Source organism: Rhinoderma darwinii, chromosome 1 (assembly GCF_050947455.1).
Source record: "Rhinoderma darwinii isolate aRhiDar2 chromosome 1, aRhiDar2.hap1, whole genome shotgun sequence".
NCBI lineage: Eukaryota > Metazoa > Chordata > Amphibia > Anura > Rhinodermatidae > Rhinoderma > Rhinoderma darwinii.
This window is the reverse complement of record NC_134687.1, coordinates 434,955,238-435,099,416: the sequence shown is the minus strand read 5'-3', so window position 1 is coordinate 435,099,416 and position 144,179 is coordinate 434,955,238. Positions and strand designations below refer to the sequence as shown.

The 144,179-nt window shown below is 41.8% G+C and overlaps 1 protein-coding gene across 6 annotated transcripts; it reads right to left on the bottom strand.

The window, feature by feature from the left end:
• Positions 1-62,024: 62,024 nt before the first annotated feature.
• CRYBA4 (crystallin beta A4) lies at positions 62,025-135,414 on the bottom strand. Of its 6 annotated transcripts, none has more exons than XM_075853856.1 (8): positions 135,360-135,414; positions 80,056-80,126; positions 76,592-76,664; positions 73,117-73,167; positions 71,416-71,534; positions 69,135-69,276; positions 63,238-63,380; positions 62,025-62,314 (listed from the first exon to the last, which is right to left on the bottom strand). In XM_075853856.1, the coding sequence occupies exons 4-8, from the start codon at positions 73,153-73,155 to the stop codon at positions 62,167-62,169; spliced, it is 591 nt and encodes a 196-aa protein (XP_075709971.1). In that variant the 5' UTR covers positions 73,156-73,167; positions 76,592-76,664; positions 80,056-80,126; positions 135,360-135,414; the 3' UTR covers positions 62,025-62,166. The 6 variants fall into 6 exon arrangements, with proteins under 6 accessions (XP_075709971.1, XP_075709962.1, XP_075709953.1 ...); XM_075853847.1 differs by lacking the exons at positions 80,056-80,126; positions 135,360-135,414 and adding exons at positions 83,253-83,309; positions 115,287-115,341; XM_075853838.1 differs by lacking the exon at positions 80,056-80,126.
• Positions 135,415-144,179: the final 8,765 nt, after the last annotated feature.

Here is a 144,179-nt window from a genome sequence, read left to right as displayed (position 1 = left end):
CCAACAATTGTAAAGCAATTTCTTCAGAGTATAGCAATACCCCATATGTGGTAATAGACTGCTGTTTGGACACACGGCAGCGCTCAGAATGGCAGGAGTGCTACTTGGCATGCAGATTTTGCTTGATTGGTTTTTGGGCGCCATGTCGCATTTGCAGAGCCCTTGAGGTAGCAGTATAGGGGAAACCCCTGAGAAGTGACTCCATTTGGAAAATATACCCTCAGGGCATTCATCTATGGGTGTAGTTAGAATTTTGATCCCACAGGTGTTTCATAGATTGTATTAGAATTAGGCAGCGAAAATTAAAAAATATATTTTTTTTCCCAAAAAAATTTGTTTCGCTCCCATTTTTTTATTTTCACAAGGGGTAATGGGAGAAAAAACAGCACACAATTTGTTACCCAATTTCTCCAGAGTACGGCAATACCTCATGTGCTGTTTGGACACATTGCAGAGCTCAAAATGGAAGGAGCGCCATTTGGCTTTTAGAGTGCAAATTTTGCTGGACTAGTGTACAGGCGCCATGTCGCATTTGCAAAGCTCCCTTAGGTACCGGAGTGGAGTGGGAAACCATGAGAAGTGACCCCATTTTGTAAACTACACTCCTCAAGGCATTTATCCTTTGCCTGGAAATATGACAGGGCATAGGAGTGAAAGAGAAAATGCGCATGTGAGGCCTATTTTGGTGATTTTCGCAGCATTGGCCCACAATTGCAGGGCTCTGGTGTCAAATAGTAAAACAAAACCACAGGAAGTGACCCCCATTTTTGAAAGTGCACCCCTCAAGGCATTTTTTAAGGGGTGTAGTTGGCATTTTGACCCCACAGGTTTTTGTTTTTTTTATTAGAAATGAACGCTCAATGGATGGTGCAAAGTGAAAATTGCAATTTTCCACAGGTATATGCCATTTTAGTGCACAATATGTTGTGCCCAGTTCGTGCCACTGAAGGCAAATACCTCAAACTGTTAAGCGGGTCCTCCCGGGTATGGCGATGCCATATCTGTGGACGTAAACTGCTGTTTGGGCACGCCGTAGGATTCAGAAGGGAGGGAGCGCCACTTGGCTTTTGGAGCGCAGATTTTGCTCGCTAGTTGTTCTGTTTGGGGTTTTGCTGGTATTTCAGTTTATAATGTGGGGGCATATGTAATCTAGTACATCAGGGTATAATAATGCGGTAAATAAATAATAATCCACAGATGTGGGACCAGTGTCGCGCTGATAAATAACAAAATCTTATAAGCTTTTGGAACACTCTGCAAATTTTGCATCGCCATATTCTGAGAGCCAGAATTTCTTTATTTTTTCTCCACCGGAGCTGTTTGAGGGCTTATTTGTTGCAGGACAATCTGTCGATTTCATTGGTACCGTTTTGGAGTACATGCGATTTCTTGAACAGTTTTTATTTCATTTTTTGCCAAGCAAGGTGACCAAAAACCAGCAATCGTGATGTTTTTTATTCTTTTTTTTTTATGGTGTTCACCATGCGCTATAAATGACAATTTTACTGTATTTTGCGGGTTGATGCGATTACGGGGATACTATATGTATATAGTTTTATTATGCTTTGCAGCTGTTTGCACAATAAAATCACTTTTGTTTCAAATTAATTTTTTGTGTTGCCATATTCTGAGGGCCATAACTTTTTTATTTTTCTGTCAAAAAATCTGTGTGAGGGCTTGTTTTTTTGCGGGACGGGCTGTGTTTTTTACCAGTATAATTTTGGTGTACATGCAACTTTTAGATCACTTTTTTTATTTTGTTTTGGGAGGGGTGGTGACTAAAAAACAGAGATTCTGGAATTGTTTTTTATTTTATTTTTTACGGTTTTCACCGTGCGGGTAAAAGTGTGATATTTTTATAGTTCGGGACGTTATGGACACGGTGATACCACAGCTGTACTTTTAATGTTTTCCGGGTTTTTTTCCTGTAATAAAAGACTTATTATGGGAAAAAAAAGGTGGTTCTTGTTTTTTTACATTTTTATTAACTTTTTTTTTTTCTATCTAGAGGACTTGAAGGCATGAAGCCCTGATCGCTATTCTAATACACTGCACTAGCTACATAGTGCAGTGTATTAGAGCTGTTAGCTATTCACTGACAGAAAGCCTATTAGGCTTCACCTCCCGTCGGGGCCTAGTAGGCTTCCGTACTAGGAGGCCATTGTTAGGCCTCCGGTTGCCATAGCAACCACGCGGGTGCCAATGGTTGCCATTAGCAACCATCGGGTGCAATCTAACCACCTAGATGCAGCGATCGCTAAGGGTTTAATCAACCGAATCAGAGCCTATCTCCGGTCCTGGCCATTAGAGCAGGATGTCAGCTGTGACAAACAGCTGACACCTGCGGCCATGGCAACCATCAGGGGTGCTGACAGGGAAGATACCACTTAGACGCAGCGATCACTGCATCTAAGGGGTTAATCGGCCGAATCGGAGGCTAGCTCCGGTCCTGGCCGTTACAGCTGGGTGTCGGCTGTAATATATATAGCCGGCACCCGGCGGTGATAGCGATGGCTCAGCTTCTGAGCCAGAGCCATCACATACACCTTCTCAAGGAGCTGTGATTGGTCAGTCCGCTGTGATTGGTCCCCTGCCGTCTAAGGGTATGTTCACACGCACTATTTACGGATGTAATTCAGGCGTTTTACGCCTGGAATTACGGCCGAAAATACTGCTTGAAAGCGTCAGCAAACATCTGCCCATTCATTTGAATGGGTTTTACGATGTACTGTGCAGACGGTTATTTTTTTTTACGCACCGCTGTCAAAAGACGGCGTGTAAAAAAGATACCCACGTCAAAGTAGTGCATGTCACTTCTTGAGACGTAATTGGAGCCGTTTTCCATTGACTCCATAGAAAAACAGCTCCAATTACGTCCGTAATGGACGCTGCGAAAAACGCCTGCACATGCCATTACGTCTGAAATTCAGGAGCTGTTTTCGCTTGAAAACAGCTCCGTAATTTCAGCCATAACGGACGTGCACGTGTGAACATACCCTTACTGTGCCGATCAACTGTCATAAGCAGTTGATGGCATCCTTTGACAGGGTGACAGTTATTAGCCAAGACGCACCGCTGCGTCCTGGTGCGGTAAGGGGTTAATAGGGAAGAACTAGTCATTTAACTTTTTTTTTTTCTTTCTTTTGTGCACTATGCTTACTGAGTTAAGAAAGTTAACAGATGGTTTACCCGCAGTCTTATGAAAAACGAATAATAACATTGTGATATCCCAATGAGTTATCTCAAATAGCAAACTTACAGATGTAGCCATCTTTATCTTGACTTCTAACGCATTAAAGGAAAGGTGTCAGGATTTTTTGTTTAAATTAATTTATGTGTTTTTATTCAATAAAATGTTATTTACTTTATTTATTTTTTGTCAAAAAAAGTATTTTTTTTATTTAATTTTTTACTTAACTGGGGGCTGCCATTTTTTTATTTCATCTGTGTATGTGTCTGTTCATGACACACACACCAATGGAATATGGCAGCTACAAGGCATAGGACATACGAACAGCTCCCGTTCGCATGTCCTCTGCTTTTGCCGTCTAGGTCTGTACTGTGCATGTGCAGTTCAGAGCGACCGGCATAGAAGCAGGTTTATTGGGGAAAGCCGGCAACATTTGGAGACCGGCCACACTGCAGGTAAGTGTGCGTGTGTGTTCTTTGCATGTTTGTGGGGGGAGGGGTTGTATGATGGTTTGCGTGGGCGTGTGTGTGTGGGGGGGGTGCTTGTGGGGGGGTTGTGTGATGGTTTGCGTGGGGTGGTGCGTGCAAGGTGCTTGTGGGGACCTCTAGTATTTATTGCGGTGCAGGGAGAAGGCAGAAGACTGCTGTAGGTAATTTTATTTTTCATATTACTAACTTTATTTTTTTTGATTGCAGGTTCCGCTGGACCTATTAGACTACATCGTAGATTCGGCGGATTACTGAGATGATCGGCGTTTTTTTTTTTTGGGGGGGGGGGTTATAAAATGGTTAGCGAGGATTGAGAGGGGGAGTTTTTAATTCAATAAAAATATTTTCTGATGTCTCTGTGTTTTTTTTAATACTTTATTACTACCTTAGTAATGGCAGTTGTCTGTTTGACGACGTCTATTACTAAGGTGGGGCTTAATGTTAGCCAGTAAAAAGTCTCACATTAACCACCAATATTACCCTGGTACCCACCCCCACCATGAAAATGGGAAGGACCCCACGACGTTTGTTTTTTTTTTTTTTTTTTTAAATTAATTAAAAAATGATGTGGGGTCCCCCCCATTTTCATAGCCAGCCAGATACAATGCATGAGCCTAGTATTACCAGGGTGGGAAGGGCCACTGTTTTTGGCCCTTCACAGCCTAATAATACCAGCCTGCGGCCGCCCCAGTGCCCGAAATCACTACAGATGGTCGGGTACTGGGTCGTACCCGGCTCTTCCCGATACCCCTGGTGGCGGTGGGTACCGATGTAATAATGGTGGTTAGTGCAAGCCTTTTTACTGGCTAACACTAAGCCCCGCCTTAGTAATAGATGGCGTCAAACAGACAACTCCCATTACTAAGGTGGTAATAAAGTATTCGAAAAACACAGAGACATAAGAAAATATTTTTATTGAAATAAAAACTCCCCTACACATTCCTCGCTAACCATTTTATTTAAACAAAAACCGTAGATCATCGCAGTAGTCCACCGAATCTACAACGTAGTCCAATAGGTCCAGCAGGACCTACAAAAAATATAAAGTTAGGACTCAAGCACACTTCAGTGTGCTCTCCGTTTTTTTTAACGAATAGCACACTGGCCCATTCATTTCTATGGGACCATGCACAATTCCTTTTTTTTTGCTGGGTGTTTGTGTGCGCTTTTCGCAAGTTTTTGGGCGCGTAGTTCGAACTCCTATTGACTCTGAGAACATTTGGCGCATTTTATTTACCAAAGAATTGATCCAACGCTTTTTTATGCCACTCGTTTTTTTAAAAAAAACGCTTGCATAAAAAACTAACGGCTCGCTTTCCCATTGATGTAAATTGGAAGATTAATCAAGCGTTTGACGCTTTTTTCGCGTGTTTTTTTAAACATTTTGTGTGCACTTTTTGCACGTTTTTTGGTGCATAATTAGGACTCCCATTGACTATGGGAACATTTGGCGTGCAAAGGAATTGACTCGACACATTATTTACACAATGCGTTTTTTAAAAACGCGTACGTAAAAAAGTACGTTGTATTATGTAAATAAAAAGCTAAATCAATCGGTTTTTTATGCGGTTTTCGGCACGTAAATTGCACCAGAAAACGCTTCAAATACATGCCGTGTGAACCTGTCAACTGAATAGTCATTCACCACAGGGTCTCCCTCTTGACATTCATCACACCATTTGGTGTGTCCAATAGCATCTACCAGCTGCCATTGTAAAAGCTCTTCCAAAATGGGAGTCGGACACTGCTTAGCAATTTGAAGACACCTTTTCCTGGCTTGTAGCGAAAAATAGGGAGGGTGGGGGTGAGATTCCCTCCCACATTTACAGTAGCTGTAGGTCAGGCTGTACTGCCTGATTCACCTTGCTGTAATTCTGGGAAGTGCTCCCTCTGGTGGCCAACATAGGAAAACATGTCAAATTATTATTTAATTTTTAGGTAGCGTGTCCAACCACTGTACCTATGAACACCTACTTTATCTAAAGACTCACAGATTTGTTGTCTTTTCCAAAATATGGGGCCCATGGATGCGCCACTTTATGGACTGCAGAGACCAATTACCTACTCCGGCCTGAATTCTACCCCCCCCCCCCCTTCCTGTCCTTCCTCTCCCTACCCCAAGTTACAAAAACTTGTTTGACACCTTTCATGTGACTTGCTGTACATTTCTTGATAATTACTGTATTCGATCTTTGTGCATTGTTTATGAATATTAATGTACTGTTTAAGGATGGAAAAATGCAATAAACATTTATGTTTGAAAAAAATTATTATTTAATTTTTAGTACTTTCCACCTTGTGGAAGAAAAAAAAAATACAGCAAAAAAACGTTAAAAATATAATAAAAAGAAGTAACTTACTTAAAAAAAAAAATTTCATTTGCTACACATTCCCTTCAACTACAGAATGTCAAGAAACGTTAACTTGACTGTTTTCAATGACTTTTCAATGCCAGTTATCAGAGTCAAGATAAAGATGGCTACATCCATAGCTTTGCTACTTCTGTGATATTTCCTCATGTAACACCAGTGGTGTAGCTAAAGAGGTCGCAATTGTAACTGGACCCCAAAGCCAGAGGGGCCCATGGGCCCCCTGCACCACTCCTATCCAGTTACTGTAGTAACCTGGGGCCTATGTAGTAAACTACATGGGCCCCTGTTACTACAGTAACAGTATACTTACCCTCCTTGCTCAGGGTCTAGGTGCATCGCTGAGTCCTGATACTTTTCAACATTACAACGTTATGTGCACCGTGCACAACGTGATGCTGATTGATGTCAGGACACATAAGAATACTGTCCTGAGCCCTGTATCTAATCCTATCATGTGATACTGTCTGCTAGACTGCTGTATCTAATCCTATCATGTCATACAGTCTGCTGGACTGCTGTATATAATTCTATCATGTGTGTGTGTGTCCATACCTCCAAACCGTCACGGCCGGTGGTATGTCCCGGTGTCAACTGTAACTGCGAACTCAGGATGTCCATGCAGTTGAACCCAATGCTGAAGCAGGAAACGGTCAGCTCCCTGCTTCAGCATTAGTACAGAGTGGAGGAGCAGAGGGAGCTCCTCCACTTGTCGAGGAATCCCCAGGCACAGAGATACTTTAACCGCTGAGCCCGGGGAAACCCTTGACGTCACTGTCCATATATGGACAGTGACATCAGTGGGTCCTCCAGGAGCAGAATCCCATACCACGTACACAATATGGACCTATGAAAATCAATGAGGCTATTTAGACATGCGTTGTTTTTTTCACGTAGCGGGTGTCTGTTGCGTAAAACTCACTGCATGTTCTATCTTGGTGCGTTTTTGCGCACCTTGCAACCCATTGAAGTCAATGGGTGCGTGAGGAAAATGGACAGCATACGGACGTCATCTGTGTGCTGTCCGTGATTCACGCAACACCTGCTAAAGAAATTATGAGGGGAAAAAAACCCCACCTCTTTCAGTTTTTTTTGGTAACGTAAAAAACGTGTGAAATATGTATGACATACGCTCGTAAAAAACGCAGACGCGCACCTGGATGTCAAACGCAAATGCAACACAAGAAAAACACTGCGCTTTTACTAAACAGACACGTTTGTGTGAATAAGGCATTAAAGATATGCTGTCAACGATGTACAGTGGATATAAGAAGTCTACACACTCCTGTTAAAATGACAGTTTTTGTCGTGTCAAATCAGTACAAGATTAATCATTTCAGAACTTGTTCCCCCTTTAATGTGACCCATAATCCGTACAATTCCATTAAAAAACAAACTGAAATTATTTAGAGGGTAAAAATAACAAAACCACAATAATGTGGTTGCATAAGTGTGAACACCCTCTTATAATTGGGGATGTGGTTGTGTTCAGAATTAGCCAATCACATTTAAACACATGTTAAATAGTAGTCAGTACACAGCTGCCATTATTTAAAGTGATTCTGAGTAACCCCATATAAAGTTCAGCTGTTCTATTAGGATTTTCCTGACATTTTCTTCCTTGCATGTGACAGCAAAAGCCATGGTCCATAAAGAGTTTACAACACATCAAAGGGATCTGGTTGTTGAAAGGCATCAGTCAAGAGAAGGGTACCAAAGAATTTCCAAGGCATTAGATATACCATGGAACACAGTAAAGACGGTCATCAAGAAGTGGATTACATTTGGCACAACATTGACATTACGAAGAACTGGATGTCCATCAAAACTTGATAAAAAGACAAGACGAATATTGATCCTAGAGGCTACCAAGACACCTACAGCACCATTAACCCCTTCCCGACATCCGCCGTATATATACGGCACACGCCGGGTGGGGGAATATGGAGCGGGCTCACGGGCTGAGACCGCTCCATAGAGCGAGTGTGTCGACTGTGTGTTAAGGCTGACACTTCCAGGTAACGAGCGGGATCCTGTTCGAGCGTAATCCTGCTTGTTTAACCCGTTAAATGCCGCGTTCAATAGCGATTGCGGCATTTAAATGACTAAAAACATGTAGGTCTTTGCAAAACCCCTACATCGAGTCTGCCAAAAGCATGTGGGAAAACGTGTTCTGGTCTGATGAGACGAAGATTGAACTTTTTGGCTATAATTCCAAAAGGTATGTTTGGCTCAAAGCCAACACTGCACATCATCAAAAGAACACCATACCCAAAGTGAATGATGGTGGAGGCAGCATTATGCTTTGGGGCTGTTTTACTGCAGCTGGAACTGGGGCTTTAGTCAAGGTGGAGCGAATTATGAAGAGTTCCAAATATCAGGTAATATTGGCACAAAACCTGCAGGCCTCTGCTAAAAAGCTGAAGATGAAGAGAAATTTCACCTTTCAGAACGACAACGACCCAAAGCATACCTCCAAATCAACAAAAGAATGGCTTGACCAGAAGAAGATCACATTTTTTTTTAAATGGCCCAGCCAGAGCCCAGACCTGAATCCCATTGAAAATCCGTGGATTGACCTGAAGAGGACTGTACACAGGAGATGCCCTCGCAATCTAACAGATTTGGAGCGCTTTTGTATGGAAGAGTGGCCAACAATTGCCAAGTCAAGATGTGCCATGCTGATAGACTTCTACCCAAAAATACTGAATGCTGTCATAAAGTCAAAGGGTAATTGAACAAAGTATTAGTTTAAGGGTGTGCATATTTATGCAACCACATTATATTTGTTCTTTTATTTTTAATTTTCCCCTCTAAATGATTTCAGTTTGTTTTTCAATGTAATTGTACAGATTATAGGTCACATTAAAGGTGGAAAAAGTTCTGAAATTATTCATCTTGTACTGATTTTGTAACATGACGGAAACCATAGCAATAGCAAAACATTTTTTGGGGGGGGGGGGGTAGCAAAACATATGTATTGGGGCTATTGCCCCTAAATGTCTTAAGACCTTAGATCTTAGATACACCCCTGGCTGCTAGTGCTGCCTTTATAGGTCACTTAGAAGACCCAGCGATGCAGCTGTAAGCCGTTGGCCAGGAAGAGAAGTCTAAAGAGGGCTTAAAAAGGACTTTTGCATCGGGGCTCATGAGCCTTTAACTACGCCCCTGTGTAACACTGCCTTTTATTGACTAATTGAAGTTTGTCATTTATCTAATAAAAGTTCCTCTTCTCCTCCTGTAGGGTTCCTGTCCACACATACAGTAGACTGTGAATACTTTGCTGGGATTTGGACGTCTCTCCTTTGTGTTTACTGAACAGAACATGTTTTATTACAGTGAACAATACTATTCCATGTTTATGACCAGAGTCCAGTGGCTAATAATAATTGCTGGAACTGCTAGACTACTGTGCTATATCAACTTTATTAATCACATCAAATGGCTCCGACAACATACCAGTGAGACACTGAGAGAATTTCATTACACTAATTATTCTACACAAGCGTTGCCGGTACTTTTATGTCCAAACAGCTCCCTGTGATAGTGAGATATATCAAGGTGACCATAATAAAAAGTTGTGTGACAATTCTAACTATACACTTGTTGAATGTTTGCTATGAATGGGGACTGTATACCCAGTACAAGCGATGTGGAATTTGGAAAATATATATTCTAATGTCAACGGAGGAACAGGCTTAAAGAACACATTATGAATAGACCATTTGTTACAGTGTGTGCCCCACTGTCAGGTTGCCAATTTCCCTGTAACCTGCAATTATATGTCACCTATTTACTCCAGTGATGTACCTTTTTTGTATTTACTGGATTTTTAGAAATATGTTCTTCTGAAAGGATTAGCTTATATGTAAATTCTTTATAAAGGAATGAGTGCCTCCAATTAGGAGTTAATAAATTAGGGAATTTACATTATTAGTTCTTCCCTCATACACAGTCGAGTCACTTTATTATGACCACCAGCTAATATACAGAGTAACCACCATGTGCAGCACGGACAGCAGCTAGACGGGCTGGGAGTGGCTCTATAAGGTGCTGGTAGGTTGTCTCCGTTATCTGAAGCCATGCTGACTGCAGTACATCCCACATTTACTGGAGGGTGCGTGGGGGAGAATCCGCAGAGCAAACAAGACGATCGAGGTGGTCCCACAGATGCTCAATTGGGATCAAGTCTGGCGAATTAGGGGGCCAGAGAAGTACTTGGAAGTCTTGGTAGTGCTCTTCCAACAGGGTGCTTGTTCTCTGAGGTTTCTCATCTGACACGCCAACGTCTATCCGTTCGATGATGCAGAAAATATGACTCATCGGAGGAGGAAACCCTTTGCCAATCATTGGTGGTCCAATTCCGATACTGCCGTGCAAATTGAAGCCTTTTTTTACTGATGCACCTTTGTTACCATAGGATCTGTTTCGGAGCCCCATACGTTGTAGGATTCAATGAACTGTTGTTTTAGACACACATCTGGTAGCCCCGTGGTTGATTTTCACGGTGAGCTGTTCCACTGTAGCGTGTCGTTCGGCCCTCGCGCACCTTCGTAGCCGACGTTCACCTCTCACATCAGTGGTACGTGGTGCACCACAGTTCCCACGACGGTTATTCCCAATGGTGCCATTTGTACGTTCACAATGTACTTTCACCACAGCAGCACGCGAACAGTTCACAAACTGCGCTGTATGAGACATACTGCCACCCTTGGCCCAAAAGCCAATAATCATTCCTTTTTGTAAATCTGATAAATCGCTCTTTCTACTTATGACAACAACGAGTGATATGTGTTCAGACAGCCTATTGCACACCTTATATACCCACCAAGCCGGCCAACGACACACCACTTCCTTCATGGGCTACGTGCTGCCGACGTTGAAAGTAGGAGGTGGTCATAATAATGTGATTCTACTGTGTATATTGTCATTTACATACAACAGATTTTAGGGCATCTGCAAAAGATTAAATTTATCAAAATATTGTAACAATGTATAAGTTAATGGCAATGCAGGGTCAGTTTTCAAGATCTCTGTCTGTAGTAAATGAATGAAAACCTTTATTGTTTACTTCCAATCTGTCCTTGTTATATGATGGACAGTTATCAGAGTTCTGTCTTGTAACGAGCCCTACACCTGTGTGATCACCACATAACCGGGACCGATTTGTATCTCCTGAATGTAAACAATGAAGGCTCCCATTCAATGAGTTGATACATTTAAAGAGGCTCTGTTACCACATTTTTGACCAAGTTATGAGCAATTTTAGATTTATGCTAATTACTTTCTTAATGCCCAACGGGGAGTTTTTTAACTTTTGACCAAGTAGGCGTTGTGAAGAGAAGTTTATGACGCTGACCAATCAGCGTCATACACTTCTTTCCATTCATGTCCATTTGTACTCAGCACAGTGTGATCTCGCGAGATCATGCTGTGCTGTCACTTACTCACACATTAACTTTACTGAAGAGTGAATAGACATCACCTCCAGCCAGGACACAATGTCTATTCACACTGCCGACAGCGAGATCACGCTATGAATGACAGCCCAGCGGGATCACGCAGTGCAGCTATTAAGTCCCACACAAACTTTACCGAAGTGTCGGCAGTGTGAATAGACATCGCGTCCTGGCTGGAGGTAATGTCTATTCACTCTCAAGACACTTGCAAGACATCTCGCAAGATCACGCTGTGCTGACTACAAATGGACATGAATGGAGAGAAGTGTATGACGCTGATGGGTCAGCGTCATACACTTCTCTCTACAACGTCCACTTGGTAAAAAGTTAAAAAACGCCCAGTTGGGCATTAAGAAAGTAATTGGCATAGATCTAAAATTGCTCATAACTTCGTCAAAAATGATAGTTTTTCAAAATAAAAAACTCTGTTGTTATCTACATTACAGCGCCGTTCAGATTATGTAAGAGATAGGGCACTTATAATGTGGTGACAGAGCCTCTTTAAGGCAAAGCATCAGTTGTGCAAATTGACAAACTCGACTATAAGGGTATGTGCACACGATGAGAGGCTTTTACGTCTGAAAAGACAGACTGTTTTCAGGAGAAAACAGCTGCGTCGTTTCAGACGTAAAAGCTCCTCCTCGCATTATGCGAGGCGTCTTTGACGCTCGTAAATCTTGAGCTGCTCTTCATTGACTTCAATGTAGAACGGCTCAAATTACGTAGCAAAGAAGTGTCCTGCACTTCTTTGCCGAGGCAGTCAATTTACGCGTCGTCGTTTGACAGCTGTCAAACGACGATGCGTAAATTACAGGTCGTCTGCACAGTACGTCGGCAAACCCATTCAAATGAATGGGCAGATGTTTGCCGACGTATTGTAGCCCTATTTTCAGACGTAAAACGAGGCATAATACGCCTCGTTTACGTCTGAAAATAGGTCGTGTGAACCCAGCCTAATACAGTAACAAACTCAACTCTGATACATCAGCAACTCGTTACTTACAGTAATTGAAACAATACACTGTTATTATACAGAAAATGTTATCAAATAAATATGCTCTTGTAATGTTGGTCGCTCTAATCCTCGCAGTCTGTGATTATGGCAGCCAGCATCCTATCTACCCTCTGTGTCATGTCAATTCACAGTCACCATTTGGCAGATGTTGTTCTATGGTTGTATACTGAAACAAATGTCTACCCGATATATAATTATGTCTGACTAAAGCAATTTTATGCTAGCCACAGTTTCTATGAATAGATAATACTGCATGCGTTGGCTTTGCTGTTTGTGTGTTTTTGTTTTCTTTCTTATAAATGAGCAAAATATTCCTCCCAAACTTCTTCTAACTTCTTAAAACTTTGTTGTTAAAGGGGTTGTCCACTTTCAGATTTCAAGCCTTTAAAATACTTTGCAGCGGAGATGCCCAGCTCCACAGAGCCCTCTATTGTTTGTCTCCATTTCTTTATAATATCTTTCTATAAAACAAATCTTGAACATTTCTGTATATTTAACCCCTTCCCACCGCAGCAATTTTTCAGATTTAAACTTTCGTTTTTTCCTCCCTAACTTCCAAAAGCCATAACTTTTTTATTTTTCCGTCGATATAGTCTTATGAGGGCTTGGTTTTTGCGGGACGAGTTGTCGTTTTTCGTACCACCATTTATTGTGCCATATAATGTACTAGGAAACGGGAAAAAAAATATTTGTGGGGTAGAAAATGAAAAAAACAGCGATTCCTCCATTGCTTTTTGCGCTTCTTTTTTACGGAATTCACTGTGCAATTAAAACAGCATGTTAACTTTATTCTGTGGGTCAATACGATTACGGCGATACCAAATATATATAATTTTTTTCTATATTTTACTACTTTTACAAGTAGTAAAAAAAAAGTAAGTGTAAAAAATAAAATGTATTTTGTGTCGCCAAATTCCGTTGATTAAGTGGTATAAGGATTTCTTTTTTGCGGGATAAGCTGTAGTTTTTAATGATACCATTTTGGGGTACATGCAACGTTTTGATCACTTTTTATTTCATTTTTTGTGGGAGATGAGGTCACCAAAAAATAGAGATTCCGGCATATACAATTATTTTTTTTTACGGCGTTCACCGTGCGGGTTAAATAATGATATATTGTAATAGTTCTGACTTTTACGGATGCGGTGATACCAATTATGTGTATTTAATTTTTTTTACTATGCTCTAGAGGGAAAATGGGCAAAGGGTTTTTTTTTTTTTTAACTTTTAATATTTTATTATTTTTTTTACATTAAAAAAAACCTTTATTTTACACATTTTTACTTTTTTTTTTTTTTTTTTATTAGTCCCCCTAGGGGACTTCAACCAGCCATCGTTAGATCGCTTGCACTATATACGGCAATACTAATGTATTGCAGTATATCGTGATTCTGACAGGATTCCATTAAGCCCTGCAGGAGGCAGAGCTTCATAGGAGCACAAAGATGGCAGACCTGGGGGCCTTCATGAGGCAGCCATAGCAACCATCGCACCCCTGCGATTTCATTGCGGGGGGGGCGCGATGAGCTGTTAGAGGGGGTCGTCCCCCTCTTTCTAACGATTTAAATGCAGCGGTCTCTATTGACCGCAGCATTTAACGAGTTAAACGAGCGGCTTACTCTGAAGTGTCGGCTGTAACATACAGCCGACATCGGCATCGTATGGAGCGGGTTCAATCCGTGAGCCCGTTCCATACTTCTCCAACCCAACTTTGGCGTATGGATACATCAAATGTCGGGAAGGGGTTAAAAGGGTTTTCTGGTTTACGAAAACTGAATTTCAAATTCCCTATAAGGAAATGGGGGTCCCTGTTAAAGAGCATCTCTTGCTCTGGAGGACCCGACACATCCATACATTACACAAACAGCGTATACATTTCAATGAGAACTTTGTAATGCATCATTTCCCCAGAAGATGCGCTGCAGGGGAAATGAACGCTTGGTGCTGGGTCTCCCAACGGATTACAGTAGATTGCAGGGGGTCCCTTCCAAAAAAAAGAGATTGTACAGTGCAGACATTACCATTAAGTGCTAAATATTGCTACTTTAATTTAATATTCATAAACTGCACATTATAAATATGGCAATTCCACGTCAGACTGATAATCCTGTCCTAATGATAATTCCTGATATAAAAAAATATAATATAATGGGTCGTCAGCCACTGCGTCAATCTATGCAACCGACGTCCTACTCCTCTCACTGTCACCGCGGCTTTCTTTCTCCATAGCAGTGCGCACATGCACCCTGCTACATCTTAAAGGGACCGGGCCAAGTCAGCTGGTCAGTGCTCAGAACAGCCCCACCTTGCCTTAGCAATAAGGCTCTTTGGATCCTGTCTATATGTGAGGTGCTGAGTTTTGTTACTCTGCATTTGACACAGGCTGTTCCTGTCTTTAGATCGCAGTTCAGATTTGTACAACGCTTCAGAAAAGTTCTACCAGCAAGATGCCAGCGGGTTGCTATTGGAGACTAGTCCGGGATCAGGACCTGAGGCTTCCCTGCACAAAGTGAATAGGGATGTTTTAATGTGAAGATTGGAAAACCCTTAGGCTGGGTTCCCACGAGTCGGATACACTGCATAAAAACTGTACAGCGAATCCGACCAGGAACCCACAGCACATTCCGTCAGAAAAACTTCACCACAATGTGGTGCGGCTTTTCGGCCAAAAATTCTGCTGTGGAAAGCAGTGTAGAAAAAAAACACGTCATACTTACCCCAGCCGTTGTCCTGGTGATGCGCCCCTCCTTTGCCGTCTGGTCCGGGCTCCCTGGATGACACTGCAGCCCATGTGACCGCTGCAGCCAATCACATGGGATGAAACATCATCCCAGGATACTGCACTGGAGGAAGAAGCACGTAGTTCTGGGTAAGTATGATTTTATTTTTTAATTTTTTTTCTGAGTTGCGATTTTTTGCTCAGAATCGCTGCAATTCCGCCGCAAAAGTTGCAACACTTGGTTTTCTGTTGCGGGTTTTGCATCTCCATTGAATTCAATGGGGAAACCCCACAACGGAAACGCAGAATAAATCGACACGCTGTGGATTTAAATTCTGCACCGCAGGTCAATTTATAAACATTATCGCTGCGTTTTTTTTCCGCGGCGTGGGCATGAGATTTTCAAAATCTCATCCACTTTGCGGCAACTGTAAATGCTGTGGAATTTCCGCACAGAATTCTGCTGCGGAAATTCTGCAGCATTTATTCTACGTGGGAACCTGGCCTTAGATTCTGCCCTGTGGTTTAGCCCTAGTCAGACCTACTACTGACAGAGTGGGTCCACACTCCTGTCCCAAGGCCTGACCGTGACAAAGAACTTTTATTTGGCTAACTATTTCGTTTTAGAGATATTGTCATTTTTCTATACAGTTTCAGCAGACATTTTTGTAAAGTAACAACAGGAAGTGCAGAAATATTAGTTGTCAATTTTGAATTAGCTTCTTAGAAAATGATGACCAATTGTAATTTTATCTGCATTTTCAATCCCTAAGAAAGAGTGACAGTTTACAAAGGGTGAAAAACTTTTGCAAAACTGAGAGCTTTTTCCATTCACTATAAATTGATGGCCTATCCATGGTTAGGCTATCAATAGCTGATGGGTCGGGGTCTGACTTTCAGGAACCCCCGTCGATCAGCTGTTCATTGAAGTGAATGGGAGAAAAGACTGCAATACCTGTGAATCACCGCTAAATGTGTATCAATGACTAATAGTGAGCAGGAAGAAATGAAGGGGAAGCAGCGCTCGTACGAGCGCTGCGGCCCCTTCAAAACAGCTGATCGGTGCGGGGTCCTGAAAGTCTGACTCTGACCCATCAGCTATTGATGCCCTATCCTGAGGATAGGCCATAAATTTTTAGTGGCTGGAAAACCCCATTAACAAAACAGAAAAATGCTAATCTATAAATAAATAAAACATAATTACCAAACTTTGGATACTTTTCTAACGTCTGATTTACTAGTACATGTCTATTATTAATAAGTTTTGGGTGGAAATCCTCCTTAAATACAAGTTGTAAATTGATAATTACTGGTATGCTACCCCAAAAAATTGGATACTTTAGCCCCTTAATGACCGAGCCAGATTTGTCAAATCTGGTATGCCTGTCTTTATGCACACTTGCCAACCTCTGGAGGATCCTACACCTTGAGGTTCACGGGACTCCAGAGGCACCAGCGGCTTCAAATACCTGTTTGCTGCTTTGCAATGCCATTTTAGCAGCTGCTCTCCTAATCCTATTCATTTGTCTGGCAGAAACCTTCCTCATTATGCCTTTATCTGAACGAACCCATCTGTGCTCTGAATCAGCCACAAATCCTTTCAAAGTACCATGATCACGTCTAAGTTTTCTTGAAATATCCAATGTTTTCATACCTTGTCCAAGGTATTGCACTATTTCACGCTTTTCGGCAGCAGAGGTCCTTTTTCTCTCCCATATTGCTTGAAACCGGTGGCCTGCTTAATAATGTGGAACATCCTTCTTAAGTAGTTTTCCTTTGATTGGGCACACCTGGCAAACTAATTATCACAGGTGTCTGAGATTGATTACAATGATCCAAAGAGCATTAAGACACAATACCATCCATGAGTTTAATTGAAAAACTAATAATTAAATGTTTATGACACTTAAATCCAATGTGCATAATCATTTGGAATACGGTGTAAGAAAAAAAAGGATACCCTGCCTATCACTAGGTAAATAAATAAATTCCTAAAAGAGGCACACAAAAAAATTGCGTAAAACTGGCTAACAACAGGTAATACCTGACGCTGCCAGAAAACGTACTGATCACTTCTGCTCACACAGGGGATCAGGGGGCACAAACGGGGTGATAAGATGGCACAGACTTGAAAAGTTTGTGTAATTTTTTCTTCATTTCACTTATACAGCTCAGGATTTGGTTATAGTGTCTCTCTCCTCTCACAGATCAACTACAGTGAGGGGAGAGGAAGACACTGTTAGGGATCTGCCAGGTACTTCATCTAGGTATACTCCTGGGATTAATCAATCCACACCTGAGGTCAGACCTGTTCGACTGACACCATCTCCCACCAACCAGGGTGGCAGGCTCAGGAGTGGGAGAGCCTATCGCGGCCTGGTCTGTCGGAGTTAGCTCCGCCCCCTGTCCTTTATTACCTGCCCTGTTCTCTCCCTCAGTGCTTGTAATTCTTTTGGATTCCTGGCCCCACTGCTGCTTGCTCCAGCCTGCTTCTGCCGTGCTTCTGCCTTGCTGCAGTTCTGCTTGACCTGCTTTGCTTTGCCCCTGGCTTGCTTCTGTCTCCGTGCCCGCTCGGGTGTACTCACTTCGTCCTGGTCCTGACTGTTCGTTCGCCGCTCCGTTTCCTCGTGGCGTTCCGTGGCTACTGCCCCTTCCCTTGCGTGTTCCCTGTTTGTTTTCCCGTGCACTTAGACAGCGTATGGCGGGTCGTTGCAAGTAGGCAGGGACAGGGCGGTGGGTAGATTAGGGCTCACTTTCCCTTCACCTCCTTCCTGCCATTACAGACACAGCCCATGTCCTGGCTGTATTTCATAAATATAATAACATAGATCACTGTGACAGGTATATCACAGTGGCCATGTCAGCAGGGACCACTGAGGTTGGTCCCGGACTGTTAATATTTGCCATATGCTGCCACAGGCAGCATTGGCAATATGCAAACAGCGCATGCGTGCACCATTTTGATTATCAGGGATGGAGGGCTGGCCCTTATTTTTACTATTTCTCTCTTCTCCTAGATCATATATTCAGTGAGAGAAGAGAGAGAACTAACCGGCGCAGTTTTAATGGAGATCGCCGGACAAAACGGTCCTCGGTCTGTGCTCAGAGGCCTCAGCTACCTCCGTAGCTGAGTACATGGTGTTTAAGCGCCTCCCGGGGGTGCTATCTTATGCCAAAGCGCTGCCGTGAAAAGGCAGCACTCTGGCATAAGTACCCTTAATGGCCGCTGTGAAAACACGTATAGGCGGCCATTAAGGGGTTCAAATGAAACTTTCAGCATACATGTTCTTATCTTTTGATTCACCGTTTTTTTATAATTGACACATGTATTTGGCAGTCTGAACAGTAGTAAGTATACATTGAGCATAGTTTTTGCTTTTCTGTAGATAACCAAATAATTTGCACCATTTTTAATAATTGTATTGTTAATGAGTCTTGGCTCTGTGGTACATACAGATCTGTTCAGACAGTGAAGACAGAAAACAACACCTGCTATCACTGAGGAATACATTCCTACAACAGGGATATCATCAGCGGATTATAGATGATCAGTGTCACGTTGGGTTCGTGGACCACTGGGCCGTACCGCCTTGGCGGTATGGCAGCTGGCCAACAGGGTGCAGGTCACAGCCTATAGTTTGTATAGTGTACCTGTGGCAGCTCGGACAGTAGCAAGGCAGGCTTGGCTGGGACTAGGCAGTAGGCAGACCTCAGGCGTGGAGTTGCAGGACAGGCGTGGTATACAGCACGACTACAGCTCAGCTCGGCACTTGACCAGGATAGCACAGGATACAGGAACGGGGAACACTGGGAACTGGAAAACACCAGGAGACCATTTGCATAGAGAAACTTGGGTACGAAAACAACGCTCAGGCAAGGGAGGAAGGGGCTGAGCCCTTCTTATAGTCCGGGGTACTCATGGGCTAATTTTGACATTAACTTCAGGTGTGCACGCACCCTACGGGACCCGGCCGAGGTAAGCGGAAGTGAGCGCTGTCGCGTCCTGAGGAGGAGACTGGGGCCAGCGCTCGCAGACCCATGGCTGCGGCCGTCAGGAGGTGAGTGAGCCTGACGGCCCGCGGCCATGGACATGACAGTATCCCCCCTTTTACACCCCCTCCTCTTGGGGCCAGAGCGAGAGAGAAACTTCTTCAGAAGTGTAGGAGCATTGCCAGTAGGATGGAGGATCGAGTCTGCTGCCAGATCTGTAGCAAGTCTCTAAAAGCAGTGTCAGCTGCTGGTACCTCGAACGTATCAAGCACCGGGAGAGGAATTCGTGGGTGTTGGCCATAGGCAATGAAGAACGGTGTGTTCCTTGTGGACTCACCAATGTGGTTGTTATATGAGAACTCAGCCCACGGAAGCAGCTGCACCCAGTCTTAATGCTGCTTGGAGATGAAGTGGCGTAGTTAGATCTCCAAGATCTGATTGATCCTCTCGACCTGGCCATTGGACTTAGGATGGTAGGCTGAGGAAAAGTCCAACTTCACACCGAGGAGTCCGCAGAGTGCTCTCCAGAACTTTGACGTGAACTGAACCCCCCGATCAGACACAATATGCCGCGGCAAGCCGTGCAGGCAGAAGATTTGTTGGATGAAGAGGTTGGCCAGTTGAGGAGCAGAAGGAAGACCGGTCAGTGGAATGAAATGGGCCATCTTCGAAAATCGATCCACCACCACCCAGTCAGCACTGCATCCAACAGAGAGAGGCAGGTCAGTAACAAAGTCCATAGCTATATGCTGCTAGGGAGCATCGGGCACAGGCAGTGGCTGGAGCAGACCAGCAGGTCTGGAGTGAGCGACCTCGTTAGCTGCACACACGGAGCATGAAGAAACAAAGTCCATAATGTCTTTGGGCAGCGCGGGCTACCAGAAATGACGGGCAATCAGGTCTCAGGTCTTACGGGTGCCCGCGCGGCCTGCCAGTCGTCCCTAACTTGCAAGGGATTAACAGAGACAATGCAAGATGGATCAATAATATTCTGTGGACTCTCCATGGTGTCCTCTGTCTCGAATGACCTGGACAAGACAATGGCCCTTGTCGGCCGGGCGATATTGGAGCTCAAACTGGAACCTGGTAAAGAACAGCGACCACCTGGCCTGACGAGGGTTCAGCCGCTGGGCCGTCTGAAGATAGGTCTCCACTCTTCCAGGGCCAATTTGATGGCCAGTAACTCCCGATCCCCAATCGAGTAGTTGCGTTCTGCGGAAGAGAAGAGCTTAGAGAAATATCCACATACAATTGACTTGCCCTTGGAACCTGTCTGGAACAGGAGTGCACCAGCACTGAGAGAGGATGCATCCACCTCCAATGAGAACTGTATAGAAACATCTGGATGATGGAGGATAGAGGCTGACGTGAAGGCACTCTTCAGGCTATTGAATGCGGACTCTGCCTTAGGAGTCCACACCTTGGCGTTCATGCCCTTCTTGGTGAGGTTGGCGATAGGAGATGTTAGTGAGGAGAAGTTTGAAATAAACTGTCTGTAAAAATTGGCTTATCCCAGAAAGCGCTGTATGGCCCTCAAGCCTTGAGGGCGTGGCCATTCCAGGACAGACTGTACCTTTTCAGGATCCATCTTGAGACCTCTATTCGAGACGATGTAGCCCAGGAAGGGTAGAGCATCTTTTTCAAAAACACACTTCTCCAACTTGGCGTACAGACGATTCTCCCTTAACTACATCAAAACTTGACGGACATGTCTCTGATGCGTCATAGGATCTGGAGAAAAAAATCAAGATGTCACCAAGATAGACCACAACACAAACATAGAGGAGGTCACGGAAGATGTCATTAACGAACTCCTGGAAGACCACGGGAGCATTACACAGGCTGAAGGGCATTACTGGATATTCATAGTGTCCATCACGGGTGTTAAATGCAGTCTTCCATTCGTCACCACGGCGAATCCGGATTAGGTTGTAAGCCCCACGCAGGTCTAGTTTTGAAACAAATCTTGGCACCACGTATACGATCAAACAGTTCTGAGATCAGTGGCAACGGATACTTTATTTTTCAACGTGATCTGGTTGAGACCCCGGTAGTCAATACAAGGACGCAGGGAACCATCCTTCTTCTTGACGAAGAAGAACCCGGCTCCTGCCAGGGAGGAAGACTTCCGTATGAAGCCCCTCTTCAAGTTCTCTTTAACATAGGCGGACATGGACAGAGTCTCTGGCAAGGAGAGGGGATATACCCTACCACGGGGAAGGGATGCACCAGGAATCAGCTCGATAGGACAGTCATACGCCCGGTGTGGGGGCAGTGTCTCCGCCTCTCTTTTGCTGAAGAGGTCCGAAAATGCAGCATAATGACCAGGCAATTCTGCCAATGACTGAGGCAGAGGAGGCTGAGCCGAACGAATCTGTACCAGGCAACGGTTGTGACACTCGGGGCCCAACTGGAGAACCTCTCCAGAGTTCCAGTCCAGGACTGGGGCATGTAGTTGTAGCCAAGGCAGGCCCAGCAGCACGGGGTTAACGGCCTTGGATAAGACATAGAACGATAGAAGCTCGGAATGGAGAGCTCCCACTTGGAGCCTCAGCGGCTTGGTCACAGCTGTAACTGGGTCTGGCAGAGGTAGTCCATTTGCCGATGCAACCATCAACGTTCTCTCCAGGGGGGTAGTGGGTAATGGAAGAAGATCCACCAGGACTCTACAAATAAAATTAGCAGCGTATCCAGAGTCCAGATACGCAGAGACCCGATGTGTTCTCTCGCCAGACACTATGGTCACGGGTATGGACAATTTAGACGGGAGTCCTTCTTTGCCCAAGGTTGTCTCTCCTACCAACCCTAAGCTTTGGGGACACAGCCACACAAGATGGCCTCCGAGACAGCCCCGAAGTGTGTCTTCGTTGTCTCTCCTGGGTAGATAGCTTACACTGGTCCATCCTCACAGACTCCTTAGGAGGGTCGGCATCTGAGGACAGCAGGGGTTGCTGCAAGGTAGGGACCGAACTAGGAAGACCTCTCTCCCGACGAACTTCTTGGAGCCGTTCTCGGATCCTTCTATCAATCAGGGTGGCCAGAAGGATGAGGTCATCCAGGGTAGACGGTAGATCTCGAGTGGCAAAGTTCATCCTTAATCTTAGGAGACAGTCCAATCCAGAATGTAGCCACCAGGGTCTCAATTGCACCACAACAGTTCACCCGCCAGGGTGTGGAAGTGGATGGCGTACTCGCCCAAGGAGGTGTCTCCTTGGCGTAGGTTCAGCAGGGAGGCCGCTGCAGAGGAGACTCGTTCAGGCTCCTCAAACACTGTGCGAAATGTCCGGAGGAACCCCTGGAATTCTCGGGTTTCTGGTCCTTGTCTCTCCCAGATAGGATTCGCCCATGCAAGGGCCCTGCCAGTGAGGAGAGAGATGATGAAAGCGACCCGTGCGCCATCAGACGAGATGCATCATAGCGGTCAGGAAGTGGCAAAGAAAAATGAGGATCACCACTGCCAGGAGGTGTAGTCTGAGGAGCAACACTGCCAGGTGGTGTATTAGGAGGAATGGCAGCTAGCGCCTCCTTTCGGTGTGCAATAATGTTCAAGGCCTGGAGGAGTTGGTCCTGTCGAGACCGGAGGTCTAGCATATCCGTCCGCATTTCTTGTGACGTCATCTTGGTCTTGGATCGACCAGCGAGGTCCATGGCCTGAGCATACTGTCACGTTGGGTTCGTGGACCCACTGGGCCGTACCGCCTTGGCGGTATGGCAGCTGGCCAACAGGGCGCAGGTCACAGACTATAGTTGATATAGTGTACCTGTCGCCGCTCAGACAGTAGCAAGGCAGGCTCGGCTGGGACTAGGCAGCAGGCAGACGTCAGGCGTGGAGTAGCAGGACAGGCGTAGTATACAGCACAGTATGACTCTAGCTCAGCACGGCACTTGACCAGGATAGCACGGGATACAGGATACAGGAACGGGGAACACTGGGAACTGGAAAACACTAGGAGACCATTTGCATAGACAAACTTTGGGTACGGCAACAACAAGGCAAGGGAGAAAGGGACTGAGCCCTTCTTATAGTCCAGGATACTCATGAGCTAATTTTGACATTAATAGGACATAACCCTTAGAGAAATAATGTACTCAATAGTATACAAAAGTACAAAAAATCTTTATTGAATATAATGACCAATAACAAATAATGGAAAAAGAGATATGATACAACATACACGGAAACATATACAACAGGGTCAGATGAAATAGACCGTAGACCAACAGAATCAACCGTCCACTAATGACCAAAACACGCTCAAATGCTAATATAACAAAATTGTAAGCCCAAGGGTGTAGGGTGATGAATCCCACACGTAGTGTAGTTCTATCAGATAATAATAACGATATACAGAAATATTATCGTAGCCTACAGAGTATATAATAGTACATAGGAAGTGCAGCTAGAGACATACACAGACAACATAACGGCTCAAATAGCCAAAGAGATGTGACTGCCAACAGCTGGACATAATAGCACAATGATATGGAGGCTAAAAAAGCTGGAAAGACAGGCACATACCCTGGGACATGGTGAAGAGTGCGAGAGATCAGAAGAATGGATGGGTGAATAGACGCCTCGACGCGCATTTCGCCCTGTAGACCGGCTTCGTCAGGAGGCTAAATTTAGTAAAACTCAAAGGCTTTATACAGGGGTGGAATGAGGTTAGACTCACCTGTGATGGACGAAAATCGGCGCTCGACACACACGCCCGGTGACGCGCACATCACGGGACGTGCCGCGCGTCAGATGGAAGGGCGCCGCATGATGATAACATCACCATGACGACGCTAGGCGGCACTCCCGGATGTGAGCCCCACCACGCACGCGCAGTCGAGCGTCTGTGCAAACACCACAGGAGAGGCAACAAAAATAGCGAGACAAAACTGAGGTAGTAGCAATGACAGAGTAGGGAATTACTATGGAGATATGGCAGGTCAGAAAAGATTAGGAAGATATAACAATAATGAAAAATAATAACTGATAAATAATAACGAATAGAGAATATGAAAAAATATAAATAAATGAAGACGGCGCTTATAATAAAAAGTAATAAAATAGTGTAGTATGAAGTGAATAAAGTGCACAAGTGAATATATGGTGAAAAAAATTTACAAAGAATAAACGTGCATGATACTAGTAAAAATTTAATAGTGATAAATAAATAGTGAATAATATAATACAAATTAATGAGAACAAATATATATATAAATATATAATAGAGTGAACTAGTGATATAAGACACAATATATAATAATAAATATAATCCATACAAATATATATAGAAATATACAAAAACATATATATAAACAAAACCGTCAAAATATAATAAAATAATAATAAGTACAGTAAACAGCAAAAATAAATAATATAATATATTATATATTGTATAAAAAATACTGAAAAAATATATATATAAAACTAGAAATATAATGTTGTATAATACAGTATAAATATACGTATATAAAACTCCACATTACAGCATTCAATATATATATGCAGAAAATACAATAACCAGCAATTATATAAAGATCATAATACATCCCAAAACATTTTTTATTTAATAAAAATTATGAACATCTATATCTTCTCCACTTCTGATTTTCAGTTAGGACCATACACAATCTTCTCTGATATATAAAAGAGTGAACCCACTCACTGGAAAGGATAAACTGCAACATAAAAAATAGATATAAAAAACAAGAAGAAAACCCTAGAGAAAATAAAATTCACACATGGTTAAAAAATTACAAAAAGGGCCTGAAACTAGTGGCTTCATTTAAACCGAATGGGGCCACAGTGTTGAGTAACGTGATCCATTTCATTTCTTTTCTCAATAATGCCAGGCGTACATCCCCACCTCTGCATCCCAGGGAGATTTTATCGATTCCACGTACCTCAAAACCCTTTGGATTACAAGAGTGAAACTCACGAAAATGTCGCACAACAGGCTGGAGTTTATCCACATCCAAAGCATTAGAAGCTGACTTAATTTTGCTTACATGTTCCAATACCCGCACCTTCAATTGCCTACTGGTCATGCCAATATAAATAAGGTCACAGGGGCAAGTGGCAAAATATACCACGGCTACTGTATTGCAAGTAATGTTGTAGACAATTTTATAGTCTTTGTCTCTATTTGAGCTATAGAAGTTAAGGGCACGTGGAACATATTTGCAAGCAGAGCATTTACCGCAGTTGTAAGAACCCCAGGGAGGGCCCTTACTTCCAAATGGATTAGGGGGGGGCACTGGGGATATAATGACTTGCTGTCAAGAGGTCCCTCAGATTTTTAGATCCATTCTTCTGATCTCTCGCGCTCTTCACCATGTCCCAGGGTATGTGCATGTCTTTCCAGCTTTTTTAGCCTCCATATCATTGTGCTATTATGTCCAGCTGTTGGCAGTCACATCTCTTTGGCTATTTGAGCCGTTATGTTGTCTGTGTATGTCTCTAGCTGCACTTCCTATGTACTATTATATACTCTGTAGGCTACGATAATATTTCTGTATATCGTTATTATTAGATGATAGCACTACACTACGTGTGGGATTCATCACCCTACACCCTTGGGCTTACAATTTTGTTATATTAGCATTTGAGCGTGTTTTGGTCATTAGTGGACGGTTGATTCTGTTGGTCTACGGTCTATTTCATCTGACCCTGTTGTATATGTTTCCGTGTATGTTGTATCATATCTCTTTTTCCATTATTTGTTATTGGTCATTATATTCAATAAAGATTTTTTGTACTTTTGTATACTATTGAGTACATTATTTCTCTAAGGGTTATGTCCCTTTATGGTTCGTTTCTAGGTCTATTTGCAATAAGGGACCCCAGTATACGCCATCTCTTGGTGTGAGGTTTTGGTTAGGTTGTCTAATTTTGACATTAACTTCAGGTCCGCGCTTGTCCTTTAAGAGAGGCGCACCTCCGTGTGCCCGCACCCTATGGGACCCGGCCGAGGTAAGCGGAAGTGAGGGCTGGCATCTCCTGAGGAGGAGACTGGGGCCAGCGCTCGCAGACCCATGGCTGCGGCCGTCAGGAGGTGAGTGAGCCTGACAGCCGGCGGCCATGGACATGACAATCAGATCTACAGAGCAACAAAAATTCAAAGGACCAATACTCTGGAGTACAAAGAGAAGGAAGACAACAATGGGGTGCCCCTAGTGGTCCTATATAAGCCCCAATTTAACGTCTTTAGGAAAATTGCTGCTGATCTCTAATCTATATTTAACAAAGACCATAAACTGAAGGAAATATTCCCGGATTTACCTCTCCTTGCATACAAACAGCCACCAAACCTAAGGAATCTCCTGGTCAGAAGTGCCCTCTCATCACCATCAGAGACTGGCACTTTTCCTTACAGCAGTAGAAAATGCAAGACCTGTACCAACATCTTGTCATCAAACACCATCCACCACAAAACACGCAACAGGGCTATAAAATCACTGGCCTGTTCTCATGTACATCTTCCAATGTAGTGTAAATGATACGGTGCACAAGATGCATAGATAAAGGAATCTACATTGGTGAAACCATACAAAATTACAAACCAAGATGAATCTTCAAAGACACAATAAAACAGCCGTGGGAAAACACTTCTCTGAACCAGATCACAGTTTGGCAGATTTAAAGGTCCTAATACTGAAGTGTTAATTTAACCCCTTCCTTCTTTAGCCACTTTTGACCTTCCTGACAGAGCCTCATTTTTCAAATCTGACATGTTTCACTATATGTGGTATTAACTTCGGAATGCTTTCACCTATCCAAGCGATTCTGACATTGTTTTCTCATGACACATCGGACTTTATGTTACTGGAAAAATTTGCTCGATACATTCAGTATTTAAATGTGAAAAACAGCAAAATTTTGCGAAAAATTGCAAAAATTTGAATTTTTCTAAATTTAAATGTATCTGCTTGTAAGATAGGCTGTTATACCACACATAATAGTCACTAATTAACACCCCCCCCCCCCCCCCCATATGCCTACATTAGATTGACATAGTTTTTTGAACATCCTTTTATTTTCCTATGACGTTACAAGGCTTAGAACTTTAGCAGCAATTTCTCACGTTTTCAAGAAAATTTCAAAAGGCTATTTTTACAGGGGCCAGTTCAGCTGTGAAGTGGCTTTTATGGCCTTATATATTAGAAACCTCCAAAAAGTCACCCCATTTTAAAAACTACACCCCTCAAAGTATTCAAAACAGCATTTAGAAAGTTTCTTAACCCTTTAGACGTTTCACAGGAATTAAACCAAAGTAGAGGTGAAATTTACAAATTTCATTTTTTGTTGTTGCAGAAATTAATTTTGATACCATTTAGGAATTTATTTAGGGGTATAGTAAGCATTGTGACCGGACAGTTTTTTTGCTGAAATTTTTGGAAGTAGGCCATGAAAATGAAAATCTACATTCTTTCAAATAAAATGTAGGTTTAGCTAATTTTTTTTAATTTCCAAAAGGAGTAAAGGAGAAAAAGCACCACAACATTTGTAGAGCAATTTTTCCCGAGTAAAACAATACCCCACATGTGGTCATAAACGGCTGTTTGGGCACACGGCAGGGCTTAGAAGGGAAAGAGCGCCATTTGGCTTTTGGAGCTCAAATTTAGAAGGAATGGTTTTCGGAGGCCATGTCGCATTTGCAAAGTCCCTGAGGGACTAAAACAGTGGAAACCCCCCACAAGTGGCCCCATTTTGGAAACTGCACCCCTTGTGGAAATTATCTAGGGGTATAGTGAGCATTTTGGTGCCGCAGGTTTTTTGCAGAAATTATTGGATGTAGGCCATGAAAATCTACATTCTTTCAAAGAAAATGTACAGTAGGTTTAGCTAATTTTTTCTAATTTCCACAAGGACTAAAGGAGAAAAAGCACCACAAAATTTGTAAAGCAATTTCTCCCGAGTAAAACAGTATCCCACATGTGGTAATAAACGGCTGTTTGGACACACGGCAGGGCTGAGAAGGGAAAGAGCGCCATTTGGCTTTTGGAACTCAAATTTAGCAGGAATGGTTTGTGGAGGCCATGTCACATTTGCAGAGCCCCTGAGGGGACAAAACAATGAAAACGCCCAAAAATTGACCCCATTTTGGAAACTACACCCCTTGAAGAATTCATCTACGGGTGTAGTGATCATTTTGACCCCACAGGTGTTTTATAGAATTTATTAGAATTGGGCAGTGAAAATAAAAACAATCCTTTTTCTTCAATAAGACGTAGCTTTAGCTCAAAATTTTTCATTTTCTCAACAAATAAAGGAAAAAAAGAACCCCAACATTTGTAAAGCAACTTCTCTGGAGTATGGAAATACCCCATATGTTGTCATAAACTGCTGTTTGGGCACATGGCAAGGAACAGAAGAGAAGGAGCGTCGCTTTTGCAAAGCCCCTAAGGTACCAGTACAGTGGAAACTACCCAAAAGGGACTCCATTTGTCATACTACACCCCTTGAGGAATTAATCTAGGGGTGTAGTGAGCACACAGCTGTTTCATAGATTTTATTTGAATTGGGCAGTGAAAATAAAAATAAGTTTTTTTTTCCAATAAGACGTAGTTTTAGCTCAAAATTTTTCTTTTTCTCAACAAATAAAGGAAAAAAAGAACCCCAACATTTGTAAAGCAACTTCTCTGGAGTATGGCAATACCCCATGTGTTGTCATAAACTGCTGTTTGGGAACATGGCAAGGAAGAGAAGAGAAGGAGCGGCATTTGGCTTTTGGAGCACAGATTTTGCTGGATTTGTTACTTGACACCATGTCGCTTTTGCAAAGCCCCTAAGGTACCAGAACAGTGGAAACTACCCAAAAGGGACTCCATTTGTCATACTACACCCCTTGAGGAATTAATCTAGGGGTGTAGTGAACACACAGCTGTTTCTTAGATTTTATTTGAATTGGGCAGAGAAAATCAAAATATTTTTTTTTTTCCAATAAGACGTAGCTTTAGCGCAAAATTTTTAATTTTCTCAAAAAATAAAGCAGAAAAATAACCCCAACATTTGTTAAACAATTTCTCCCAAGTATGAAAATACCCCATATGTGGTTATAAACTCATTTTTGGGCACACGGCAGGGCTCAGGAGGGAAGGAGAGCCATTTGGCTTTCGGAGTACAGATTTTGCTGGATTGGTTTCTGGTCGCTATGTAGCATTTGCAAAACCCCTGTGGGACCAAAACAGTGGAAACCCCCCAAAAGTGACCCCCATTTTGTAAACTACACCCCTCAAGGTATTCACCTAGGGGTGTAGTGAGCATGTTATCTCCGCAGGTGTTTTGTATAAATTAGTGTGCACTCGATATTGCAGAGTAAAAATTTGATTTTTCAATAGATATGCCAATTTGTGGTGCCCAGCTTGTGCCACCATAACAAGACCGCTCTATAATTATTATGCTGTGTTTTCCAGTTTTCGAATCACCCTACATGGGGCCCTAATCTTTTGCCTGGACATTTGATAGGGCTCAGGAGTGAGAGAATACCATGCGAAATTGAGGCCTAATTTGGTGATTTACACAGAATTGGTTCACAATTGCAGAGGCTCAGATGGGAAATAATAAAAGAAACTCCCCGGAAGTGACCCCATTTTAGAAACTTCACCCCTCAAGGCATTTATTAATGGGTGTAGTGAGCATTTTCACCCCACAGGTCTTTTCCATAAATAAATGCGCTGCGTATGGTGCAAAGTAAAAATTAACATTTTTCCCCAGAATTGCCAATTCAGTGGCAAGTATGTCGTGCCCAGCTTATGCCACTGGAGACACACATCCCAAAAATTGTTAAAAGGGTTCTCCCGGGTATGGCGGTGCAACATATGTGGAAGTAAACTGTTGTTTGGGCACACTGTAGGGCTCAGATGGGTGGGAGCGCCATTTGGCTTTTGAAGCGTAGATTTTGCTTGGTAGTAGTTTTGTTTGAGTATTATTGGTGTTTCCGTTTATAATGTGGGGGCATACGTAAACTGAACATCAGGGGCATAGTAAGGGGGTATGATAATGGGGTAAACAATAAAATAATCCATAGATGTGTGTTACGCTGTGAAGCAATAATTTCTGCACAGGCCGGTGTCGCACTGATAAACGGTGTCTTTACTTATCCCCCTTTTGGTCCACACTCCGCACCTTTGCACTTGAAACATATAATATTCATCAATTACAGGGAAAAAAACCGTATAATCTTATAATCTTTATAAATTGCCTGCTTAAGCCACAAGACTAATGCCGATTACAGCTGCAATGCCATAGAGTGATTTGAAAACCACCCTGTCATAGAAGTGATGATCCCACTTCTAAAGAGAAGAGTTCGGTTTCTTATGAGACAATTTAGTGCTTCATTAAACTGAAGGTCAGCGTGTTAATGGAGCGCTATGTCTCTGGTGAACAGACATCTTGAGCATGTGAATGTTATTTTTATTTGTTCAAGCGTAGACTTCTGATCCAGCCTGCTATCCGTTGAGAATTTTACACAGATTTTCTTTTTTTGTTAGTTTTATAGTGCGATATTTTTAAAACATACTTTCAAATATTTAACTACAATTATATGGTAACATCTTTCCTCTGCAGACAGTTTTCAGATTATTGTTGTCATTTTTTCATCCCCATCTTCCAAGAGCCATAACTTTTTTTTTTTTCCTCAACATAGCTATTTGAGGGCTTGTCTTTTGTAGGACGAGTTTTTTTTAACGGCCCCATTAAATGTACCATATAATGTACTTTAAAAATTCTGTTTTGTGAGATGGATTGGAAAAAACTCCATGATTATTTTTTGGGTTTTGATTTTACGGTGCTCACCGTGCAGTATGAATTATATGTTAACTTTATTCTGTTGGTCAATATGATTACGGTGATAGCAAATATACAGTTATCTTCTTTTTTTTTTTTTTGGTCCCACTAAGGGACCTGAACATGCATTAGTTTCAGAGCCCTTCCTCTAACTGATTAGATGTTGCAGCCGCTATTGACCACATCTAAGTGGTTAAACGGCCAGGATCATAGTTTTCTTACTCTGATCCTGGCCGTTCCAGAAGTGTGTCAGCTTTGATATACAGCAGACACCTTCTCTATACCTCCCCTTCTGACTATGGCAGATACAGGGGCGTAGCTAGGAAACACTGGGCCCCATAGCAAACTTTTGACTTTGCCCCCCACCCCTGGGTGCTACACACAGCCCCTCTTGGTAGATAGTGCCATACATTCCCCTGTAGATAGTGCCATACAGCCCCCTCCTGTAGACAGTGCTATACAGCCCCGTCCTGTAGACCGTGCCATACAGCCCCCCTGTAGACAGTGCTATACATCCCCCTGTAGACAGTGCTATACAGCCCCCCCTGTAGGCAGTGCTATACAGCCCCCCCTGTAGACAGTACTATACAGGCCCTCTGTAGACAGTGCTATACAGCCCCCTCTGTAGACAGTGCTATACAGCGCCCCCTGTAGACAGTGCCATAAAGCCCCCCCTGTAGATAGTGCTATACAGCTCCCCTGAGGACAGTGCTATACAGCCTCCCTGTAGACAGTGCTACAGCCCCCCCTGTAGACTGTGCTATACTGCCCCCCCTGTAGTCATTGCTATAAGGCCCCCTTGAGGACAGTGCTATACGGCCCCCCCTGTAGACAGTGCTATACAGCCCCCCTGTAGACAGTGCTATACGGCCCCCCTGTAGACAGTGCTATACAGCCCCCCTGTAGACAGTGCTATACAGCCCCCCTGTAGACAGTGCTATACAGCTCCCCCTGTAGATAGTGCTATACAGCCCCCCTGAGCACAGTGCTATATGGCCCCCCTGTAGACAATGCTATACAGCCCCCCTGTAGACAGTGCGATACAGCACCCCCCTGTAAATAGCGCCGTATATTACCCCACAAACAAAACAAAAAACATTCTACTTACCTAGGCCACGTTCCTGCGAAGAACGGAGCTACTCAATGCCGACGGGATCCTTGTGTAGGCCGATGTGATCCACTGACGTCATCACGCCGCCCTGAGCAGAGATCCCTGCACCTGATTGACTGCAGGCCTAACAAGGCCTGTAGCCTATGGCAGAGCAGGGAGATAACTCCCTGCTCTGCCATAGGGTTCAATAGTATCTGCGTCCCAAGGACGCAGATACTGTTGAATGTGGCGTCGCTACCACTGTAGCAGCCATAGCAGCTGCTAGCTGAGCCACCGGCATGGGGGGCCCGTGCCGGCGGGCCGCACGGAACCCCTCATGCTGCGGGCTTCCTAGCAGCCGCTATGCCTGCTACAGCGGTAGTTATGCCACTGGGCGGATGTCAGGAAGGGGTTAAAGGATATATCCACCTTTACAAACATTTATTTTCTCGTTTCAATGCATGAAACAAAAAATGAAGCACCTCTGCAAATAGTTTATCAAAAATATCCTACCCCGGGGCGTGGCCAGCAGTCAAGATGGTCGGACGTGTTTCATCTGCACTCCAGGGGACCGTTATACATCCTGACTTCATCCTGAGCTGACAGCATACTTATGGGACAATAGTTGGCTGATATCGGACCATTTTACCCTCGGCACTTTACCTACCTTGTCTGAGACTCCCTGCTGGACCGGGTAACGGGTGATTCTCGACTGCTGCGCAGGCCACGTGTTGCTGCGGCCTAGAGCTCTCTGAGACGCATTGCTGCTCCGGCCGTACAGAGAACGATTGCAGGGGCATATACCACCACTTGGTTCCTGTCTTTCCCTGAGTGCGGAGGTGGACGTCATCCTAGGCGTGGATACATCGGCGGGGTTTATCACTGCAGCAGGTTTGGTCTACTCACCCTGCAAAGGCCTACTTCCCTGTTTGGACCACGTGGCATCTTGCTGTATATAGGTTTCCCTGGGCCTGTGTCACTGTTCGGCGGTGTGAAAGGCACACGCCGGAACTTACAGGACGATCCATATTTCCTCCTGCCATTGACTTACCTGGTCTAATTCTCTGCTTCTCTCCCCTCTTACTGCCGCTGGGGAGCAGCACATAGTGGAAGGACTCCATTGCTGCTTTAGACGTATCTGCTTTCACCAAGTTGTCCTCTGGGTTTACCATATTGCCTCATTCCTCAGACATATGTTCATGCTGAATGTTGGTAATTCACCCTGATATCCTAACAGACAGAGTTGGTTATTCACTACAGCAACTTGCCAGTTGACTATTTTCAATTAAACGACATGTACAGATCCAAACTTCATCCCGCTGTGGATAAGTTGAAAGAATTAGTTCATACAGATCAGGAAGATACTGTGTCCACTCCTCATGCTACACGTTCTACACAAGGCAAATCGAGGGGTGGTGATTCACATTCACGAGATAGCACTGACCCTGATATGGATCCTGAACCTACATTACGCCAAGTCTCCGCACAATTATTGGCGGCTATTAATACCTGTAAGACATCTTTGACAGGTAAAATCGAAGAAATCAAAATAGATGTCACTTTACTACGTCAAGACATGCAAAATCTGCGTGGTCGTATTGGAGAGATAGAGGATAGAGTATCCCGAGCGGAAGATAAGATTCATCCATTAACGACAACGCTCTCCTCTACTTCTCGTAAAATGGAGGCTTATCAGTCCAAAATGGATGATCTGGAGAATAGAATGCGTCGCAACAACTTGCGTAATATTGGACTCCCTGAAAAGACTGACGGAGTTTGTAGAAACTTGGCTTAAAACTCCGTCTCGCCCGGTTGAAAGGGTCATTACAATTCAACAACTCCGTCATTTCCATCTTTCCTGACTTCTCAGCGGATTTACAGAAACAGCGTGCCACAGTTATTGAAGTAAAAAAGAAGTTTAGGGATCGTGGAATTCCTTACTCTATGTCTTACCCAGCTCGTCTTCGTATAGTGGCTGATGGCAAGGTGGTTTTCTTGCACAATCTAAGAGAAGCTACTGAATGGCTCCAGATGCATCCATCGCAATCTTAATTTGGACACTGGTTGGTATTTTGCTTTTGCTCATGTAATACTGGATTATTTTACTACTGACCAATTTCGCAATGTTTTCTGACCTTACTTGCTCTAAGGGTGAGACTTTGGGTAAAGTGTTATTTTGAATATTTATATGCATTTACTACTTAAAATGTATGTGTTATACCTATCTCACACTACTGTACACATCTATATGACACAATTGTTATATGGGTATTGTACCTACACTTAACTCTTCTGTAACATGGTCCGGTCTTTTATGGTTAATCCAATTATTGCCTTCATTGTGTATGCTTAGTCACATGCCTAACGACGTATTAGTCAGGCATTCCCCATTTATATTCTACTTAGCCCTGTTGCTACACCTTTTCTGGGGTATTTTGTTTTTGTTCTTAGTTATTGCCATATTATGGTATATTACTGTTCTGTTCTTAGCCTATGTCGCAAGTCTTATGATCAGAGGCGTAGCTATGTTCCCCAGAACCCGGGGCAAAGATAAAGTTTGGCGCACCCCCCAACCTCTTTCCCGACATCTCCTTCCCCCTCGCCGTGTTTGTTTTCTCTACCAATCAATGACGTGTCATTTCTTTTCAACATTTCTTTTTATGTAACTCGAGCATAAACATTTGTACATTTTACAAGCAATATAGTTCTATACACAACACCAGAACCAAGCTCAGTACATATATACAGCACCAGAACAAAGCTCAGTACATAAATACAACACCAGCACGAATATAGCTCAATTTAGTGCAACCCCTGCCGTATAGGTATGTACGGCGTAAAACTATAGCTCCCAGCATGGCCCGAACAATTGTAAGGACATGCTGTTTCACAAAAAAAATAAAAATATAATCATACCACCCATCATCTCGCTGCAGATCATACAGTGACTACATTACTGATTAGAGGCAGAATAAACATTTACATTAAGTGACTCACTGGTGACGTCTCAGATTCTAGTTCTTTTTCTCCATCCGGTCCAGACCTCTATGATGACTTCTCCCGGTCACAGCCCATTTCTGCAGTTTGCCGCTCAGATGTCTTCAGCTTCTCACTTTTCCAACATTTCTACACCTATAAACAAAGATAAAATTCTCATTATACCTCACACTATGCCCGTAAATATAATAGCATACCATACACCATACACTGTGTCCCACACACACACACACACACACACACACACACGCGCACACACACGCGCACACACACACACACTCACACACCGTGCCCCCTGTAGATAGTGCCTGCCATAGAGCCCCCTGTAGATAGTGCCCCCCTATAGAGCCCCCTGTAGATATTGCCTCCATATAGCCAACCCCTGTATATAGTGTCCCACAAATAGCTCCTCCTATAGTGCTCCACAGATAGCCCACCCCTGTATATAGCCACCCTGCAGATATAGCCCACCCCTGTATATTGTGAACCACATATAGTCCACCCCTGAATCTAGTGCTCCACATATAGTCCACTCCTGTATATAGTGCTCCACAGATAGCCCATCCCTTTATATAGCCCCCTGTAGATATAGCCCACCCCTGTATATAGTGCTCATAGATAGCCCACCCCTGTATATAGGCCCTTGTAGATATAGCCCACCTCTGTATATAGTGCTTTATAGATAGCCCACCCCAGTATATAGCCCCCCGTAGATAAAGCCTCCCCGTAGATAAAGCCCCCCTGTAGATAAAGCCACCCCCGTAGATAAAGCCCCCCTGTAGATAAAGCCATCCCCATAGATAAAGCCCCCCCTGTAGATAAAGCCACACACTTTTTTATTACAATAAAATAACAAACTATTCAAACTCACCTTAATCCCATTCCCACGCCGGCCGGCAGCAATGGAGACCTGCTCTCTTCTGCGCAGGTCTCCTGGGGTTGAACGAAATGTCTATGAAAGGCACTGATTGGCTGTGCACGGAACGTACCCGGCCATTCATTGCTCCTAATTGTACCTGTGTTCTATAGACGCCGGTACAATTATAGTGCAGGAGGGGGTGGTGCTGGCGCCCCCCTCTAAGTTGCGCCTGGGGCACATGCCCCGCCTGCACCCCCTAGCTACGCCCCTGCTTATGATTATCTATTGTAATTCTTCTCATGCTTCTTATATGTGCACTTTATTCTTGATTATATTATTTGCCTAGATTCCTTTATGTACTTACCGTCTTTGTGTCTCCTTATGTCTCTGACTTTAAAATGTGTCTTGTGGAATGTGCATCTTTTGTGTACCCCCCCCCCCCCCCCACCCCATAAACGGGCATCAGTGTTCTTTCACTTGAGGCGATCCGGTCCCCATGTTATTGGCTTACAAGAAATGCACCTCACTTCTGACAAGTCAGATTATTTACGAAAACCTTGGGTTCAGTGGTCATGTCAGTTCTACCATACTTCATACTCCAGAGGTGTCTCTCTACTTATACATAGGTCTGTACGTTGGAACCCTATTCAGACGCGTAGAGATCCTGAAGGCAGATTTGTATTTGTTTACGCAGAAATTGATACCAAGCCTTATGTACTTTTATGTCTTTGTAATCCCTCACAAGCTAATCTATATGTCGTTCAGGCGGCTATCACATTCGCTCATCAATTTCGAACCTCCTTTATAGTGTGTATGGGTGATTTTAATCAAGCTATGCATTCATCGCTTGTAGATTTGGTACTTCCTCGTCTTTGACCACTTCCCGTCCCATTCCCTTATGTCAGCTGATGAGTAGTGTGGGGTGGATCGAACTCTGGAGAACTCACCACCCGGGAGAGGTAGAACACACCTGTCATTCGACGGGACGCCATACTTTGTCTAGGATTGATTACTGTTTTGGTTCCCCTAATGTATCCATATATGTCTCATCAGTGACACATGATCGCAGAGGTATATCTGATCAAAGCCCGCTACTTCTTCACTTAACCTTCCCTGGTCGATGTGTGTTGCCCAACTGGAAATTACATCCCTTCTGGCTGAAGTTAAAGGGAATGTGTCGCGAATTAAACCTTTTTTTTTTTAAGTGTCGTTACTTATTTCTATTATATTTGTTTACGTTTTTTGCTGTATTTTTTTTTTCTTCCATATGGTGGAAAGTATTTTAAAATCAAATAATAATTTGACATGTTCTCCTATGTTGGCCACCACGGGGGAGCACTTTCCAGAATTACAGCAAGGTGAACAAGGCAAAGCAACCTGACTCACAGCTGCTGTAAATGTGGGAGGGAATCTCACCCTCCCTCCCACAAGCCAGGAAAAGGTGTCTTCAAATTGCTAAGCAGTGTCCGGCAGCCATATTGGGTGTGTTATAGGACACACCAAAAGGCTAAGGGTATGTTCACACGCTTACTAAACAAAGGGAAAACAGCTCATGATTTTCAGCCATTTTTTAATCAAACTCGCGTTTTTTAACGGCCGTTTTAGGAGCTGTTTTTCTATAAAGTCAATGAAAATCGGCTCCAAAACCGTCCCAAGAAGTGATGCGCACTTCATTTTGGTGGGCGTCTTTTTACGTGCCGGTTTTGGAAAACGACCACGTAAAACGACCACGTAAAAAACGCCCTTCTGATTTTTCAGCTGTAAACATTGTGTGTGGCCTTACCCTTAGGGCTTATTCAGACAAACGGGATATACGTCCGTGCAACGCGCGTGATTTTCACGTGTGTTGCACGGACCTATATTAGTCTATGGGGCAGTACAGACAGGTGCGTGATTTTCATGCATCGTGAGTCCGCTGCGTAAAAGTCACGACATGTCCGTTTTTTGGGCGATTTTCGCGCATCACGCACCGGTGTGTGAAAACCACGCAAGTCGCACGGAAGCACTTCCGTGGGACGCGCGTGATTCGTGCAACAGCGGTGAAAAGGATGAATGAAAACAGAAAAGCACCACGTGCTTTTCTATTTACAAACATCCAAACGGAGTGTCATAATGATGGCGGCTGCGCGAAAATCTCGCAGCTGCGCATCATACGCTGCTGGCACACGGAGCTGTTAAGTGGCTTTTGCGCACAACGCGTTTTTTGCGTGCGCAAAAAGCACACGCTCGTGTGAATCCAGCCTTAGGCCGGGTTTACACGAGCGTGTGCATTTTGCGCATGCAAAAAATGCGGCGTTTTGCGTGCGCAAAAGGTACTTAACAGCTACGTGTGTCAGCCCCGTATGATGCGCGGCTGTGTGATTTTCGCGCAGCCGCCATCATTATGACACTCCGTTTGGATGTTTGTAAACAGAAAAGCACGTGGTGCTTTTCTGTTTTCATTCATCCTTTTCACCGCTGTTGCGCGAAGTGCTTCCGTGTGACATGCGTGGTTTTCACGCACCGATTGACTTCAATGGGTGCGTGATGCGCGAAAAACGCTCAAAGAACGGACATGTCGTGACTTTTACGCAGCGGACTCACGCTGCGCAAAAAACACGGACTGTCTGCACGACCCCATAGACTAATTTAGGTCCCTGCGACACGCGTGAATATCACGTGCGTCGCACGGACGTATAACACGCTCGTGTAAATGAGCCCTTAGAATGATGAAAGTGAAGTAAATGACTTTTCAGTTGACCGGTTCACACGCCGTGTATTTGATACGGTTTATTTTGCACATTTTACGTGCAAAAAAACGCATTTAAAAAACCACTTGATTACACTTGATTTTGCGTGTTTGGGGGGATTTGTGTGTGTGTGTAGGGGGGGTGCTCGCCGCTGATTCTTCAAAACAGCTGATAAGCGGCTATGAAGTATCAGCGGCGCCCGTGCACACTCTGCTCTGCCACACACACACACACACGGGAAAAGTCTTAAAGGGGTCGTCCAGGAAAACATGGCGCCGCACCTGTCCTCAGGTCGTATGTGGTATTACAGCTCTGTCCTATTCACTTCAATGGAGGTGAACTGCAATACCAGACACAACCTGAGGACAGGTGCGGCGCTGTGTCTCCAATCCGGACACTCTTTCTGTCCTGAGATGACCCGACGGGCTTGTCCTGAGTGCACTGTCTATTGTTATGGACAGATTTATAGTCACATGAACCCCGTCTGATAAACCGGTAACCTAGGTCCGATCACATGACAGAGGGGGTCACCAAAAACCCTGTGCACCCTCAGCCCGTCCATCCAGCCCTTTCCTGGTTATATCTGCTTCTGGGAAAGCTGGGTGACCACCATTACCCCTCCTACTGGAGTGTTTGGGGATGTGACTAATGAACCTCTCAGTCTCAGCACAACTAGAGAGATTTACCGTTCAGGGGTCTGGGAAAGCTGGGTGACCACCATTACCCCTCCTACTGGAGTTTGAGAGGTTCATTAGTCACATCCCCAAACAGTCTCAGCACAACTAGAGAGATTTACCGTTCAGGGCTTTCCCTCTACAGTTGCATCATGTGTCCTTCATACAGGGGGGGGGGCCGTCAGGGGGGGGCCCGTCGGGGGTCACGAGAGCGGGTGTCTGTGAGATAGAGAGCAGGACAGACAGAGACACACACCTTACCTGCAGTGCAGCTGGTCTTCAGTATGGCGCCTGCTATCTCCCTGCAAACAGCTGATCTGATGTGTGACTCTGACCTGTGTCTGCGCAGTACAGAGCCAGAGAGCAGATACAATAGACGGGAGCCGTTCATTGACTCCTTTGCACTGTAGCTGCCGTATTCCATCTCAGTATGTATCGTTAATCGACACATACAGAGATGAAAAACAAAATGGCAGCCCCCATAGAGAAGTAAAAGTTAGAAAAAATAAAAAAGTAAAACACAAACACACAAATAAATACAATTTATTTTAATAACACTACTATACCTAAATGGAGGACACCAAACAGTTCCCTAGAAAGTTCATGGTTGGTGGCCCATCACAATGATGTGCGGGCACTGTCGGGAACCGAGCCTCAGGCCCAAAATAAGCATGGCGGTAACGGTGGACCCGCTAAATGTACAACAAAACCTATAACTAGGAGTCTGACACACGAGAAATGAGTTTAAAAATATGAAAGTTTATTGAATCAATTAAAATAAACACATATGTGAAATTTATAGAGTTGTAAACCACAAGAAACAATGGACAGCCAGAACACATGTCACACAGAACAACACTGTGCGAACAGGCTGAGCACACCTGTGTTAAGTAACAGTCATAATGGTGTTCAAACAGCCAACCATGGGTCACTAAGAGGTACTGGGAGACAAATGCAAAAAAGTATATACACATTGGTAATTAGTCTACACAGTATGTCTAGGACAGTAGTACATCACAGTTCCAAAGAGAACAAGTACAGCGAGTAACGGGAAATAGAGATATATCCTAATAAACTGTGCATAATGTGCACATGTCTCTTACCCATGACAGAGTGCAAGTGACTGGCGTCCACCCCGACGCGCGTTTCGGCCCGGAAGCCTTCGTCTGGGGGTGGTGTCATAGCCCACTCTCCAGCCTTTTAAATGGTCCCCCACCAATCCACCAAGAGAATCAGCTTGAACAGAACAGGTGAGTTGAAAATAGAAACAGCTGTGTGCGCGGAATCGCGGGCCGGCACATCAACATCCAGGTCACGAGACCGGAAGCAGAAGGTGCAGGAAGCACATGTCCCGCATCCGAACCCGAACCAGGACACCGAGTGCCGAGCCGCGACCCCGCGCGGCCGCACAGCACAGAGGAAAGTACACACTTAAAACAACACCAGCGCACACAATTGCCGGCCGGGGCGCAATGCGCCCAGATGGAAAAGGTGCAGAGCTGCTGCAAGAGGATGGATATAATAACTGTCCCTAACCTTTCCCTACATAGTTAGTCCCAACAGAGGAAAAGCAATAAGAAATGCATGATGTTGTTATTTAAAACATATGGAGAGGACAAAAAGATAACAGACAGCATAAATCAATAGATAAATAAATAAGTGTCACCTCAGGGAAGTTTATGATGAAGCACTATATACCTTTGATGCACATGTCACCAGCACAGCAAAACGGTCAAAATGTATTACTTAAACACAAACAATATTGAAAATAAAGAAATGTGCACATAGGATGCTAGTTTGTGTATATATATATACACAACGCTTGGTCCCTGTATGACCGTGAAAAAACACAACAACCAAACATGTACAAAACAGTCTAAAACATGATTAATAGAAGTGATATATATTATATAAACAAATGAATGAATATGTGTATGTATAAAAACAAATAAATAAATAAAGATGTATAAAAAATCTGTACAAAGATGTTAGAAGTATACCAGTACATGATGTATATTATGTAAACACTGTGCAAATGTAAATACACGTATATACAGATGTCGAATCCATAAACTCTACACATGATTCAATCTGCCAATGAATGTGATCAGCATGACTAAATAACTATATAAGCAGAATGGCCCTAAAGAATATAAATTCAATTGATAATACATATACACATATATCCACTTTACAGAATACAATGCACATACACGTATGAATACATCGAACATAGATGACCTTTGTTAACCATGATCCATGTTAAATTACAAAAAGGAGTAAATGTCTATATGTGTTGTAAACTGAAAAACAAAAATATAATAGAATAAACAATAAAATATCCATGTGTTGTAATGATATGCTGGTGTCAGTGGAGAAGATTGAAAAACAACAAAAGAAGTGAAAAAATGAAACTAAATTAAGGCAACCATAATGATCACAGGTGCCGTGCAAGTGAAGCAAAAAAAACCCTAAGCTGAGAGTGATAAAAGAATAAGGGCATGACCACACGTGGCGGATTTCCTCCGCAACTGTCCGCATCAATGCCGCACAGAATCTGCGTTGCAGATTCTGCTGCGGATCTGCACAAAATGTGCAGAAAATTGATGCGGACTAGCTGCTGCGGACTGCGGGAAAAGTGCTTCCCTTCTCCCTATCAGTGCAGGATAGAGAGAAGGGACAGCACTTTCCCTAGTGAAAGTAAAAGAATTTCATACTTACCGGCCGTTGTCTTGGTGACGCGTCCCTCTTTCGGCATCCAGCCCGACCTCCCTGGATGACGCGCCAGTCCATGTGACCGCTGCAGCCTGTGCTTGGCCTGTGATTGGCTGCAGCCGTCACTTAGACTGAAACGTCATCCTGGGAGGCCGGACTGGAGACAGACGCAGGGAGTTCTCGGTAAGTATGAACTTATATGTTTTTTTACAGATATATGTATATTGAGATCGGTAGTCACTGTCCCGGGTGCAGAAACAGTTACTGCCGATCGCTTAACTCTTTCAGCACCCTGGACAGTGACTATTTACAGACGTCTCCTAGCAACGCTCCCGTCATTACGGGAGCCCCATTGACTTCCTCAGTCTGGCTGTAGACCTAGAAATACATAGGTCCAGCCAGAATGAAGAAATGTCATGGAAGTAAAACCAATACGCTCCGCAGCACACATAAGATCTGCGGACTTCATTGCGGAATTTTGACTCTCCATTGAAGTCAATGGAGAAATTCCGCCATGAGTCCGCCACTGCTCCGCAACAGACAGAGCATGCTGCGGACACCAAATTCCGCTCCGCAGCCTATGCTCCGCAGCGGAATTTTACGCCTCGTCTAAACGAACACTGCTAAATTAAAGTGTAAGTCAATGGACAAACGGCTCCGCTGCGGATTAACGCTGCGGAGTGTCCGCAGCGGAATTTAAGTGAAATTCCGCCACGTGTGAACCCAGCCTAAGTGTAAACATAAATATTGTCAGTGAGTGTATGTAAACTAATTGGGTGAGAGTGAAGAGGGTGAATGATGTGCGTGAATCAAAAAATTATTAGAGATTGAATAATGGATACATAAAACCGTAAATGGTGAATCAATCTATAAATGAGTGTGAGTAATGAATGCATAAGAGCATAAATAATGGATCAATATGTTAGTACGTGAATGCAGATGACTATTAACCCCTTCCCGACATTTGCCGTACATGTACGTCATGGAAAGCATTGACTTCCCGCATCTTGCCGTACATGTACGCCGAATGTTTGGGACCGGCTCAGAAACTGAGCCGGTCCCATGATCACCGGATCTCAGCTGTATCTTACAGCTGAAATCCGGCTGTAACGGCGGGGACCGAAATTAGCTTCGATCCCCGCCATTAACCCCTTAAGTGCAGCGCTCAAACGCGATCGCTGCACTTAAGGTGTTTGCAGCTCATCTGAACCCCAGTAATGAAATTGCCGGGGTTCCGGTGGCTGCAATGGCAACCGGAGGCCTAATACTGGCCTCCCGGTCTGCCTAGCACCGAAGCCGGTCAAGATCCGCCCGGCGGCGGAGCCTGATCGGCTTCCGTAGCTGCTGGCAAGATGGCGCCGGGTCAGGAGCTGATCCGGCGTCATCAGCGGTGGAAGTCAGCTGTACTGTACAGCTGACATCCACCTGTAACGGCAGGAACCGGAGCTAGCTCCGATCCCTGCCATTAACCCCTTCGATGCAGCAATCGAAAGCGATTGCTGCATCGTAGCGGTTACTAGCAGATCGCCAGCCCTGACAGGCAATCAGGACTGGCGACTGCTGTTATGGCAACAGGAGACACAATGGGCTCCTGCTCTGCCATTACGGAAGCCGATTTAGGCCCCGCCGGGAGGCGAAGCCTAATCGGCTTGCTGTCAGTGAATGACTGACAGATCTAATACATTTCACTACATAGGTAGTGCAATGTATTAGAAAAAAAAAAATCTGACCGTTGGACCTTCAAGTCCCCTAGTGGGACTTGAGAAAAAGTGTAAAAAAAAGTATAAAAAAGTGTAAAAAAAAGTGCAAATAATGAAAGTTTGAAAACAATAAAAGTTTCAAGTAATCAAATAAAACACAATCCCCCTTTTACTCTTATCAAGTCCTTTATTATTGAAAAATAATAATAAACCATATGTATTTGGTATCGCCGCGACCGTAACGACCTGAGGTATCAAAATATTATATTATTTATTGCACGCGGTGAACAGCGTAAAAAAAAACTTAAAAAACGTTACCAGAGTTTCTGTTTTTTAGTCACTTTGCCCTACAAATGTTAGAATAAAAAGTGATCAAAAAGTCGCACGTATCCAAAAATGGTACCTATTAAGTAATTTTATTGTGAAAAAAGTTGTAAAACATAAAAAAGTGCTATAAATTAGGTATCGCCGGAATCGTACTGACCCGCAGAATAAAGTTAACATGTCATTTATAACGCATGGTGAACGCTGTATAAAAAAACCCAAAAAAAGCTGTGCCAGAATTGCGTTTTTTTGTTTACCTGGCATCCCAAAAAATAGGATAAAAGGTGATCAAAAAGTCACATGTACCCCAAAATGGTACCAATAATAACTACAGCTCGTCCCGCAACAAACCAGCCCTCATACCGCTACGTCTATGAAAAATAAAATTAGTCAAGGCACCAATAAGTCAGGAAATAAAAAAATATGCAGTTGTGCCCGAGGGGAACATTTCTTCTGTTTGAAGAGGCGATTTATCAAGGACCTAAAATTAGTGAACCAGGAAGGGGAGGGCCCAAACATATCCGCTGGAAGCGACGGTGCCCGTATTATACCAGGACAACACTTCCTAGCAAAATTCCCCAAACTACAAAGGCGCGGAGTGTGGACCAAAAGGGGGATAATAAAGGACGCCATATATCAGTGCGACACCGGCCTGTGCAGAAAGGATTGCTTCACAGCGTAACACACATCTATGGATCATTTTATTGTTTTTTTTTACCCCATTATTATACCACCTGACTATGCCCCTTATATACTCCGCCCGGCTTACATATGCCCTACATTATAAACGGAAACTGTAAGACTCCAAACAAAACTACTACCAAGCAAAATCCACGCTCCAAAAGCCAAATGGCGCTCCCTCCCATCTGAACCCTACAGCAGCCCAAACAGCAGTTTCCTTCCACATATATGGCACAGTCATACCCGGGAGAACCCTTTTAGCAATTTTTGGGGTGTGTGTCTCCAGTGGCATAAGCTGGGCACGACATATTTGCCACTGAATGGCATATCTAGGGAAAAATATAAATTTTTAATTTGCACCATCCACAGCGCATTCATTTATGGAAAAGACCTGTGGGGTGAAAATGCTAACTACACCCCTTAATAAATGCCTTGAGGGGTGCAGTTTCCATAATAGGGTCACTTCTCAGGGGTTTATTTTTATTATTTCACATCTGAGCATCTGCAGTTGTGAATCAATACTTTGTAAATTGCCAAATTAGGCCTCAATTTGACATGGTACGCTTTCACTCCTGAGCCTGGTCGACTGTCCAGGCAAGAGATTAGGGCCACATGTAGGGTGTTTCTAAAACCAGGAAACCCAGCATAATAATTAGAGCGCTGTCTTGTTATGGTGGCACAAGCCGGGCACCACATATTGTCCACATATCTGTGGAAAAAATCCCATTTTCACTCTGCAACATCGAGTTCACACTAATTTCTACAAAACACCTGCAGGGTTAACATGCTCACTACACCCCTAGGTAAATGCATTGAGGGGTGTAGTTTCCAAAATTGGGTCACTTCTGGGGGGTTTCCACTGTTTTGGGCCCACAGGCGCCCGGAAACCAATCCAGCAACATCTGCACTCCAAATGGCGGTCCTTCCCTTCTGAGCCCTGCCGTGTGCACAAACAGCAGTTTATGACCACATATGGGGTATTGCCGTACTCGGTAGAAATTGCTTTACAAATGTTGGGTTCTTTTTTTTCCTTTATTTGTTGCGAAAATGAAAAAATTTGCGCTAAAGCTACGTCTTATTGAAGAAAAAGGATTGTTTTTATTTTCACTGCCCAATTCTAATAAATTCTATGAAACATCTGTGGGGTCAAAATGCTCACTACGCCCCTAGATGAATTCCTCAAGAGGTGTAGTTTCCTAAATGGTGTCACTTTTTGGGCGTTTTCATTGTTTTTTCCCCTCAGGGGCTTTGCAAATGTGACATGGCCGCCGCAAATAATTCCTGCTCAATGTGATCTCAAAAAGCCAAATAGTGCTCTTTCCCTTCTAAGCCCTGCCGTGTCTCCAAACAGCCGTTTATTACCACATGTGGGGCATTGTTTTACTCGGGAGAAATTGCTTTACAAATTTTGTGGTGCTTTTTCTCCTTCAGTCCTTGTGGAAATGAGTAAAAATAAGCTAAACCTACATTTTCTTTGAAAAAATGTTGATTTTTATTTTCAGGGCCTACTTCCAATAATTTCTGCAAAAAACCTGTGGAGTCAAATCGCTCACTATACCCCTAGATAATTTCCTCAATGGGTGTAGTCTCCAAAATGGGGTCACTTGTGGGGGGTTTCCACTGTTTTGTCTCCTCAGGGACTTCGTAAATGTGACATGGCCTCCGCAAACCATTCCTGCTAAACTTGAGCTCCAAAAGCTAAATAGTGCTCTTTCCCTTCTCAGCCCTGCCGTGTCTCCAAACAACCGTTTATTACCCCATGTGGGGTATTGTTTTACTCGGGAGAGATTGGTTTACAAATTTTACGGTGCTTTTTCTCCTTCAGTCCTTGTGGAAATGAGAAAAAATTAGCTAAACCTACATTTTCTTTGAAAAAATTTAGATTGTCATTTTCAGGGCCTATTTCTAATAATTTATGCAAAAAACCTGTTGGGTCAAAACGCTCACTATACCCCTAGATAATTTCCTCAATGGGTGTAGTTTCCAAAATGGGGTCACTTGTGGGGAGTTTCCACTGTTTTGTCCCCTCAGGGGCTTTGTAAATGTGACCTGGCCTCCGCAAACCATTCCTGCTAAACTTGAGCTCCAAAAGCCAAATAGCGCTCTTTCCCTTCTCAGCCCTGCCGTGTCTCCAAACAACCGTTTATTACCACATGTGGGGTATTGTTTTACTCGGGAGAAATTGCTTTACAAATTTTACGGTGCTTTTTCTCCTTTAGTCCTTGTGGAAATGAGAAAAAAAATCGCTAAACCTACATTTTCTTTGAAGAAATGTTGATTTTAATTTTCACGGCCTACTTCCAATAATTTCTGTAAAAAAACTGTGCGGTCAAAATGCTCACTGTACCCCTAGATAATTTCCTCAATGGGTGTAGTTTCCCAGATGGGGTCACTTTTGGGGGATTTTGACTGTTTTGGCACTGCAAGAGCCCTTCAAACCTGACATGGTGCCTAAAATTTATTCTAACAAAAATAAGGCCCCAAAATCCACTAGGTGTTCCTTTGCTTCTGAGGCCGGTGCTTCAGTCCAGTAGCACGCTACGGCCACATGTGGGATATTTCCTAAAACTGCAGAAACTGGGCAACAAATATTGAGTTGCATTTCTCTGGTAAAACCTTCTGTGTTATAAAAAAAATTGTACTAAAAATTTATTTCTGCAAAAAAATATGAAATTTGTAAATTTCACCTCTACTTTGCTTTAATTCCTGTGACATGTGTAAAGGGTTAAGACATTTTCTAAATGCTGTTTTGAATACTTTGAGGGGTGAAGTTTTTAAAATGTGGTGACTTTTTGGGGGTTTCTAATATATAAGGCCCTCAAAGCCACTTCACAACTGAACTGGCCCCTGTAAAAATGGCCTTTTGAAATTTTCTTGAAAATGTGAGAAATTGCTGCTAAAGTTCTAAGCCTTGTGAGGTCATAGAAAAATAAAAGGATGTTCAAAAAACGATGCCAATCTAAAGTATACATATGGGGGATGTTAATTAGCAACAATTTTGTGTGGTATAACTGCCTGTCTTACAAGCAGATACATTTAAATTGGGAAAAATGCTAATTTTTGCAATTTTTCGCTAAATTTTGGTGTTTTTCACAATTAAATACTGAACATATCGAGCAAATTTTGCCAGTAACTTAAAGTCCAATGTGTCACGAGAAAACAATCTCAGAATTGCTTGGATAGGTGAAAGCATTCCGGAGTTATTACCACATAAAGTGACACATGTCAGATTTGAAAAATGAGGCCCGGTCAGGAAGGTCAAAAATGGCCAAAGAAGGAAGGGGTTAAAAAGGTAACGTACACAATACATATCAAATGATTAGTAGGTGTATATTTATGTGTTTCGTTGTCAGGTAATAAAGTGTTGTATTAGAAGCAACAACAGAACATATATAGGTCCATACCAAACATACTGAATCACAATACAATATCGCACTGTTCAAGATGTATGGTACATTCAATATCCACTAGTGGACGTGTCATTGAGATGGTAAGGGGGAAGAAGTTGTCACAGGCTCTGGAGGTCAATCGAATGTTAGATTACAGCAAATACACCATGCAGAAGTGGCAAGCTAGAAGAACTAAAAAACAAACAACTCTCTTATGCAAAAATGACTGCGAGTAGAATCTAAGTGGATTTGGAAACTCAAAACAATTCAACCAATGGGCTTGAATGAAACCCTGGGGTTTGCAGCGTTCCTGTAGGGGTGTTAGGATCTCTCATGGTGTTGTTGTTTTTAATCAATGTGTTTTGTGTACAGCAATAGCCATTTTTTAACACATGTTTGTTTTTTAGTTCTTTATTATCAATTGAATTTATATTCTTTAGGGCCATTCTGCTTATATAGTTATTTAGTCATGCTGATCACATTCATTGGCAGATTGAATCATGTGTAGAGTTTATGGATTCGACATCTGTATATACGTGTATTTACATTTGCACAGTGTTTACATAATATACATCATGTACTGGTATACTTCTAACATCTTTGTACAGATTTTTTATACATCTTTATTTATTTATTTGTTTTTATACATACACGTATTCATTCATTTGTTTATATAATATATATCACTTCTATTAATCATGTTTTAGACTGTTTTGTACATGTTTGGTTGTTGTGTTTTTTCACGGTCATACAGGGACCAAGCGTTGTGTATATATATATATACACAAACTAGCATCCTATGTGCACATTTCTTTATTTTCAATATTGTTTGTGTTTAAGTAATACATTTTGACCGTTTTGCTGTGCTGGTGACATGTGCATCAAAGGTATATAGTGCTTCATCATAAACTTCCCTGAGGTGACATTTATTTATCTATTGATTTATGCTGTCTGTTATCTTTTTGTCCTCTCCATATGTTTTAAATAACAACATCATGCATTTCTTATTGCTTTTCCTCTGTTGGGACTAACTATGTAGGGAAAGGTTAGGGACAGTTATTGTATCCATCCTCTTGCAGCAGCTCTGCACCTTTTCCATCTGGGCGCATTGCGCCCCGGCCGGCAATTGTGTGCGCTGGTGTTGTTTTAAGTGTGTACTTTCCTCTGTGCTGTGCGGCTGCGCGGGGTCGCGGCTCGGCACTCGGTGTCCTGGTTCGGGTTCGGATGCGGGACATGTGCTTCCTGCACCTTCTGCTTCCGGTCTCGTGACCTGGATGTTGATGTGCCGGCCCGCGATTCCGCTCACACAGCTGTTTCTATTTTCAACTCACCTGTTCTGTTCAAGCTGATTCTCTTGGTGGATTGGTGGGGGACCATTTAAAAGGCTGGAGAGTGGGCTATGACACCACCCCCAGACGAAGGCTTCCGGGCCGAAACGCGCGTCGGGGTGGACGCCAGTCACTTGCACTCTGTCATGGGTAAGAGACATGTGCACATTATGCACAGTTTATTAGGATATATCTCTATTTCCCGTTACTCGCTGTACTTGTTCTCTTTGGAACTGTGATGTACTACTGTCCTAGACATACTGTGTAGACTAATTACCAATTAGTAATTAGTAATCTTTACTAATTACTTACTGTTTATCTGGACAGGAGATGTCTCAACTATCCCAAAATTTCTTGATTATATGAATGATAATGCTCACAATCTAAAATTTACCCATGGCCATAACAAGACTGACATTGTGTTTTTGGATCTAGAACTTAAAGGATCAGAAGGCCAAATAATTGAATCCAAATCCCATCGTAAACCGACCTCCGCAAACACCATATTGCATGCAAACAGTAACCACTCGAAAAAAACAATCATAAACATCCCTGTAGGAGAAATGTATCGGGCGAGAAGAAATTGTAGTTCTGATAAACAATTCAATATTGAACAAAAACAAATACACTCTAGACTAAAAAACAGAGGCTACTCAAAATGGTCACTAGATAGAGCTAATACCATCACAGCGAAATTAGAAAGAAATCATCTACTTCGTGAATCCAAGAAATCCAAAGAACCTGATCATCATGTACCCACTTTGATATTACAACAAAGTAACCAATTTTCTGAAATTAAACATATAATAAACAAATACTTACCTATTCTACTTGATGATGATAGTCTACGCTCCATCCTTCAAGAAGGAATGAGAATAGTTGCACGAAAGGCTCCATCACTCGGTAGCTCCCTCTCTCCTTCATTTTTTTCATCAGATGAAACAAAAACGACCTGGCTAGAAAGCAAAGGCTTCTATAAATGCGGGCACCACCCATGTAAAACCTGTTCTTATGCTCACCCCAGTAAAACTTTTTCTAATGCAGACAACACAACCACTTTTACAGTGCAAAACTATATAAACTGTAATTCAATTGCGGTTATTTACACTATCGAATGCACAGAATGTAAACTAAAATATGTTGGATGTACAAGCAGAAAATTCAAAACCAGAATACTAGAGCACTTAAGCTATATCCGCAACCAGAATATCGTCAATATTTCCAATGCAGCCAAGCATTTTATATATCAACATAATAGAGCAACCAAATCCTTCCAATGCCAAGCCATTGAAAAAGTACACCTACCCAAAAGAGGGGGAGACCTACAACACAAAATCCATCAACGCGAAGCGTATTGGATTTTCATGTTAAATACCCGTTTCCCCAACGGTCTTAATATAAGAAATGACTTAAGTCTTCACTATTAACATATATAATACAATCTCCAGTGTGACTCTCATATACATTACTAAGTCATACTTAATACATAACTAATTATTTTCAACCATTTTCATTTATGCTTAGTACCACATTGTTTCCATCTATATACCATTGGATATACAGACTTTACAATCATTCTAAATTTCCTATATAATAACATACTCACCTATGTACTCACACAAAAAATACGATACATAATGGTCACTTTACGAATACGTGATTAATTATAACAATTTTCGTTTCTCCATTGTTTATTTCAAACATTTATTCAACTTATTCTTTATGTCAAGGTCCGTACTATTTTTAATGATGTATCGTGCATGTTATAGATTTCTTGCATCTTACATTTTTAAAAAAATCACCACACCAACTATACATATCACTGTACATATACATTCCGTCTTTTCTTTCTTTAAAATTAAGACATTCTTTACTTTACTTTTCATGTGGTATTTACATCACCTACTGACCTTCTAAACAAAAGATAGACACTCTGGTTACACTATGAAGATTGAGCTAATACTGTTAATTAAACAATGATATCTAACATGCTTCTGGTTCATCCCCTACAATTGAATCTTTACACAAACAAAAATTTCTACATCTATATTTATAAATCCTAAATATACAAGGATATCATACCCCAATACACTGGCTATAGTCAATTATTATACATATCAAATCATGCTCTTCCCTTGTCATATCCACTTATTGAATTTACCTTCTAACTTGGCATCTGTTTCCAGCTGCTGCTACGTCTCCGGAGTGCGTTCCAAGGTTACTATGTACTGTGGAACGCAAACATAAATAATTACCCTTTGAACCGGAAGTCATGTTTACGGACAAATCAGAGCCAAATATATTTGTATTACTCCGATTAAACCTATGATACATTATGTCTCCAAAATTTGAACAATTCAATTAATCCCAACATTATGGCTTACCCCCAATCTGCATGCATCAGCTATTTGTCAAATATGTATACTATTCAATAATGTTAGGTTACGAAACAGAGATTCAGGGGAATGCAATCAAAGTCACCAGCAACACCTGTAAACTGGGATATATATCTCAGTCAAACAAACCAGAAGGTCAGCATCAGCCATGACTAAGGACGCGTGTAGCGTCTGAAACGCGTAGGCTTCATTTACTACGGATATTTTTCCTCACACTACCAGGATTGCACACTCTCAAGCATTTATCCTGGTCTTTTCCTTTTTTAAAACAATTTGTTTCATTAAACTTGGAACATCGTTCCATTTTAATCCACAAATCCACGCTGGATCCAAATCCTCTTGTTTCTATTGCTGTCTACCTATCGTGTGCCGACACGAGGATCCGTGCGAGATGATCTGAACCTGATATACAAGGTGAGCTGGAGGTCCCTTTCTCTATTTTTGTCTATTCACCCTCGGTCTGTGCCTCACGTGCCTGCCTTACCTTATGCTCCATATTACCAGGACTGAAAAGTTATTGCTACAAATAACGCATCTAACCACCGTGTGAACAGTGTCAAAAGGGAATTTATCATGAAATATTACCATGTACAAGTAAAAGTATAAATAAGAGATCCAACATACTTGATTGGTATATATCTTCAGTGGCTGTATTTGCTTATTGTTTTCCGTGTTTTTAACAATTGTACCAGTAACCTGTGACAATAGACAACTACCTCAACTACAATTGTGGATAAACGAAACTTCATACAAATTTCCTCAACATGACCAACGTTACACAATCAACTAGAGCCCAAATGGCAGCCAAAGTCTTCGGCAACCAAGGCATTGCACCAACGCACAACCATGATATGGAAAACTTGTTTCACGAAATGGAAAAATCTATGGTTCAACAAGCCAAAATATGGTGGGACCTAACCACTCTCAAAAATTACATAGAGAAAGACATGATCCCAAGAGGCCTAAGAATTAAAAAACTACCCACCTTCAACTACTCAGAAGCATTCAACAAGGAATGGAACCAGACGCTCACAGAATGCTCAATTAAATTGATGAAGCTCATTACTAAGGAAGAAGAAGCTAAACTAACAGAACTAGAAGAAAAAATATTAGAAATTAAAACTAAAATAGACGACCTTCCCAGCTCACCAGATCTTGCAATGTTGGACACTCGTACTTCATTATACATAGATAAATTAGATCGATCTCTGGCAGATTCTAAAAAAACCAAGTTCATTAGAGACACGCGAGACTACAAAAACAACCAAGTATATAACTGGAACAGAAGAGACTCAAATCGAACAAGACCAAAACCTATTCTAAAAAACCGAAGTTTCCAACAATATAACAGACAAAGAGATACATCGAATAGAGTCAGCTTTAGCTCAACCGAACCTGAATCACTGGAAGGACTATCTGAAGATGAAAATTATGGAACTCGCTCCAAATATGCCCATCGATCCGATTCTACTAACTACACGTTTTCAAAAAACGAAGAAGGAGGGGCGGCAGGAAACATAGAAAGACTGGAACAAAACCAGAGCCGTCACCTCCGATCACGGAAATACCAGCTATAAATCTTAACGTAGTTAATCTATCTTCCATCACACTCACGCCAGCACAAAGTGAAGTTTTATCGCTGGGCCTGAATTTTGCACCAAACAATAATTTTGACATCTTTCATACCATCCTCGATATCAATAAATTCGTCAGAAATCTTACCATCAAACGACATTTTCTCACTTCTGACCAACAAACTACAACTCAAGATATAATTTCATCTTCACCATCAAGTCCCACCACAAGAGACCATAGAACACTGTCTGAGACTTCTACCCTTACACCGTATTCCTCAAACAGTGAACAAACCAATCTGGTTGAAGATACCTCAGTGAACTCAAGTCACAATATAATGGAAAATATTCATTTATTTGATATACCACTACAAACTATTAATGATCAACCTCTAGCTTTCTCTTCCTTTCAAGAACTTCAAACAATTGCCAGTTTGGATAGTCTTCTCAGAGACAATTGTAACCCAGCAACTAACACCGTAAATACATCAAGTAATTTCTCTACAACCAATACAAAATATTATCCTGTCCAATCAAGGACCACTTTATGTGGTAATAACTTCGGAATTCTTTTACCTATCCAAGCGATTCTGAGATTGTTTTTGATATGGTCGATAAATTCAATATTTATTTGTAAAAAAAACACTAAGGTTTGGAGAAAATGTGCAAAAATTAGCATTTTTCTAAATTTAAATGTATCTGCTTGTAAAACAGATAGTAATACCACACAAAATAGTTACGAGTTAACATTTCCCATATGTCTACTTTATGTTGGCATCATTTTTTGAACATTCTTTTATTTTTCTAGGACGTTACAAGGCTTAGAACTTTAGCAGCAATTTCTCATATTTTCAAGAAAATTTCAAAAGGCTATTTTTTCATGGACCAGTTCAGTTGTGAAGTGGCTTTGAGGGCCTTATATTTTAGAAAGTCCCCATAAATCACCCCATTTTTAAAACTGCAAAGTATTCAAAACAGCATTCAGAAAGTGTTTTAACCCTTTAGGCGTTTCACAGGAATTAAAGCAAAGTAGAGGTGAAATTTACAAATTTCATTTTGTTTGCCAAAATTAATTTGTAATACATTTTTTTCTGTACTACAGAAAGTTTTACCCGAGAAATACAACTCAATATTTATTGCCCAGATTCTGTAGTTTTTAGAAATATCTGACATGCAGCCCTAGTGTGATAATAGACCTAAACACCGGCCTCAGAAGCAAAGGTGCACCTAGAGGATTTTGGGGCCTCCTTTTTTTAGAATATATTTTAGGCACCATGTCAGGTTTGAAGAGGTTTTGTGGTGCCAAAACAGTAAAGACCCCCAAAAAATGACCCCATTTTGGAAATTACACCTCTCAAGGAATGTATCTAGGGGTATAGTTAGTATTTTGAACCCACAGTTGTTTTACTGAATTCATAGGAATTAGTATGTGAAGATGAAAATCTACTTTTTTTCTTAAAATACGATTTTTTTTTATTTTTTTTACAAGGAATAATGGAGAAAAAATACCCCAACATATGTAAAGCAATTTCTCCCGATTATGTAAATACGCCATATGTGGTAATAAAATGCTGTTTGGAACCACAGCGGGGCTTAGAAGGGAAGGAGCGCTATTTGGCTTTTGGAGCTCAAATTTAGCTGAAATGCTTTTCGGGTGTCATGTAGAATTTGCTAAGCCCCTGAGAGACCAAAACAGTGGAAACCCCCCAAAAGTGACCCTATTTGGGAAACTACACCACTTAAGGAATCGATCTAGGGGTATAGTGAGCATTACACCCCACAGGTCTTTTGCAGAATTTATTAGAATTAGGCCGTGAAAATGAATATCAACATTATTTCCACTAAAATGTTGAATTTTTTCAATTTCACAAAGGATAAAGGAGGAAAAAGCACCCCAACATTTGTAAAGCAATTTCTCCCGAGTACGGCAAAACACCACATGTGGTCATAAGAAAGTAATTAACCCATTCCGGACTGAGCCATTTTTGCTTTTTGCTTTTTCATTTTGCCCTCCCCGCTTTCCAAGAGCCATAACTTTTTTATTTTTCTGTCAATAGAGTGGTGTGAGGGCTTCTTTTTTGCGAAATGAGCTATAGTTTTTATTGGTACAATTTTTTGGTACATACAACGTTTTGAGCACTTTTTATTAAATTTTTTGGTAGAGCCAAGGTGACCACAAAAACAGTGATTTTTGCCATTTTAAATTCTTTATTTTTCACGACGTTCACCGTGCGAGTTAAATAATGGTATATTGTAATAGTTTGGACTTTTACAGACACAGCGATACCAGTTTAGTGTATTTTTTTTTTTACATAACTTTATCAAAAAAATTTCACTAATAATAATTTCGTTTTGTTTTTAAACATTTTATTAGTCCCCCTAGGGGAATTGAACCAGCAATCAGTAGATAGCTGGTACAATACCTTGAAATACTAATGTATTGCAGTATATTGTCATTTTTACAGTCTCCTGTGACATCGCTGTTCTTGTCTTTAGTCCCGGGTGTCAGCTGTAATACACAGCTGACACCCACAGCGTATGGCGCAGGCTCAGCGTGTGAACCCACTTCATGCATCACCCCCCACACCACGACATGCTATTAAGTCGTGGTGCGCGAAGGGGTTAATGTGCAGCGTCTGGTGCAGAGTGAAAATTGCAATTTTCCACTGATATGCTATTTTAGTGCACTATATGTTGTGCCCAGTTTGTGCCACAAATACCTCATAAAATATTAACCGGGTTCTCCCGGGTATGGCAAGGCCATATCTGTGGGCGTAAACTGCTGTTTGGGTACGCTGTAGGGTTCAGAAGGGAGGGAGCGCCATTTGGCTTTTGGAGCGCAGATTTTGTTTGGTTATAGTTCTGTTTGGCGTTTTGCTGGTATTTCAGTTTGTTATGTAGGGGCATATGTAATCCGTGGCGGCGCTCTGGCATAAGTACCCTTAATGGCCGCTGTGAAAACACGTATAGGCGGTCGTGAAGGGGTTAAAGTATATTAATAGAAAAGCCAGTTATGCAGCTAGGTCAAAAGAAAAATGGGGCATTGTGTCTTTGGACGACTATCTATCTATCTATCTATCTATCTATCTATCTATCTATCTATCTATCTATCTATCTATCTATCTATCTATCTATCTAATCTATCTAGGAAGTCCACCGTCCAGCAGCACCAGCTTTAAAGATATAGATGGGTACACGCCCTTGGAACCTGATCACAGTTCCATATCCAGTAAACATCCAATAATAGGCAGCACTCCAATGTCAAGGTGAAAAAAAGGTAGCTTTAATAGCCCTCGTGCGACGTTTCGGCTCTGTGCAAGGAGCCTTTCTCAAGCATGCTATTAAGTCGTGGTGCGCGAAGGGGTTATCTATCTATCTATCTATCTATCTATCTATCTATCTATCTATCTATCTATCTATCATTATAACATAAGAAACCACTACACTAAACACACAGCATTTCAACCAGCCAGAGTAAACGCTTTATACCCATCATCCTATCACCCAGTGCATCCCAGCATAGTGTTAGTGCGGCCCCCACAGGTTACCATCTGCTTCTTCCACCCGGCTACAAACATTCTGTTTACAAATAATTAGACTGACGTGTCCTAATGGAGATGGGACCGACTCTTGTCTTTCCACTCCATCAGCTATGGCTTTTTAGCAGAATTTCCAACAAACCCTTCTCTGTTCTTAAAGAGGCTCTGTCACCAGATTTTGCAACCCCTATCTGCTATTGCAGCAGATCGGCGCTGCAATGTAGATTACAGTAACGTTTTTATTTTTAAAAAACGAGCATTTTTGGCCAAGTTATGGCCATTTTTGTATTTATGCAAATGAGGCTTGCTAAAGTACAACTGGGCGTGTTGAAAAGTAAAAGTCCAACTGGGCGTGTATTATGTGCGTACATCGGGGCGTTTTTACTACTTTTACTAGCTGGGTGTTCTGATGAGAAGTATCATCCACTTCTCTTCAGAACGCCCAGCTTCTGGCAGTGCAGACACAGCGTGTTCTCGAGAGATCACGCTCTAAGTAAATTCATTCTAAGTAAACATTAAAAGCTTATATTAGATGACAGCAAGCAGAGTTAAAAACAATAAAGAATTGATATAGAAAGTAAACTAGAAAATGTCATTTAACTTTTTAAAAAACAATGTATAAGCTTTATTTGCTAAAACCAAAATACTCTCAGCCTGCTTGCATGTTTAGGTGTATAATATTCTGGGGTACTCTAAGGGGCATGTAGGGGCAGGAGACAATACTGCTACACATTTTATGTTATTATTCTAGATCCCAAATGTTTCATACCAAATTCAGGCAAAGTTTTTGTGTTCATCACCTGACCTGTAAATGATTTTATGATATTATTATTATTATTTTATTGCATATCCTGGTAATATAGTACAGTCAGTTACTGTATCAATTGTCAGTTACAATTATTATTGTATCATTTCCACGTGTGACACTAACGCATGAGGTAGAATATGTGATGGAGAAATGACTGTTTTGCATACTGTGTACTCTCATATATATATATGATTTGTCTAACATTTGATTATTGCTACTTTAAAATGCAAAACCAGAACTGCAGAGTCCACGCAGGTTACAATATTGACAGCTATTAATTCATGAACTTTTTTTTTTTTTTCATTTATGGATTGAAATTTTATTATTTGACTTTATTACCAATAAATCCAAATATCTTTCAGACTAGTTTACATGAATTAATTTAATTGACACCAGCAGTAATTCACGTAACTTACCCAGCAGAGTGAATGACAGCTGATGGATTCTTGTGGTGGGACAAAGCTGGTAATAAAGATGTGCAGGTTAGGATACTTCAATTAGCCACGTGAGTTAGATGTCTGTGGGTGCCCTTGTGGGTAAGGGCACCTGCTGCTCAAGGACAGGACTGGCTTATAGTGGATACCTTGGCAGCTGGTGCTGTAGTCTTCATTCAATCCTTTTTAGATGATTACTATACAGGTTGAGGTTCTATTTTCATTTGTACACAGTGATAACTTGCCGAATCAAGATATGCAGTTTATCATGATATTACAATAAGTGTGCCAAATGACCAACTCATCTCTCATCCGTCAAACCGAGCTACGCTACATTTGTATCTTAAAATTTCACCAAAAATTCGATAAGCAGTGGATTCTACAGCCACCTAATACTTGATATACTTATCTCTAAACTCTGTAGTATTTCATGTATTACAGATGAAGGGGACAGTCTATTGGCAGATGTTGGCCTTGAGACCCAATGATATATAGGGTTAATACGTAACTATAAAGCCATTTAGACATAGTTCTTATTAAATAAAAAAAAAAGTGTATTTCCCTTTGTATTAGAATTCCACCAACATCACCTTAATAGGTAAGTCGAAGAGTTCAACACTAGATGTGACTGTTCTGGAACACTGGATCATTATAGATTCCCATAAGAAGAATGGGTTGTAAAATGCATTATACATAATCATTCACGTTATGTGATGTTTGACATCTTCGTAGTTTATGTTTGGTAACCTAATGAAAAAGCTGTATTTGTGGCACAGGAGAACAGTTTGTTTCCTGAATGGTAGATAGAGCTCTCGTTCCTACCTGCGTCCTCTGAGTTATTTATTGCACAATAATCTTTCCTCCTACCCTTTCCACTCGTTTCTCAAAGTGGTTTGCTAAACCAGAAGCAGTGGAGCATCAATCAACGGAAGACTGAGAATTACAGGTTAAGAACTGTTAAAAGGGCATCTCAAAGTCAATTGGGCCAGCTGCCACTTCAAGCAGGGACGTATTGAACTTTGTCTCAACGATCCATAGGCCTTGTTTTTAATTTTGGTGGTTTTGCAAAGGGCAGGTACATTGAATAGAAATGAGCTGAAGACCTTGCCGTGACATTCCTGCCTATTCATACTGAGTATAATACAACTCTGTGAAGATAAACCTATTATCGAGAACTTAATGTGCTTGTCAAGGGGATTCATTTGTGATCAAAAGAAGTTTTAGTACAGTAACATAAACATGATGATTTTTTTATTTTATTTATGGAGAGCTTTAGGTGCACCTCGTAGGAAGAAACTGTAGAGGAGCCACTTAGAAGTTATTTGATGTCAACGTCACTCTTGATATTCCTGGATGTACAGTCAACCATGAAGACTTCTGAGTTTTTCTAGTTAGATTTGCTAAGAGCAAACCGTGACAGTAGGAGAAATGATATAACTTGAAAGTGCTCCCTCAAATAAGCAAAATCAGCTATGGATAAGAATAAAAAGCAACTACATATCCAATGTGATATTTTTCACTTTTCTTCAATGTGTATGTATGTATATGTATGTGTACATATATATATATATATATATATATATATATATACTGTGTATATATATATATATATATATATATAAAATATATATATATATACATGTGTGTATATATATATATATATATATATGTATTGCACATATATATGTATCTATATATATATATATATACTGCTCATACATATATGTATATATATACTGCACATATATATATATATATATATATATAAAATTAAAAAATAAGAGATAGTACTGCACAAAGATCATATATTTTTCAGATATGAAACACGAGCAATGGGAATCCTTTCAGTGTATTTATCATTTAATTCATGCCAATTTATAAGTCTTTAAATCCACAAAAAAATTACTACCACATAGCAGTTCTGCAGAGATGTTATTTTGCATGCAATAAACGAGTAACACATCCGTCTTAACATTGACACTACATAAGGAGGTGTCAAAGAAAGACTATTTATTTCTTCTAAATTAGTGGTTCCCAAACTTTCTATGGCTGGGGCTCACTTTTGTCCGAGACTTTTGTTTGGGACCCCCCACTACTGTACTAAGCCCCATTCGAAAAATGTGTATAGCTGCGTATATAACTGTATTCTGCCTTTCAATTTTATTCTCCTTCTATTCCGCTTTTCAGCTGTATTTGGCTTCTATTCCACTTTATTCTGCTGTATTCTCCCTCTATTCCACTTTTTAGCTGTATCCTGCCTCTATCCTCCCATATTCTGCCTCTATTTCGCTTTTCAGCTGTATTTACCTCTATTTTGTTTTTTATTTTATTCTGCACCTATTCTCCTGTCCTTTTGTATATTCCCTCTATACTCCTGTATACTCCCTCTATACTCCTTTCCTCCTGTATACTCCCTCTATACTCCTGTCCTCCTGTATACTGCCTCTATAGTCCTGTTCCCCTGTATACTGCCTCTATACTCCTGTCCTCCTTTATACTGCCTCTATACTCCTGTTCCCCTATATACTGCCTCTATACTCCTGTCTTCCTGCATACCGCCTCTATAGTCCTGTTCCCCTGTATACTGCCTCTATACACCTACCTATCCTCCTTTATACTGCCTCTATACTCCTGTTCCCCTATATACTGCCTCTATACTCCTGTCCTCCTGTATACTGCCTCTATTCTCCTGTATGCTGACTCTATTCTCCTGTCCCCCTGTATACTGCCTCTCTACTCTTGTCCTCCTGTATACTGCCTCTATTCTCCTGTATACTACTTCTATTCTCCTGTCGTCTGCCTCTAATCTCCCTCTATTCTTCTATCTATCCTCTGCTACTTTGTTAGGTATTCGTGACATTACTGCACACACCACAGTCAGCACCATTAATGATAGCACACTGGACGACGGAGGGACCTGTCATCATTGGCGCGAGCAGGTGCCAACTTCTTTCATTGGTGCTCGTCTGTGCTTAGTAATGCATGGGGGAGGGGACGGGCTCAAGGTATCCTTCTGCTGTGTGTTGCTGGGACCCGACTATGGCCACTGATGGTGGGTCATGCAACCCGGCGCATCCATCAACAGCCATATCCAGACCACAGCGCCACACAGCATATTGGTGAGTGGCTTGCGACCCCCGTAGGTCTTCTCATGACTCCCCACGGCTTTGCGACTCACAGTTCGGGAAACACTGTTCTAAATGATCTTATGACATATCTTTAAGCAGGTTACTAAGTTGTGTTATATGCATTCATTCATAGACATAGCTTATCTGTACCACGCTATGCCCAGCGGTCCCAAGGCAATAGAACTTTTTGATATAAAATGACCAAATAAATCCAAGCATTTAAACTGACTGAAATTGCCCATTCCCCTGCCCATCAAGGTAAATTTGCACTGAGCTAAACCTCATTTAAATTTAAATTATAATTTTATGTATATTGTTTAAATTAGGAAAATGATTCTCTGAAATGTTGGTGTCTTTAGTTGGTGTCTAGTCATTTCTCTGTGTAGTTAGATTTAATAAAAGGCCCCTGAGATACTGAGGCGATACGGATTGTTGGTCTTGGTGCCAAGCAGCTTGATTTGCCATTTTCATCTGTAGCCAAATCGGATTTTCAGACCTCCATAAGCAGAACACAGCTGGCATTAGAATATTTTTTTTATTGTTGCTGTGATAATTAGCTCACTACTATCAGCCGAGTGCTCCTTCCAATGCACGTCCATTCATTAAACCTTCCCTGTCAGATGTGCTGTTTGCTTTGACTGTTCCCAGAATTGTTCCTTGATTATTGTACCATATAAGAAGTCCCCAATGAAAAGCCATCAGCATGTCCAGTGATAAACAAAAATCTTTATTCTCTTTAAACCTCATTTCGTTAGTCTCAGGGTAAAATATGTGGTTGCGTGCAAAAGGTGTTTACTGCTGGATTCTGCGGATGGATTGGATCTGGAAAGTCTGTGCATGGGATCCCCACTCCCTCCAGTGTTTATACTCTCCTGAGTGACGGTCACATTCCAGGATGTACTGGAAACCACGATAACCGGGATACTGGTAGCACACCCAGCTGTTGGCATATAAGAAAAAAGGTATATCATCCAGTAATTGCTATCTACAAATAATTGTGGCACAATGGCATTAAGTTACATAGGTATACCTGGACTTGACATCACTCTGCTATTGGCACTATGTTGTAGTGGAGCGAACATCTGGAACTGTTTCAACAAATATTCAAAATCTAATTGCCTAAAATAACAGTAACCTTAAAGGGATTGTCTGGTTTAGAAAACTCATTTTTAGAATACCCAGTGGGGGTCCCTAATTTGAGGCCCTCATTTATTGTCTAGAGCATAGGCCAGCTACAAAAAATGTCTCACACTCTGGGGGACCCGCGACATCAATACATTACATGAATAGCTTATCAATTTCAATGGGCACCATGTAATACTTAATTTCACCTGGGGTGGTGCTGAAAACGAAATTAAACACTTGATTCCGGGTTTCCCAACCGTTTACAGCTGAACACTTGGGGCAACAGGCCATCCTGTGATTGCCTTATTTACAGGGGACCTTTTAATAATAAAGCATTGTCAAAAGTGGAAAACCCCTTTAAAGCCAGTCTTCACTTTTGGAGACTGTTTGGCTAGAGTATTGGGTAATTAAGTTATGCTCAATTTTCTAATATTAATATTTAGCAAATTGCTCCTGCTGCAAACCAAAGCAATCCAGCAGAGAGAAAGGGAAGCCATTAAAAAAAATCTAATTCCCTGTGACTTTCCTGCAGCCATCTGCAGAATATAGACTGTTTCCTCTAGTTGTAGCTTGTTTCCAGTAGGTAGTTAGGCAACCAGAGAATTTTTTAAGGGGTTATCCATTTTTATGTAAAGAAAGTTTAAAGTATAACTGTGCTTTTAGAAAACTTTTAACATGTCATAGACCAGACCTATAAGATAGATAGATAGATGATAGACAGACAGACATATAGCTTACGCTCCAGATTGGACTCGGAAAGAGCCAACTTCATTGTTACACCAACCCATGGCCTGAAGAGAAGGGTAATCATCACTCAGCTCTCCTTTCTTTCCAAGGAAGTTTTCCCTCTCGAAAATGGTCATCTTACAGTCACGGTGGTTCTATAGAAAGTACATGCAGACATCATCCATCTCTTGGTTTTTATGTTTGCTTAATGGGAATACATTTTGTACTTGTTTATAATTTATTCTGTACTTTATTTTTTCAGTATTTCTTATTGTTTGACACTTGACTATCCATATTTTTCCTGATTAAATTTTGCATATGTAATTGAGACTTGCAGATGGCAAAGTATCTCTGCGTCAGTCAGTCCGGTGTTTACGTACAAGCATTCCTGTACCATAATATATTCTAGCAATGTGTACGGAAATACCCCTCCCCCGACATTTATGTTTATTATTTATTTCCTTTATTAAATTATGGAAATATTTATAACACCCTAAAGACAGACAATAATATTGAGACATTTGTTTAATGACTATTTATATGCTTTTTACGGCTATCATTAAGGGTGATTTTGCAATACTGCCACTGCCTGTATTATTCCTGGCGACACTAGGAGACTGGTCACGTGACTTAGCTGCATGGTCTTACTATAGGTGGCCATATACCTTAGATAGCTGTCGACTATTCCTCCCAACCCTCCCATACAAATGGAGAGAGTGGAATTAGCCACTCCCAGACACCTTTGGGGGGAGAGTCGGGGCACCCCCACACACATTAGATGGTCAGTCGGTCCCGCTCAAATCAATGGGTTTGTCCAACATTCATCTAATGTGTATGGGTACCTTAAAACCATTACAACTTTAGCTGTGATAATTGGTAAAGGCTGTTTTCCCGTGTGAGGCTGGTATGGCTGGAAATGTGTACTGTTCATAAATCAATAGAATTATCTCTTCTAGCCATCAGTGGGACACATCATAAAAAAACATTTAGTAGAAGTAAAAGCAATAAAAATAAAAATCCTAATAATAATTAAAAAATAAAAATAAACCCCCCACGTTAATTATATTTAAAGCACTACCTCCGACAAGTAACCCTAACTAGGGCATGTTACAGGAATACTGTCCCGTACTGTAATGATGTTTTCAGTATGGGACAGTAGTCCCGCAGGGAGGCAGTGACTCACAGTATCATGGATGACTATGATGCTAGGAATACGGCTCCCTGAACTGTGATCAGTCCGGGAAATAATGCCGACATAAAGTCCATATCTCACAGATCGAACACGGCCGCGTGAAGCCAGCCTAAGTCTTTATCTAATTTTCCGGGTAAAAATGCCCATCCATATGTAGTCTGATTTTGCAGCCCTGCTGGATTTTGGAAATATTCCTTCCTTTAATGGGAGAAATTCCAACAATAATGTTATATTAGAGAATTGCTATTTCCACATAAACGCTTTTATAAAATGTCATGTAGAGTGGCTGTGCAGTCACCACTGGAAAGGTAGTCCTAGATGCATGGGAACTTCTATTGAAATGAACGGTGGTTATGGAAAGCTTTGGGTGCTCTCATTCATTTCAAAGGAGAGTGACAGTGGAAGTGGATTTTACATATAGTTTATTATTATCACCTCTTATAATAGTTTATTTACAGGCGCTGCTGTAAATACGCAAGTTAACATTTTGTTCCTAGGTATGTTTGCTTATGCTGGCTGAAGGTTATGCCATTATAACACTTTAATTAAAATACATCATCATGTTCGTTACCTGAAACAAATAATGACCTGCCGGATTAGCGAGTTATAATAGGAAGCTCTTTAATATACACCCTCAATGTAAATCTTAGCACTGTTTACATGTATTAGTAACAAGTGCACATATGCTTTTTACGGCTATCATTAAGGGGGCTTATGCAATAGGGACGCTGCCTGTATTAGTCCTGGCGATAACCGGAGACTGGTCATATGACTAAGCTGCTTGGTCTAACTAAAGGTGGCCATATATCTTAGATAGCTGTCTGCTATACCTCCCGACCCTCCCATACACATGCACGCTTGGCTTACCCGAGTGTGCATATGTACTCAACGAAGAGAGTGAAATAAGCCACTGCCAGACACCTTTGTGGGAGAGTCGGGGCACCCCCACACATTAGATGGTCAGTCGGTCCCACACAAATCAATGGGTTTGTCCAACATTCATCTAATGTGTATGCGCACCCTAAAACCAGCAGAGCTTTGATTGTGACAATTGGTAGAGGCTGTTTTTCCCTGTAACGGGTGCTGGTACGGCTGGAAATGTGTAGTGTTCATAAATCAATAGAATTATCTATTCTGACCTTCTGTGGAACACCTCATAAAAAAACAAAAACAAAAAACATTTAGTAGAAGTAAAAGCATTAAAATAAAAATCATAATAATAATAAAAAAAGTAAATAAAGCCCCCACGTTAATTAGATCTAAAGCCCTACCCTTGACACAGTAACCATAACTATATCAAAATAAACAGCAGGCAAAGGTGGAGATGGATATAGTTTCTTTTAAAAAAACTTTGAACTTGAAAAAACTCCAAACTCCAATTCTCTAATATCAAAGCAACCAAAATAATTTCCTGTAAGCAGAGAGTAGGACATTTTACAACAATTCTTAGTCTGCATTTAATTTTCAGACTAAAGATGACTATCTTGGGATTGTTTCTTTGGTTAATGGGAGAAATTCCACCAATAATGTTATATGAAGGAATTGCTATTTAAAGGCAATTTCCACCTAAAAACTTTTACAAAATTTAATGTAGAGTGGCTGTGCATGTACAGCCACCACTGGAAAGATGCATGGTAAGGCCTCATTTACACGAGCGTAATATACGCGCGTGCGACGCGCGTGCTTTTCACGCGTGTCGTACGCACCTATATTACTCTATGGGGCAGTGCAGACAATGCGTGAATTTTGCGCAGCGCGAGTGCGTTGCATAAAACTCACGACATGTTCTATAATCGTGCGTTTTTCGCGCATCACGCACCCATTGAAGTCAATGGGTGCGTGAAAACCACGCATGCCGCACGGAAGCACTTCCGTGCGAACTGCGTGATTCGCACAAGAGCTGTCAAAAGGATGAATGTAAACAGAAAAGCACCACGTGCTTTTCTGTTTACAAACATCCAAACGGAGTGTCAAATTAGAGATGAGCGCACCGAACTTCACCGGGTTCGATCGAACTCGTTTTGACCGAACCCGGCAAAAAATTTCCGGTACGCGACGTCAGGAGACAGTCACTGTCCACGGTGCTAAAAGAGTTAAACTGGTTCAGCACCCTGGACAGTGACTTCCGATCACAATATACATGAACGTGTAAAAAAAAAAAGAAGTTCTGACTTACCGATAACTCCCGGCTTCTTCCTCCAGTCTGACCTCCCGGGATGACAATTCAGTCCAAGTGACAGCTGCAGCCAATCACAGGCCAAGCACAGGCTGCAGCCAATCACAGGCTGCAGCGGTCACATGGACTGCCGCGTCATCCAGGGAGGTGGGGCCGGATGACAAGAGAGGGACGCGTCACCAAGGCAACGGCCGGGAGACCGGACTGGAGGAAGCAGGAAGTTCTTGGTAAGTATGAACGTCTTTTTTTTATTCACAGGTTGCTGTATATTGTGATCGGAATTCACTGTCGAGGGTGCTGAAAGAGTTACTGCCGATCAGTTAACTCTTTCAGCACCCTGGACAGTGACTGACGTCGACTAGCCTCATCTCTATGATGGCGGCTGCGCGAAAATCATGCAGCCGCGCATCATACACTGATGACACACGGAGCTGTCAAGTGCCTTTTGCGCACGCCAAACGCTGTGTTTTTTTGCCTGCGCAAAACGCACACGCTCGTGTAAATCAGGCCTAACTTCTATTGAAATGAACGGTGGTTATGGAAAGCTTTGGGTGCTCTCATTCATTTCAAAGGAGAGTGACAGTGGAAGTGGATTTTACATATAGTTTATTATTATCACCTTTTATAATAGTGCTGACCCTTCATTGGGTTAACTTTAATGACAGGCGCTCCTGTAAATACACAAGTTAACATTTTGTTCCTAGGTATGTTTGCTTATGCTGGCTGAAGGTTGTGGCAATATAACACTTTAATTAAAATATTAAAATACATCAACGTGTTCATTCGCTATTGAAACACGTAATAACCTGCCGGATTAGCTGAGTTATAATAGGAAGCTCTTTAAAGGCTATGTACACCTTTGCCATAATTTTTTTGTTTGTTTTTTTAATAAAATTGTGCATCAGTGTGATTGGTGCAACTTCCTAAATACATTTTGTTAAAAATTATTTTTACTTTTCGAGATACAACTGCTTTGTATTCTGTATACAGTGAAGATGTATCGTTTGCAAAGACCTGAATCCACTGTCGGGTCCAGTGTGTCTCTGTTATGAACTTAGATGTGATCGGTAACAGCTCGATCCTGCGTGTCAGTGACTGTGATACCCCTTTGATAAATTTGGTGCATCGTCTGCCTGATGTAGTTTTAAGCTAAGTTTAAGACAGCAATAATAAATCTGTCCCATGTGTTTTGAAAAAACCTTTTTTACATCATTCATCAAGATAAGTGGGAACATATCGCACAGAATGCATAGTAGAATTATAAATAAAAGCCGTAAAGGTCCAATCCCACTTTTCCTAGCTGATGAAGTATGTTTATCAGAAGATAACAAGGTAACCAAGTAACACATGGACAGTTAGAGTCTACAAGAGCGAGAGATGCTGTTGGTAGTGGCTCTCCGCTATGGCCCATAGAGGGTGTACTGAGCAGATGACTCCCCTCTATGATGTACATCTACTCTATTATGGCATTTGAAAAGGGGTTGTTAAATTGAAACTGCAGGCAAATTTTCATAATTAGTTCAAATGAACCTTCAAGGATCATGTAACATACCAGGTCCCTTAAATGAAAGATTACAAGATGCACTGTACACCACTGGTTCTTAACAGGAAATAAAAAAAATAAAAAAGCTACATATTACTGGGCTGTACGGGAGAAGTTGCCAAAATAACGCTCCTTCTCTGGCATCACTTCCTGCTCAGCAGCTAGTGGCTGAAGCTTCACCTCACAGACTTCCTCCTCTTCCAGCTCTCTGCACATACCGTAATACCAGTAATACTGAGAGCTCTCTGATCCATTTTAATTGCTTCCTCCTGCATCTGGACCAGAAAGCAGAGAGACCTGACTGAAATGGATTAGAGATCTCTAAGTATTAATAGTGTTATGTGTGGAGTGAATACAGGGCTTGAAAGAGCAGGAAGTCTGTGAGGTGAAGCTATAGCCAGTAGAGCACTGAGTGATGTCAGAGAAGGGTAAATTATTTTGAAACTTCTTCTGTACGGAAACCATTTCTTTAAATGCAGCCATTATTGCAACTTCGAAACTTGTATTTGACGGACCAGAGTGAAAAAATAACAGTCCTGATATGTTAAATGTAGTTTGTCCTTTTTACAACTTATGACAATGTGCCTGGAGGTTTACTTGAAGTTGCAACAAGACCTTTAAATATACAGATAGCGGAAGTTTAATCCTTATGGACTCATAACTAGTCCAGGTTGCAGTTAAAGACATTGAGGTATGACAGCAGTATTCATATAAGTGGGTGAGGTGATACAAATATCTAGCACTTTTATAGAGGTATGTTAGAACCACACAGTAATACACAATCAGTAAAATGTAAACTAAAAATTGTGATATTATACCTAATGTAACATACCAAATAAACCCTCGACTTTTTAGGTTTAAGACAAACGTTTATATCGGTGTCCCTTAAATATAATGTTATTCATAGCCCATTATAATTGGGCGTCCTGAACAGCAATCTGGTAAGTGGAAACAATTATCCCAGGCTCCCTGTAGACTGCTATATAATGTGTACTTACAGCACAGGCAATTGGTCGGAAGGAGGTCATTCTCTCAACGTGGTAAGCGTTGCTGCCACTCCAGGCCTCCCAGCGGGGGTACTCTCCTCTCTCCAGTACAAACTGCTGACCTTGGAATCCTAAGTGCTCATATCCAACCCAGCTGTGGGAATATATCAAACACTTTAGTTTTACTACACGTTTAAGGAAAATTGAATGCCAATAGCAAGGACATGTTATCTAACAAACATCTTATTTTATCACTGCTATTAGTTTTATGTTTAGTCTCTTCTTAAAATAAAAGAAATGAAAACATAAAAAAGTGAATATGCATTTAAAACATTTAATCTTGAACTTTCATAGTAATGTTAATGTAGTATTTAAAGGGGTTGTCCAGGAAAAATATGATTGTTTAATTCCAGCAAAAGCGCCACACCTTTCCATGAGTTTTGTCTGCAACTGAAGCTCAACTCCACTGAAATGAGTGGGGCTGAGCTGCAATACCACACAAAACGCTCGGGCGGACTCAGGCTGTCCATGTATTACATGGACAAACATTCATCTGAATGGCCGCCCTGTACTATACATTTCCCCCTCAGTGGCTGTGCAGGGTAAATGTCTGGCTGATTGCAGCTTCCTCTGACAAAACCAGCTGTTTTCTGGGGATATCGGGAGTGGAACCTGTGGCGATCAACTAATTGCCGCTATAGCTCCCATATTTAAGGGGTTGTCTGTGATTACACTGTTTCACTGCTTAGGTAAACATCGTGAGGCTGGACTACTTAAACTTTTTTTTTACTGGGGCCTTACCGTTGGTGAAAGTCCATGGCAAAATTTATTTATCTCAGGTTTTTTTTATCTTTTATCTGTTTCTTAAACCTAGTATAACATTAAATGAAGCAGAAATAAGAGTAAATTATGTTGCTAAACCAGTGATGGATGCAGCAAGAAAAAGGCCTGTTCCGCATATGATCACTTCTGTCAAAACTGCTTTTCCAGCTGCATCTCCCCAACAACTTCCGGTGCTTCACAGTTTAAGAAACACTGGTGTAAGACTGCGTTCATATGTAGTGGAATTGCTACAGATTTTCCGTATGGTTATTCGGGTGGAAAATCCACAGTGCAAAACAGTAGCAGCAAAGTGGATAATATTTTAGAAAATCTCAACCACACGCTGCAGAAAATTTCCACGTGGAAATTGACCTGCAGTGCAGATTTTTAGATCCGCAGCATGTCAATTTCTGATGTGCATTTGTTGTGGATTTTCCCCATTGAGTTCAATCGAAATGTCCAAAATCTGCACCAAATCCCAACTGTTGTGGATTTTGCTGTAGAAAATCTGTGGATCCACAGCAAAGTCCACAAGTCCAGAAAATAAAAGTTTATAATAAAAAAAAAGATTATACTCATCCCCCCGTAGTAACTCATTCCATGGTCCCCTGGCTGGTCTATGTACACCTGACACATTACTACTGCAGCCAAACACCAGCAGTCAAATGTGACAAAAAGGCATCACAGGAGGGCGGGATGTACAGGGACCAGCTGGGGATCAGCATTGCTAAGGGAAGTGAGTATAGTCTTTTTTTATTTTTTTTTCTAGTCTTGGCTGTTTTCCGGAGCGGAAAATCTGCTGCAAAATCCACACCAAAATCACCCTGATTCGGTGCAGTTTTTCTGGAGGTTTTCCTGCAGATTCTGCCTTTAGAAAGACTTTGAATTATATTATGGAAAAAGTCTCCTAATCTAATGTATCTGTTCTGCCTGCCTTCCCCACATTTATCAATGTCAGAAAAAAACATGAAAACACTAGACAATGTAAATAATACTATTTGTATATAGATACAAGCAATGTCTGGGGTTGATTTACTTATGTACAGAACGCTTTGATTAGTTTCTTATTTAAAGATCCCATGGGAAAGTATTTTTAGACCTGACTTTATGTATTCCGTATTCTAAAGCATTCATCGTTTGCGTTTGTATGATCGCTCGTTCAACCGATTATTGGCCCGTGCAGAAGGGCCTTATTTCCACTTAATATAAAGTGGTTCAAATGTCAAACATTGTTAAGACTAAACCTACACACACAGATTGATTGATTGATTGATTGATTGATTGATAGTATCACTTTGGAGTAACTGATATGTATTAGACTTATGTAAGGCTGCACTGTAAAGACATGAACTAGTTGGCTCCTCAGCCGAGTGATCTCATCATGGTAGACTTCAGAAACAGAAATCCCGGAATGGCTAAAATCATGACTATGTACCTCATTATTGTCGTCTGATCTATTTTTTATACTTACGCTCCACTCTCTATTTTAAATGAGCGGACAGTTTCAAATCCATATTCCATGATATTGTAACACTCAGATGTAAACTCATGTCTTCGACCCTGGAAACATTCTTCATCCCAGGCAATAATCTGAAGGTAAAGTAGAAAGCAAAATATTTGTAAGGACATAATGCAAGTGACATTGAGGAAGGTATGTAAGATTTCCCCAAAGATTCTCGAAATGGCAGTAGAGAAAACATATCTGTCCAGCCGATAATGCAATTCACTACTGTACAGTGTCCATGTCCAATTATGCTTCATGTCTTCATATTTTTGGAGGGTAATTTGGGCTAACAGCTCTTTTCTAGAGATCACAGGACATTTATTAAGTGATACATTATGCTTATAAATGTAACACAAACCTTAGGGAATAGATGACAACATAAAATAATGGTTTACAGTTGGCTACTTATCACAATCTTGGAGGCTATGAATTATGGATAATGATTGTCTACCCACTTATAATGTCTATAAAATTAGGTGGTCATATGTATGTTAAAAGTACATTCTAGAGAATCTTACTTTAAGACAATTCTGTTAGAAATATATATTAAATAACATATGGTACTTGTTTAGCAGCTAAAGTGTATGCAGCCAATGTACAGTTTATGTATAGAATAAATCTACATAAAAATACAGCCTGTATTATTCCAGTATTCCACTGTAGTCAACACTCTAGAAACAGATATACACCTTATTTAACATAGCAGAACTCCTATAATGTGACTCTTGTAATCAAACGGGTGAACTGCATTCTGGGAAATGTCTTTCATTTCTATATCATATTATAGTACAATACCTGTACACTGAAAATCACTATAACAAGCTCTATGCAGACACTGAGCAAGCATGGGTTGCCAGGGGTCTTCAACCCAGAAGCCTGCAGAATTGTGAATGCAGCTCTGGATGAGAGTGTTTTTTTTTTTTTAATACAGGCTGTAAATATGAAACAGTCAAATATATGTATTTATACCATTACTTAACTATATCTATTTATAAACTGTAAAGTGGTGTCCAAAGGAGAATGTAAACTTTAGGGTTTACTCTGTGCTATCTCTATTGTACTTAAAAAAGGCCAATAAATAGCATAATATGTCACCCAGTCAGTAGTATACTGTATTATGCAAATATCAGGACCTAAATATTTAGCATTACACATATATTGCAGGGCCTGAGGGGTTGGCGTTGTAAACTTTGCATCTCTTAGAGACTGGGGGTGGAGGGCGTGCTTGATGTGGGTTCTTTGCCCTTCCTGAGCGCTGTGATGAGAGGTCTCATTCAGTACACCTATTTCATTTAATCCCTAGTTCAAGGCTAGTTTATGATTTATACAATCCTTTTAATATTTATCATAATTTATCAGCTACTTTAAAAAAACAAGACATAAAAACCCGTCAAAATCAGAATACTACAATTCTAAAAGCAATATATGTGTACCTTATTCACATGGGCAAAATATATCTAAACAACATTGCACACCACACAACCCCAGTTGAACCCTCCCAAGATAGGGGAAAAAGATTTAAATGGTGATAATACTGCAAAGCATATTTAGACTGTCTATATATTCTATTCCCAGAGTACCCCTTTAATCTCAACCTTTACAAATATTACTTGGAACAAAGCTATGATCTGTTTTGGACACGTTTGATGCTATCAAAAAAAACATTACCTTCCAATGTCCAGCAAATTTAGTACAATGTTGAGTCATATTGGCTCTGTCCTGTAGAGACAAATAGACATTAAACATTTAGAGAGTTTGATAATGTTTTTAATCCAATGACATCTAATAAATGTTCCATAGCAGGATATGATGACAGATGGCATTATCGTATGATATCGTCCACTGATTGTTTCCCTTTAATAATGATGTTCTCTCTTGGTTCTAAATCAATTAAATGAATTAATGTATAAGAAGATTCTGTTTGCCTAGTGTCTTCTGAGAGCACCCAGTTAGGGTTGCTTGTATTGGACAGTGTTCAGATGGTATCCCGGATGACTGCACTTAAGAGCTTATGCCAGCCGCTGCATTAAATAATCAATCTGGCATCACTCTACATTCTTGTGTCTCTGGGCATATAAAACTGAGAATATTTATTTTCAACATAAGAATTATGCATTGAGACCAGATATTCACGTTTGTTTTAAATAATATTAGTATATATAGATAGACAGACAGAGATAGATAGATAGATAGATAGATAGATAGATAGATAGATAGATAGATAGATAGATAGATAGATAGATAGATAGATAGATAGATAGATAGATAGATAGATAGATAGATAGATAGATATGAGATAGATAGATAGATAGATAGATAGATAGATAGATAGATAGATAGATAGATAGATAGATAGATAGATAGATAGATAGATAGATGTGTGTTATTGATGGAAAACATAATGTGCTTGTAAATATGGAATATAATGACATAATTGCACCTTTTTGTTGTCTTTTTTGGCATACTGTGATTATTACATGGGCACAAATGTTTATGACATCATTAAAACTTAAAGCCGTAATCTCACTAAACCTCTTCTATGTCATGGAGTAGACTTGTCACTTGGGACCCCCCTCTATGAGCCGAGTGTGGAGACGCTAATAATATTTTTCATCTGCCGGAATGGCCTATAAGCACTGGCAGAAGATATCCCTATCTGCAGATGACAATGGAGAAGAACTCTTGCCACTGCATATCATTTTTATAAAAAAAAAAAACACCCAATTAGTCTTAGTGCAGATAAGCCCAGCGTGTGCAATGGTAGGAGCACAGGTTATAAAGAATTAAAAGGGGACTCTCTTTGTACAGGGAGAACCAAGATTATGATAATGCTTCTCATGAGTCACTGCTCATGTAACTATACAAATAACAGATCTGTGCATATTGCTACAGACATCCCGGGACTTTATTTATGGGAAGGATAGTGGTGCTTATCACAGAATACACAAAAGCTGATTGCATTAGGAAATGAAGCGCAATGTAGCATAGATAAAGCTGCTTGTAAACCATTATTCTTTCTTATTAAATCATTGTTTGTATTACATTTTGTAATCTGGTCACGTCCCTGTTACAGAAACATAAAAGTGATGGCAAGAAAAGGCTGAGTGGTTTATCTACTTTGCCCCTTTTTATTTACATTTGTTTTCCAATCTTCATTTCTATGTCTATTTTTTCTTAAAATATTTTTTAAATGACCAATTAGCATCTTTTTTTTTTTTACTATAGATCTGCATCTACCCACGCATGTTTTACTCCCCAGCTGTAGTCTATTTTCACTAGTCTTTCAGGATACTAATACCTTCCTATATTACTTGTAGTTCATGTCAAAGGGCATACCGGAGGCAGACCAGGCAGCTGCTACGTGGCCCATAGAGAAGTGGGTCCAAACTCAAATTGGTCACCTCATGGTTCCAAGTGGATTTTGAGAACTTAAGAAATGGGCACTGCAATTTTAGCCGAAAAAAGGAAAAAAAACACTCAGGTCATGCCGCCGTTTTTTCATAGAAGGGATGGGGTGATGGCCTAAAATCACCTGGTCCTTCATACATCAGATTGTGTGTGGTTGTGTAAACAGACTGCAATGTGGGGCCCCATTGAAAAGGCCCTTTCTATTCTCCACACACCTCTACTCATGCCCCTTGTCTACTCTTGTAAGACATAAATACTGTATTTTATTCATTCCCTGCCCCTTCCCTTCAGGAAGTTTATATTAAGTTTATTTATGACTTTTATTATATCTTAATGTTTTGTACCACTTTTATGCATATACATACCTGCTGTACCATATAAATATATATTTGTAGGTAAAGTCTTCAGATCTAATCACAGTATTCCAAATAGTCAGAAGGTTGCCAATATAGTGACTTTACGTACATGAGATGTACTATCTTTACACATTTGCATAAAGTAGATATTGTTTGGTATAATTTTTTTTATATCTTATGGCTAAAATACTAGCAACAAACTGCTAGGAAACTAATAGGGAAAAAAAAGATGATAAACCCATTGCTGAAGGAACCTAATAAATAGATAATAATATAATCTGGGTGGGATTAGTGAATATCATACACAAATTTAAAGCATCAGTGATCGTGTTGTAGATTAGATCAATGTTTTCTCACTATTATCTAATTTTTTATCAGATTCGATACCAGATTACCCAGAATACCCAGCTCTTACAAACGTTACACGAGTCCTTGATGTATATGTGCTACATGTATCTTGACTGAAGCTATAAAATCATGGAAAAACTCATATATTTTAAGCAGTTGACAGATCCATTGCTGTAAGTACATTCTGTCATCTGTACTTGAACAAATTTGGCTATTCCTCATGTCAAAATGTTTGTCTGGGCTCTGTAATTTGACTGGCTTGAGAACGTGATTGATATACCAATGCATCTGCCCTAAAGAACAAACTTAAAATGGATACAACTGCAAATATTGCCGCATACAAGTTTTATCTATTGTATGTCATTTTACCAAACTGGTTAGTACATTATTACTGTTATTGCCGTGCTGGTCAAAGGGTAAATTTATGGATCATTCGGCAGCAAACACGAAAAGCTTACATGATTTTGTATGCTTTTCTTTTGACCATTTCCAAAATAATAATAATAATCATTATTATTATTATTTAATATAATATAAAAGTAATTATTATTTTTTTTAATGTGTTTTCTGTATAGTGAATCTATTGTCTACCTATGGACTGATTTGAACTGATGCAGTCATTGCAATACACATTTGGCAGTAATAAGCCATGTGTGCCACCCTTAATGCCAACTTTATATTTCATATTTGATTATTGCTATATAGATAACAGCTGGCATGAATGGCACAGTCCAATGTACAGAGTTCTCCATCGTCCATTTCCCAGTCTGCTCAGTAGGTCTCACTTTCTTCCAAACTCATTGTTGTTAATGCTCTTAATGCACTGGTGCTTTATAGAGTCTTTATTTGACCATGTTCTGCTAAATATTTTATACCTAAGAATATTTGCATTACTTTTTAAATACACTGAAGAACACTGGAAGAGATTCTGAGCTACTTCAGGCTTGTAAGCAATACACAGAACAAGGGGCCCAGCTAAATCTTACTTATGAGAAGAATATGGCTGATGAATATGAGTATATAGGCCTTACCTGCGAGATCGAGCAGCTGAGAGTCCGGAGGCAACATGCCGAGTGGTATATTTGCTGGGGTTTATATAGCCTGCTGAATGAGCCATAGACAGATAGAGACAGCTTTAGTGAAATTCCTCAGTCAGCACATGCAGGGAGGCCTAATTCAGGAGTTTTGTGGCCTGAACAATGAATATAATCTATAGAGGAGATGGTAATGTATAGAAATGCTAACACATCAGGATTTAAGTTAACAGGACCTATATATTTTTTGTAAGTAGAAAACCGGATATTTTTGCACTATACTAGTATATGTTATAAATAATAAAGTGAATAAAATATTTGACCGAACACAGCAGCAGAAGCACAGCCCACTATGGACAGTCATTAAATGATGTACCTTTATATTACTGCTCTTAAAAATGTGAACTCCTTCTTTTTAGATGCTTGTATTAAAGGAAGACAGTTTATGCCATGTGGTCCTACACATACATGTAAATGTAATATATACTTTTATACGTCAGCCTGCAGGCCTCTAGTGCCTGTGACAAGTCAAGTTTTAAAGAAAGAAACAACAACTAACACTAACTAACACTGACTCAGGAGTGGGGAGGGGAAGTATATGGATACTCTCTGCTTGGGACTGTATCTAAGCTTATCATGTGCGACAGAGGCGTAGCTAGGTTCTCCAGCACCCGGGGCAAAGATTCAGTTTGGCGCCCCCCCCCCCCAACCTCTTTCCCGACATCTCCTTCCCCCTCGCCGTGTTTGTTTTCTCTACCAATCAATGACGTGTCATTTCTTTTCCACATTTCTTTTTATGTAACTCGAGCATAAAAACATTTGTACATTTTACAAGCAATATGGTTCTATACACAACACCAGAACCAAGCTCAGTACATAAATACAGTACCAGCACAAATACAGCTCAATTTAGTGCAACCCCTGCACTATAGGTATGTACGGCGTAAAACTACAGATCCCAGCATGGCCGGCCTTAGCTATGTTCGACCAGTTCGGTCGAACAGGGCGCCAGCCGCCACACGGCAAGAGGGGCGCCAGCGGGTGTGTGTATCCCCGCACCGTTGCAACTACCAGCGGGGATACACACACTAACTGCAGTCACACCCGGGCGCTTCTTCACTTAATGGCCATCGCTACCGCTGTAGCAGCCATAGCGGCTGCTAGCGGTGACACCGGGCATGATGGCGGTGGCGCCGCTAGCAGCTGCTGTGGCTGCTATAGCGGGTAGCGACGGCACTATAGCAGAGCAGGGATATATCTCCCTGCCCTGCTGTCTACTAGCGCCACTGTAGCTCCCTTCAGCTACAGCGGCGCTAGTAGACAGCAGAGCAGGGAGATACCTCCCTTGCTCTGCTATAGTGCCCCCCTGTAGATATCAAACCCCCCCTTCCAGGATAGCGCCACCGTAGCTCCCTGAAGGAGAAACCAATGACGTCATGGACACAGACATCAGGAGCTTCTCCTGGAGTGGAATCGACGGTCATAGCGTCTGCAACGCTGTGACCGGGGATTCCGCTTCAGGAGTTTTCCCTGATGTCACTGTCCATATATGGACAGAGGCATCAAACAGCACTCCAGGAGCAGAATTCCCGGCCACACGGGGATTCCGCTCCTTCAGGGAGCTACAGTGGCGCTATCTTTACTGGAAGGGGGGGTTGCTATCTACAGGGGGGCACTATAGCAGAGCAGGGAGGTATCTCCCTGCTCTGCTGTCTACTAGAGACACAGTAGCTCCCTGAAGGAGCGGAATCCCCGTGTGGCCGGGATTCCGCTCCTGGAGCGCTGCTTGATGTTTCTGTCCATATATGGACAGTGACAACAGGGGAAACTCCTGAAGCGGAATCCCCGGTCACAGCATTGCAGACTCTATGACCGGGGATTCCACTCCAGGAGAAGCCAATGACGTCATGGACATAGACGACAGGAGCTTCTCCTGGAGTGGAATCGACGGTCATAGCGTCTGCAACGCTGTGGACGGTGATTCCACCTCAGGAGTTTTCCCTGATGTTACTGTCCATATATGGACAGAGGCATCAAGCAGCGCTCCAGGACCGGGGCTGTGTGGCACTACCAACCAGTGGGCTGTGTGGCACTACCTACTAGGGGGCTGTGTGGCACTACCTACAAGGGGGCTGTGGGCTGTGTGGCACTACCAACCAGGGGGCTGTGGGCCGTGAGGCACTACCAACCAGTGGGCTGTGTGGCACTACCTACTAGAGGGCTGTGTGGCACTACCTACCAGGGGGCCGTGTGGCACTACCTACCAGGGGGCTGTGGGCTGTGTGGCTCTACCAACCAGGGGGATGTGGGCTGTGTGGCACTACCAACCAGTGGGCTGTGTGGCACTACCAATCAGGGAGCTGTGGGCTGTGTGGCACTACCCACCAGGGGGCTGTGGGCACTACCAACCAGGGGGCTGTGTGGCACTCCCTACCAGGGGCCTGTGGGCTGTGTGGCACTCCCTACCAGGGGTCTTTGCGACACTTCCTACCAGGGGGCTGTGCGGCACTCCCTACAGGGGTCTGTGCGGCACTTCCTACAGGGGGTCTGTGGCCCTCCCTACAGAGGGCTGTGTGGCACACTCTACAGGGGGCTGTGTGATACTATCTACAAGGGGGCTGTGTGGCGCTATCTACAAGGTGGCTGTGTGGCGCTACCTACAAGGGGGCTGTGTGGCGCTACCTACAAGGGGGCTGTCTGGCGCTACCCACAAGGGGGCTATGTGGTGCTTCCTACAAGGGGCTATGTGGTGCTACCCACAAGGGGGCTGTGTGGCGCTACCCACAAGGGGATGTGTGGCGCTACCTACAAGGGGGCTGTCTGGCGCTACCCACAAGGGGCTGTGTGGCGCTACCTACAAGGGGGCTGTCTGGCGCTACCCACAAGGGGCTGTGTGGTGCTACCTACAAGGAGCTGGGTGGCGCTACCTACAAGGGGCTGTGTGGCGCTACCTACAGGGGGAATCTGTGAGTGGGGGTCTGATGGTCATTTTACTGAGTGGTGGGCTGATGGTCATTTTGCTGTGAGTGGGGGGTTGATAGTCATTTTTCTGTGAGTGGGGGGCTGATGGTCTTCAAGTGGTTTCCACCTCTGACCTCCAATTGAAATTAATAGGAGGCAGAAGATACCTGCGGCGCTCGTTTGGAGCTTTTTTTCCTGCGTATTTTGCATTCGCTTCAACAGCTTAAAGAGGCTCTGTCACCAGATTTTGCAACCCCTATCTGCTATTGCAGCAGATAGGCGCTGCAATGTAGATTACAGTAACGTTTTTATTTTTAAAAAACGAGCATTTTTGGCCAAGTTATGACCATTTTTGTAGTTATGCAAATGAGGCTTGCAAAAGTCCAAGTGGGTGTGTTTAAAAGTAAAAGTCCAAGTGGGCGTGTATTATGTGCGTACATCGGGGCGTTTTTAATACTTTCACTAGCTGGGCGCTCTGAAGAGAAGTAAGATCGACTTACCTGCAAACGCTGATGCTGCTGCAAAATCAACTGTAGCCTCTGGTGCTGATGTGGCCGTCACGATGCAGGACCTGTGAGTGACGTCAAGAAGAGGATGTTACTTCTCTTCAGAGGGCCCAGCTAGTAAAAGTATTAAAAACGCCCCGATGTACGCACATAATACACGCCCACTTGGACTTTTACTTTTCAACACGCCCAGTTGTACTTTTGCAAGCCTCATTTGCATAACTACAAAAATGGTCATAACTTGGCCAAAAATGCTCGTTTTTTTAAAAATAAAAACGTTACTGTAATCTACATTGCAGCGCCTATCTGCTGCAATAGCAGATAGGGGTTGCAAAATCTGGTGACAGAGCCTCTTTAAGAAAAAACACAAAAAAAAGGTCACACACGCTGTCAGTTGCTGAAGGAATTTTGAGGCAGATTTTTTTTGCCTTACAAAAAACGTGTGTGAACATGCCCTACGAGTGCAGTGCTTGTTCTTAGCCGTTTTCTGTCTTTCTCAAAACAATTTTTGGTAGGGGGGCCCTGAGGAAATTTTGTTTTTCCAGTTCTGCCTCGAGTCCAAAAAGGTTGGGAAACTCTGTACTAGGGTCCCGTCATGGAGCAGCTCAGTTCGTTATGGGAACGGGGCCTAGGTGAGTACAATTTTGGTTTTTGTGTGGGGGCACTGTCTACAGAGGGGGAGGTGCGGGGACTGTATGGCACGATCTACAAGGGGGAGGTGGGGGACTGTATGGCACTGTCTACAAGGGGGAGGTGTGGGGGGCTGTATGGCGCGATCTACAAAAAGGAGGTGGGGGATTATGGCACTGTCTACAGGGAGGCTATATGGCAAAATCTACAGGGGTCATTATACTGTGTGGGGGCCACTAAGCGGACATTATACTGTGTAGGGGTACTACAGGGGGCATAATACTGTGGGCACAAGTAGAGGACAAAATACTGTGTCCTTGAAGGGGTTGTAATATATTATATTATTAAATATTATTATTATACGGTATGGGGGCACTAAAGGGGCATTATAATTTTTTTATGGGGCATTTTTTTTTAATGATGGGGTGGGGCGCCGAAAAAGGTCATTTCACACAGGGTGCCATCTATCCTAGGGCCGGCCCTGGCTCCCAGCATGGCCCGAACAATGGTAAGGATATGCTGGGAGATGCTGTTTCACAAAAAATAAATCATATCATAATCACACCACCCATCATCTTGCTGCAGATAATACAGTGACTACAGTGCTGATTAGAGGCAGAATAAACATTTACATTAGGTGACTCACCGGTGACGTCTCAGATTCTAGTTCTTTCTCTCCATCCGGTCCAGACCTCTATGATGACTTCTCCCGGTCACAGCCCATTTCTGCAGTTTGCCGCTCAGATGTCTTCAGCTTCTCACTTTTCCAACATTTCTACACCTATAAATAAAGATAAAGTTCTCATTATACCACACACTACGCCCCTAAATATAATAGCGCCATACACTGCACCTCTAATTATAATAGCACCATACACCATGTCCCACACACACATTATGCCCCCTGTAGATAGAGCCCCCTGTAGATAGTGCCCCCAAATAGCCCACCCCTGTATATAGTGTCCCACAAATAGCTCCCCCTATAGTGCTCCACAGATAGCCCACCCCTGTATATAGCTCCCTGTAGATATAGCCCACCCCTGTAGATAGCGCTCCACATATAGTCCACCCCTGTATATAGTGCTCCACATATAGTCCACCCCTGTATATAGTGCTCCACATATAGTCCACCCCTGTATATAGTGCTCCACAGATAGCCCACCCCTGTATAGAGTGATCCACAGATAGCCCACCTCTGTATATAGCCCCCCTGTAGATATAGCCCACTCCTGTATATAGTGCTCCATAGATAGCCCACCCCTGTATATAGCCCCCTGTAGATATAGCCCACCCCTGTATATAGTGCTCCATAGATAGCCCACCCCTGTATATAGCCCCCCTGTAGATAAAGCCCCCCCGTAGATAAAGCCCCCCCCCCCCCCCCCCCGTAGATGATGCCACACACTTTTTATTACAATAAAATAAAACAATTTAAACTCACCTTAATCCCGCTCCCACACCGTCCGGCAGCAATGGAGACCTGCTCTCTTCTGCGCAGGTCTCCTGGGGGTTGAACGAAGCGTCTATGAAAGGCGCTAATTGGCTGGGCAGGATGACTTTCCCTGTCACTCAGTGCCTTTCATCGACGGAAGCGCGATAGCACTTCTCTGGTACAAAGGAGCTGAATAGCCGGGAACGTAACGTACCCGGCTATTCATTACTTCTAATTGTACCTGTGTCCTATAGACACAGGTACAATTATAGTGCAGGAGAAGGTGGCGCTGGCGCCCCCCTCTAAGTTGCGCCCAGGGCACATGCCCCGCCTGCCCCCCCTAGCTACACCCCTGATGTGCGATACTGTCTGCTGAAGCCATGTATCTAAGCCTATCATCTGTAAAACTCTCTGCTGGAGTCATGTGTCTAAACCTATCATGTGTGATACTGTCTGCTGGGGCCCTGTTTTTAAACCTATCATGTGTGATACTGCCTACTAGGTCCCTGTATCTAAGCCTATCATGTGTGATACTGTCCGCTGGGGCCCTGTATCTAAGCCTATTATGGGTGATATGGTCTGAGGGGCCCTGTATCTAAGCCTAACATGTGTTATACTGTCTGCTGGGGGCCTGTGTCTAAGCCCATCATGTGTGATACTGTCTGCTGGGTCCCTGTATTCAAGCTTCTCATGTGAGACACTCTCTACTCAGCCATGTATCTAATCCTATCATGTGTGATACTGTCTGCTGAGCTGCAGTATTCTAATCCTATCATGTATTATATTGTCTGCTGGGGCCCTATATCTGAGCATACCATGCGTGATACGGTCTGTTGGGGCCCTGTAACTAAGCCTAACATGTGTGATTCTGTGTGCTGGGTCCCTGTATCTAAGCCTAACATGTGTGGTACTGTCTCCTGGGTCCCTGTATCCAGTGTCGGACTGGTACATAAAATCAGTCCTGGCATTTTAAAACACACATGCCCACCTGCTGTCCATGTAATATGTTTCTGTGGTTGCAGACCCTGTACATTGTTTCTGATTTTAATTTACACCATTCACAGCTCTCATACAGGAACTGTTATAAAATATTTCAGCAGTATAGAAAGAGAGATAGCAGGAATGTTACCCTGATGATGATGAGTCAATGTTGGCGATACACGGAAATGGACCAATAGTTACATTTCTAGTAGTAAATAAAATATTACAAAAATATTAAGAATAAATGTGTGCAATAAATAAAATACATCATACACTACCAAGATATATAGTATAACGCATGTGCCTAATTTATTTATTAAATGAATTGCAGGGCAACACATATCAATGGGATATTTGTTTAATTATTATGTGGATGAAATGCATATTTTAGTAATCCTTACTACTGAGAATTCATCATATTCTTTATAATGCTGCTCGATACTGTACACACTACTAACCAAGCAGTCATATATAATGTAAACATGAAAAGGCCATAACATATGCTATACACATGAATAGTGTTGTCATATATACTGTACTTATGAATGTCTCAATATACTATACACATGAATATTTCAAACATATACTGTGTACACTAACAATGTCGTCATGTATACAGTATACATGAATAGTGCTGCTTTATATACTATACACATAAATAATGCCTCCATATATACTGTACAGTTGAATAATGCCACTATCTACTGTACACATATATACAGCGACCATGTATACTATACACATGAACAATAATGAAATATATACTGCACACACAAATGATGACATCATATACAGTACACTGTACATATAAGGCTATCTTCACATCTGTGTCAGGACTCTGTTCCGACGTTCTGTCGGAGCTTTCCGTCGGAACGGAGCCCTGACTGACAAGAACTGAAACCATAGCTTTCCATTTCCATCACCATTGATTTCGATGAAGACGGATCCGGTGCGAATGGTTTCAGTTTGTGTCCATTGTGCAAGGGTCTGTCGTTTTGACGGGATGAATACCTTTAACTGGTTGCCGACACAGGACGAGTATGCTCGTCCTGAGTATACTCAGGTGCGAATGGTTTCAGTTTGTGTCCATTGTGCAAGGGTCTGTCGTTTTGACGGGATGAATACCTTTAACTGGTTGCCGACACAGGACGAGTATGCTCGGCTGAGTATACTCGTCCTGTGTGCACGTCTGTGTGCGCGATCGAGAGCGGGGCAACGGCTGTAATACACAGTCACGGCCCCGCTCTGACAGCGGAGAGGAGAGAAACATCTTCTCTCCGTCGTTAACCCTTTGAACGCCGCAATGAAAGGTGATCAAGAAGAGGGGACTGCACATTGATCGCGTCACAGAAAATAACTGTGACGCGATCAAAGCCCACAACTCATATGGCCAGACAGCCCAGGGTCCATTGAAGGACCCCAGGGCTGTCTGAACATATTTCCTGTTGTTAGGGCATACTGAGGTATGCCCTAACAACTGCCTGCGTACAATCAGTACACAGGCTAATGTACTGGCATATAGATCTATGCCAGTACATTACAGTTACAAAATAAAAATCTAAATGATAAATCCCTTTATGGGATTAAAAAAAAAAGTTAAATGAATGTAAAAAAAAATGAATGATAAATAAATAAATAAAAAGTAAAAAAAAATACACAGAAACACACATTTTTTATAATAAATAAACTTTTTAAAATATAAGTCCCAAAACATGAAATAATATAGACATATTTGGTATCGCCACGACCGTAACAACCTGTACAACAAATGTATAACATTATTTATGATGATCGGTGTATGGTGTAAAAAAAAATATTAAAACTGCAGCAGAACTGCTTTTTTCTGCATTTTCGCCAAAATAAAAATGTATAGAAATTAAACGATAATGTATTTGTACCAAAAAATGGTACCTACATAAAGTACAACTCGTCCCGCAAAAAACAAAGTCTCATACAACTACGTCGTACAAAAAATAAAAGAGTTATGAGCGTCGGGATGCAAAGAGGGGAAATGTAAAAAAATTGCTCTGTCCTCAAGGACAAAATTGGCCATGTCCTTAAGGGGTTAAAGACGGAAGCCACAACGCAAATATGAATAGAGCATTAAAAATACTCAAATAAAAACTGTAGTTCAGTTTCTGAAAAGAATCGCTTTAGCTAATGAAAGTATATTAGGGAATTGCTAATCAATCTCAATATTTGGCATACAATGTAGCACCAATGTGGAGCTGAACTTCAAATATTATCCTAAATAAAACCTGTCCTTGTCACAAACAGGCCATAATAGCAGACAAGCGGGTTGTATTTTTAAGTAAAAATAAGAAAACATTGCGCCAGAGGGCAAATGAGCTCCAAGACTGGCTCACCAAGGACCGGAAAATGATACTTGAACATGGCAATCCACATGGCACAAGGGTTGTGTCACTATGGAATGGTTACAGGAAGGTGACAAGTTTATTTACTTCAGTACCTAGCACAGTCCCCAGATGTAAACCTCATTGAGTATCTTTGGATTGTGTGCATTTTACTTTAGCACTATCTTGTCAGCCTTGTTCAACATCTCGGATGTCTTGTAGAACTCATTCTACAACGCAGTGGGGTGTTGTGAACACAATGAGCATTTAACCTTTTTTTAGGTGGGTCGGTCTACCTAATGCATAGCTAGTCATTATGCAACACAATTTAGGGTGGGTTAACATCTGGCGGGGATAAAAATATTCACCTAGTTTCCGTTTCCCCATGCCTCCTCTTCTGCTGATTTAGAAAGTAGTGGGCAGGCAGCGCTCGAGAGTGAAGTCACCATCTGTGGTTGCCCACTTCATTCACTTTCACTGCTAACTTCCATTACAGGTGCCAGTATAGTCTTAAACTATCACTTCTCCCCATAAAGCAGAAGTCTGAAAGTCATGGCGACATCCTCGCACAGTCCTAGTTAAGTAAGAGTGACAGGGCTATTCAGTCCCGAAATCTAATCTAAAGTGACCATTCCACTAGACGGTTGGTTGAAGAAGCAGATCTAGGACTACTTCTTTATTAATATAAATTAAGTGGTTGTCACAGAATGAAACAATATGATTGCGTTGTGAGCAGGAACCCTTCAAAACAGACAGGTGAACCAAGGAACAAAGCAATAGGGGAAGAATATACTTTCATTGGTCTTCTTATTAGCGTATCATCATGGCCTAGTTGATGCATTTCCTCCTTTTTTATTTGAGTAAGGGAAGAGTTAGGAAAAAGAGTCTGAATTAGAAAAAAGTAATTATGAAGACAGACTATGGAGTTGTTATAATGTCTACAAACACCTCATTTCTAAAAGCCTTGAAAGGGCCTTGGTAGATATTATCATGAATGTATCTTGTCTTATCCTCTTTAGTCACTGAATAAAAACACAAATCTGACAGCACAAGGAACAATTATGACATCAGACAGGTCGTGCCATGAGGTAATATGTTCTAAACGTTGCTTCCAACTGGTAAAATAGACATATTGCTCTTCCCATGCCCTAATATAACTGAGCGGTGGCATGTGGGCAGCATTTTTTGTGGTTGATTGCCTCTTACACTTCTAACTTACTTAGATGACAGTTGTCAACACAACACATTACTTGTGGATTCCTAAGTACAGGGTATTAGGCAGAGGGCTCTCTGGACCTTCATATGGTCTCATATTGTTCTATAAGATAACCGCACGCTGTTGGTTCACCTGTTCTAGTGGAAATCAGTCCGGGCTGGATAACGCTGGGACTGGTTGAGTAATTGGGGGTAGCCCACACTATTCATTTGATTTATTGAGTGTATATTCACAAGCAGTAGCAAAATACGTCTGAAATGACGGAGCTGTTTTCGCCTGAAAACAGCTCCTGATTTTCAGACGTTTTTGAACAACTCGCGTTTTTCGCTGCGTATTTTACGGACGTTATTGAAGCTGTTTTTCAATGGAGTCAATGAAAAACAGCTCCAAAAACGTCTCAAGAAGTGACATGCACTTCCTTGACGCGGGCGTCTTTTTACGCGCTGTTTTTTGACAGCGACGCTGAAAATTACACCCCGTGGGAACAGAACGTCGTAAAACCCATTGAAAGAAATGGGCAGATGTTTGTAGGCATAGTGGAGCCGTTTTTTTCAGGCGTAATTCGAGGCGTAAAATGCCCGAATTACATCTGAAAACAGTGCGTGTGTACATACCCTTACTGGTTTATTCTTTAACAGAACACAGTGAATGTTAAAAGTTTTATGCCATTCATATATTTCTTTCTTTGCCTATGCTGTACCGTAATATTCTCACAACATTCGTGATTTTTGTGAAGTGCAGGGGGGCCCACAATTGACCCTTGCCCTGGTCCCCAAAAATACTGGGCAGATACATGCATACAGGTGCATACGTCTCGGTATATGTAGTGGTGAAATGCTTTGTGCACCTAGGCTAAGGCATCATGAACATGTCACGTAGGTTGTACAGGCGTTCGGTACAGCTCTGTACTACTACTTAGGGGACTGTCTGCACCACCATACAATCCTACGTCATGTGCTTTATGTACGGAGCTCCATTCATTTAACATCAGATGGAGAAATAGTGGTAGGATTCAACTGGTTCTTTAGAGCTAGTTGTTAAAATGACAACCGGTTCGCAGAACCAGGGAGAAGTAGAATGCCGACCTTGTTCCCCTTCTCTGCATTCAATTGTACTCCAGTTTTTAAGCTGTGGATACTAAGATGATAGGCTCCCTGCCCCACCGCTCAGTTCCTTCTCTGTGAAGTAGGCGGTATACTGACGTGACGTGAGTAATGTTTACTGTGGTGGCAGTGTCTCTTTTTTTAATACAGGGAGCACATTGTAGTTGATTTTTTTTATTTAGGGGTACAGTGTAGGTGAAAGAGCACAGTGTAGATGATTTTTTGATACATGGCACAGTGTAGGCCATTTTTTATTGAAGGGGCAGAGTGTAGGCAATTTTTTATTTAGGACAACAGTATGGGCATATTTACTTTTCAGGGGGCACAGTGGGCATATTTTATTTAGGTGCACAGTGAAGGCCATTTTTTATTCATACGGCACAGTGTGGGCATTTTTAGTTCAGTGTCACAGTGTGGGCATTTTGTTTATTGAGGGGTCACGGTGTGGGCGTTTTTTTATTTGCAGGGCACAGTGTAGGCATTTTTTTTATTCAGGTAGCACAGTGCGGGGAATTTTTAATTCAGTGGCACATTTTGTTTAGTTAGTGGCACAGTATGGGCATTTTGTTTATTTAGGGGTCACAGTGTGAACATTTTTTTATTCAGGTGGCACATAATGGCCATTTTATTTCATTCAGGGGGCATGGAGTGGTCATTTTTCATTCATGCGGCACAGACTGGGCATTTTTTATTCAGGGGTACAGTGTGTAGAACTTTTACATTCAGGGGGCACTGTGTGTAGCACTATTATATCCATGGGGCACAGTGTGTAAACTAAGGGGCACAAAGTGTAGCAAAATTATATTTAGGGGGCACAGTGTGTAGCACTATATTCAGGAGACATACACCGCATTCCAAATTATTATGCAAATTTTATTTTCCGCTGATTTTCCTAAATAGTCGATGCAAATGACAGTCAGTATAATCTTCAAGCCATCAACCGTTGGAGTATAATGCGGATTTTATTGAACAAATCTCCTAATGATAACAGATTTTTTTTTAGAAGTAAAAAACTCAAAATGCACTGTTTCAAATTATTATGCACAACAGAGCTCAAAACATTTTAAAGGTTGTAAAGAGAACTAAAATGTTAATTTTCTGAATTTATAGCATCAGGAGGTCATATTTACAGAAATCAAAAGCTCTTTCAATCAAAAAAAACTTAACAGGCCAAGTTACATGCTAACATAGGACCCCTTCTTTGATATCACCTTCACAATTCTTGCATCCATTGAATTTGTGAGTATTTGGACAGTTTCTGCTTGAATATCTTTGCAGGATGTCAGAATAACCTCCCAGAGCTTCTGTTTTGATGTGAACTGCCTCCCACCCTCATAGATATTTTGCTTGAGGATGCTCCAAAGGTTCTCAATAGGGTTGAGGTCAGGGGAATATGGGGGCCAGACCATGAGTTTCTCTCCCTTTTATGCCCATAGCAGCCAATGACACAGAGGTATTCTTTGCAGCATGAGATGGTGCATTGTCATGCATGAAGATAATTTTGCTACAGAAGGCACGGTTCTTCTTTTTGTACCACAGAAGAAAGTGGTCAGTCATAAACTCTACGTACCTTGCAGAGGTCATTTTCACACCGTCAGGGACCCTAAAGGGGCCTACCAGCTCTCTCCCCATGATTCCAGCCCAAAACATGACTCCGCCACCTTCTTGCTGACGTCGCAGCCTTGTTGGGACATGGTGGCCATTCACCAACCATCCACTACTCCATCCATCTGGACCATCCAGGGTTGCACGGCACTCATCAGTAAACAACACGGTTTGAAAATTAGTCTTCATGTATTTCTGAGCCCACTGCAACCGTTTCTGCTTGTGAGCATTGTTTAGGAGTGGCCGAATAATAGTTTTATGCACACTTGCAAACCTCTGGAGGATCCTACACCTTGAGGTTCGTGGGACTTCAGAGGCACCAGCGGCTTCAAATACCTGTTTGCTGCTTTGCAATGGCATTTTAGCAGCTGCTCTCCTAATCCTATTAATTTGTCTGGCAGAAACCTTCCTCATTATGCCTTTATCTGAACAAACCCGTCTGTGCTCTGAATTAGCCACAAATCTTTTCACAGTACGATGATCACGCTTAAGTTTTCTTGAAATATCCAATGTTTTCATACCTTGTCCAAGGTATTGCACTATTTCACGCTTTTCTGCAGCAGAGAGATCCTTTTTCTTTCCCATATTGCTTGAAACCTGTGGCCTGCTTAATAATGTGGAACGTCCTTCTTAAGTGGTTTTCCTTTGATTGGGCACACCTGGCAAACTAATTATCACAGGTGTCTGAGATTGATTACAATGATCCAAAGAGCCCTAAGACACAATACCATCCATGAGTTTAATTGAAAAACTAATAATTAAATGTTTATGACACTTAAATCCAATGTGCATAATAATTTGGAACACGGTGTAGTGTAGAGATGTGCTGCAAAAGCAAGGAGCCAAAGACATGTGGATGGCAAACTCTGCAGAGAGGAAGTCAGATCTGGGAGAAGTTGTCATGGTGGTATGGGGAAGAAAAGGAAGTAGAACAACTCCAATCAGTGAAAACGTCACCTGTTAGTCACTGAATGTAAATGTTTATTCATCCAATCAGTACTGTAGTCACCCATATGGTCTACAGCGTGATGATGCGTGGTGGCATTCTTGTTTGTGAAACAACTCTCAGCACATCTTTAGTAGGCCGGATTTACACGGGCGTGTGCGTTTTGCGCGCGCAAAAAAAACTCTTCTTTTTGCAGGCGCAAAATGTACTTAACAGCTCCGTGTGGCAGCATCATATGGTGCACGGCTGAGATCATTATGACACTCTGTTTGTATGTTTGTAAACAGAAAAGCACGTGGTGCTTTTCTGTTTTCATTCATTGTTTTACTGCTGTTGCGCGAATCACGCTCGTCACACGGAAGTGCTTCAGTGTGCTGCGCGTGATTTTCACGCACCCATTGACTTCAATGGGTGCGTGAGGCGCGAACAACGCACAAATATAGGACATGTCGTGAGTTTTACGCAGCGGACACTGCGTGAAAATCACTGACAGTCTGCACGGCCCCATTGACTAACATAGGTCCGTGCGAGGCGCGTGAAAATCACGCGCGTTGCACGGACCTATTATACGTTCGTGTAAATAAACCCTTAAGGTCATACTGGGAGCTGTAGTTACGTGGTACAAACTTATATGGGAGGGGTCAACCTGACCTTGCTCTCCGTACCACTTGGTTTGGGTGCAGTATTTACGTATGACCTTGGTTCTCGTACTCTATATATGTAATGAGCATGGTTCTAGGACTGTATTTATGTGTGAGCTTTGTTGTCGTGCATTGAGCTTGATTCTGATACTATATATTTCTTTAAACTTTTGTATTTGGGGGGTTATAGAAATATGGGATATTTGCTACGATATGCTAGGTGCGGCACAACTCTCCCTCCTTTACATTGTGCACAACCACACTAAATAAGCTGCGCACGTCTATGGTACTGAATGTGCACATACACTGTAGGTCCATAAGTAAAGGATGAGTGTAATATAGTGTGTGTGGGAGGTATGCTTTCATAGTGTTGCAAACCAGTTTAAAATTCTAGCCTGGGAGGGGGGCAAAGAGGATTTATAAGACATTACTTTTATACAATTATATTTATTTACATTCCACATTAATATATAGTGTATTTAAAATATTAAAATTATTTAATTTAATTGTAGAAGTAGGAATCATTTTACAAGGCGTGCTACACCTCAGTCACCGTGCTTGTATATCATTGCCTTCCAAATCAGAAACATTTTGTTCAAAATTTGATTCCCACCCCTGCGCCATGCACTTCTATGAATGCCCTATGCGGCCTTAGGTGGATTTTCTGACAATCCAAACACATTCGGTGTACTGAGAAGCCTGGTCTTAATCTTCACAGCAATGTGTTTGTAGCGTCTCCCGACTCCCGCAGCCATAAATCCGTGAGCGCTGGTCCCCATCTCCTTCCTAGGAGACGCCAGCGCTCACTTCCGCTCCGGTCTGCTGTGTCCCGAAGGGTGCGCGCGCACGCTCGTGCCCAGCCTTAAAGGGCCAGCGCGCACACCAAGGAGATCGTCATCATCATCAACTTTTACGATTTCCTGGTCTATAAGAAGGCCCCAGGCCCTCTGATCCTTGCCTGAGCATTGTTAGTTTTCCCAGTCTGTCTTGCAAATGGTCCCTTAGTGTTTCCCGTTCCAGTTGTTACCCATGCCTTATTCCCTGTTCCCTGTTCCTGTTTCCCGTGCTGTGCCTTTAGTATCGAGTCGTGCCACGTCCTGTGTCATTGCCAAGTCCAGAGGAATCCGCCATGTCCTGTATCATCTGCCACGTCCAGAGGAATCCGCCATGTCTTGTGTCATCTGCCACGTCCGGAGGAATCCGTCACGTCTGGCGCAACCTGCGGCACCTGTGTCATCCGCCACGTTTGGCGTTATCTGCTGCAACCATCTCCATTAGTGCCAGAGCTGCGGCCACTGTCTGGACTATCCAGGTACCCTTGTGCGGGACATTGTATTGCTGGTGTTTCCTGTTGTTTGGCCAGCTGCCTCCCTGCTACGGCGGTATGGCCTAGTGGGTCCATTAACCCGATTCGTGACAGTACGCTCAGGCCATGGACCCCACTGGTCAACCTGAGACTTTGACGACACAAGACATGCTGGCCAAGATGGAGGATCTCCAGTCACGACAAGACCAACTCCTCCTGTCGGTGAACACCATAGACCATCGGCTGCTTGCTCCAACCATAGTCGTCACCGCACCCATTCCTGCGGTTCCTCCTGCTACACTTCCTGTCTGTACCGGTATCAATCCCCTGTGTTTCTTGCCGCTACCTTTACGCTATGACGGAGATCCGAGGTCCTGAGGGGATTTTTGAATCAGTGCCTGATCCACTTCAGACTACATGCCAGGTCCTTCTCTTCGGATGACGTCAGGATCGCCTTCATCATCTCTCTCCTTATTGGGAAAGCCCTGGCATGGGCTAATCCTCTGTGGGAACATCAGGGACTAGAGACCCGGGACTTGCAGTGCTTCTTACAGACCTTCCGCTCAATCTTTGAGGAACCTGGGAGAGTTTCTTCAGCTGCTCCATCCTTGCTGACCCTACATCAGGGAGACCTCTCCGTGGGCAAGTATGCCATTCAGTTCTGTATTCTGGCTGCTGAATTGACCTGGAACAACGAGACTTTGGTGGCCACATTCTAGCAGGGACTGTCTTCAGGGATCAAGTACGAGCTGGCTGCTCGCGATCTGCCATCTACCCTGGATGATCTTATCCTACTCGCCTCCCGGGTTGACATGAGAATCCGGGAGCGTTCCCAAGAGGTTCTCCGGGAGAGAGAACTTCCTAGGCTGGATTCTACTTTTTAGCAATCCTCCTCAGTCGTCCCACCAGAGGATCCGAAGCAGAGTAACTATGTCAAATTGTCTACCCAGGAGAGACAACGCAAACGCACTTCTGGACTTTGTCTGTATTGCGGCCTCGGAGACCATATTGTGTGCCTGTGTCCCCAGAGGCCAGAGAGACCCCATTGCCTAGGACTGATTGGAAAGACAACCCTAGATGGAACGGTACCTAATAAAGCCTTCTGTTCCAAGTTGACTATTTCTGTGACCCTAGTACATGGCGAGAGGACACATCAAGTTTCTGCCTATCTTGACTCTGGTTCTGCTGCAAACTTCATCCATCAAGAGCTTGGGGATCATCTTCAGTTGCCCACAGTCCCCCTAGAGACGTCTTTGGCTGTTGCCTCAGTTAATGGACTGACTCTGTCTGATCCCATCATTTCTAAATCCAAGCCATTGAAGCTTCAGGTTGGAGTCCTTCATTTTGAACTCATTTCATTCCTTGTTTTGCCCAAGGCCATCAATCCTGTTCTACTGGGCCTGCCTTGGCTTCGACTACATGCCCCAGTCCTGGACTGTAATTCTGGAGAGGTTCTCCAATGGGGCTCCAAGTGCCATGGTCGTTGTCTGTTGCAGATCCATCCTGTCAAGCCTCCTCTGCCTCAGTCATGGGCGGGACTGCCTCCCCAGTTTGCTCAGTATGCAGATGTTTTCAGCAAAAGGGAGGCTGAGACGCTGCCTCCACATCGGACTTATGACTGCCCGATTGAACTGGTTCCTAATGCCTCTCTTCCCCATGGCCGAGTATATCCTCTCTCCTTGCCTGAGTCTCCATCCATGTCGGCCTATATCAAGGAGAATCTGGAGAGGGGTTTCATACGAAAGTCTTCCTCCCCGGCTGGGGCTGGATTCTTCTTCGTTAAAAAGAAGGACGGATCCCTTCAACCCTGCATTGACTACAGTGGTCTCAACCAGATCACGGTCAAGAACAAATACCCATTGCCACTTATATCTGAACTGTTTGATCACATACGAGGAGCCAAAACATTTTCTAAGCTAGACCTGCGGGGGGCTTATAATCTAGTCCGGATTCGCCGGGGTGATGAATGGAAGACGGCTTTTAACACTCGGGGCGGGCACTATGAATACCTAGTGAGCCCTTCGGACTGTGTAACGCTCCCGCAGTGTATCAGGAGTTCGTTAATTATATCTTCCGAGATCTCCTCTATGTCTGTGTTGTTGTTTATCTCGATGATATTTTGATTTTCTCCCAAGATTCAACGACTCATCGGAGGCATGTCCGTCAGGTTCTACTACGATTAAGGGAGAATCATTTATACACCAAGCTGGAGAAGTGCGTCTTTGAGAAGAGTTCTCTGCCCTTCCTGGGCTACATCATCTCGGATCAAGAGCTCAAGATGGATCCTGAGAAAGTGAAAGCTGTCCTGGAGTGGCCACATCCTCAAGGCTTAAGGGCCATACAGCGGTTCCTGGGATTCGCCAATTTCTACCGGCAGTTTATTCCTAACTTCTCTTCTCTGATGGCTCCCATCTCTACCCTTACCAAGAAGGGTGTGAACGCCAAGGTGTGGACTCCAGAGGCAGAGTTTGCATTTATTAGCCTCAAGAAAGCCTTCACTTCAGCTTCGATCCTCCATCATCCTGATGAATCTCGGCAGTTCTCACTGGAAGTGGACGCTTCCTCTGTTGGTGCAGGTTCACTTCTGTTCCAGAGGAGCTCCAAAGGAAAGGCAGTAGTATGTGGCTACTACTCAAGACTTTTTTCTTCTGCTGAGCGCAATTACTCTATTGGAGATCGGGAGCTGCTGGCCATCAAATTGGCTCTGGAGGAGTGGAGATATCTTCTAGAGGGCGCTGCTCACCCCCATCCTGATCTTCACTGACTACAAAAACCTTCCCTACCTTCAGTCTGCACAATGACTGAATCCCCGTCAAGCCAGGTGGTCGCTGTTCTTCACCCGTTTTCAGTTTGTGCTCCACCACCGTCCCGCGGACAAGAATGTGAGGGCCGATGCCCTGTCCAGATCGTTTGTGACGAAAGACACGGTGGAGTCCCTTGAGACTATCATAGACCCATTCTGCATTGTCACTGCTAATCCTCTGCAGGTTAGAGACATCCCTCCTGGGATTTTGTTTGGTTGGCAGACAGGAGAAGAATTCTAAGCTGGGGACACAGTTCTAAACTGGCTGGGCACGCTGGTGTCCGTAAAACCCGAGAACGGATTGCTCGTCACTTCTGGTGGACCACGCTACCTAAAGATGTTTTGGACTTTGTCTCTTCTTGCACGGTGTGTGCCTCTAACAAAGTTACTCACTCCAAGCCTGCCGGCCTGCTTCAACCTCTGCCTGTACAGAATGCCCCCTGGCAGCACATTGCGATGGACTTTGTCACAGACCTTCCACCCTCAGCAGGATGCAACACCGTCTGGGTGGTGGTGGACCGGTTCTCTAAGATGGCACATTTTTTCCCGCTGACCGGCCTACCTTCTGCTCCTCGACTGGCGAGTCTCTTCATTCTACACATCTTTCGCTTGCATGGCTTGCCTCTACACATTGTGTCCGACCGGGGGGGGGTCAGTTTACTTCAAAGTTCTGGAGAGCCCTCTGTAATCTCCTGGATGTGATATTAGACTTTTCCTCAGCTTATCTCCTCCAGTCCAATGCGCATGTTGAGAGGATCAACCAGATCATGGAGAATTATCTCCGCCACTTCATCTCTTCACAGCACGATAACTGGGTACAGCTTCTTCCATGGGCCGAGTTCTCATACAACAACCACACAAGTGAGTCCACCACTTCCACTCCATTTCACATTGTGTATAGTCAACATCCTAGAGTCCCTCTCCCAGTGTCGACCACATCTCAAGTACCCGCTGCTGACTTTGCTTATGGGGACTTTTTGCAAATCTGGCAACAGACCCGGTCCTCTATTTTACTGGAAGTCGATCGCATGGAGCGAAAAGCAGATACTAGGAGAAGACAGTATCTTCCGGGGACTAAAGTCTGGCTTTCCTCTCGGAACATTCGCTTGAAGTTACCCTCATACAAGTTTGTGCCCAGGTTCCTTGGTCCTTTCGAGATTCTGCAACAGATAAACCCTGTCTCCTATAAGTTGCGGCTGCCTCCTACCCTCAGAATCCCCAACTCCTTTCATGTGTCCCTCCTGAAGCCAGTGTCATCTGCCATGTCCGGAGGAATCTGCCACGTCCTGTGTCATCTGCCACGTCCAGAGGAATCCGCCACGTCCTATGTCATCTGGCACGTCCGGAGGAATCCGCCACGTCTGGCGCAACCTGCGGCACCTGTGTCATCCGCCACGTTTGGCATTATCTGCTGCAACCATCTACATCAGTGCCAGAGCTGCGGCCACTGTTTGGACTATCCAGGTACAATTGTGCGGGACATTGTATTGCTGGGATTTCCTGTTGTTTGGCCAGCTGCCTCCCCGCTACGGCGGTACGGCCTAGTGGGTCCACTAACCTGCTTCGTGACAGTGTTAGGTGTTATTATCTTGTAGAAATAGTTTTTTCCCCAATCAAATGCTTTTTATACTATTTATTTCTAATACTAAAATTTGCTGATGTTAATGGCTTTATTCAAAAATAAATCCCCCAAATTTGCACCGATTCTCCATTATGCTTCACTAATGGTTGCAGAGATGGTAATGATGAAGAAAAATTAGACTATGTTCTCTGTTCAGATCCTCCACCACAGACTTCCTACAATTGTGGCGCTGTTTTTTGCCCCTCAAAACGACAAACATTTTGGCGGGACCTGACAGACCCCATTGGGGTTCGTCGGGCTCCACTGCTATCCGGCTTGCGACGGTTCCAACACTGCCACGTGGCTGCCTTTAAAGATGGAAGCCACAACGCAAATGTGAACAGAGCATTATAAATACTTAAATACTGAATTGCTATTTCTGTACGTCATACCACAAAGTATTTTTCCTAGTGCTCAAGCACAATATAGATCATTTTTGTCAGAGCCGGTTTTAGGGGGTGGCAAACTGCTTAAACAGGATCTGTCAGCTTTTCTGACATTTCTATTTTAGTGAATACTTGTATTTCCCCATAATATAACGAGTCAGGGGCATATTGTATTTTCTTAGAACTCTGCGTTGTGCCGTTCCTCTGTTATTTCTCCTAAAAATGTATGAATAAATTGACAACTGAGTGTTACTAACCCTGATTGTTGTTATTAAAATTAATAATAATGCGATTTTACCATATTACTATTGTGATTAGTTGCCATTATTTAAGGTGCAGCTGAATACAAATAATGAAGTTTTCATGTACTCATGAATGTTCCTCTTCCTATTGAATGTTGCAGCTGTAGGAAAAAATAGGAGGGGGGGGGGCTTCCTGTCTATTTTAATAGCACAGTTGTACATCTGTGCTTTCTGTGTCTGCTTGGATTAGTACACATGGGGATGGGACTCCTACACTGAGGTAGGAACCCTCTATGAATATTCCCTGGGTACTCCTCCTCATAGGGTTTCCACGTCAATGAAGGAAACCGCTAGGCAGAAAACAGCTCTAAAAAGAAAAGTAATGAAAATAAATTTCGTGAGCGCCAGCCGCCATAACCTCAGGAAGGCTTCCCCATAATTCTTTGTAGGCAGCCTCTCCAAAATGCACTGCGGTTATCCCTCCCTCTGCGCCCATATGCATTGCTGTTACTTTGACATTACATGCTGGCTTGGCATTAAAGAGCTTGAAAGGGGTTGGATTTAACCTGGACACAGTCAAACAAGACATGAGAGAGTCAGACTCGTTTTTTCAGGGCAATCGCAGCAGTTTCGATTTGCGACTAATTTATGCAGACCAAATCGAATAGGACGGACGATTCAACTGAATTGGAGACCAAATGAATTTAGGGAAATTCTCTCACTCCAGATGGCAAATAATATCAAGTTTGTTTATAACCTGGTTCCCGTGTCAGCATTCTCAATCTCAAATTGATGCTCAATCTCTCCACCTCTGCAGCTACGGATACTGGTGATGGCCGCTATGCCTCTTGGTGCAAATAAGAGCTCAAAACCACAGGCTGTATGTTAGGAAACTATGACACATCCAAAAAAGGAAAAAATAGAACAACAAGTACACATTTGTACCTTGTAATGATAACAATGCTTTATTGAAATATACATAAAAACATATTGGCCTTCAGGACCTAAAATAGGACAAACAATTAAAATGCATAGATGTGGAGAACACTGAGGCTATGACAAATGAAGTATACTCAGAATGAAAAAAGATAAAAAATCTGTAAAAGGTAACTCAGGAAGGCATGCTATAGATAAGGGAATCCAAAGACCACAAGTGTGATGCATACAACCATGCCTACACAAGAGAACAAATAATGAACCAAAAACGAGTATAGAGAGGAAAAAGCACAACACACGCTGGTATGCGTGTGAGTGTAAAGATATAAAGTGTCCAGGGTGTAACCGCAGATCAAACCCGTTCCCAGGATCTATACCAACCAGTATGTGTCATAGTTAGCCTATAGGTGAACACCACACCGCAAGCCCCGACGCGAGTTTCACGGTAGCTTTATCAAGGGGTACTGACAGGAGAGGTGACTGACGCTCCATTTGTACTGAATGGTGGGAGGAGTTTGATTCAGGGAAGGCGAATGGTGGCCTGCTGCTGCAGGTGGATACTATTAAGATTCAAGTGATGTACCAGGTGTATGCATTACTAGAAAGAACGGGATATAATTACCTAAATGGTACTAGGTGAACGGCAGACACCGCCGATAAATGCCCCATGTGTGCGCTCTCGAGGCGCGAGTGTGCATGCGCATAGACGTAAGCACAAAGGCACCATGAGAGGGCAGTGTAGTCGCAAAAATTTCCGATTACTCCAACACTGTATCTTTTACCCAATGTACATAAGGATCGAAAGAAACCACCTGGGCGGCCAATTGTGTCAGGATGTGGCAGTTTATGCAAATCTACTTGTTGCTTCCTTGATTATTATCTCCGCCCCTGTGTTGAGAGTCTTCAATCTTATGTTAAGGACTCCACGGATGTAATGAAGCGTTTGGATGGGGTGACCATTGAGCAGGATATGTATCTGGTATCCTGTGATGTGGAATCCCTCTAAACCTGCATCGATCACGAATTGGGTTTGCGTGCTATCCAATACTTTTTGCGTTCATGCAATCATGATCATGAATTGGTTGAATTTTTGATCCTTATGCGTTTTGTCCTTGAGCACAATTATTTTGTGTTCAGGGACAAACACTATTTACAACTCCGTGGGACAGCAATGGGTGCGACTTGTGCACCCTCATATGCTAACTTATTTCTAGGCTTCTGGGAACAGGAAACTGTACGGGATGCTATGGACATGGTGTCTGGTTGTGTTGTGGGGTGGATGCGTTTCATTGATGACATCCTTTTCATCTGGCAGGGTACTCGTATAGAACTGGATCGGTTCTTATCCATCTTGAATACCAACACACAGAACATCAAACTAACAAGTGTGATTAGCCAAACAACCATGGATTTTTTTGGATATCAAAATAATAGTACAAGACACAAGTAAGCTCAGCACTACTATTTTTCGGATGCTGACAGCTGTCAACTCTCTCTTACATGCATCGTCACATAATACGTGCTATTCTAACGGGGCAATTTTTAAGGGCAAGACGTGTATGTGACTCTGACTCTAACTTTGAAATGGAATCTCAATGTTTGAGGACCCGCTTTTTACAACGCGGGTATCCCAATTTTGACATTGAGAAGGGATATCAGAGAGCACGTCATACTAACCGGAATAGTCTACTTACCCAACATAAACGCAAAAGAAAGGATGACACGGTGAGACTCATTACTCCCTACAACACACAATGGGTGGAGATGAGGAAAATTGTGACTCGTTTTTGGCCTATACTGCTCACTGATCCTGATCTTAAGAAATATCTACCCTCTAAACCTCAACTTACAGCCAAAAAAAGTAAAACCCTGGGTGACCATTTGGTCCGTAGTCACTATAGTACTCCCAATCCTAAGACCTATCTTTTTGGCTCTAAAGTACCAACATGGGGATCTTTCTCCTGTGGCCGCTGTTCCATTTGCAAACTGATTTTAAGGACTGATACATTCTCTGACTCTGAAAATAAAAAATGCTTTAAACTCGTACATTTTATTAATTGCAGTACAACTGGGGTGGTCTACATGGCTACTTGTCCATGTGGCCTCTCCTATGTAGACATGACTACAAGAGAATTGAACATGAAAATCCAGGAACATGTCAGAGACATTGAAAAGGCTGGGCTAATTGAGAGAAACAATTGGGACGAAATAGACAAACTGAAGTCCATTCCCAGACATTTCCGTGATTTTCACAATAACAGATGGCAAGATCTGAAGGTTCATGGTATTGACAAAATGATTACTGGATCGCGTGGAGGTGATACTTTTCGTAAATTAGAACATTTCGATTGCAAATGGATTACGAAATTGAAAACTAGCTCGCCTCTGGGGTTAAATGAAAAAATGTCCTTTGCCTCCTTCTTATAACTTTTCCTATGATCCCATGGCATCACTAGTTTTTAATTTTTAAGTTGTATATATATTGCATCTTGAGTTGTGATAGGTTTGTTTGACTTTCAGTGATATTCTTTATATCATGTTGGCCCTTTGTACTTGTTGGTATATTGACACTTTGAGTTTGTTCTTGACATTGTCTTTTGTATTTCCATAGGAGCTGCTGCTACATTTTGCATCCACCCATTAGAATACCAGGATTTAGAACTACATACACCATATGTTTAACCCGTTAGTGACCGGCCCATCGTGTTTCTACATCGGTCACTAACGGGCCTTATTCCGATGCCATAGACTTTTTACGTCGTGGCATCGGAATAAGTTTACAGAGCAGGGAGCTGTCAAATCTCCCTGCTCTCAGCTGCTAGAGGCAGCTGAGGGCTGGGAGCGTCCCTGCTCTGCCGTGTGAGATCGATATTAGTATCGATCCCACACGTTTAACCCCCTCAGATGCGGTGCTCAATAGCGAGCACCGCATCTGAGTGGTTTTGGAGAGAGGGAGGGAGCTACCTCTCTCCCCCACCGACACCCGGCGATACGATCGCCGAGTATCTGTGTCTCTAATGGCAGCCGGGGGTCTAATAAAGGCCCCCAGGTCTGCCTGGAGCGAATGCCTGCTAGATCATGCCGCAGGCATGACCTAGCAGATGCCTGTCTGTGTTAAACAGACAGGCAGTAATACACTGCAATACAAAAGTATTGCAGTGTATTATAAATGCGATCGCAGAATCGCATATTATAGTCCCCTAGTGGGACTAGTAAAAAAGTGAAAAAAAAGTTCAATAAAGTTAAATTAAAAATTTTTTTTTAAAAAAAATGAAAAACCCAGCTTTTCCCCTCACAAAATGCTTTACAATTAAAAAAACAAAATAAAGTTAAAAAGTTATATATATTTGGTATCGCCGCGTCCGTAACGACCCCGACTATAAATCTATTACATTATTTAACCCGCACGGTAAACGCCGTAAAAAATGTAATAAAAAACTATGGAAAAATTGCTGTTTTCTGTGAATACTGACTTTAAAAAAATGTGATAAAAAGTGATCAAAAAGTCGCACCTACTCCAAAATGGTACCAATAAAAACTACAAGTCTTCCCGCAAAAAAAAATCCCTCACAAAACCGCATCGGCGAAAAAATAAAAACGTTACGGCTCTTCAAATATGGAGACACAAAAACAAATAATTTTGAAAAAAAAGCGTTTTTACTGTGTAAAAGTAGTAAAACATACAAAAACTATACAAATTTGGTATCGTTGCAATCGTAACAACCCGCTGAATAAAGTTATTGTGTTATTTATATCACACGGTAAACGGCGTAGATTTAAGACGCGAAAAAGAGTGGCGAAATTTCAGGTTTTTTTCTATTTCCCCCCAAATAAAAGTTAATAAAAGTTAATCAATAAATAATATGTCCCCCAAAATTGTGCTATTGAAAAGTACAACTTGTTCCGCAAAAAACAAGACCTTATACAGCTATGTCGACGCAAAAATAAAAACGTTATAGCTCTTGGAATGCGACGATGGAAAAACTTTAAAAATGGCCTGGTCATTAAGGTCCAAAATAGGCTGGTCATTAAGGGGTTAAATATTCTGTGTTCGAAACCTTCAACTAGCTTGTGCAGTATTATCATTGTGTCATATTATCAGTAGCTTCCTCAGGGGGTACTCAGCATATTTTTTATACGTTTGTTTTATAGTATGTTTATTATATATCAGGTTGTTACGGCTTAATAGTGCTTTATTTATTTTTCTATATCTATTTTCATATATATATTTTTTTTATACATGTCACTGTTCTATAAATATATTTAATACTATTACACATTTTTAAGCAGCTTTTTTAGTGGCATTCAGCATATTTTCTATATGTCTGTTTCACAGTAGGCCTATTATATTATGTTTTCACTGATCACAGTGCATAATTCACTCTTCATATATATATATTTTCGATATATACTTAAATCTATTCATGTATTTTCACATTTTTTTCACTTTTATATTCATATATTTTTATGTACTACCATTATATATATTCTTTGATAAATTATTTTATACAAAGCATCTAAATGATTGTTATAACACTACATACATTTTTTATATATTTTTAAATATGATGTGATTAACAATAAACAGAACTTTCTTTCAGGTGCGTTTTTTTCACGTGTGTATCACTTTATTTTCTTTGTATTAGTTTTTTTTAAAAACTATTTATTTTTTTACCTTTCACTTGGCACGTGTGTTCACTCACCTTATATCACGTTTTTATTGCTTTATTTATATATATATCTATTTATATATTTTTCTATTTATATATACACTACCGTTCAAAAGTTTGGGGTCACCCAGACAATTTTGTTTTTTCCATGAAAACTCACACTTATATTTATCAAATGAGTTGCAAAATGACTAGGAAATATAGTCACGTCATTGACAAGGTTAGAAATAATAATTTTTATTTGAAATAATAATTTTCTCCTTCAAACTTTGCTTTCGTACAGCATTGCAGACCTTTGGCATTCTAGCTGTTAATTTGCTGAGGTAATCAGGAGAAATTTCACCCCATGCTTCCAGAAGCCCCTCCCATAAGTTGGATTGGCTTGATGGGCACTTCTTGCGTACCATACGGTCAAGCTGCTCTCACAACAGCTCTATGGGGTTGAGATCTGGTGACTGCGCTGGCCACTCCATTACAGATATAATACCAGCTACCTGCTTCTTCCCTAAATAGTTCTTGCATAATTTGGAGGTGTGCTTTAGGGCATTGTCCTGTTGTAGGATGAAATTGGCTCCAATCAAGCGCTGTCCACAGGGTATGGCATGGCGTTGCAAAATGGAGTGATAGCCTTCCTTATTCAAAATCCCTTTTACCTTGTACAAATCTCCCACTCTACCAGCACCAAAGCAACCCCAGACCATCACATTACCTCCACCATGCTTGACAGATGGCGTCAGGCACTCTTCCAGCATCTTTTCAGTTGTTTTGCGTCTCACAAATGTTCTTCTGTGTGATCCAAACACCTCAAACTTCGATTCGTCTGTCCATAACACTTTTTTCCAATCTTCCTCTGTCCAATGTCTGTGTGCTTTTGCCCATATTAATATTTTCCTTTTATTAGCCAGTCTCAGATATGGCTTTTTCTTTGCCACTCTGCCCTGAAGGCCAGCATCCCGAAGTCGCCTCTTCACTGTAGACGTTGACACTGGCGTTTTGCGGGTACTATTTAATGAAGCAGCCGGTTGAGGACCTGTGAGGCGTCTATTTCTCAAACTAGAGACTCTAATGTACTTGTCTTGTTGCTCAGTTGTGCAGCGGGGCCTCCCACTTCTCTTTCTACTCTGGTTAGAGCCTGTTTGTGCTGTCCTCTGAAGGGAGTAGTACACACCGTTGTAGGAAATCTTCAGTTTCTTGGCAATTTCTCGCATGGAGTAGCCTTCATTTCTAAGAACAAGAATAGACTGTCGAGTTTCACATGAAAGCTCTTTTTTTCTAGCCATTTGGAGAGTTTAATCGAACCCACAAATGTAATGCTCCAGATTCTCAACTAGCTCAAAGGAAGATCAGTTTTATAGCTCCTCTAAACAGCAAAACTGTTTACAGCGGTGCTAACATAATTGCACAAGGGTTTTCAAGTGTCTTCTAATCATCCATTAGCCTTCTAACACAGTTAGCAAACACAATGTACCATTAGAACACTGGATTGATGGTTGCTGGAAATGGGCCTCTACACACCTATGTAGATATTGCATTAAAAACCAGACGTTTGCAGCTAGAATAGTCATTTAGCACATTAACAATGTATAGAGTGTATATCTGATTAATTTAATGTTATCTTCATTGAAAAAAACTGTGCTTTTCTTTCAAAATTAAGGACATTTCTAAGTGATCCGAAACTTTTGAACGGTAGTGTATATTTTTTCATTGTATAAAAATTATTTTATTTATATTTATTGCTTTATTTTTAGGTCTACATAGTTCTATGCATATAAACAGCTGGTTTATTTCTTTTTACACATATGTGTATATGAAATTCAATGGTGTATGTCTTTATAATTGTATAAATATTTTAGGGCACTATACTATTCTTATTATTGCCTTTATTACTTATATGTCTTGTGTACGTATTTATGCTATGTATATATCCTGTTGTATTACTGTTGACCCTTATTGGCACATTGTCTTATGTAGTCCTCTCCTTTGTCTTGCATTTTTCTGCTCCAAGTGTTGTGCGGGCACATTGACTGCTTCTAAACGGGCTACTGCATTTCATACAAACTTTCCTTGCCCTGTAGTCTATAACTGTCACACGCTCTCTGATTACATCCTTCACTGCCTCTTCCAGCTTTAAAAATGGCTACCACAGCATGACACTTCATACTTTTGCAACTACACTGCCTTTGTGCTTACGTCTATGTGCATACGCACTCGCGTCTCGAGAGCGCACACATGGGGCATTTATCGGCGGTGTCTGCCGTTCACCTAGTACCATTCAGGTAATTATATCCCGTTCTTCTAGTAATGCATACACCTGATACATCACTTGAATCTTAATAGTATCCACCTGCAGCAGCAGGCCACCATTGGCCTTCTCTGAATCAAACTCCTCCCACCATTCAGTACAAATGGAGCGTCAGTCACCTCTCCTGTCAGTACCCCTTGATAAAGCTACCGCGAAACACGCGTCGGGGCGCGTGGTGTGGTGTTCACCTATAGGCTAACTATGACACATACTAGTTGGTATAGATCCTGGGACCGGGTTTGATCTGCGGTTACTCCCTGGACACTTTATATCTTTACACTCACACGCATACCAGCGTTTGTTGTGCTTTTTCCTCTCTATACTCGTTTTTGGTTCATTATTTGTTCTCTTGTGTAGGCATGGTTATATGCATCACACTTGTGGTCTTTGGATTCCCTTATCTATAGCATGCCTTCCTGAGTTACCTTTTACAGATTTTTTATCTTTTTTCATTCTGAGTATACTTCATTTGTCATAGCCTCAGTGTTCTCCACAGCTATGCATTTTAATTGTTTGTCCTATTTTAGGTCCTGATGGCCAATATGTTTTTATGTATATTTCAATAAAGCATTGTTATCATTACAAGGTACAAATGTGTACTTGTTGTTTTATTTTTTCCTTTTTTGGATGTGTGACAGGTCCACATGTACAGTTATAGGTATTCATTCTTTATTTTTCTTTGTTATGTGTGGACGTTCATTTGAAACGTTATCGTTTGGTCTGTATCTATATAGGTATTCACACATGTATGTTAGGAAACGTCCGTCCCTTTAAGATTACCATGAACACTAGTCCGGCTTCTGGGCAGTTCTGGCTTTAGTTGTTCAGCCTATCCCTTCTCTCTGTCTTTCTTCCTATGAGGTGTTCGGGTGGAGTACTTAAACCTGGGTTGCTTCTGTGTTCTTTGCTTGTGATTTTCCTTGCTTCATGTGTTTGATCAAGCTTCTAACTAAACCCTGTACCTTTGACTAGTTGGACTTTTTGGAACTGGACCTCGGCCTTTCTCTGGATTACGTTTTGCTTATGGATTTGGACTTTCTGATTCTGGCTGGTTCTGACCTCTGCTATTCCTAACATCCCCTAGCTTTGTGATTTGGACTTTCTGTTTACCCTCTGGCTATCTTGTTACCTGTTCTGATATTGCCTGCCCATTGCACCTCTGCATTGCGCCTCTCATCCAACACCAAACAACCTGAGTTCTATGCAGCAAAAAACATAGAGTAGCCTAAGGCTGGGTTCACCCGACCATGTTACGTCCGTAAGGTACGGAATGTATTTCGGCCGGAAGACCCGGACCGAACACAGTGCAGGGAGCCGGACTCCTAGCATCATAGTGATGTACGATGCTAGGAGTCCCTGCCTCGCTGCAGGACAACTTTCCCATACTGTAATCATGATTACAGTACGGGACAGTAGTTCCACGCAGAGGCAGGGACTCCTAGCGTCGTACATCACTATGATGCTAGGAGCCCGGCCCCCTGCAGTGTGTTCGGTCCGGGTCTTCCGGCCGAAATACGTTCCGTACATTACGGACGTAACATGGTCGTGTGAACCCAGCCTTAGACATCGTTGATCAGAGTTGTGACGGATTTGGATTTGCGGATTTATTTGCACGCTTAGTCCCGACAGTCTCCAGCAGCCTTTGGGAAATCGCTCACATAGCATTTCCATAAAACGTCCTCCCTCGGAATCGCTCAACCAGTGATTCCATAACACTGTATTCCAATTGTGCTGCAGGTACAGAATTATGGACAAAACGGCATGGGACCTGGTTTAAACGGGTATTCCCACTGCTTTTATTATACTCACAAGATGAATTCTTTGTAACACATCATAGTTACAATTCCGTGGATCACAGATACTGCCCAACTTGTTTTGCCTTTAGGCTTCGTCAGGGGTCAGTTACCTGTGGTTTGTTCCTCAAATAAAAAGGTCTCATGGCATTCTTTTTCGGATCAGCTATGAACTTTAAAATTACAACAATATAAAAACAGTACTAAGATAATAATAATAATAATAATAATAATAAAAAAAATATCACTCATATTGTTTATGGATAAAACTATTGAGGTCCAGTTCGATATTTTATGCTTTCAGCGTTGAAGTATTTACCTTGTATAAACATTTTCTCCCCTTCCGTGATAACCCCCCCCCCCTCCACTGATTCTCTATCTTGCAAATGCCCATAACTTTTAAATCTTCTGTTTTTTAAGGAAGTGTGCAGACACCCTATGTGACAAAACTCCCTTTTTTATATTATTTATACGTTTGTTAACTTTTTTTAAATCGGGACATGTGGCAGGCATCCCGGAATCTAGGACTGCCCCACTAGATCCGGGACAATTGGTAGGCATGCATGGCAGGCAGAGATGAGAAAACCATCTATAAACAGTCAAATTTCAAATGTAGCAAATGAGTAAACACACCTTCACACTAAGCCCTCATACACACGACAGGGTTTCCCCGCCGTGTGACGGCCGTTCAAAAAACGTCTGTCACACGACTGCAGTAGGAACAATAGACCCCTAATGGGGCTATTCACACGAGCGATTTTTTTGACGGCCCGGGAAACCCGGGCGTCAAAAAATGGGACATGCCCTATTTTCGGCCGTTCTCCCGGCCGCCCGGCTCCCATAGAAGTCTATGGGGCCGGGTAATACACGGCCATCCCTTGACGGTCGTGTCTTCCGTCGCTCGCACTCTCTCCTTCTCCTCCTCACAGTGCGAAGTGCATGTGAGGAGGAGGGCATTTTTTTGCTCCCTGTAGGAGCAAACTCTGTGGCCGGGGATTGGGGATTCCGCTCCAGCAGAAGTCCCTGACTTCACTGTGTCCATATATGGACACAGTGACGTAAGGGACTTCTGAAGCGGAATCCCCGGCGATGTGGCTGAGGATTCTGCTCCAGAAGAAGTCCCTGGCTTCACTGTCCATATATGGACACAGTGACGTCAGGGACTTCTGAAGCAGAATCCCCACCCCTGTGGCCGGGGATTTCGATCCAGGAGAAGTCCCTCACTTCACTGTCCATAAATGGACAGTGAAGTGAGGGACTTCTCCTGGAGCCGTCCCCTACGGGAAAGTAGGGGGGAGGTGCCATCTATGGGGGGTCACTATGTACAGGGGGGCTGTGTGGCATAACCTACAGGGGGGCTGTGTGGCATTACCTACAGGGGGGCTATGTGGCATTGCTTACAGGGGGGCTGTGTGGCATTACCTACAGGGGGGCTGTGTGGCATTACCTACAGGGGGGCTGTGTGGAATTACCTACAGGGGGGCTGGGTGGCATTGCTTACAGGGGGGCTGTGTGGCATAACCTACAGGGGGGTGTGTGGCATTACCTACAGGGAGGCTGTGTGGCATTGCTTAAAGGGGGGTCTGTGTGGCATTACCTACAACGGGGGCTGTGTGGCACTACCTACAGGGGGGCTGTGGCATTATCTACAGAGGGAAGTGTGTGGCAAAAAATGTACAAATGAAATTCATCTTATTTTAAAACGGACAGGAAAAAAAACGGATGCAAAACGGGTCAAAATCGGCCGTTAAAAACGGCAACACGGCCCGGAACGGATCCAAAAAAACTGCCGTTTTTATCGGCCGACACTCGGACCCTGTCGTGTGAATAAGGCCTAAGGCCTCCTGTACATGGGAGTAGCTGTGTGCACAATCTGTGATTACGGCACGGACGGGCAGTGGAGTGTCATGCGTGGGCCATCCGCAATCACGGACTGTGCACACACAAGGTGTGCATTCATTTCAATGAGCTCGGACCGCGATTGCGGACCGTATAATAACATGTCCAATTTTTTTCTGCGGTCCGGGCTCCGGGCAATGATTGAACCGTGGAAACCACGGTCGTGTGCATTGGCCCATAAGTTAGCATGTGTATTATACCATCTGCAATTGCGGTTCCGCAATTGCGGATAGCATACGGCCGCAAAACTACAGTCTGCATGACGCCTAAAAGGAACCTCGGGGCCTTGTTGCTCAGGCAATGTTTCTAAACAACTCTGCAGAGTCTGCAGCTGCATGGAAATCGTTCAACTGCACGAGAGGAGAGCTAGCTGTCAGAGAAATTCAGCCCCTATATAGAGAATGCAGAAACGGTTTATTACTCTATAAGAGGTGTGTATACAGTTGAGTAGGTGTCACTGCCATTCGCTGATCATGTGATCACTGGGTGCTGGGTAGTGGCAGAAGCTGTTGGGTCTTAGCAGTGGATGTCACAAGGCTGTATTTCCCCCTGTAACTGGGGCTAATATGTCAGCCCTAGTTACACATAAAATTAGCAATAATTATTTTTTATATAATCTTAAAATGTCCCAACTCCGCCCAAATGTCTCTTAAGACCTTATGGGGATACAATATGTAGAAAAAAAAACAAAAGAACACCACTGCTAACCTAAATCACATCTGTAGCCCCACCCCCAACTATCCAAAAATATGTATATTTTATATAAAAATTACCGTAACATAAAGGGGAACACATTTTAAAAAATTATTTTAGTGGAACTTTGTGCTATTAAAATAGAAACAATGTAAATAACAGCTTTATTTTTACATCTTCCTCTGATTACATGAAAAAATAAGAAAAGTTAAAGAAAAATGGAATAAAAATAACTCCTGTATCATGGAAAACAAGATGCAAAAATTATCTGAATTATCGAATTAGAAAAAACTTTATAGCTTTCAAACCTACATGTACTAAACATAAAGCTATATTCTCACTGGTCATTTAGGGTGTATTCACACAGTGGGAACAAATTGCGCCATAAAGAAAACGCAATATGACCGTATTGTGTGAAAAGACACTAACAGGGGAAAATGGCCTGGTCTTGAACTTGTTAAAAACAGCAAATAAAATACAATCATAATTAAGTTGCTATAGGTTAACTAGGATATTGGTGGTGCACTGAATACATTTTTTTTTTTACAATGTTGATTTTATACATTCCAAACTGTAACAGACGTAATCAGGATTACCAGCAGGTTATTGAGAACAATATGAGACCATATGAAGCTCCAGAGAGCCGTCTGCCTAATACCTTGTACTTAGGAATCCAGAAGTAATGTGTTGTCTTGACAACTGTCATCTAAGTAAGTTAGAAGTGTAATTTACACGAGCGCTGTGCATCTTGGACGTGAAAAACTGCAGTTTTTCACGTCTGAGGTGCATCCGTGCTCTGCGCTGCGGGACGCGATGTCACGCATCCCCCATAGATTTGAGTCTATGGGGGATGCGTGAAGTGTGAAATAATAGGACATGTCCTATTCTCTCATGGACCCTTCACACGGTCCGTTGAAACAACGGCCGTGTGAACGGCCACATTAAATTATATAGGTCCATGTGAAGGCCGTTGTTTCAACGGCCGACACGCGGACATTTATCACGTTCGTGTGAATAAGGCCTAAGAGGCAATCAACCATAAAAAATGCTGCCCACATGCCACCGCTCAGTTATATTAGGGCATGGGAAGAGCAATATGTCTATTTTACCAGTTGGAAGCAACGTTTAGAACATATTACCTCATGGCACGACCTGTCTGATGTCATAATTGTTCCTTGTGCTGTCAGATTTGTGTTTTTATTCAGTGACTAAAGAGGATAAGACAAGATACATTCAAGATAATATCTATCAAGGCCCTTTCAAGGCTTTTAGAAATGAGGTGTTTGTAGACATTATAACAACTCCATAGTCTGTCTTCATAATTGCTTTTTTCTAATTCAGACTCTTTTTCCTAACTCTTCCCTTACTCAAATAAAAAAGGAGGAAATGCATCAACTAGGCCATGATGATACGCTAATAAGAAGACCAATGAAAGTATATTCTTCCCCTATTGCTTTGTTCCTTGGTTCACCTGTCTGTTTTGAAGGGTTCCTGCTCACAACGCAATCATATTGTTTCATTCTGTGACAACCACTTAATTTATATTAATAAAGAAGTAGTCCTAGATCTGCTTCTTCAACCAACCGTCTAGTGGAATGGTCACTTTAGATAAGATTTCGGGACTGAATAGCCCTGTCACTCTTACTTAACTAGGACTGTGCGAGGATGTCGCCATGACTTTCAGACTTCTGCTTTATGGGGAGAAGTGATAGTTTAAGACTATACTGGCACCTGTAATGGAAGTTAGCAGTGAAAGTGAATGAAGTGGGCAACCACAGATGGTGACTTCACTCTCGAGCGCTGCCTGCCCACTACTTTCTAAATCAGCAGAAGAGGAGGCATGGGGAAACGGAAACTAGGTGAATATTTTTATCCCCGCCAGATGTTAACCCACCCTAAATTGTGTTGCATAATGACTAGCTATGCATTAGGTAGACCGACCCACCTAAAAAAAGGTTAAATGCTCATTGTGTTCACAACACCCCACTGCGTTGTAGAATGAGTTCTACAAGACATCCGAGATGTTGAACATGGCTGACAAGATAGTGCTAAAGTAAAATGCACACAATCCAAAGATACTCAATGAGGTTTACATCTGGGGACTGTGCTAGGTACTGAAGTAAATAAACTTGTCACCTTCCTGTAACCATTCCATAGTGACACAACCCTTGTGCCATGTGGATTGCCATGTTCAAGTATCATTTTCCGGTCCTTGGTGAGCCAGTCTTGGAGCTCATTTGCCCTCTGGCGTAACATTTTCTTGTTTTTACTTAAAAATACAACGAGCTTGTCTGCTATTATGGCCTGTTTGTGACAAGGACAGGTTTTATTTAGGATAATATTTGAAGTTCAGCTCCACATTGGTGCTACATTGTATGCCAAATATTGAGATTGATTAGCAATTCCCTAATATACTTTCATTAGCTAAAGCAATTCTTTTCAGAAACTGAACTACAGAGTAGGGAAAGAATTTATTTGACCACTTCCTCGTTTCATCTATTTTGCAAATTTGTATCACTCATTTGTTTCAGATCTTCAAACAAAATAATATTGAAGATAAACTCAACCTAAGTATTGGAAAAAATAAATAAAAGGTTATCTAATACCATGATCTTCTGTTAGATATCAGATCATAGTTTTGTTAAGTATGGCAAGTTGCCCAAGCCCTGAAGCACAAAGCATCCCCACTGGCATGATGTGTAGAATGCTGTGTTGGCTCTATTCCAGATGTAACAAGAACCATATCTTTCAAAAAGTTCATTTTTGACTCACCAGTTCACAGAACATTTTCTCAAAAGGCATTTTTTGGCAAATATTAGAGCAGTCTTTATGTTTCTCTTGGTTGCTTGACAATCGGACTGGTACCCCTAGGTTGTTCCGAATAGTAGTGCTCAAAGCAGATTCTCCCCATACTAAGTCGGCAAAGTGTCTGTAGAGGGGTTTCACTTTATTGCTATTCCTCACCGTACTGCAGTAATTAAACCTAAATAGTACTACCTGTAAAGCAGACTACTTCTCAACCAGCCATTATTTTAACAACATAATGATACGCCTAAAACAATTCCAGTCACGTAGCAGACATGTTTGCGCCATGGCAGTGCCTACAGAAGTGACCAAAGAGTACCATTAGCCACATAGTAGTGTCTATGCAGTGCTGCTAACTACTGTATATAGCACTCTTGCATATCTGTCAGCTATAGCAGTGCCTATAGACATTTGCCAGCTATAGTAGTACTGAAAAAAATGTCAAGCCCTGTAGAATTGTTATCAATTATAATAAAATGTGTAATTTTATGAGACTGTGCATATATTGACAAATGTATCAAAATGGCGCACGCAGAATGATAAAGTTGGCGCATAATAAATTATGTCACCTCATAGGGCATACCATTAATACATTTTGCATATTTTATGACTCCTCTTAGCCATGCCCTTTTTTTCTAGACACTTATCAAAACGGTTTCAAAATGGGTCTAAAACACATAGTAAACTTTGCGCATGCCATGTAATCCACTTTTTTGAAACAATTTCATAGAGAATTCTGGTGCATGTTGCTTTGTGAATCTCCCAAATTGTCCCTGTGAGACCACAACAAATTTTCCGCAACATATTTCATTGAGGAAAATCCGCAGCGTATTACAGTAGCAGCAGAGTGGATGAGATTTGAACAAATATCATCCAAACGCTGCCTAAAAAAAACACTTGAAAACCGTTCCTAAAATGACCTGCGGTGTCCATTTATGCTTCGGAATCTATGCTCTTCTATTGCAGGTTTTCCCCATTGAATTCGATGGGAAGCTAAAACCCGCAACAAATAGCTGTTATTGCTTTTTTTTCGGCGGAAAAGCTGTGATTCCACCACAAAAATCGTAATTTAGACAAAAAAAAAAGATTATACTTACCGTGAATTCTCTGCTCCTTCGTCCAGCCCGAGCTCTGGAGATGACGTTTCATCCCATGTGACTGCTGCAGCCAATCACAGGCTGCAGCGGTCACATGGGATGAGATGTCATCCCAGGAGGCCAGGCTGCAGGACGCCAGAGGGACGTGTCGCCATTTTATGGGTAAGTATGATTTTATTTTTTATTCCTACTATTTTCAGCAGTGGACATTCTGGACGAAAACAACTGCACCACAATTTGGTGTGATTTTTCGGCTGGAATTCCCTGGGCGGATAAGCTGTGTGCTTTTACTCAGCGTATCCGCCCAGTGTGAACATACCCTCAAGGTGCCAGTCCCAATGCCACATAATACAACCCACCTCCACCCCATTCCCATGCTCTCTCTTCCACTAACAAAGGCTGCATGCTCATTTCTGCAGTCAGAGATCAGCATAGGATAATATCTAAGACAGAAGCAATCTATCACTGATCACTTTTACACATGTGACAATTCTGGGACTGTCTTTGCTGAATGCAAAAAGCTTTTGTAAGGCATGTGTTTGACGAGTCAGCAGCCATATAAACAGGCCTACAAGCGACAATGAGGCCACTGTAGCTAAACGGTAACACCATGTACCATATTTACTACTAGCTGTAAATTAACTGGATGTTTATGCACGTTCCTGTTAGTCTTCTTTGTCCTAAAATGATGAGTGACTTTTCTAGTCACAACATCATGTGAGACCGTCATATGTGTGTGCTGACTTGTAATAGGCCTTTTAGTTACAAACTATGGAGTTTACAATGCCACCTTTACTACACATCAAACACATCTATCACCCTCACGGATAGACTGATAAATTGCTTACCCTATTACTGCACATACGGGTGCTAAATGGTAACCTTGAAGATTTGCTCAATTTGGATAAATGAATGCAGTAAACCGTGGTAATGGTGTTTACAAAGACACGTTCCTATAAAGTTGAAATGCAGGATAGGAAAGGCATTGCTGTTAGGCTGGATTCACACAAGCCTGCGCAAAAGGCACTTAACAGCTCCGTGGGGCAGCAGAATATGATGCGCGGCTGCGTGCTTTTCGCGCAGCCGCCATCATTATGACACTCCATTTGGATGTTTGTAAACAGAAAAGCATGTGGTGCTTTTCTGTTTTCATTCATCCTTTTGACAGCTGTTGCGCGAATCACGCTGTTCGCACGGAAGTGCTTCCGTGCGACATGCGTGGTTTTCACGCACCCATTGACTTCAATGGGTGCGTGATGCGCGAAAAACGCCCAAAGAACGGACATGTTGTGACTTTTTTTCAGTGGACTCACGCTGAGTAAAAATCACGGACATGTCTGCACGGCCCCATAGACTAATATAGGTCCGTGCAACGCGCGTGAAAATCACGCGCGTTGCACGGACATATTTCCCGTTCGTCTGAATAAGGCCTTAGGCTTCCACTTGAACTAAAGATCCCAGATTGTATCACAACTGGTATAAATTCCATATTAGATTTATCCTGCTATTACTTACTTGCTATACACCTTGCTACCTATTACCAAAAGCTTATGTCACTTGTAATTGTCTCTGATTTATTTTGCTTTCCTCAGACATTTTTCTTTGCCATAGGCTAAGTTCACACATATAAAGTACACAGCTTATCCGCCCTGGAGCCCGCAGGGAATTCTGGACGGAAAACTGCAGCAAATTGTGGTGCAGTTCTTCAGGCAGAATTTCCGCTGCGGAAAGCAGCTCTAGAAATAGAAAAACATTCATACATACCCCGGGCTGTAGTTATGGTGACGCGTCCCTCTGTTGTCCGGGAGGTCCGGCCTCCTAGGAGGATGTGACCCATGTGACCACTACAGCCAATCACAGGCTGCAGCAGTCACATGGGATGAAACGTCATCCCAGGAGGCCAGCCTGCAAGTAGAAGTATAGAGATCTGGGTAATCTATGAGATTTTGAGGCCGGTCTGGATGTAGAAGTATAGAGATCTGGGTAATCTATGAGATTTTGAGGCCGGCCTGGATGTAGAAGTATAGAGATCTGGGTAATCTATGAGATTTTGAGGCCGGTCTGGATGTAGAAGTATAGAGATCTGGGTAATCTATGAGATTTTTTTAGTCTGAGTTGCAATTTTTGCGGCAGAATCACAGCTTTTCCGCTTCAAAAATTACAACTATCTGCTATTTGTTGCGGGTTTTACTTCCCCATTGAATTCAATGGGGAAAACCTGCAACAGAAAAGCAGCAATTCTGAAACATAAATTGACTTGCTGCGGATAAAAAAAAAACGCACCGCAGGTCAATTTATGAATGATTTTTCGGCGTAGTATGTATACAGCGTGTGGATGATATTATGGCGCAGATTTTCCGCAATAAAATACGTTGCCGAAAATTGCCAGTATTTACGCTACGTGTGAACATGCCCATGTTGTGGTTTTTATTTGGAGTCACTTTTATTCAAAGATAATACTTGTAGTGAATACAAAAAGCCTATTGCAGCCAAAAATCACTGAGTACACCCATTTGTAGTGGAAAAGGAACTGCTACAGGCGGAGATCATAAGCAGATAATCATAATTACTGCATATGTGATATCCTGGCAGACATTACAGCAACTCGGTTGGCACTATATAACATATTAGGTCACACCTAACATTTGATAGGGGTTTTGTAGCCAGAACTAGGAATGACTGTAAAAAGATTTCAATTATACGTCTACGTCTTGTAGGCTCCACTGCTGATTTTGGTGCAAAACTGCAAAGTGTGACTGGGCCTTAGAGATAATGTCATTTTAATCTGTGGCAGACCTTTTCGCTGAATGGTCACATTAAACATAACTAGCATCTTATGTAACCTATTACTAGTTTTTGTTCGAATATGTTTGTCCTGTAACTATACTATGACTATCTTTTCATGTCCAATCTTTCAGGCTTATTTTTGCTTTTTCTATATTTTATACTTGCAAACTGTGGGGGTCTGGTCTGGGGTCTGTATTTGTTTAGGGGGTCTGTATTTATTTTGGGGTGTAATGCAGGGGGTCAGATGCACTATTTGGGATTTAAATGCCATAGTTTGGGGGTATGTAACATATAAATGGGCAGAGCATAAAATATCTCCCTGATGTCACTTTTTAAAAGTTGGCATTTATGTTATATTTACTAAAGGGGTTGTCTGATCTGGACAAGCCTTTCTCTAACTAAGGAAAAGCTGGTAATCATCTAAACACTGTGAGTCTGGCAACTAAAACCCCTGACATTATTACATGGTGCCCAAATGAATGGGTGACCATATAATACATGGTAGCATGAGTGTGAGAGGCACTTTTGCTGTAGCACTTCATTCTGGTTAAGAGGGAGCGGGGTCAGAGTGGGAGAAGCCATAGCCCCCATACAGTATATATGGACAGGGGTCCTCATGGGATCACCCCTTTTATTCCACTTACATTATGCCCTTTTGTATGGTTTCCTTTTTCAGTGTCATACTATTAGGTGTATATAAGACTCATATACAGAAAGGTATACGTTGCATATTCACTACTGACTGAATGCAGGAGACGTGGGTACTGTGCAACATTTTTATTTAATGTGGCTGATCATAATACAGATGTTAACAAAATATGTGCTGTTTTATTTGAATGTTAGACAATGTAGCAGACAATACTAGAACTACAAAGCTTCAGGTACCACAAAAGACCTTTATTATCCAATGCAGCGACTGTCGTGGTCAGTATGGAATCCGTTCTTCCATTTAATGTGGTGTGGAGTTACAGCCACAAAGCCAACAAAATTGTAACCACATTTGTACAGGTCTTAGGCACAAGAACTATATGTTAAATTAAATGGGTTGTGGTCAGACCTGGAGCAATGAAACATTTTGTGGTTAAGGAAATGTCCGCTTTATATTTCCTTCGAAAGAGTGTTAACTTTGTTCTCTGTTAGTCTGTGACCAGGCAGGATCAATGAAGAGTATATCATAACTGAAATATAGTAGTTTAGCCATAACCTGGTTAATGTGTTGAATCACATTATCTGTTTAATCCCTTAAGGACACAGCCTGTTTTGGCCTTAACCCTTTCAAGACCGAGCTCATTTTGGCCTTCAGGACCAGCCCCATTTTTTCAAATCTGACATGTGTTACTTTATGTGGTAATAACTCCGGAATGCTTTTGCCTATCCAATCGATTCTGAGATTGTTTTCTCGTGACATATTGTACTTTATATTAGTGGAAAAATTTGGTCAATAAATTCATTGCTTATTTGTGAAAAACACCAAAATGTAGAGAAAATTTGCAAAAATTATGATTTTTCTAATTTTAAATGTATCTGCTTGTAAAACAGATAGTAATACCACACAAAATAGTTACTATTTCACATATTCCATATGTCTACTTTATATTTGCATCGTTTTTTTAACCTTATTTTATTTTTCTAGCACGTTACAAGTACTTTACCAGCAATTTCTCACATTTTCAAGAAAATTTCAAAAGGCGATTTTTACAGGGACCAGTTCAGTTCTAAAGCGGCTTTGAGGGCCTTATGTACTAGATAGACCCCATAAATCACCCCATTCACCCCATCACCAGCATTCAGAAATACATAACCCTTTAGGGTATGTTCACACGAGGGCGTCCGTTACGGCTGAAATTACGGGGATGTTTCAGCCTGAAAACATCCCCGTAATTTCAGCCGTACCGGCATGTGCAGGCGCTTGAACGCCGCGTCCATTACGGCCGTGATTAGCGCTGCTATTCATTGGAGTCAATGAATAACGGCTCCAATTACGGCCAAAGAAGTGACAGGTCACTTCTTTGACGCAGGCGTCTATTTACGCGCCGTCATTTGACAGCGGCGCGTAAATATACGCCTCGTGTGAACAGAGAAACGTCTGCCCATTGCTTTCAATGGGCAGATGTTTGTCAGCGCTATTGAGGCGCTATTTTCAGACGTAATTCGGGGCAAAAACGCCCGAATTACGTCCGTAAATAGGCCGTGTGAACATACCCTTAGGCGTTTCACAGGAATTAAAGCAATGTAGGTGGGAAATGGACAAATTTTTTTTTTTTTGCTGCAATTCATTTGTAATACATTTTTTTCTGTAACACAAAAGGTTTTACCAGAGAAACGCAACACAATATTTTTTGCCCAGATTCTGCAGTTTTTAGAAATATCCCACATATGGCCCTAGTGTGATAATGGACTGAAATACCGGCCTCAGAAGCAAAGGATCACCTAGTGGATTTTGTGGCCTCCTTTTTTTAGAATATATTTTAGGCACCATGCCGGGTTTGAAGAGGTCTTGTAGTGCCAAAACAGTGAAAATCCCCCAAAAGTGACACGGTTTTGGAAACTGCATCCCTAAAGGAATTTATCTAGGGGTATAGTTAGCATCTTGACCCCACAGGTCTTCTGCTATATTTATTGGAGTTTGCCTGTGAAAGTGAAAATCTACTTTTTTTCTGAAGAAATATTTAAAAAAAAGATATTTGCAAGGAATAAAGAATAAAAAGCACCCCAAAACATGTAAAGCTACTTCTCCCAATTACAGCAATACCCCATATATGGTAATAAACTGCTGTTTGGACCCACGGCAAGACTCAGAAGGGAAGGAACAATATTTGGCTTTTGGAGCTCAAATTTAGCTGGAATGGTTTTTGGGTGTCATGTCGCATTTGCAAAGCCCCTGAGGTACCAAAACAGTGTAAACCTCCCAAAAGTCCCTTTAGGGGACTGGAACCAGTGATCATTAGGTCGCTGGTACAATACACTGCAGTACTAATGTGTTGCAGTATAATATCATTTTTACAGGCTCCTGTAACAGCGCGATCGCTGTTCCTGTCCATTAGTCCCGGGTGTCAGCTGTAATACACAGCGGACACCTGCAGAATATGGCGCGGGCGCAGCGCATGAGCCCACTCCATATATAACCCCCCGCACCATGACATGCTATTAAGTCGTGGTGCGCAAAGGCGTTAATGCGCAGCAGATGGTGCAAAGTGAAAATTTAAATTTTCCACTGATATGCCATTTTAACGCACAATAAGTTGTGCCCAGTTTGTGCCACTGAAAACAAATACCTCATACAATGTAGAGCGGGTTCTCCCGGATATAAAATATCATATATGTGGACGTAAGCTGGTGTTTGGGCACGCTGTGGGGCTCAGAAGGGAGGGAGCACCATTTGGCTTTTGGAGCGCAGAGTTTGCTTTGTAACTGTTCTGTTTGGGGTTTTGCTGGTATTTCAGTTTATGATGTGTGGGAATGTGTAAATTGGGCAGAGTACAGCAGGACATAATAAGAGGGTATAATAATTAGGTAAATAAATAATAATCCGCAGATATGTGGCCAATGTCGCACTGATAAATGGCACCCGATCTTATCAGCTTTTGGACACTGCACAATTTCTGTCGCTATATTCTAAGAACCAGAACTTTTTTTTTTCTCTTCACCGGAGCCGTGCGAGGACTTATTTGTTGCGGGACAATCTGTAGTTTTCATTGGTACCATTTTAGGGTATATGTGATTTTTTTATCACTTTTTATTAGATTTTTTTGGCAAGCAAAGTGACAAAAAAACAAATTCTGACAAAGTTTTTTGTCTTTTTTTTTTTACACTTTTCACCGTGCGCTATAAATGACATTTTACTTTATTCTGCGGGTCGATACGATTACGGCGATACCAGATGTATATAGTTTTTGTTAATGTTTTGTGGCATTTGCGCAATAAAATTACTTTTCGATAAAATTATTTATTTTTCGTGTCACCATATTCTGAGAGCCATAACTTTTTTATTTTTCAGTCAAAAAAGCTGTGTAAGGGCTTGTTTTTTGTGGGACGGGTTGTCGTTTTTATTGGTACTATTTTAGGGTACATGTGACTTTTTGATCACTTCTTATTCTATATTTTTGGAGGGTTGATGACCAAAAAAATAGTGATTCTGACATTGTTTTTTAATAAATTTTTTTGCGCTGTTCACCGTGCGGGAAAAATAATATTATAGTTTTATAGTTTGGGTCGTTACGAACGCGGTGATACCAAATATGTGAACTTTATTCAACATTTTCATTTTTTTTCCTATAATAAAAGACTTATTATAGGAAAAAAAGCATTTTTTGTTTTTGTAACTTTTATAACTTGTTTTTACACTATTATAAAACATTTTTATTACTTTATTTTTTACTTTTTACTTGTTTTACTTGAAGACTGGCAGCACTGATTGCTGCTATAATACATTACACTACCTAGGTAGTGTAACGTATTATAAACTGTCAGTGTGACGCTGAGAGTCACACTGACATGAAGCTTATGAGGACCGCACTCCGTCTGGTTCTCATAGGCTGCTGTGCATGGCAGACCCGGGGGCCGTTGTATGGCCTCCGGTTCTGCCTTATAACCGACTGCAGCACCCGCAATCGGTCCCCGGGAAAGTTTGTTGTAGCAACAAACTTTCCAGTTTGTTGTAGTAACAAACTTTCCAGTTCGTTGCTACAACAAGCTTTCCCTGCGATCACATGACCGGGACCTGAACCAATTAGGTCCTGGTCATGTCTCCGGGACCAGAGGCAGGGGTTAACAGCGCGATCCGGGTGTCAGCGCTACTCTGAGACACCCGGATCGTGCTTTTAACACCAACCGTGAATTCACGTCGGCGCTGCACAGAGCCCAGCAAGCGCCGACGTGAATATACAGTGGGCGGTCGGGAAGCGGTTAAGGACACAGACAATTTTTTCAAATCTGCCATGTGTCACTTTATGTGGTAATAACTTTGGAATGCTTTTATGTATCCAAGATATATACCAAAATTCAGAGAAAATTTGCAAAAATCAGCATTTTCAAAATTTAAGTGTATTTGCTTGTAAGATAGATAGTAATACCACACAAAATAGTTACTAGTTAACACTTACCATATGTCTACTTTATGTTGGCATCATTTTTTAAAAGTCCTTTTATTTTTCTAGGACGTTACAAGGCTTCTAACTTTATCAGCAATTTCAAACATTTTTAAGAAAATTTCAAAAGGCAATTTTTTCAGAGACCAGTTCAGTTCTGAAGTGGCTTTGAGGGCCTTATATGTTATAAAGTCACCATATATCACCCCATTTTAAAAACTAGCCCCCTCAAGGCATTCAAAGCCGCATTCAGAAAGTTTATTAACCCTTTAGGCGTTTCACAAGAATTAAGGCAAAGTAGAGGTGAAATTTACCATTTTCATTTTTTTTGCCAAAATTAATTGGTAATACATTTTTTTCTTTAACACAGAAAGTTTTACCAGAGAAACACAACGCAATATTCATTGCCCAGATTCTGCAGTTTTTAGAAATATCCCACATGTGGCCCTAGTGTCCTAATGGACTGAAGCACAGGCCTCAGGAGCAAAGGATATTGGGGCCTCCTTTTTTTTTAGCATATATTTTAGGTACCATGTCAGGTTTGAAGCGGTCTTGTGGTGCCAAAACAGTGGAAACCCCCCAAAGTGACCCCATTTTGGAAACTAAAACCCTCAAGAAACGTATCTAGTGGTATAGTTAGCATTTCGACCTCACAGTTTTTTTGCTAAACCTATTGGAATTAGTCTGTAAAAATAAAAATATTTTTTCTGAAAAAATGTATCAATTTTTAATTTTTACAAGGAATAAATGAGAAAAAGAACCCCAAAATTTGTAAAGCATCTTCTCCCGATTACGGCAATGCCCCATATGTGGTAATAAACTGCTGTTTGGACCTACAGCATGGCTCACAAGGGAAGGAGCACCATTTGGATTTTGAAGAGCAGATTTTGCTGGAATAGTTTTCAGTGCCAAATCGTGTTTGCAACGCCCTGGAGGGACCAAAACAGTGGAAACCCCCCAAAAGTTACCCCATATTGGAAACTACACCCCTCAAGAAATTTATTCAGTGGTATAGTTAGCATTTTGACCCCACACGTTTTTTTCAGAATTTATTGGAATTATGCAGTGAAAGTGAAAATCTATTTTTTTTCTAGTAAAATGTAGTTTTAGCTCATATGTTTTTCATTTTCACAATAGATAAAGGTGAAAAAGCACCCCAACATTTATAACAAACTCTTTTGAGCACACCAATACGACATATGTGGTAATAAACTGCTGTTTGGACACACGGCAGGGCTTAGAATGGAAGAGGCACCATTTGACTTTTGGAGCTCAAGTTTTCCTGGAATGGTTTGCAAATGTCACATTTGCAAAGCCCCTTGAGGGGCCAAAACAGTGCAAACCCCACAAAAGTGACCCCATTTGGGAAAGTACACCCCTCATGGAATTTATCTAGCGAGTATAGTGAGCATTTTGACCCCACTGTTTTTTTTGCTGAATTTATTGGAATTAGGCAGTGAAAATGAAAATCTACATTCTTTCCACTAAAATGTTGAATTTTTTTCATTTTCACAAGGAATAAAATAGAAAAAGCACCGCAACAATTGAAAAGCAATTTCTCCCAAGTACGGCAATACCCTATGTGTGGTCATAAACTGCTGTTTGGACACACGGAAGGGCTCAGAATGGCAGAAGTGCTACATGGCATGCAGATTTTGTTTGATTGGTTTTTGGGCGCCATGTCGCATTAGCAGAGTCCCTGAGGTACCAGTACAGTAGAAACCCCTGAGAAGTGACTCCATTTTGGAAACTATACCCCTCAGGTCATTTATCATTTGCCTGGACAAATGACAGGGCATAGGAATGAAAGAGCAAATGCGCTTGTGAGGCCTATTTTGGTGATTTTCGCAGCATTGACCCACAATGGCAGGGCTCTTGGGTCAAATAGTAAAACAAAACCTCAAGTAGTGACCCCCATTTTGGAAACTGCACCCCTCAAAGCATTTTTTAAGTGGTGTAGTGAGCATTTTGACCCCACAGGTTTTTTTTTTTTTATTAGAAACGAACGCTCAGTGGATGGTGCAAAGTGAAAATTGCAATTTTCCACAGGTATATGCCATTTTAGTGCACAATATGTTGTGCCCAGTTCGTACCACTGAAGACAAATACCACAAACTGTTAAGCGGGTTCTCCCGGGTATGGCGATGCCATATATGTGGGCGTAAACTGCTGTTTGGGCACGAGGCAGGGCTCTGAATGGACGGAGCGCCATTTAGCTTTTGGAGCGCAGATTTTGCTTGGTAATAGTTCTGTTTGGAGTTTTACTGGTATTTCAGTTTATAATGTGGGGGCATATGTAATCTGTGAGGAGTACATCAGGGTATAATAAGAGGGTATAATAATGGGGTAAATAAATAATAATCCACAGATGTGGGGACAGTGTTGCACTGATAAATAAAAAATCTTATCCACTTTTGGAACGGTCTGCACATTTTACATCACTGAGAGCCAGAACTTTATTTTTTTCTCCACCGGATCTGTGTGAGGGCTTATTTGTTGCGGGACAATCTGTAGTTCTCATTGGTACCATTTTGGGGTACATGCGATTTTTTTTATCACTTTTTATTTAATTTTTTGGCTAGCAAGGTGACCAAAAAACAGAAATTCTGGAGTTTTTTATTCTTTTTTTACTCCGTTCACCATGCGCTATGAATGACAATTTTGTGTAGTAACTAAAAAACAGCGATTCTGGAATTGTTATCTATTTTATTTTTTTACGGTGTTCACCGTGCGGGTAAAATAGCATGATATTTCTATAGTTCGGTTCGTTATGGATGCGGTGATACCACATATCTGTACTTTTTTTTATTGGTTTCCGTTTTTTCCTATAATAAAAGACTTATTATGGTAAAAAAGGCGGCTATTGTTTTTTTAACGTGAAACATTTATTTTTTAACTTTTTTACATTTTCATTAACTTTTTTTTTGCCCCACTAGGGGACTTGAAGGCATGAAGTCCTGATTGCTATTCTAATACACTGCACTACCTACATAGTGCAGTGTATTAGAGCTGTCAGCTATTCACTATTAGGCTTCGCCTCCCGGCTGGGCCTAATGAGCTTCCGTACTAGGAGGCCATTGTTAGGCCAACCATCGGGTGAGCTCTAACCACCTGGATGCAGCGATCGCTTTTCTTTGCTGCATCTAAGGGGTTAACCGTCCGGATCGGAGGCTAGATCCAGTCCTGGTCGTTACAGCTTGGTGTCGGCTTCTGAGCCAGCTTCATCACATACACGTTCTCAAGGAGCTGTGATTGGTCAGTCTGCTGTGACTGACCAATCACAGCAATCGCCGGCAGTGTGACCGCTGTGATTGGTCCCCTGCCATCTTACTGTGCCGATCAACTGTCATAAACAGTTGATGGCACAATTCTGTCACCCTGTCCTTTGACAGGGTGACATTTGTTAGCCAGGATGCATCGGTACGTCCCGGTACCTTAAAGCACTGCAATACGGGACGTATCTGTGCGTCCTGGTGCAGCAAGGGGTTAGTATATACTTTGTGTATAGAGAGATGCATAAGCAAGCAATCTACTTCCACTTTATGACTGGTATTATGCTTTATTTATTTAACCATATTGAGGGTCCATTGCATATCGGACACCTAGAAGCAAAAACTTGGTCTGTGAGATGGAACCTCACACGGAACTAAGCAGCCCGTATTGCACACCATATTATGGGCCAAAATGCACATGGGCGAATATCACTCATGAAAGTTCAACGTCAAAAGTAAAAGAGAATACATAATTATTACCTACTGTAACCTAATATAAAAATGTAATATATTGTAAGAATATATTAGCGAAATTTACTACTGTAGTATAATAATAATAATAATAATAATAATAATGAAAATCCAATTCTAACAATAAAGTAGCTCTAAACAGCTTAACCCCTTAGGGCATGCCCAGACGTGGCGGAGTTCTTCCGCCACTGTCCGCATCAATGCCGCACAGAATCTGCGTTGCAGATTCTGTTGCGGCTTTGCCTAAAATGGGCATTAAATTGATGCGGACTAGCCGCTGCGTATTGAGGGGAAGAGGGCTTCCCTTCTCTCTATCAGTCCAGGATTGAGAGAAGGGACAGCCCTTTCCCTAGTAAAAGTAAAAAGAAATTCATACTTAGGCTGGGTTCACACGTGGCGGAATTTCACTTAAATTCCGCTGCGGACACTCCGCAGCGTTAATCCGCAGCGGAGCCGTTTGTCCATTGACTTACACTTTAATTTAGCAGTGTTCGTTTAGACGAGGCGTAAAATTCCGCTGCGGAGCATAGGCTGCGGAGCGGAATTTGGTGTCCGCAGCATGCTCTGTCTGTTGCGGAGCAGTGGCGGACTCATGGCGGAATTTCTCCATTGACTTCAATGGAGATTCTAATTTCCGCAATGAAGTCCGCAGCTGTCATGCACATGTTATGTGTGCTGCGGATCCGTCTTGCTTTTTTAACTTGACATTTCTTCATTCTGGCTGGACCTATGTATTTCTAGGTCTACAGCCAGACTGAGGAAGTCAATGGGGCTCCCGTAATGACGGGAGCGTTGCTAGGAGACGTCAGTAAATAGTCACTGTCTAGGGTGCTGAAAGAGTTAAGCGATCGGCAGTAACTGTTTCTGCACCCGGGACAGTGACTACCGATCCCAATATACATGTATCTGTAAAAAAAAATGAAGTTCATACTTACCGAGAACTCCCTGCTTCTGTCTCCAGTCCAGCCTCCCAGGATGACGTTTCAGTCTAAGTGACGGCTGCAGCCAATCACAGGCTAATAACAGGCTGCAGCGGTCACATGGACTGCCGCGTCATCCAGGGAGATCGGGCTGGATGCCGAAGGAGGGACGCGTCACCAAGACAACGGGCGGTAAGTATGAATTTCTTTGACTTTCACAAGGGAAAGTGCTGTCCCTTCTCTCTATCCTGCACTGAATAGGGAGAAGGGAAGTACTTTTACCGCAGTCCGCAGCAGCTAGTCCGCATCAATTTACTGCACATTTTGTGCAGATCCGCAGCAGAATCTGCAACGCAGATTCTGTGCGGCATTGATGCGGACAGTTGCGGAGGAAATCCGCCACGTGTGGTCATGCCCTTACCCGGCCGTTGTCTTGGTGACGCGTCCCTCTTTCGCCATCCAGCCTGACCTCCCTGAATGACGCGGCAGTCCATGTGACCGCTGCAGCCTGTGATTGGCTGCAGCCGTCACTTGGACTGAAACGTCATCCTGGGAGGCCGGACTGGAGGAAGAAGCAGGGAGTTCTCGGTAAGTAGGAACTTCTATTTTTTTTACAGGTTGATGTATATTGTGATCGGAAGTCACTGTCCAGGGTGCAGAAACAGTTACTGCCGATCGCTTAACTCTTTCAGCACCCTGGACAGTGACTATTTACTGACGTCGCCTAGCAACGCTTCCTCAGTCTGGCTGTAGACCTAGAAATACATAGGTCCAGCCAGAATGAAGAAATGTCATGTTCGTAAAACCAATACGCACACATAACATCTGCGGACTTCATTGCGGAATTTTGACTCTCCATTGAAGTCAATGGAGAAATTCCGCAATAAGTCCGCTACACGTCCGCAACAACCATTGTATGCTGCGGACACCAAATTCCGCACCGCAGCCTATGCTACGCAGCGGAATTGTCCGCAACGTGTAAATGAACCCGACCACAAAGCTGTGGAAGGCAATGGAGAAACGTGTACGCTGCGGATTTCCGCTGTGGACTGTCCGCAGCGGAATTCCAGAGCAATTCCACCACGTGTGGTCATGCCCTTAAGGACACGGCCAATTTGAGTTTTTTCATTTTCGATTTTTCCTCCCCACATTCCAAAAGCCATAACTTTTTAATTTACAAGTTGTAGTTTTTCATGGCACCATTTATTGTATCGCATAATTTACTGGGAAGCTGAAAAAAGAAATTTGTCGGGTGAAATGGGCAAAAAACTGCGATTACGCCATTTTTTGGGGGTTTTGTTTTTACGGCATCCATGAGACGGTAAAAACTACATATTCACCTTATTCTACAGGTTGATACGATTACCGCGACACCAAATTTATATAATTTGTTTTATGTTTTACCACTTTGAAAAAAATAAAACTATTTGCTAAAAAAATTAAATGTTTTGTGACGTGATATTCTGAGAGCCATAACTTTTTTATTTTTCTATCAATTTAGTGATGTGGGGCTTAAATTTTGCAGGGCGAGCTGTAGTTTTCACCGATATTTTGGGATACATGCGATTTTTTGATCACTTTTTATTCCATTTTTTTGGAGAGCGTAAGGTCACCAAAAACCAGCAATTTGCATGTTTTATATATTTATTTTTTTACGGCGTTCACCGAGCGGGTTAAACAACGATAAATTGTGATATGTCTGACTTTTACGGACGCGGCTATATCAGTTATGTTAACTTTTATTTTTATTTTTTTAACATTGCTTTAGGGAATAAATGGGCATAGGGTTTTTTTTTTTAACTTTTAGGTCCCATGCACACGAACGTGCTTTTGCGGCCGCAATTCCCCCGAAAATCCATGGGAGAATTGCGGCCCCATTCCTTCCTATGGGGCCATGCCTACGGTCGTGTGCATGAGGCCTAAATACTTTTTTTTTTTTGGAACATAAAAAAAACTTTATTGAACTGTTTTTTATTTTTTTTATTAGTCCCCCTAAGGGACTTAAAGCAGCGATCGAACGATCGTTTGCATGATATACTGCAATACTAATGTATTGCAGTATATCATGATTCTGACAGTCTCCTTTGAAACCTTCGGACCTCAAAGGAGTACAAAGAGGGCATGTCTGAGAGCCATTATTAGTCCCCCAGGCTGCCATGACAACCATTGTCACCAGCCGATTGCGTCGCGGGGGGCGCGATGGCCTGTTGGAGGGGGCGACCCCCTAATTCTAACAATTTAAATGCAGCCGTCGCGATTGACCGCAGCATTTAAGGTGTTAAACGGGCAGAATCGAAGTGGTCTTTGATTCCTCCCGTTGCACTGAGGTGTCGGCTGTGTAACACAGCCGTCTCCTGCTGAGTATGGAGTGAGCTCAGCCCGTGAGCCCGCTCCATACTTCCCCTTAGCGGCTGTCACATACTAGTACATGACATGTTGTTAAGGGGTTAAGAATGCAGCTATTTCGGGTCTTGAGGACACAACAATGTTGTTTTTTTTTCATCACTGCATCTCAAAAGCCATAACATTTATTTTTTTCGTTTAACCCTTTCACGACCAAGGACGAAAATGCACGTCCTGGTCGGCTGCTAGTTCCCGCACCAGGACGTGCATTTTCGTCCGCATTTCAAACTGTCACTCTGTGTAAACACAGAGTGACAGACGCGCGCTGACAGCTGTCCTAGACAGCTGAGACATCAGTCTCGCTGGACAGCGGACCATCGCCGCTGCTTTCGGCAGTTAACCCCTTAAGTGCGGCGACGGATTGCCGTCGCCGCATTTAAGTGGTTTGAAGCACATCGGCAGCCCCCACGAAGTGATCGTGGGGGCTACCGATGCTTGTCACGGCAATCGGAGGTCAGATAATGACCTCCGGGTTGCCATGTACGGAAGCCTCGGAGGAACAGCCTCCGGCCGTTCCTCCTCTGCTTCCTGTCAGTGTGACAGTCACGTCACAATGACAGTTAGAGTACATCACACTACGTGTGTAGTGTAATGTACTCTAGCAGCGATCAAAGCTGCAAGTCTCAATGTCCCCTAGTGGGACAAGTAAAAAAAGTAAAAAAAAAGTAATAAAAATGTTTTAAAAAAAGTGTAAAAATAAAAGTTATAAGTGATATAAACATGAACTGCTTTTTTTCCTATAATAAAACTTTTATTATAGAAAAAAAATGAACACGTTAAAAAAGTACACATATTTTGTATCACCGCGTTCGTAACGACCCCAACTATAAAACTGTAATGTTATTTTCCCCGCACGATGAACACCCCCAAAAAAAATCAATAAAAAACGACGACAGAATCATAATTTTTTTGGTCACCACCGCTCCCTAAATAAAGAATAAAAAGTGATCAAAAAGCCGCATGTTCCCAAAAATAGTACCAATAAAAACTTCTATCTGTCCCGCAAAAAACAAGCCCTTACACAGCTTTTTTGAGTAAAAAATAAAAAAATTACGGCTCTCAGAATATGGTGACACAGAAATTTTTTTTGTTTATAAATAAGTAATTTTATTGTGCAAATGCTAAAAAAAAGGACCAAACCTATAAACATATGGTATCGCCGTAATCGTACCAACCCGCAGAATAAAGTAAAAATGTCATTTATAGCGTATGGTGAGCGCCGCAAAAAGAAAACCTAAAAAACAGTGTCAGAATTCCTGTTTTTTGCTCAGGATTGCAAAAAAATTGAACAAAAAGTGATAAAAATAAATAAATCGCATGTACCCCAAAATGGTACCAATGAAAACTACAGATTGTCCCGCAACAAATAAGCCCTCACCCAGCTCCGGTGGAGAAAAAATAAAAAAGTTCTGGCTTTCAGAATATGGCGATGCAAAATGTGCAGAGTGTCCAAGAGTGGATAAGATCTGGCACCATTTATCAGTGCGACACCGGCCACATATCTATGAATTATTATTTATTTACCCCATTATTATACCCTCTTATTATGCCCTGATGTACCCCGCACAGATTACATATGCCCCCCACATTATAAACTAAAATACCAGCGAAACCCAAAACAGAAAAACTACCAAGCAAAATCTGCGTTCCAAAAGCAAAATGGCGTCCCTCCCTTCTGAGCCCTGCAGTGTGCCCAATCAACAATTTGCGCCCACACATACGGCGTCGCCATACCCGAGAGAACCCGCTTAACGTTTTATGAGGTATTTGTCTTCTGTGGCACAAACTGGGCACAACATATTATGCACTAAAATGGCATATCAGTGGAAAATTGCAATTTTCACTTTGAACCATCCGCTGCGCATTAACCCCTTTGCGCACTATGACTTAATTGCCCGTCATGGTGCGGCGGTTGATGTATGGAGCGGGCTCACATGCTAAGCCCGCTCCATACGCTGCGGGTGTCGGCTGTGTATTACAGCAGGCCCCCTCGGTACTAACGGACAGGTACAGCGATCGCTCTGTTACAGAAGCCTGTAAGAATAACAATATACTGCAATACATTAGTATTGCAGTATATTGTACCAGTGATCCAATAATCGCTGGATCAAGTCACCTAAGGGGATTGATTAATAAAATGTGTAGAAGAATTATAGTTATTAGTAGTGAGAATTATTTTTTTTAAAGTTAAAAAAACAAAACACCTTTTCGCATTTTTCTTCTAAAGTAATGTAAAAAAATTAACAAAATTGGTATCGCTACGTCCGTAAAAGTCTGAACTATTACAATATACCATTATTTAATTTGCACAGCGCACACCTTAAAAAAATGTAATAATTGAAACCGCCAAAATCGCAGTTTTCTTTTTTTTGTCACCTTCGCTCTAAAAAAAAAATGTACTACAACTTTTAAATCACTTTTTATGTACTAAAAAATGGTACCAATAAAAACTGCAGCTCCTCCCGCAAGAAATAAGCCTTCATACCACTCTATTGATGGAAAAATAAAAAAGTTATGGCTCTTGGAAAGCGCGGAGTGAAAATCTAAAATATGAAAGCAAAAAATGGATCAGTCCTGAAAGGGTTAATTCATTTCTAATGAAAAAAACGTATGACCCCATGTGCGGTATTTCTGCACTCGGGAGAAATTGCTTTATAAAAAATGGTTGTTTTTTTCCTCCTTTATCCCTTGTGAAAATGAGAAAATGCAACATTTTAGTGGAAAAAATTTTGATATTAATTTTCGCGCCCTAATTCTAATAAACTCTGCAAAAGACCCGTGGGGTGTAAATGCTCACTATACCCCTAGAAAAATTCCTTGAAGGTTTTTCAGAAATGGGGTCACTTTTGGGGGGGTTTCCACTGTTTTGGACCCTCCAGTGCATTGCAAATGCGACATGGCACCGAAAACCATTCCAGCAAAATCATAAATCCAAATGGCGCTCCTTCCCTTCTGAGCCCTGCTGTGGGTCCAAACAGCAGTTTATTACCACATATGGGGTATTGTCGTAATCGGGAGACATTGTTTTACAAATGTTGGGGTGCATTTTCTTCGTTATTCCTTGTAAATAATAAAAATTTCTATGTTGTTTCAGAAAAAAAGTACATTTTAATTTTTACAGACTAATTCCAATATATTTAGCGAAAAACCTGTGTGGTCAAAATGCTAACTATACCCCTAGATAAATACCTTAAGGGGTCTAGTTTTCGAAATGGGGTCGTTTATGGGCAGTTTCTATCGTTCTGGCAGCTCAAAGCTTCTCCAAATGTACAGTGGGGCCTAAAACATTTTCAAGCAAAATATGAGTCCTGAAAGCCTCCGGGTGCTCCCTTCCTTTGGGGCCCTGCCGTGTGTCCAAACAACGCATTAGGGCCACAATGTGGGTATTTTTGAAAACAGGAGAAAGAGGGTGATAGATTTTGGGGTGTGTTTCTTCATTCTCATGTTCGCTTTACAAAGAAATCGGTCTTCAAACTGATACTTTTATGAAAAAAGTGAAATAATTTTTTTTTCCACCTGTTATGCATTAAATTTAGCAAAAAACTGTGGGGTCAAAGTACGCACTACACCCCTAGATAAATACCTTAAAGGGTCTAGTTTTCTAAATGGGGTCGTTTATGGGGAGATTCTATCGCTCTGGTAGCTCAAAACCTCTCCAAATATACAGTAGGGCCTAAAACATTTTCAAGCAAAATATGAGTCCTGAAAGCCTCCGGGTGCTCCCTCCCTTTCGGGCCCTGTCGTGTGTCCAAGCAATGCATTAGGGTCACAATGAGGGCATTTTTGAAAACAGGAGAAACAGGGTGATATATTTTGGGGTGTGTTTCTTCATTCTCATGGTCACTTTACACAGAAATCGGTCTTCAAAGTGATACTTTTATGAAAAAAGTGAAATTATATTTTTGTACGCCTGCTTTGCATGAATTCTTACAAAAAAACTGTGGGGTCAAAATACTTACAACACCCCTTAATAAATACCTTAAGGGGTGTAGTTTTCAAAATGGGGTCACTTGTGGTGGTTTCCACCATTCTGACACCTATGAGCCTCTGAAAACCTGTCTTGGTGCAGGAAAACAAAATGTACTTCAAAATGTATAAAATGATTTCTAAACTTGTAAGTCTTCCAAATTGCTCAAAAAAAAACATTTTTTTTCAAAAGTGCTGCCAAAATAGAGTAAAGAGATGGAAATATATATTTAATTAAAAAAATTGTGCAGTATGTATGTACATATGTGACATATTGCAGTTAAAAATAGGGAAAAATGATAATTTTTACAAAATTTCTTCAATTTCTCTATTTTTTAATTAATTTCCGCAAATCGTTTCAGTCTACTTTTACCACTAAAATAAAGTACAACATGTGACGAAAAAACAATGTCAGAATTACTTGGATATTCAAAACTTTCACAGAGTTATTCTCTGATAAAGTCAGACATACCAGATTTGACAAATCTGGCTTGGTCATTAAGGTACAAACATGCCCGGTCATTAAGGAGTTAAGTAGTCGTGTGAGGGCTTGTTTTTTGTTGACGTTGCGGTATAAATGACATGTTATCTTTATTCTGCGGATCGTTATGTTTATGGCGATACAAAATATAGATCGTTTTTCCTATATGTTTTACTGCTTTTGCACAATAAAAACAGTTTTTTTTAAAAATAATTAGTTTTTGTGTTGCCACAACTTTTATTTTTTTTTTACGTTGATGGGACTTCATGAAGAACTATTTTTTGGTGGACTGCATTTTTAACTGTTACAATTTTGGGGTATATAGAACCTATTAACAAACTTTTTTTATTTTTCTTTGGAGAGGGGATGATTTTTTTTATGACGTTCACCGTGTGGGATAAATAACGTGTTAATTTTAAAGAATGGGTCATTACAGTTGCGGCAATAACAACTATGTTTAATCTTTTTAACCCCTCCCCGCCGTAGCCAGTTTTTGTGTTCGTTTTTTCATCCCCATCTTCCAAGAGACATCACTTTTCTGTCAACCAAGCTGTATGAGGGCTTGATTATTGCAACATGAATTGTAATTATTTTTTTTGTATTTTATGGCACCATTTAATGTACGTTATAATGTACTAAAAAAAAACTTCAAAAAATGTTGTGGGATAGAATGGATAGCAATTCTGCCATTGTTTTTTTAATTTACATTTTTATGCCGGTTACAATGAGTTAAGAAATGTTAACTATATTCTTTATTTGGTACGATTATATCGATACCAAATTTATATATTTTTTTCTATGTTTTAGTACAAAATAAAAACACTTTCAAAACTAATAAATAAATTGTTTTGTGTCGCCACATTTCGAGACCCATAACGTGCGTGTTTTTCCTTTAATGAAGCTGTGGGGCGAGCACCATTGAGGGGTACATAAAACATTTTGACAATTTTTGATTCAGTTTTTTGGGGGAAGGCAAGGTGACTAAAAAAAACAGACATTTTGGCATTTTTTATTTATTTATTTATTTATTACAGAGTTAATCGTGCGGGAGAAATAACATATTTTATTAGTCCAGATCGTTTATATTATTTACATAATAAAAGGGAAAGGGTGGTTTTTTGTAATTTTAGTATATTTGCTTTTCTAGATTTTAGTTTTTTTTTAATAAACATTTTTTCGCACTAGGGCACATGAACATGTGTCTTTTTTCAACCGTACGTGATTGGTCTGCGTCATACACTTCTATTCACAACGCCCGGTTGGTAAAACGAGTAAACACGCCCAGTTGTCCATTGAAAAACTCATTTGCATAAATCTAAAATTGCTCACAACTTGGGCAAAAATGATCGTTTTAAAAAAAAAAACTTTACTGTTATCTACAGTGCAGCGCCAATCCCATTCAATAGGAGATCGGGATTTTATAATCTGGTGACAGAGCCCCTTTAATGCAAGTGATAAGATTGCAGATCTAGGAGCTTTCATTAGGCTCCTGGCTGCCACGACAAAGCATCATCATGTTATTACAGAGGACTCCTCCGCCTTTTGTCTATCCGCGATGATGCCGTTATCGCTATTTACCACAGCATCTAAGCGGTTAAAAGTCCAGGATCCGTTCCCAGACGTTAGATCAGTGTGTCAGCTGTAATATACAGTGTAAGCTCTAGCGCTAACGGCCGTTCTGGATACGGGTGCCATGGAGACGAACAGGACGCTCTGTCTCCCACTGAAGAGTTATGAGCAGCCAGCACCACAGACTTTAAAAAGTCTGTGCTGCTGCTAGCAGCAAAATAGCAAGTGATTTAGAAAAATTATTAAAATGCACACTCCTGCACTATAAGGGTATGTTCACAGCCGTAAACGTCCCGAAAAACGGCTGAAAAATCGGAAGCAGAACGCGTCCAAACATCTGCCCATGATTTCAATGGGAAAAACGGCGTTCTGTTCCGACGGGGCGTTTTTTACGCGGCCATTTTTCAAAACCACCACATAAAAAAACAGCCGCAAAATAGAAGTGCATGTCACTTCTTTAGCCGTTTTTGGAGCCGTTTTTCATTGACTATAGAAAAACAGCTCCAAAAACGCACTGAAAACGCAGTGAAAAACGCGAGTTGCTATAAAAACGGCTGAAAATCAGGAACTGTTTTCCCTTGAAAACAGTTCTGTATTTTGAGACGTTTTTTTATTTTGTGTGTGCCCATACCCTAATTGATTTTCACTAAAAGTGGAGGTACACTTTAACTGAAGTCAATAATGATCATCCAAAATTGCTTATGCATACATTGGCATTGCGCCAATATTGAGTTATCTTTATGAGGGTTTAAAGGGGTTTTCCAATACTTTATTTTTTTTTTTAAATCAATGCAATGTTCCTCTATTAATATATTAGTGCACTCTGTCTAGCTTTTTCTTGATAATAAATGGTTTTAGTAACATTACTCCCTATTGTTTACCTGGAGAGGTTTGTTTTGCTCAGTAAGTTCATTCCTCTTCTCTTCCTGTGTTTCTCCTCCCTGCATGCACTGCTCTAGTCCCAGCATGCAATGTGCATGCAGCAGTGCACTTGCTCCGCCTACTACACCCAGCTCTACTAACTTCTGCAATCTCAGTCTTCATTTTGGTGCTCTCATTCTATTACTGATAGCACAAGCTGAAATCACTGGATATCTGCGTTTTTAAACAACACTGACCCTATATGATGATACGTAAAGTTTGGTCTTTATAATTATAAGTTTTCTAAATGTATATTAACTGTTTATACAGTCTTAGTTTTAAATACTGTATTTTATATATATATATATATATATATATATATATATAAAATAAAAAAAATTGAATTCTAACATGTGAATTGGGATAAAAGGAGCAATACCTGTGGATCGCCGCTGCATCCTGTGTCGGAGATTCACAGTGAGCAAGAAAAAACTAAAGGGAAGCAGCGCTCCTAACTAGCCATCGATGAAAAATAATTCCCCTTCATGTAACTCTGCTACCTGTCAACTGAAAAGTCATCCACCACAGGGAAAAATGTTAGTCCATCATGTCTGATTCCCAGGTGTTTCTTTGCGGTATTCCTCTGTGTGGAAACATTTTTCACTCTGGCAGCTGATTTTTCCATTGACAGGTAGCAGAGTTACACAACAGGAAAACAAATTCCCCATCATGTAACTCTGCTACCTGTGAACTGAAAAGTCATCGGCTGTTTGAAGGGGGTGCACCGCTCGTATAAGCGCTGCTTCCCCTTACTTCATCACACTGTGAATCGCTAACTAGTTCGTATAGAAGCGAAGTATTGCCTAATTATTTTTTTTGGGCTTCCAGTTCAGTTCTGAAGTGGCTTTGAGGGGCCTATATATTAGACACCCCTATGAAACACGACATTTTAGAAACTAGACCCCTCAAAGTATTCACAACAGCATTTAGAAAGTTTATGCACAAAATGTTTTACCAGAGAAACGCAACTCAATACTTATTGTCCAGATTCTGCAGTAGAAATATCCCACATGTGGCCCTCGGGCGGTAATGGACTGAAGCACCGGCCTCAGAAGCAAAGGAGCACCTAGTGGATTTTGAGGCCGCCTTTTTATTAGGCACCATGTCCGGTTTGAATAGGTCTTGTGGTACCAAAATAGTGGAAACCCCCAAAAGGTGATCCCATTTTGGAAACTAGACCACTTGAGGAATACATTGTAGTTTTCTTGGGGTGCATGCAGCTTTTTGATCAGTTTTTATTCTATTTTTAGGTGGCGTGGTGACTAAAAAACAGCAATTCTATTGTTTTTTAATTCTATTTTTGTTACAGCGTTCACCGTGCGCTATAAATGACATATTCACTTTATTCTATGGGGCGATACGATTAGGGCTCATTTACACGAGCATATTATACGTTTTTGCAACGCGCGTCGCAGGGACCTATGTTACTCTATGGGGCCGTGCAGACAGGTACGTGATTTTCACGCAGCGTATGTCCGCTGCGTGAAACGCACGACGTCCTATATTTGTGCGCTGTTCGCGCATCACGCACCCATTGAAGTCAATGGGTGTGTGAAAACCACGCATGTCGCACGGAAGCAATTCCGTGGGACGCGCGTGATTCACGCAACAGCACTGTAAAGGATGAATGAAAACAGAAAAGCACCACGTTCTTTTCTGTTTACAAACATCCAAACGGAGTGTCATAATGATGGCGGCTGCGCGAAAAGCACGCAGCCGCGCATCATAAAGGGCTGACACACGGAGCTGTTAAGTGCTTTTTGCGCACGCAAAACGCCGCGCTTTTTGCTTGCACAAAACGCACACGCTCGTGTAAACTCGGCCTTACGGTGACACCAGATGTTTATAGTTCTTTTATGTCTTATGGCGTTTGCACAATAAAATACGTTTTGTAAAAAATCATTCACTTTTTGTTACCTTATTCTAAGAGCCAGAACTTTATAATTTTTCCATCAATAAAGCCGTGCGAGGACTTATTTTTTGCGTAACGAACTGTAGTTTCGATCAGGACCATTTTTCGGTAAATGCAACTTTTTGATCTATTTTTAATACATTTTTTGGGAGGTGAAGTGACCAAACAATTGTGATTTTGGTACGGTATATTATTATTTTCTTTTACGGCGTTCACCGCGCGGGATAAATAACGAAATAATTTTGTAGTTCAGGCCGTTACGGACGCGGCGATACCAATTATGTATCGTTTATTTATATATTTTTATTAATAAAAAAGGACTGATAAGGGAAAAAAAGGGGGATTTTTTTAACTTTTAATTTCTTATTTTTACACATCTTTTTTAACTTTTTTTTTTACTTTATTACTTTGTCCCACTAGGGGACTTGAGGGCAGGAGGCCCTGATCGCTATTCTAATACACTGCACTACATCCGCTACAGCAGCTGTCACAGCAGCTGTCACAGCTCCTGCACCTGTCGGGAAGACGGCCGAAACGGCCGTTATTCCTGCAACTTCGTATACACACCGCTACACACCTTCAACCTTGCGCATGCGCAGTGTAATATACACGGCCGCTGAAGACGCAGCCACATAATTTCACAGAGCATGCGCGGTGGAGTGTGTTCACCACGCATGCTCTAATTCAATAAAGAAGCACGTGGTACGGTTACGTCATTTTTGACGTAACCGTACAGTGTGAAAGCCGGAAACCGGAAGCAAGGCAGAAGACCAAATGGACGGGTCTGCACAGGAAGTGCAGATTTTGCATTGCTAAGGGGACGGCGACGGAGGAGGATATACGACGCTACAGCCATCTGATGAAACGTAAGTACATTGGAAAGTTATATCTTTTTCATTGTTTTATTTAAATAAATGTAATTTTTTAGTTCCGGAATACCCCTTTAACTGCAGATAATAAGTGTACAACTTGTGCCTTTTCCTACTAAACTCTGTATAGATTGGTCATAGAAGCCGTTTCAGGAAAGAATATAGAGAATGAGATAGTAACAAACTAGTCCTAAAATTAGTCCTAATCTAAAATTATCATCAACAGAGTAATTTACCATTCTGATAGTGAAGTGTCATTTTTTTTCTAAATCATGTTGCTGTGTTATCCTTCATTACCTTTTCCATATTGGAGTTACTGTATTTTTTCTACTACTCTGTGGAATGTGTGTAAAATATCCTGTACCTATGACAACACTTTCTGTTTTGTGCTGTCTTATGTTCACATCCTGATTGTTACTGTATAAATCGGTAAGGGTATGTTCACACGCAGTGACCAAAAACTTCTGAAAATACGGAGCTTTTTTCAGGCGAAAACAACTCCTGATTTTCAGACGTGCACTTCAGTGTCTTTTTACGCGCCGTATTTTGACAGTGACGCGTAAAATTACACCTCGTGGGAACAGAACACCGTAAAACCCACCGTAAAACGCCCGAATTACGTCTGAAAACACTGCGTGTGAACATACCCTAAGACTTCAGGTATATATATATATATATATATATTTGTATCCGCATAACCCTTCCCTCTAAACCAATTTTAAACTCTACTATGAAATATATATAAGAACAGACCGACACAATTTTTTTTTTCCTTTAATGCGTGTGGGTAGGCCACAGGTTTTTTTGTTTTTTTTTGCCAGAAAAGGACCTTGCATACACAAATAAAGACAGAGTCCACCATGAAAACGCCGTAGCTAGCGTGCGCACGGTGGGAATGAACTCTTAGCTCCAAACTGGGACTCTGTTGACTTCCTGATGCTCCAAGCAAGGTCCTCCAAAGGCGTTAAGCTGTGACAACCATGCAGTATATAAAGAAACAACAGTCACATGTAAATGTAAAATTTGCTCACAAAAAGAGAGTAGCGAAAAACAATCTATTCAAACGTGTATAAATACATGAAAAAATAAACACCTTCATATAATATCTAAAGGGACGGTGGGTGATCAAGTCGCCTGTAGCGGCTTATGTAGTCTTATGTTCACATCCTGATTGTTACTGTGTGAATCAGTAAGACTGCAGGTATATATATATATTTTTTTGTATCCGCAAAACCCTCCCCTCGACTGCAGGTATATATATATATTTTTTTGTATCCGCAAAACCGTCCCCTCTAACCAATTTTAAACTCTACTATGAAATATATAAGAACAGACCAACACAATTTTTTTTCCTTTTAATGCGTGGGGAAGGCCACAGCTTTTTTTTGTTTTGTTTTGCCAGAAAGGGACCTTGCATATACAAATAAAGACAGAGTCCACCAGGAACGCCATCGCCACCGTGCGCACGGTGGGAATAAACTGTTAGCTCCAAACTGGGACTATGTTGACATCCTGATGCTCCAAGCAAGGTCCTCCAAAGGCGCCAAAGGAGAGCGGTGTAATCCTACACCGAACTCCTACCCCAAACCCAAGAGGAAAAACAAAGCCCCCTCGATGGCATCCTGGAGGCCAGAAAGATATATGTCCAGACCGATATCGGTCATGTAGACCCCGTCCTGCAGCATCAAACTCCTGTTATTCCGTTCGAGCTGACGGTGTCGAATGACTACACCCCCTCTTGCCCTGACATGGTGCGAAACTCTAGTGTTAAGCAAGCGCTGGGCTTTTTCAATAGCCATGTGATTCCTGGCCCCCTTCCATGTGATCTTCGGAACCACTTCAGACCAAACAATAACAAATTCCTGTAAGAAAGCTAAAAAACTTCCATGTCTGAGCGAATCAGGGAAATAAGCTCAGCCATCCGAACACTGCACATGTCGTTTCCGCCGGCATGGATCACTAAGACAACAGGGCCCTGAACCACTTTGCTGATGGCAACGATCTCCGGTAGTATTTGAGGCCATTTTCAACCTCGTATGCCTCTCCAGGATAAACCCGCCTGGGTAAAACCTGATTGGGTACCCCCAGGACGGTAAGCAGCCCTCTGGACTGCCCAGTATAAGTACAAATGACCCAACATCCACACAACCGGGCGATGGTAGCCTAAACAGAGGAAACAAGGGAGAGGGGGAAACAAAAGAAATTTAGATAAATCAATGCGTCAATAAGTTTGAATGTATGTACCTCCTAAAACAATCTGAACACCATCTGCCTAAAGCTTTTAACTAATCTGCCGACATGCCTGCCGCATCAACGACAGTCGCTGCGCCTATGCGGAAGGAATGTGTCCCTAATTCTTTTGGGTTCAAAGTGAGCGTAAACCAGACATCGTCTGAAAATGGATTCTAATTGGTATCTGGTGAGGGGCAAACCGGATACATGTGTGAGAAAAATGTGTCCCATGGCTTGGATTGTGATTTTTTTTTTACTATGTGTGAGGGGCAAAAATTCGGCCCCATCCTGCCGATGGTAAGCCACGTGTTAGGAAACATCCGTCACTTTAACCCCTTGAGTACCCAGCTCATTTTGGCCTTGAGGACCAGATCCATTTTTTCAAATCTGACATGTGTCACTTTATGTGGTAATAACTCTGGAATGCTTTTCCTTTTTCAATTGATTCTGAGATTGTTTTCTCGTGACATATTGTACTTTATGTTAGTGAAAAAATTTGGTCGATAAATTCATTGCTTAATTGTGAAAAACACCAAAATTTAGAGAAAACTTGAAGAAATTATGATTTTTTCAATTTTAAATGAATCTGCTTATAAAACAGATAGTAATACCACACAAAATAGTTACTAATTAACATTTCCCATATGTTTACTTTATGTTTGCATCATTTTTTGAACATCCTTTTATTTTTCTAGGACGTTACAAGGCTTAGAACTTTAGCAGCAATTTCTCATATTTTTAAGAAAATTTCAAAAAGCTATTTTTTCAGGGACGAGTTCAGTTCTGAAGTGGTTTTGAGTGCCCTATATATTAGAAACCCCCATAAAACACCCCATTTTGAAAACTGCACCCCTCAAAGTATCCAAAACAGCATTCAGAAAGTGTTTCAACCCTTTAGGCGTTTTACAGGAATTGAAGGAAAGTAGAGCTGAAATTTTAAAATTTCATTTTTTTCATATGTATTACATTTCTTTCTGTACCACAGAAGGTTTTACCTGAGAAATGCAACTCAATATTTATTGCCCAGATTCTGCAGTTTTTAGAAATATCCCACATGTGGCCCTAGTGTGCTAATGGACTGAAACACAGGCCTCAGACACAAAGGAGCACCTCTTGGATTTTGGGGCCTCCTTTTTTCAGACTATATTTTAGGCACCATGTCAGGTTTGAAGAGGTCTTGCGGTGCCAAAACAGTGGAAACCCCCAAAAGTGACCCCCATTTTTTAAACTACACCCCTCAGGGAATTTATCTAGGGGTATAGTTAGCATTTTGACCCCACAGGTATTTTACTATATTTATTGGAGTTAGTCTGTGAAAATGAAAATCTACTTTTTTTCTGGAAAAACGTAAAAATTTCTAATTTTTCCAAAAAATAAAGGAGAGAAAGCACCCCAACATTTGTAAAGCAATTTCTCCCGATTACGGAAATAGCCCATATGTGGTAATAAACTGCTGTTTGGACCCACAGCAGGGCTCAGAAGGGAAGGTGCGCCATTTGGATTTTGGAGCTCTGATTTTACTGGAATGGTTTTCGGTGCCGTGTCACGTTTGCAACACCCTGGAGGGACCTAAACAGTGGAATCCTCCCAAAAGTGACCCCAATTTGGAAACTATACCCCTCAAGGAATTTTTCTAGTGGTATAGTTAGCATTTTGACCCCACAGGTTTTTTGCTGAATTTATTGGAATTAGTCTGTGAAGATGAAAAGATACTTTTTTTTTTTTTTTAAACTGAATTTTCTCATTTTTATAAGGAATAAAGGAGAAAAAGCACCTCAACATTTGTAAAGCAATTTCTCCTGATTACGGTAATACCCCATATGTGGTAATAAACTGCTGTTTGGACCCACGGCAGGGCTCAGAAGGGACGGAGCACCATTTGGATTTTGCAGCTCAGATTTTGCTGAATTGGTTTCTGGGGGCCATGTCGCATTTGCAGAGCCCCTGAAGTACCAGTACAGTAGAAATTCCCCAGGTGTGATCCCAATTTGGAGACTATACCCCTGAAAGAATTAAATTAGAGGTGTAGTGAGCATTTTGAGCCTTCAGGTGTTTTATAGATTTTATTAGAATTGGTCCGTGAAAATGAAAATTTTTTTTTTTTACAACAACCTGTAGATTTAGCTCAGAATTTTTCATTTCCACAAGGAATACAGGAGAAAAGACACCCCAAAATGTGTTACACAATTTCTCCTGAGTAAGGAAATACCCCATATGTGGATGTAAACGGCTATTTGGACATACGGCAAGGGTCTAAACGGAAAAAGTGCAATTTCGTTTTTGGAGTGGAGATTTTACAAAATTAGTGAAAACAGTGAAAACTCCCGAGAAGTGATCCCATTTAGGAAACTACACCCCTCAAGGAATTCATCTAGAAGTGTAGTGAGTATTTTGACCCTCAAAGGTTTTGCAGAAATTAGTGCACAGTGGATGTTGCAGATTGAAAATTGCCATTTTCCACAGATATGCTATTTCAGTGCCCAATGTGTTGGGCCCAGCTTGTACCACTGGAGACATACGCCCCATAAATTGTTAAGCGGTTCTCCAGAGTACGGCAATACCCCATATGTGGTCATAAACTGCTGTTTGGGCACACTGCCAGGCCCAGAAGGAGCGCCATTTGGCTTTTGGAGCGCATATTTTGCTTGGTAGTAGTTTTGTTTAGTGTTTTACTGGTATTTCAGTTTATAATGTGGGGGCATATGTAAGCTGGGCGGAGTGCATCAGGGTATATGTTAGCTGCGTGGAGTGTATCAGGGTATATGTAAGCTGTGCAGAGTACATCAGGGTATATGTAAGCTGTGCAGAGTACATCAGGGTATATGTAAGCTGGGCGGAGTACATCAGGGTATATGTAAGCTGGGCGGAGTTCATCAGGGTATATGTTAGCTGGGCGGAGTGTATCAGGGTATATGTAAACTGTGCGGAGTACATCAGGGTATATGTAAGCTAGGCGGAGTACATCAGGGTATATGTAAGCTATGTGGAGTACATCAGGGTATATGTAAGCTGGGCGGAGTGCAACAGGTCATAATAGGATGATGTAATAATGGGGAGAATGAATAATAAAATTAATTATCCATGGATAGTGACGTACGCTTTGAACCAATCCTTTATGCACAGGCCGGATTATTAGGTGCAGGAGTCGCACTTCTAAAGGGTGTCTGTGGTGTTGTACAAAACATCCGCACTCCAGTATTGCCTAATCTTTGACTTCTTCACTAGCCCCATATGTAGCACAGAGCCCAAAATGTCATAGTTTCCGCTGCATTTACAGGGTCTACCAGTGGGGGCTGCAAATGATGACGTGGGGTTTTAGATGAAGAACTGCACATATAAATTAGTCTGGGCTGCCGTTTTGCATTATTGCGTTCCAAGAGTCATAACTTTTTATTTTTCCGTTGACGAGCTATGTGAGTGCTTGATTTTCATGGGATGAGCTGTAGTTTTTATTAGTATCATTTTGGGGTACATGCGATAATTTGATCAGTTTTTATTCCATTTTTTTCTGAGGTGAGGAGACCAAAAACCAGAAATTCTTTCACTATTTTTTTTATAATTTTTTACCGGCGTTCTCTGTGCAGTATAAACAACATGTTTACTTTATTCTGCGGTTCGATACGATTATGACAATACAAAATTTATATAGTTTTTATGTTTTACTACTTTTACAAAATAAAAACACTTTTTTCTAAATAAAATGTTTTAGTGTCACCATGTCCTGAGAGCCATAACTTTTTAATTTTTTTGTCAACAGAGCTTTGTGA

What these genes read in the sequence shown, in the direction of transcription:
- CRYBA4 (XM_075853838.1), bottom strand. Translation starts at nt 135,391, where the DNA reads ATGAACTTACTGAGCAAAACAAACCTCTCCAG. An exon ending in AGCAAAACAAACCTCTCCAG is followed by an intron (nt 76,665 to 135,359) that starts GTAAACAATAGG and finishes TGGCTCATTCAG; the next exon opens with CAGGCTATATAAACCCCAGC. An exon ending in TTTAAAATAGAGAGTGGAGC is followed by an intron (nt 69,277 to 71,415) that starts GTAAGTATAAAA and finishes ATATTCCCACAG; the next exon opens with CTGGGTTGGATATGAGCACT.